General features: G+C 38.7%; 1 protein-coding gene across 1 annotated transcript; it reads right to left on the reverse strand.

Moving 5' to 3' along the window:
* Nucleotides 1-16,320: 16,320 nt before the first annotated feature.
* Nucleotides 16,321-96,005, reverse strand: LOC149156748 (uncharacterized). The gene is made up of 2 exons (XM_089445204.1): nucleotides 95,565-96,005; nucleotides 16,321-17,033 (listed from the first exon to the last, which is right to left on the reverse strand). Exons 1-2 carry the CDS (start codon nucleotides 95,734-95,736, stop codon nucleotides 16,696-16,698), a joined length of 510 nt encoding a protein of 169 aa, XP_089301330.1. The 5' UTR covers nucleotides 95,737-96,005; the 3' UTR covers nucleotides 16,321-16,695.
* Nucleotides 96,006-144,179: the final 48,174 nt, after the last annotated feature.

Genomic DNA, 144,179 nt, shown 5'->3' on the forward strand with positions numbered 1-144,179 from the left:
CAGTAGTATCGAGTCTCCTAGCCGATTGGTGTTGGCATTTGTATATGAGGTCGAGTCTCCATGTTGATGGGAGTCAACACACTATGTAAAAGATCAATTTCTTGACATAATAGAAATTCAAAGCAGAGCAGCAACAACAAGGGTGGTTTTTCTCCCGGAAGGGTTTCCACCAGAAATCTTGTGTCTCATGTGTGATGATGTGATTATGTGCATGTTTATTGTTTATGTTGCTCACATGGTTTATGATTTAGCTACTTATATGCATGGAAAATATAATGTGTTGTTGGTGCATATATGTGTGATTCAGTAAGAATTTAATAGAAGGCAAAAATTGATAAGAAGATCACACTATTGATTCACCACCCCCCACCCCCCTTCTACCCCCCCTCTCAGTAGTGCTCAAAGGTTTCCAATGTCGTGGATAAGGCTAATACAAGCTCACTTGTATTAAGGCTAATACTTGGGACCCTAGCTTCCTCTTATTCAATTAAGTCTAACGTCAAAGAGTAGCATAGCTTAGAACCGTTGGAATGAATTGAAGATTGGGGTTGGACCAATTAAAGCATTATTTAAAGCCATGGCCACTAAATAGGTTGGGGAAAGGATTGTTGCACTTCAAATAATCATGTGATGGGTGATTGTTTAAGAGATTGAAAGTGAATTTATCAATCATTATAAACTTGGCATTTCAATCGTAGGACTAGACTAAGGAATGTGAGCTGGAAATGAACATATGCTTAGATGTAGTCTTGAGTTGTTTACCGAAAACATAAGAAGGCATGTGAGAAGGCACTGACTCTAGATGATTTAATAATGACCCTTCAAGAAATGGTCAATGATAAAGCCCCTAGATTGTACAGGTTCCCATATGAGTACTTCTATAATGCAACATGTGATTCTATCAAGCATGACCTTCTACATATGTGTAAAGAGGCAAGTAAAGAAACAAAGCTTGAGAACTAGGATCAATCAATGTCTTAACACATTCACTCCCATGATTTGGTTTCTCAAGCTCATCATAAGCTAGAGCACATTATGTTGCTTAAAATATCCTAAAATATTTGTTAAGGCCATGGCACTAGTATCAAATTCATTCCTCCAAAAACAGGGTAGATTGAACGTTCTAACTTTATATGGGACCACTTCATATTGAATAATGTTATTAAAGTTTGAGAGGGCATGGAATGGGGCTAGTCATTGGACGTAGATGCTCTCATTTTAAGATAGACTTTGAAAATTCTTATGAGAGTTTAGAATGGTATTTCATCTTATCCATGTCGAAAGCCAGCATGGATACCCAATGCAATTAAAACCCTATTTTTTAAGGTCTTTCTGTGTATGTTCCTATACATATGTAAATCAAAGAGAATTAGCTTATTTAGGTCTATCATGCAAGGACATCCACTTTCCTTTTCTCTGTATGTTTTAGCAACAAAAGCTTTGGATTATCTTATATATAACAAAGTGAGTTAATGCCTCAACAAGGACATTTGTCTACCCAATCACAATGGGTAGTTGGTGGATGGTTATTTTGTTAATGATTCCTTCTTGAACATTTGGAGGAGTAATCATCATGGAACAACACTATAGAGTGCTTTGAAACATTATATATTACTTCAAGTTCTAATACCTAGTGGACTAAATCCTAGTGCTATAAATAAAGTCAATGCCCAAATCCTAAGGATCAATGTTGGTCTTGGATATAACCTTACCAAATTTTAAATTTATGAGGATGTTCTTTGCTTTCCAAGCCTCACCTATAAGTATGTGATAAGCATTAGTTTAGAGGGATAAAATTGTGAAAAGTAGATAATGAAACCTTTGGCCCTCATAACAAAATTCTAAATATGAACCAAAGTGCTTATTGCCACTTGTGTATACTCCTAATATTGTGTGCCCTCCATGAAAGTCCATCAAATGCTGCAAAAGGCTCTTATAAATGTTTTATGGGCTAATAGCTCTCGTACCAAAGGTTTCCATCAAATGGTAGAAAATACTAAGAAATGTTCTATGGGCCAATGGCTCTAGTACCAAAGGCCTCCATGTTGTAAGTTCGAATTTTTATGGACAAGAGAGAGGCCTACAAGTTACTATTGAGGAATTTTATTCTCACGGCGCCCCTTTGGGCAAAAATCCTTCACAAAACCATTCTTTCATAATCTTATAACTACTTATGCTATGGGCACAGAAAAACTAATATTTTGTTACATAAAACATTTAGAAGGACTAGAGGCCATCCAGATGTCCTCAACTTGGTGAGAACTCTCACAAAGAACCATATTATCTTTCAATTATCATTACCTTTGGTAGACCCCATTGTTGGAGTCGAATAGTCAAATCATGGCCAAATTTCCTTGGTTCTCAGTCTTTGTGTTATATAAAAAGGGCATTGTTTCAACCAATTACCTATATGATAACATTCAAGGAAAATCGAATAGACCTAAAGCACCATTAATTGCAAAATTAATGATGACTATAGATGGTTATGCATAAATCTATATCTTCACGGTTGCTTGAATAAGTTATGAAGGCATGAGTATCAACAAAAACTTGGTTGTTCACATTACATAACCTGTGGCAGTGAATGTTGCAACATAAGAAAGAACTCTTTACATGGCTATTTTAATGTGAGTTCTACCTCCAGATAGGGGTCTCAATCACCTGAGTATTCAAAATCTACCATATCCTCAATGTAAGCACAATGAAATGCTAACTTTTATTTTTTGTAGATTTGTCCCCTTGCTGAGTTTGCTTAAGGATGTGTCCATTAATTATTTGGTCAACATCTCCCCACAAGGATTTCCCATAAAGTAGTCAATTCCTAAAAGATAGAGACTCTATTACATTTTAGGGTCTCACATTTCATGGCCTCATATAAATGTTGAAATTCATTTTTCTTGTGAGAATGTGAAATGATGAATTATTCAAAAAGGAGTCTTCTCGAGATTTTTCATGGATTGACAACATACTACTATGCCAACAAGCTCATGCTTGCAAAGTAGTATATAAGTATGAAAAACCAAGGTAGAAATGGACCAATTGCAATGGTTACTTAACTTTTGGGTGAGCCTCCTTGCAACTTGAGCAAGAAGTACTTGGTACTTCCCCACCTTAGTTAGCGCAATCCAAAGAATCTCAAAGGGTAGAGACTAGGCCACATCACAAGGTTGGTTTTGCAATTAAAAGAGACATAACAAGAGCCCAAATGGTCTTTTCGACTAGTTGAGTAGAACGATAAATTCATGACCCCAGTTCTCAATATTTTATAGATTACTAAAACACCTAGGCTTGACTTATGGTTGAGCACAAATCATTATGGAGTGTAAATTTGTTGACACTAGTTGGGGGCCAATCCCCAATTATTATGGTGATCCACACCCAATGTTAAGTTCCCACTTTTCATAGCATGATGCATCTGTGTTTATGATCGAGTGAAAGAGCCTTCATGTTTCATGTTGAAAAGTATAGCGAGGGAAGGTCTTCTTGACTCATGCCTTATTCAAGAGAGACAACAATCATTCCTTCCTTTAGCATGCACGAGTTCTCGATCTTAGGACGAGTTCATGGAGCAGTTAATCCATGCATCATTAGGGGAATTTTGAGGTGTAAAATGGGCCTCCTAAGAATAATGTACAACCAAAATAACCATTAGGATTCAAGATGATGATGTCAACCATAGGGGATGATTCACCATTTTTGGAGTAAAAAAGTAAAAAGATTAAAAAATAATAAAACTACTTTTTCAACTCGTATTTTCAACTTATCTCCCTAAGGTTTTATTCAAATTTCGAGCGAGAGTACTTGTTGGATGCAAAATTTAATTTCTCATCCAAAGAGTACCCATGTTGCATACTTTCGATGGATCCTGCTACACGAAAAATGAGAAATACATTAAAAATGTGATTGCAATAACGTATTTCATGTATTTCTCATTTTTTTTTTAACAGGTTCCATCGAAAGTGTGCAACATGGGTACTCCTTCGATTATGAATCAAATTTTGCATCCAACGAGTGTTGCCGCTTGAAATTTGAGTAAACCCATAGGGAGATAAGTTGAAAATATGTGTTGAAAAAATAGTTTTTTTTTTTTTTCTTTTTTTCCCTCTAAAATTTGATGATGTAATCTAATCTTATTTTATTATTTCCACTATTAATTTATAATTTCCTTAGGAGGCCCATTTTAGACCTCAAAATTCCCCCAATGGGAGTTGCAGTTTAGCAAACTTCTAACAAGCAGTTCGAGTTTGGGATAAGACAAGTTGGGAGCTTTAGTTTCGATTGAGGCAAAGATTAGTTATAACTCCAAGTTTTGAGTGGGGAGGGTTCAGTTCAAACTCAATTAACTTATCAATCACAATTGTAGTTCTAAATTCGCACTTGCCAAATATAGCATGATCAAATTGCTTAAAAGGAGGACAAAGGAACAACTTGTATTATTCGTGTATGCACAAGTTTGTGTGTGTGTGTGAGCATCTTGTTGAGAGAGCGTATTAAGGAGGAGCCTATACACAGAATTGACAGGGAGACTTACTTGCAGACCAACGCTAGGATTTAAGAGGAATTCCTAAATAATAGGAGCCATTGTTGCGCTGAGAAATAGGATATATCCAGCGCTAGGAAATAGGGGTTGTATTATGTAAGGATGTAGGAGCTAGGTCGAGAGGATCGCAGGGAGTTTCGAGCTTAGTCCAATCAGTGAGAATAAGTGTATTCTCGAGTGAAACAATATTTCCTTGTAAAAAAATGATATGCTCAGACTCTTTCATTAAAATTCTACAACGGGAAGAGGGTTTTCCTCGTTGGGTTTCCCAAGAAAATTATTGTGTCTCTTCTGCGATTGTGTTCTTTATCTTTGTGTTTAATTCTACTACTTTTAGTGTTGAGAAACTTTGTGTCTTGGTGAAAAAGGAATTAGTTTCAAATTTTTCATCATAGCAATTGCATAATTTCAACGAAATTCAACATGGTATCAGAACAAAGAACAACGTAAAGACCAACACCAAGAGATCAGATTTGTGAAGAGAAATTATTTGGACAAGGAGGATGGTGTATCAAGGATTGGGAGCAATTCATTGTTTAGACGATGCATCAAACATGTCCTCATGGAAGCAAAAGGATCACAATAGTGTTGGAGGACAATGGGGTTAAAGAGTTTATCAAGAATCAAATACGGCCACCTCAAGATCCCAAACAGTTGGCCCATCATACTAAGAAAGATCAAGGAAAAGATGATTATTCTAGAGGGGGTCAAATATCATGTTATTCTTCATCTCTATGATAAGAAGACAACATTTGAGATGTTAAAATCCATCTTGGATCTATTTCAAGGCACCAGTGATTCCAGAAAGTTATCTCTCAAGGAGAAGCAAAGGAGCATCAGGATGAGCAAAGAGAGCTCTTCATCTCATATCTTTCGAAGTTCATGTTAAAATTGGCAACCAGGGAAAAACTTCATGTGGGTCATCTTATTCATGGCTGATAATATTTTTATTAGATTCCTCTCGTCAAGAAGTGTAGGATTGATATAAAGATCATCTGATTTCGATAAGTATTCATGGAGATATGAATTTATTTTGATTATGGAATTATTATCAAGCCGACCTACAACTCATGTAGGCTCAGAAGCCCAACAGTCGCATCTATTCACCCACCAACGTTGTATATAAATATAAGAGGATTTTTCATCATTTGGACTCACTCATCTCATCACATCTCTCTCTCTCTCTACTGCGAAGAAATGAGTCTCTTCTCTACTGCGTTGAAATGGGTCTCCCTCTCACACATGTGAAGCTGGAAGCTGTTGAATTTGAAGCTGCAACTGCAGAAGTAAAGATTGACTTGCGTGGCCTAGAAGATCTCCTCATCTGAACTGCACTGTAGGTTCATCTGAACCTCCTCTGAAAGCCGCAACTTTTGTTGGTGGAATGAAGTCAATCCAACGAACGGTTTGCAAGATATCGACTGCCCTAGTTTGAAGCCGAAAACTGCTGAAGCTGAAGCTGCAACTGCAGAAGTAAAGATTGACCTGTGTGGCCTAGAAGATATCCTCATCTGAACTGCGTTGTAGGTTCATTTGAACCTCCTCTAGGAGCCGAAACTTTTGGTGGTGGAATGAAGTCAATCCGACAGTCGATTTGTGAGATATCATCTGCCCTAGTTTGATAATGAAGCCGCTAATGCTGATGCTACTAATCTAGGGTTTGCTACCGCTGATATGAATCAGATTTATTGTACTATTTCTCTCTGCTGAATTATTGAAGATAAAATAATATTTGATCAAAGGGTTTCCCCACACATTGTGGGGTTTGTCCCTGGCTAGTCGCTACATCTTGTGTCTCTTGTCTTGGCTTGTTTTCTGTCGATCGTTTAATGTTCTATCTGCACTTTACTTTATGTATATGTGATTGCTAATCTATGGAATATAATAAGAAAAAAAGTAAACTGTTATAAGCATAGAACATACCATAACTTAACATGGTATCAGAGTTGAGGTGAAGACAAAGCCTGAGCAAGAGCAAGAGAAATCACCGAAGAGAAGATTGGCAAGGCTATCCAAAAAGAACTATGGGGTCCTCAACACTCTTTCTTGCTGAAGACAAGCTTTGTGAGAAAGCTAACTATCACGGATGGAAGATGTCTATCGATCTAACCCTGGAGGATCAAGGAGTGTTGGGTCACGTGAGAGGCAATATTGTTGAGCCTCCATCAAATGCACCTCCTGCTGCCAGGAACATATGGAAGAACAAAGAAATTAAAACAAAGAAGATCATCGAGGACTCTATCGACAAGCACTTGGTGGCCTACATCTCTGAACTGGACACCTCCAAGGAAGTCTACGATAGACTGGTGAGTTTATTTAAAGTAAATGATGAAATCAAGTTTTGTTTCTTAGAAATATGCTGAAGGAAATTAAGAAGGGTAAAGATGAGAGTATGCAAGCATACTTCTTAAGAATAACCGAGATCAAGAATGATCTCCTATCTATTGGGGAGGCTATTACTGACAGGGAAATGGCACTCACGACTCTTGAAGGATTACCATCTGAATGGTACATGTTCAGGACTACTCTTCTAAACTATAATGTAACTCCTGGTTTTGAGGAATTAATGGCTAGATGCATTCAAGAAGAAACAAGGGAAGAAGAGCAAGAAATGCCCATGCCTAAAGGTCCTCCTCCTACCTTTTTTCTTCTCATGCTAAGAAAAGAAATAATTCCGGGTCTAAATCGAAAAGAAAGGCTGGATCTAAGGGTGGAAGAAAAGGACAATGTTTCATTTGCAATAAAGCAGGTCACTATGCAAGGGAATGCCCTGATAGAAAGGACTCCCACCATGACGATGATCAAAATCCCTCTCATGGTAATCAAAGGGATGGAAAATTTAATAGCAAAGGTAAGAGGAGAGCTGGGAATCGAGGAAGAGGACAACCATTCAAGAAGGCTAGAAAGTCCAGGATGTATTAAATGCACCTGACCTCAAAAAGAACCTAGTGTCCATCTCGGCAATGGAAGACAAAGGCTACAAGGTAACCTTCAGCAATGGCAAGGTACATATATGGAAAAATAATGTTAAATATGCCTTTACTCTTGGGTTTAGCGTTGATTCATTATATCAGGTCGATGGAAGTCTGCTACGTGTCATGTCTTATGACACATCTCTTCAGTCCGAACTTTGGCATTAGAGGTTTGTCCCCCTTCATTATAAAGCTATACTCGATGTAAGACAAATGGTGACAGGGATGCCCGAATTCTTAGTAGAGAAAGAAGGTGTATGTCCAAGATGTGCCGAAGGAAAGCTCAAAAGGGGACCATTCCCCTCAAGCCAAAGCAAGACCTTCGATACATTACAATTGGTTCACTCAGGCATACCTGAGGTTGGCATTAAGAGGGAGACTACTACACCACATACTCCTGAGCAGAATGGTGTGGTGGGAAGGAAGAACCACACGATGATGGAAGCTGTACGGGCCATGCTACATGATCAAAGACTTCTGAAGTTTCTATGGGATGAAACTACAATCACTGTCGTATATGTACAAAATCGATGCCCTCATCAAGCATTGGGTTCCAAGACTCCTGAAGAAAAGTTTACCGCAAGGTGAACAATCTTCTGACTTTGAGGAGCTCTCAAGAAGCCGACACCAGGGAACCGAAAGAAAAGGATGATGAATCAATGCCCGATGTAGAAGAACCCATGGATCTGATTGATTCTCATCCACATGAGCCTTCCTCTTCTAGGAAGAGGCCTTCATGGCTTAGGGGGATACTTGATGATGCTGAAGGACATGCTACACCCTGAGGAACCTTCCATCAAAGTAAGAAACTTAACAGGTATCAAGGATACCTGACCATCATGAGCACGATCATACAAAATGAGCCTTCATCATTCTCAGATATCGTCAAGCATTAACTATGGAAGGATGCTATGACCATAGAATATGAGTCTATTATGGAGAATGATGTCTGGGAAGTAGTTCCCAGACCCTGGACAAGACAATTGTTACTTCAAAATGGCTTTACAAGATAAAGCATGCAGCAAATGGAAGTATGGAAAAGTATAAGGTTCATTTTGTTACTCGTGGTTTATCCCAGAAGTAAGGTATAGACTATGATATTTGCACCTATTGCCAGATATACGACCATCCGCTTGATCATAGCCCTTGTGGCTTCACAAGGATGGAACCTACATCAAAGAAGAGGTCTATGTGGAGCAACCTGAAAGATTTGAGATTTATGATTGAAAATCTCATGTATGCAGGGTGAAGAAGGCTCTCTATGGGCTGAAGCAAGCACCCCGAGCATGGTATGAGAGGATCGATAGCTACTTGATGAAGCTGGGATTCACTAGGAGTGAAGCCGATCCTAACCTTTACTTTAAGGTTGAAGATGACAAGCATCTCATACTGGTGTTGTATGTGGATGACCTCTTTCTAACAGGTGCAGACCCTTTCATTCACAAATGTAAGAGGGAGCTGGCTTCTGAATTTGAAATGAAGGACCAAGGACTTGAAGTGTGGTAGAAGCCAAAGGAAATTTTCCTATCTCAAGGAAAATATGTGGTAAAGATATTGGAAATATTCGGTATGATGGACTGCAAGCCTGTGACTACCTCGAGGATCTTAACTTTTAGAAGTTATATGGTAGTGATGTCGGATCAGATTTGGGAAATGCCTCTGAGTTTCATAAACTCATTCGCATTGATGTTCTTGGTGAACCTCCATCCGAACATATGTTTTGCAATTAGCATTGTGAGCTCATATTTGGTTGAGCCTCACTGGATTGATGCCAAGAATCTTTTGAGATATCTTCGTGGTACAATGGGTTAAGATACACTGTCGGAGATGTAAGACTACTTGGATATACTGATGCTGATTGGGCAGGCAGTGTGGTGGATCGTAAGTGCACTTCCAGGTGCTGTTTCACCTTGGGATCTGCTTCGATATCCTGGATGAGCAGGAAGAAGAAGTCGGTGGCTTTGAGCACCACCGAAGCAGAATATATTGCTGCTAGCATGACCTCGTGTGAGGTAGTCTGGTTGCGAAAGCTCTTCAGTGCGCTGTTTGGATTTACATTGGATACCACTGTGATTCTTTGTAACAACCAGAGGTAGGATTCGATTATTGAGGAATCCCGTATTTGTCGATTTCTCCAGCAGATAGACGTCATCTGGGATATGGTAAGTCGATGAGCAAGGAGGCTCTATCGCATTAAGATGATGTACAGGTTGATACACCTTGTCAAAGCCCCGAGGAAAGATCTAATCTATGATTTTCCCAAACGACTTGGAGTCATCAAGAAACCATTGTACAAGGGTCCTACATGTTGCATACATTGAGCTCTGGGAGCTCTAAGGGCTTGCGGTTATTACTAGAGCAACACATGACCACAGGGTGACTCACCCTCCCCTGGTGGTGTGCACTGGAACAAGATGATTCGCTCTCTTGTGGAACAAGATGATTCGCTCTCTTATGGAACAGGATGATTCGCTCTCCTGTGTAGTAGGATGATTAGTTCTCTTGTGAGGCCTGGATTGATGTGTTCTCCATGGCGATTGTAGCAGGATGGATGTGTTCTCCTGTGAGGACAGGATTGATTAGTTCTCCTGTCGAGGCATCCTACCCATGTAGTGTGGGACTCATGGGAAGTACCTCTCATCTGATCAATGAGAAGGGAAATGAAGTTAGGGACCATAGTAGTATCGATGGACGCATCGTTGTATCTACCGTACTCCCTACGCTAGGATGACCTCCATTGATCTGGGATCAATGATACTGGTCTGGGACCAGTGGTAGGAGTTGTACCATACTATGACGGGGACTTCGGGTCGGTTGAGACTGGTCTGGGACCAGTGGTACATACTCCGACACTTACTTCGTGTCAATGCAGTACTGGTCTGGGACCAGTGAGAGTGGTACATACTATGACGCTGACTTTGGGTCGGTTGAGACCGGTCTAGGACCAGTGGTACACTCTCTAAGACTGCAATACTGGTCTGGGACCAGTGGTAGGAGTGGTAATTACTATGAAGCTGACTTCGGGTCCGCTAAGACTGGTCTGGGACCAGTGGTGCGCACTCTGAGACTGACTTTGAGTCAGTGGAGGATGATACTAGTCTAGGACCAGTGGAGTTGTACTCACTATGACGTTGACTTTGGGTTGGTTGAGACTGGTCTGGGACCAGTGGTACATGATCTGATACTGACTATGAGTCAGTATGATACATCCTCGATCATTTCTTCTTCTTCATAATTCGGACAAAAGCAGAGCAGAATAGAGCAATTGAAGAGCACAGTAGAACAGAGCAAAACAATACCGATCCGTACAGGGTAGAACAAGACAATTAGAACAAGCAGAATAGAGCAAAGCAGGGCAAGGGTCAGTCTGTACAGGGCAGTGCATTTGATGGATGAATAGTAATGACCGATAGACAGATTGCAGATGAAGTTCTCCTTGGTTGAGAGGGAGTGTTAAAATTGGCAACCAGGGAAAAACTTCATGTGGGTCATCTTATTCATGGCTGATAATATTTTTATTAGATTCCTCTCGTCGAGAGGTGTAGGATTGATATAAAGATCATCTGATTCCGATAAGTATTCATGGATATATGAATTTATTTTGATTATGGAATTATTATCAAGCCGACCTACAACTCATGTAGGCTCAGAAGCCCAACAGTCGCATCTATTCACCCACCAACGTTGTGTATAAATATAAGAGGACTTTTCCTCATTTGGACTCACTCATCTCATCACATCTCTCTCTCCTTCTACTGCGCAGAAATGAGTCTCTTCTCTACTGTGCTGAAATGGGTCTCTCTCTCACACATGTGAAGCTGGAAGCTGTTGAATTTGAAGCTGCTACTGCAGAAGTAAAGATTGACTTGCGTGGCCTAGAATATCTCCTCATCTGAACTACATTGTAGGTTCATCTGAACCTCCTCTGAAAGCCGCAACTTTTGGTGGTGGAATGAAGTCAATCCGACGAACAGTTTGCAAGATATCGACTGCCCTAGTTTGAAGCCGGAAACTGCTGAAACTGAAGCTGCAACTGCAGAAGTAAAGATTGACCTACGTGGCCTAGAAGATCTCCTCATCTGAACTACATTGTAGGTTCATTTGAACCTCCTCTAGAAGCCGAAACTTTTGGTGGTGGAATGAAGTCAATCTGACAGTCGGTTTGTGAGATATCGTCTGCCCTAGTTTGATAATGAAGCCCCTAATGCTGATGCTACTAATCTAGGGTTTGCTACCGCTGATATGAATGAGATTTATTGTACTATTTCTCTCTGCTGAATTATTGAAGATAAAAGAATATTTGATCAAAGGGTTTCCCCACACATTGTGGGGTTTGTCCCTGGCTAGTCGCCACATCTTGTGTCTCTTGTCTTGGCTTGTTTTCTGTCAATCGTTTAATGTTCTATCTGCACTTTACTTTATGTATATGTGATTGCTAATCTATGGAATATAATAAGAAAAAGAAGTAAATTGTTATAAGCATAGAACATACCATAACTTAACAGTTCACTCAAGTTCGAGATGAGCTAGGTAGTGTGGCTATCAGTGCACCAAAGAGTGATCTTGTGAGCTTTTCTCTACTAGGACTTCATAAGTCTTGGTATAGTTTCCAAGATGTTGCTAGTGGCCAAGATAATTTTCCTAGTTGGGAAAGGTTATGGACTGACTACGTTCAGGAAGAGATCTGGAGAGGGACTCGAGATGGTAGATCAACAAAGACTGAGGATGAGGAAAAATTTTCTTTTGTAGGCAAGGCAAAGGGAAGGCTGAGTCCAATGAAAAGGGCGAGAAGAAGAAGGATCTAAGCAAGAACGAGTGCTTCCATTACCATGAGTTTGGACATTGTGCCACCAAGTGTCCTAATCAAAAGGAGTCCAGGAAGGACCATGTAGTTGCATCAACAGAGGTAGATGTGTTTTCTGCCAATTCGAGAAATATTTCTCAATGATAGCTTGCATGGCAAGCTCAAAAATAACAGTGTGGTATATTGATTCAGGAGAATCCTTCCACATGACCGAAAACAAGAAGTATTTCAACCACCTGAAGGAGAAAGACATGTAGTTTCAAATTGAGCTAGGAGACGATGGTATGTATGCAACTAGAGGAGTTGGTACTGTCAATTTTCAAAGGGATTTAGGTAATCCTCTCCATCTCAGATATGTCCTCTATGTTCCAAGTCTAAAGCAAAATCTTGTTTCAGTAGCTACCCTTGAGGACAAGGGTTATGATGTCATCTTCAACAAAGGTAAGGCTTACCTCCAACACTTATCTTCTAGATGTAAGAAGCAGATAGGTGTGAGGATGAAGAATCTCTACAAGTAACAGGTAGAGACAGGTGTAGCCTTGAGCAGCAAGGCGGGGAGAGCTCAGAGTAAAGAAGTGATGGTTGAGGAGAGCAGAGCTTTGAGGGAGTCCTTAGAGAAAGAGAAGGTTAGAGCACATAATAAGAAGCTACTCAAGATGGAGCCTCAACTAGTATCTCAATTCTAGTCTTGGCTAGTTGGCAAGTGCGTTAACCAACAGGATCATGAGGAGCATAGCCCAGAGCGAGTGGAGTCAGTGACTTAATCAGTGACACCCATTATAGGGAGAGTTTGAGCGAAGTGGGAAGAAGATTTGTTTAAGGGAGATCAGGAGAGAGTTGGATCTTCCAATACCACCTTCAACGAAAGTACGCAACCATTCAGATACATCGAGTACATGACACTTATGATTGAGGTGGTAGACTCACAGAGCACGATCAGAAAGGACAAGTTTTCATATCAGATTCCACAAATGAATGCAGGGAAGTCTTCTAGTTCGGAGGGGGTAGCAGCAATAATAGAGAATGTCATAGTGTTAGAGACAGATCCAGGTGGAAGAGGTTCTTCCAGAAGAAGCTTCCTTGGTAAGAGGGAGTGTTGAAAAGTATAGTGAGGGAAGGTCTTCTTGACTCGTGCCTTAGTCAAGAAAGACCACAATCAATCCTTCCTTTAGCATGCATGAGTTCTTGGAGTTAGGAATAGCTCATGGAGCAATTAATTCATGCGTGGAGTTGGAGAAGCAGTGTAGCAAACTTCTAATAGGCAGTGCGAGTTTGGGATAAGACGAATTGGGAGCTTTAGTTTTGATTAAGGCAAAGATTAGTTATAACTCCAAGCTTTGAGTGGAGATAGTTCAGTTCAAACTCAGTTAATTTATCAATCACAATTGTTGTTCTAAATTCTCACATGTCAAATATAGCAAGATCGAATTGCTTAAAAGGAGGACGAAGGCACAACTTGTATTATTCTTGTATGCACAAGTTTGTGCATGTGTGAGAGCATCTTGTTGAGAGAGTGTATTAAGGAGGAGTCTATACACAGAATTGAGAGGTAGACTTCCTTGCAGCCCAACGCTAGGATTTAGGATGAATTCCTAAATCATAGGAGCCACTATTGTGCTAGGAAATAGGGGTTGGATTGCGCAAGGAAGTAGGAGCTAGGTGGATTGTAGGGAGTTTCAAGCTTAGTCCAAGCAGTGAGAATAAATGTCTTGTCAAGTGAAACAATATTGCCTTGTAAGAAATTTATATGCTCGGACTCTTTCAATAAAATTCTACAATGATAAGAGGGTTTTCCTCGTGGGGTTTCCCAAGAAAATTATTGTCTCTTGTGTGATTATGTTCTTTATCTCTGTGTTTAATTTCGATGCTTTTAGTGTTGAGAAATTATGTGTCTTCATGAAAAAGAAATTAGTTTCAAATTGTTCAGCATAACAGTGGCAGAATTTCAAGGAAAATCAACATTTCATGGACTTGTGTTTATTTTTGTTAAGACTTTTTATATTGACATTTTAAGACTTACGGGTGTTTTGATAATTAGCTCGCTTGATTTTGAGTTCTACTAATGTTTGTTGGAGTGTTTTTTGCAATTCATATTTCTTTTTAATAAGAGAAAACCATATATATATTGTTTTATTATTTAAAGAAAAAAAATGTCATTGAAAGAGAACTTTTCCTAAAATAGAAAAGATACTATTTTAAAGTTACTTATTCTATATTATCTTTACCCTCCCTGAAGTAGAAATTACCTACTTTAACTATAATATGAAACCTCATAAGCTATTGTAGATAGCTTGATTAGCCGACACACCCCGAGCGCTAGCCAATGTTAGGCCCATAGTTCGGCCCCTTGGGAAAAGACTTGCGAGTTGGCCACAATGTTATCTCTAGGTAAACCAGTTTCGTAATCTGCCCATCCAAGGAGTGAGCAATATCATAATAATCTCCTAAAAAGGTGGGATTTTCACTATCATAATTAAAAAATAAAAAGTAAGAAACCTAATATATTACATGCATTCAGATAAGTCATGTTGTATATACAATACCATGTATAAATATATGTTTTGTATTTGTGTAAGACGTTGCACTATGTATATTTGAATCTACATCCCTACATAAATGAACTCTAAATAAGAATAAAGACCCAAAAAAAATAGCAAACCAACCGGAAGAAGAAAATTATATTATATTAAGCAAATATAACACACACTGATAACACTGTTATGTTATATTAAAAATTTTGATGTAAAGTTGTATACGCAATATGAATATGCCTCTTGGAGTTGTGGAAGACTTAGTAACGTATAATTGAATCGACACATCTAAGAAATGAAATGTCCTAACTTTCAACTGCGTGAAACTTGCTTATATGATTACCACCTTGTTGACGCAATGATGAAGCATATGAATATCATATGGATCTAAAACAAAAACACATATATATGCAATGCATAATTTCAATGTAATCTGTATTATTTATAATTTGTGAAGTAAGGATGCATCCCGTAACGTTAGGAATGGAAACAATTAGGATCATTTCCTTGTATAAGTACCCAATTTTATTTGCCTATTTCCAAACAGTCGTATATTCAATTATCAATAATGACAATCAAGTGGGTTGTGATACATTTGATACATTGTAGTTGATATTTTTGCAGGTAAAATATCTTAAAGAAATATGTTCTTCGTGATAGTTGCATAGTCTAGGAGTATGGTTTTCCAATGGCATTGAAGACTGTTGAACTCAACGCAATATAATTATATAATTATAGTTTATCTAATTTTAGTTTTGCTTTGTAAGTAATGAGAGAGATCAATCCTTTGTAGAGGTGGTCATCTTGATAATATAAATATTTCTGAAAATATTTCTACATTAAAAAGGATTGTATTCGTCTTGATATTAGAGACATAACATCAACATCTCCCCCCACAATGCACCACTTACATAATAATACCACCATTTGAACTAACACATTTTATCAATAATGCAGCACTTGCATAATAATACCACCATTTGAACTAACACATTTTATCAATATTAAGTCTCATCAAAAAGCCTGACTGAGTCCAAATTACAGGACCAAAATATTGTTAGCAAGACAAACACGAACGCCACCATCTCCAAAAGGTCAATGAAATTTGATCAAATTGGGAATAAGGAAAAACATAAATGATTTTGTAATGGAAGGGTAGCCGAAACAAACATCCCACCCATCATCAAATGACCCCACAGAAAAATTTTGACAGAAAAAGGAATCGTTACTATAAGTGCCACCATCACACTAGGAGATCGAAGTTTGACCAAAATGGGAATAAGGAAAACACGAGAAGAAAGGGTAACTAAAAAAGACAATCCACCCACCTTCGAATGTTTCACAGAAATATTCACACAGAAGGAATTCTTATAATTTGGTCAGCTGCGGCTATGCATTTTTGCACCTTGAAACATGAAATTGAATTTTACTCGAGAATCTTTGATTTTTAGGTACACTGTACTTTGAGAACCATTTGTCTTTCAAATTTGTTTTGAACCCCAAAACCTAAATTTGTAATCAGAGGTCTCTATATTACAAGAATCTCTCATTTACAAATGCTGTCTATTTATAAACTTGCTTTTGAACACAAATGATAAAACAATCGCTGAAAGTTTGTGTTCCGTTGGCATGCATTTTTATAGACTTTACAAATGCCATTCCAGTCAAGTAGTGCCTCAAACCATGAGTCTATTTACTATCCCTGGAAACCACACAAGTACCTTTCATAACAATTTTAATTTGTACCCTTGGAGATTACACTTTAGTTCTCATCCCCCACACTTGCAAGGACATGCTTCTTTTCCTGTGTAATTAACTCATTTATCTGGTAACATGCTCCAATTCTGTTCACAGTTCCTTGAGTTCACTGTATGCTACATTGCTTTCTATTGTTTCCGTTGTAGCACTTACATCAAAAGAGATGCCATTCATGGGTGTTTCCAATGGTTGAGATTCTTCTATCTGAACTGACAAATTTGATTGCACTGGCGTTTTCTCCTCAACATAATCTTCTGAATCACTCAATGGCAACGAGAACCAAGGTTTGGAAATAGCGTGATACTGGTCAGTGAAAGAATCATCACCTGTGTCAAACTGTCGTTTCTGCTGCAATGTATCTTCTGTTTCGTTCTCTTCTATCTCTTTGAGTATCTGTTGTTTTGATAGTTTAAACCTTTTCATATTCCCTGAAATGACAATAAGGTAGTGGTTAAATGGATGCTTCATGTACGATCCATCAATGGTGGAAAAATGTAAATTTGTACGACACTCCTAGTAAAAGTTGTTCAAATGATGTACGTGATCTGATTGGATTTTGAAAAATCAAAATGGCTAAGTTATTAATTCTTCGGTTAATATTGTGCTTAAGAACCTCCGGCTTTTCATGCGTGATGTATACCTAATGACATCGCAGAGTGCTGAGGTGGGGAGATGATGCTTGTCGGAAAGTGATTGGATCAATTCTAATGTGTAGTCCCCCTGACCCAGCTTGGCAGCCCTGAAGGCCAGGCCTTCGTAGCAGAGGTTCAATGGGGTTACCCAAGTCCACAATGGGGAAGGTCCATCAATAAACCTAGTAGCATGTAACAAACAGACCCTGTTTGTATTGAAGAAATTTATTTTTATAGCAGATATATTGATTTTTTGGAATGAATAAGAATGACGATTATACAACAGCCCTCTTGATGGTTTACTTCCAGCATTGATCGATCATGTGCCACTTGACCTTTCATTTAATTAATTAATTTATTATTATTTAGGTTTATTATTATGCTTATAACATTGTTTCCCTTTTAAAAAATGCTTTGTCCTCAAAACATAGCAAACAAGATTTTCTCTGGTTAGACACATTTCCATGGTGAAATGAAGTTTATTTGTTTTAATGGGTTTGACTTCATTTAGAGCAGAAGTTTCAACACCGTATAAATTCCATTCAACACCATATAATTTATAATTTATATTGTTGTCCTTGCCAATTAAATTCCATGAAGTGTTCATGAAGGCTTATAATTAATAATATAATATAATTTCTCAACTGCTCAACCATTCCGCACCTAGCACTAAATTGAAACCTTATGACATTTTGCTACTTCTTCAACCATAGAAAAAGTCCATTAACAACTGTCACGATGAGGTCTTTAGTGGGTTACACAAAAAGGTTGGGTTGTTTAACAACAACGTCTATACAATTGTCAGCACTGCCATATCTACAATTATTGCGACATTGCAATTTTTTTATAGCTCCTTTAAACTTCAGTCTTAGGTTGTGGTTGCCCTATGATAGTTATTGGTGGAACTATAAGGTTGCTTTCATTTTTTCTTAAAGACGGGATACTCTCCTTTGTGAGATGGGTGGAATGTATTTTGAAATGGATGGTTGTCAGTGGTCTTTTGGAGAAATTATTTTTCGTCGACGTTTGTTGTCTTCATTTCTATTTGGCTAGGCACATTAGATTGAAGCTAGTGATGCCTTTTGTTGTTCGATCATGGTTTGAGATTGTATGTTATATTGATTTCATCATCTGGGTTATGTTCTTCTACTTGCCTTCCATCAACTATTTTATAGTAGTGTAATCACATGTCTTTACATCTATGCCCCAGTGTCCATTTTTTCCCACACTTACGATAATTATTTTCTTTCTTTTTCCTTCTCTATGAGTTACTAATGGATGTGTCTGAATCCTTTGTGAGTATTTAATTTCTTATTGTGGCATCTATGCCCTCGCATCTCCACAATATCTACATTTGTTTATTCACTTCTTATCTGAGTCTTGTTGCAGATTTTCATCTTCTCTAGTGAATGATGGCTGCTTGTTATTTTGATCAATTAATTTCGCCACGTGTCTAGCATCCTCAATTGTTCTAGGGTTCCATAGCTTTATTTCACTGCGAATGTAATCCTTCAATCTACAAATGTACATTTTTAGCAATTGTTCATTTCCGAATTCATTTTGTCTTGTGGCCAAAACTTCCTATTCGTGTGTGTAGTCATTCATGTTTCCCTTCTATGAACAAATTTATTGTACAAGTCATCGTCTTCCTTGTCATGGAACACTTTTAATCGGAAAGCTACGAAACTTTGCCAATGTTGAAATTTGGTACCGGAGGACAGGTGGTTCCCTAAGGCTTTGATCTTTGGCCTAGGGAAAAGTGTCCAAAAGAATTTAATTTTTTCTCTTAAAGTGACTTTATAATTTTTATAAAGTCAAATCTAATTTAAAAGTGACTTTAAGTGATAAAGTTACTAAAGTCTAATTTTAAAGCGACTTTATTAAAGTCAATGTAAAATTAGAAAGGAAAAGTGACTTTGGAAATAAATGACTAAGTGGGTCTTTATTAAAGTGGGGTGAATTAAAAAATAGAAAGTGAGATTTAAATGAGCATTTAATCTCAGCCCTAGATCTCAATCTATTTCAGCCATTGGATTTAGCAATCACCCAAAAGTCACTTAGGGTTAGATTAAAGGAGGAAAAGGTCATTCAATTCTTTCATGAGCAGATTGAGAAAAGGAGAGCAAGAGAACCAGGGAGATTTCTGGACAGTGAGGAGAAGTTCGAGGAGGATAGGACCTTTAGGAGATCACGGGAGTTAGAGTATCTGGATCAGCCAGACCCTCAACAGCAGTTGATTCAGTCGCAGGGATCATGTGGGCAGGGATCAGGAGGATCCGGAGGTACATCTATGAGGATGTCAGGTCTGTCAGTGAGCAGTGGCTCGCCGAGCCAGAGGGGTGGTGCTCCGGGCAGCATGCAGTTCACTAGGGAGTCCACTGATGGACAGTTCGCACGGTACCTCAGCTTCTACAGGTTCAGGTGCAGGCAGGAGGACAGCAGACAGACAATCAGGAGTTCAGGCTCCTGATGATGATGAGGAGGAGGAGTTTCATTCTCCTATGGGAGAAGTGCGCTCAGGGAAGAGAAAGCCCAAGTGGCTTCAAAAACACCTTGAGAGATGCCACATATGTTGCTGAGCCTAAGAGGCCGGTCAGAGAGAGCAAACCACCTGAGAGGTTTTGTAGCTATATGGCAATGGCTACCAGCATCCTTGACTCTGAGCCTTCTAGCTATGAGGAGGCAGCTAGCCAGCAGGTCTGGAGAGAGGCCATGCAGGAGGAGTATTCTTCTATCATGAAGAATGATGTTTGGGAGGTGGTGCCGAGGCCTGAAGGCAAATCCGTGGTTACTTCCAGATGGCTTTACAAGGTAAAGCATGCTGCAGATGGCAACATTGAGAAATTCAAAGCAAGGTTTGTGGCTAGAGGGTTCTCCCAGGTAGAGAGAGTTGATTATAAGGAGACCTTCGCTCCCGTCTCGATATACTTCGATCTGCTCCATTATATCGATAGCAGCAGAGATGGGTTGGAAAATCCACCAAATGGATGTGAAGACTGCATTTCTCAATGGCTTCATACAGGAGGAGGTGTACATTGAGCAGCCACATGGCTTTGAGGTGCATGGGAAGGAGTCCCATGTGTGCAGACTGAAGAAGGCCCTTTATGGCCTGAAGCAAGCTCCCAGAGCTAGGTACTCCAAGATAGATACATACTTGCAGGGGTTGGGTTTCACCAAGAGTGAGGCATATCCGAACCTTTACTTTATTGTGATAGCTGAGGAGCCTCTCATTCTGGTGTTGTATGTGGATGACTTGGTCATTATAGGTGCAGAGAGACTCATAGAGCACTGCAAGAGAGATCTTGCGGCGGAGATTGAGATGAAGGACATCGGCTTGATGCATTACTTTTTGGGTTTGGAGGTGCGGCAGGAGGAGGGGCATTTCTTCCTGGGGCAGAGGAAGTATATTGTGGACATCCTTGGCAGATTCCACATGGAGGATTGTAGACCCATGTCGACACCGATGATCACCAACTGGAAGAAACTTCATGCTTCAGATTCCAAATTGATGGATCCCACATTGTACACGCAGTTGATTGGTTCTTTGATGTATTTGGTCAACACTAGACCAGATATTTGTTTTGCAATCAACACAATGAGTCAGTTTATGTGTGAGCCTAGGAAGGTTCACTGGGTGGCTGCAAAACACATTTTGCGGTACTTGCAAGGGACAGTGGATTATGGTCTGGACTACAGGCAGGGGGATGGAGTGAGATTGACTGGTTATACTGATTCTGATTGGGCAGGTTGTGCTTTTGATAGGAAGAGCACTTCAGAGTGCTGTTTTGGGTTGGGTTCGGCAGTAGTGTCATGGTTCAGCCAGAAGCAGCAGTCAATAGCATTGAGTTCAACGGAAGCAGAGTATATGGCAGCCAGTCTAGCTAGTTGTGAGGCCATCTGGCTTCGCAAGATGTTGTTTGGCTTATTTGGTCAGCCGTTGAGACCTTCAGTGATTTACTGTGATAATCAGAGTTGCATTAAACTCACAGAGAATCCAGTATTTCATGACAGGTCAAAGCATATCGGGATCAAATATCATTTCATCAGAGACTGTGTTCAGAAGGGCGCTGTGAAGCTTGAGTATATTCCCACTGATGAGCAGGTTGCAGATATTCTTACCAAAGCCTTACCACGGGGCAAGCATGACTACTTCAAAGACAAGATGGGTGTGGTGAGGAACACCTTCCTCGGTAAGAGGGAGTGTTGAAATTTGGTACCGGAGGACAGGTGGTTCCCTAAGGCTTTGATCTTTGGCCTAGGGAAAAGTGTCCAAAAGAATTTAATTTTTTTTTCCTAAAGTGACTTTATAATTTTTATAAAGTCAAATCTAATTTAAAAGTGACTTTAAGTGATAAAGTTACTAAAGTCTAATTTTAAAGTGACTTTATTAAAGTCAATGTAAAATTAGAAAGGAAAAGTGACTTTGGAAATAAATGACTAAGTGGGTCTTTATTAAAGTGGGGTGAATTAAAAAAATAGAAAGTGAGATTTAAATAAGCATTTAATCTCAGCCCTAGATCTCAATCTATTTCAGCCATTGGATTTAGAGATCATCCAAAAGTCACTTAGGGTTAGATTAAAGGAGGAAAATGAGGAAAAGGTCATTCAATTCTTTCATGAGCAGACTGAGAGAAGGAGAGCAAGAGAGCCAGGGAGATTTCTAGACAGTGAGGAGAAGGAGGCTGCAAGTCCATACAGCAGAGTTTCAGCAGCGGAGTTTCAACAAGGCGGAGTTTCAGTAACGTTGAGTTTTGGCAAGTCTGTACAACGGAGTTTCAGTAGGGCAGAGTTTCAGCAAGGTTGAGTTTCAGCAAGTCTGTACAGCGGAGTTTCAGCAGGGCGAAGTTTCAGCAAGGCTGAGTTTCAGCAAGTCTGTACAGCGGAGTTTCAGCAGGGTGGAGTTTCAGCAAGGCTGAGTTTCAGCAAGTCTGTACAGCGGAGTTTCAGCAAAGCTGTGTTTTAGCAAGTCTGTACAGCGGAGTTTCAGCAAGGCGGAGTTTTAGCAAGGCTGAGTTTCAGCGAGTCTGTACAGCGGAGTTTCAGCAGAGCGGAGTTTCAGCAGAGCGGAGTTTCAGCAACGCTGAGTTTCAGCGAGTCTGTACAGCGGAGTTTCAGCAGGGCAGAGTTTCAGCAAGGCTGAGTTTCAGCAAGTCTGTACAGCGGAGTTTCAGCAGGGCGGAGTTTCAGCAAGGCTGAGTTTCAGCAAGTCTGTACAGCGGAGTTTCAGCAGGGCGGAGTTTCAGCAAGGCTGAGTTTCAGCAAGTCTGTACAGCGGAGTTTCAGCAAAGCGGAGTTTCAGCAAGTCTGTACAGCGGAGTTTCAGCAGGGCGGAGTTTCAGCAAGGCTGAGTTTCAGCAAGTCTGTACAGCGGAGTTTCAGCAAGGCTGAGATAAGTTGTAAAAGTTTGCTTGCTGATTTTTGCTGAATATTTCTCTTACTGTAAAAAGCATTTTCCAAAAATAAAAGAAGCTTTCGAACTGGTTTTCCCCAAGAGTTGTAAGGGGTCTTTCCAAGGTCACCTTGACCAAAAATCACTGTGTTTAAATGTGTTGAATGGCTGTTTGTATGTGCTGATTTTATATTTCTGCATTTTCCAGCATTCTGTAAAATTTCCAGAATTTGTGTTTTCAACAAAATTTATTTTTCCAGCTTGTTAAATGTATGGATATGGAAAAGGGCATTTAACTATATGGGAGAAATAAGGTGAAACTGAAAACCGGGGTGGAAAATGAGAAATGTTTTACAGCCAATGAAAAGAACAAGCATAACATTTTTTCATCCACCATAAAGACCAAATGTAAACTTCCTCTTCTAAGTTATTGGAGGCCATCATTAATTTTTTTCTTTCATCCAATGAGGGGTTCAATTCTAAAATTCCTTCCATTTTGTTGGCCCATACAATTGCTCCTCTATGTTCTTTACCATTATATTTCAGTAATTACTTTTTAATTTGTTGATAATCTCTATATGGAACTATTGTGTGATACTGCCTATAAAAAATCACTTTAGGTGTTTCTTGATATCCTTGATCATTTGTATTTTGTGATTCTTGACTTGATGTTGGTATCCACAAGCTAAGGGTTTTGCAATTAATGTGTCTAGCCTTTCAGTTAGTTGGTCAATTCTTTTGCCCTAGAAGTTAAGTATTCTTGTTGTCATTTCTCATTCTCCATGCAATTTTCCATCAATTCTCAACATTTTCTATCAACTTGTCAAATCTATCTCCTTTTGCTATTAATTTATTAATTTTCCCTATTAACATTCTTTGTCCTTCAACCTACTTCGTATGCACCTTTTCAACGTTGTCGAGACGATGTCTTAGACTATTGACCCATTTTTATATCAGTTAACATCTGCAAGTATATCTTCATTCTTTTCTTTCTTGATTCCATTTTTTATTTTATTTTTATTTTTTAAAAATTTACAATATTTTATAAGGTGAATTTTATGAAAAGTCTTTCGGTAGAAATCACATAAGAGAAATTTTTGGCCGACGCGTTTCGAACCAACAAGTGTGATTCATCATCAGCACTAGATGAAGAGGTAGACCATGGCAAAGGCTTAAATAAAGAGCAATGTAGAGACCATAATCTCAAGTAACGGCTATTTTTGAACAATAATATTTAAATTATTAATTTATTTAAAAAAAAACAAATGTTATTAAGTAATGACTATATTAGACGACTAGTTTTTGAAAAATAATATTTAAATTATGATATTAATTTATTAAAAACAAATATTATTTAGTAACGGCTATATTAAACGGTTAGTTTTTGAAAAATAATATTTAAATTAACTTATTAAAATCAAATATTATTAAAAATTATATTAATGGGAAATAATCGAAAAAAAAACTAACAAGAATAAAAAAAATCAAGTCAAACTCCAAACAAGGAGGGAAATCAAACTATTTTGTAGCAACCTTTTGAGCGTGAAAATGATGCAAGTGGGTATGCCATTGGGGAAATCCTTATGCAAGTAGGAATACCAGTTCACTACCATCTAGAGTCATTACATGGGGCAGTGCTCAACTACCCTGGTTATGATAAGGAACTATTTGCCCTAGTTCACTTGTCATCCAACATCCCTATGATGATCTATAGATAGCTAGCCTCAAAGGCCCTCCATTTACTCTCCAATTAGTGCTTTGACATCGAACTTACTCATCAAATGAAGATGGGTCATATATTATAAGATATGTTAACCAGTTTTATAATCAAGTGCTTTCATTTAATATTTAAGGGCATTCTAGTATGGATGACAAGTTGAATTGGATGATATACCACTTTTGGTTGCATCCATGTTCTCATGCTTCACCGTGGTGGTTATCCCTTGCCCCTAGTCCAATGTGACCTTCCTTTAGGCCTTTCTTTCCACTATCCAACAATGGAAGAAATACAAGGCACTGATTGATGTTGCATGTCCATAGTAACCCACACTTAACATTTTCCAAGTTTCGCTTCTACCCACATCCCATGTTGCGGTTGATTGTTATCTATTACTAGTATTGGTTCCCTGTTTTCCTCATTCTTGAGTAGGGGCTTGAAAACTTTGTTGTAGGAGGTTGATGCAGCGAAAAGAAAACAAAAAGAATTAGCCATGATGATAAAATGCAAAAAAATAAAATATAAAAATGGGTGGGGTATAATAAAAAGCATGGACAAAATCCTAGCCTGAGCTCTATTCCCCTCATTAGTCCTCACCTAGTTCCTGGTTGATGCATGAACAATCAAAATGAAAGGATCTTTGATATCCCAACCCAAATGAACAATAAGTTGCTTCATCTCTAAGGGGTAAACGATGCATGAATGAAAGTTTGCAACCCAAGCTATGCAAGAAAAGAAATCAATGAAGAAACAAGTGCACAAGAGTTGTGGTAAAAAAAAGCCAATGAAAGGGGTGACTCAAGTTCCACGATTGCCCCCTCTTCACATTATAACACTCAAGAATGATCGAATTTCATAATCGGTACAAAGATGGTGGCATCCTCCATGAAGTAAACTCCCAGCATACAATTATCCACTTGCACTTGTTGATTGATGCGCTGACCTAAAAATTGTTCCTTTCCTTAGAGTTGGAAGAACTTAATAGGGCCTTTGGATAACCCTCCCATAACTAAGCATGTTAACTTGTTTACAAACCCTAAGCTAGAAAAACATTTGAAAATGATGCTTGTGTGAAGTACTTTGGCGCCTTTTGCATTAGATATGGCCCACTCTGATGCTCTTATGGTTATTTTACCTATAATGATGACTTCACTTAATTTTGAGGGTATGTTTCAACTACTTGCTCCCAAGTATAATTTCCATCCCTTGAGGGATTGTTTGAGACTTCTCCAACAAAGAAAACCTCCAACCCCACTTGATGACCCTTCTAAGTACTATAGCTAGGATTTTGACCACTTTATGAGGAGCATTGACCTTGGGATATATCCAATGTTGAAATTCTAGTGTAGCTAGGACTAGAATAGCTTTTCACAATTAATAACTACTTCTATTGATGCAATCAATACCTTCTTTATACTTTAATCAACAAGTAGCTATACATGAAAAACTTTAACCATTAAAATCTTCAACAAGAGCAATAAATAGAGATCACAATGAACAATAAACGATAAGAGACAAGAGACAACGGGATTAGGCTCATAGCCAGGGCAAAACCCACAAGGGGAAACCCAAAATCCTTTCCTTAAGAGAGAAAGATTTTTTCCATCAAAAGCACATCAAAATGTTCCTACAAATCCAAATTAATCTTCAACAAGAAATACCAATCAAAGTTTGTCTACGTAGAGAGAGATTCAACTTCAAATCAGCTTCATTGGACTTCACAATTAGGCTGAAGATCAGTCATGTGATCACTATAACAAGAAGCTGAAATGTAGTCCTTAAGCCACCACAAAAAACTCATTGAACAGTCACAAAAACTCGACCCAAAACCCACGGTCAACTCAGGTCAGCGTCACATCAAAAGAGCAAAACTGCAGCCAGTGAAAGTCAAGGTCCTTCTAAAGTCTTCACCTCCAAAATGAACAGAACAAAAGTCAATTTGATGCCCAAGTCAATTGTAATCAACGAGCCTTAAAGAGATAGATAACATAGCTAAAAGAAAATCCTATTCTGAACTTCACATGTGTGAATAAGCTCTGAAGTAGTAGACCGAACTTGTTGAGTTGATGATAATAAAAATGAGAGCCAACGAGCACATATTTATATGAGTCATGTGTGGGCTAATTAGCCCTAATGGGGCCGACATGTAGGTTTCTTGAAGCCGACTTTTAGGAGACGACAAATTAAATTCTTCTTCATGTTTTGCAATGAAAATTGCCAACCATAGCTACATTATTTTTCAACACTCCCTCTTAGCTAGGGAGGTAGTTTTTCATTCTCTCTCAAAATCAATCTTCCTGACCAATTCATAGGTCTCACAACCCACAACCTAAGGAAGATAACACAATCCAAGTTTCTCTCTCTCTCAAACTTGTCATAAGATACATAGCATCCATCTCACAACATCTCCCCGACCACGAGGTCTCATGGCACACAGCCTAAGTGAGGAACCAACAAAGCATATCCTAGACCACAAGGTCTTACGGCACATAGCCTACAGGAGGAATACATCTCTTGGACCACAAGGTCTCATGGCACATAGCCTACAGGAGGAATACATCTCCAGGACCACAAGGTCTCACGCACACAGCCTACACGAGAATGATCAATACATCTCCCGCACAAGAATGTCTAACGGCACACATCCTATATGAGGAATAAATCTCCTAGACCACAAGGTATCACGACACACAATGTACAAGAGGAATCATCAATACATCTCCTGGACAACAATGTCTCACGGCACATGGCCTATAGGTGGAATACATCTCCCGGACCACAAGGTCTAACAGCACACAAACTACAGGAGGAATCATCAATTCAGCTCCCGGACAACAATGTCTCATGGCACACAGCCTACAAGAGGAATACATCTCTTGAACCACAAGGTCTCACAACACACAACCTCTAGGAGGAATCATCAATACATCTCCCTGACAACAATGTCTCACAACACACAACCTACAGGAGGAATACATCTCCCAGACCACAAGGTCTTACGGCACACAGGATATAGGAGGAATCATCAATACATCTCCCAGAAAATAATGTCTCATGGCACACAGCCTACAAGAGGAATACATCTCTCAGACCACAAAGTCTCATGGCACACAAAAAACAAGAGATGGTTCATAATATGATGCTATGTAATGCTCCCTCTTCAAGGGGATTCTCAGTCATTCCAATTTCTTCATATCAACAATCAATTCAACATCAAAAATGTAGCCATGGTGGATCTCAGTACTTAATCATTTCAGCAAACAACAATATTCAATTGTTCATTTTGCTTCAACTAAGGCTTCTCTCATCAACTAACAGCAGACAATAATAGACATTAGCATCAGCTTTTCTCAAAAGCAATCATTGGCAACCATAGAAGAGTCCAATAACAAGTGGCTTCCCATAGAAGCAAATATCAGTATCAATAGTCGAACCTAGTGGATAATAAGTGGTTTTTCACAGAAACAAGCATAGAATCTAGCAGACCATAATCGAATCCAAAGAATAATGCCTTCAACGAAAACAAACATCATCAGATAGATGAAAGAAACATTCAATATCAGAGTCTTGCAACTTCTTCAAATCATTCATCGAGGAGATGTCGATAGACTTGCAGTCCATTGTGCCAAGCATATCACTAGGTTCATGCCACAAAAGCAGCTCCCTCTTACACAAAAGTCCTCTACATAGTTGAAAAGTTACGAGCTCATTTTAGCATATCTAGATCATCATCGGTATTCAAAACTTCTAATCATCGTCATAGAAATGCGCTTCAATCAGGCTAATCTTGTTTGCTCCCTCTGAGTACAGAGCCTATCACGAATCTTTTTGTCACATTGTTCTTCCAATATTTGTAATGATTTTCCTCACCTTGGCAGTCTTCATTATGTACCTGCAATCCTCATGAGGAGGCTATGGAACAACAAGAACAACCAAACAAACCAAGAGACTCATAATGAAACAATCAAGATAATACTTATCTTTTGAGAGTGTGTCAAGTCCCTCTTGATCTTGGCCTTCTCTGATCGAGTCAATCTCATCACATTATAAAGGAGTCCATACCATCATCAAAGAGTTCACAAGGAGTCCATCATCCACATCTTCACATCAACATCAACGAAGAGTTCACATCCACATTATCAAGGTGTTCACATCATCATCAACAAAGAGTTCAGATCAAGGAGTCTGCAACATCAAAGAGTTCATCATCATATTAACAAGATATCAAATCTTCTTAAACAAAAGCAATTTGGTCCAGGGTTTGATTCATAAGCCCTAGGCTTTCTTTTCCAAAACCCTACCCAAGGTTTACAAAACAATCCAATGTTAGTAATAATTAAAACAAAGAAATACAAGATACTTATCTTTTTGAGATCGTAGCAAGTTCGCCTTGATCTTCTACAAATCAGCCTTATTACCAAGATGTCAACTCATTCAGGAGCTAGGGAAGTAATTAATCCACAGGCCCAGGGTTTTTCATTTGCAGCTCCTTTTGACTTGATAGGGTTTTAATCCCAAACCCTAACGCTTATTCTTCATCGATCATTCTTGCATTCTTCATCATTTTTAACAAAGGCAATCCTAGGGTTTTACAAACCCTAGGAATTTCTTGTTCAAACCCTTAGAGATCTGCAAGTCTTCAGCCAAAACATGAAACCAAAAACAGTCCTTTCAATTAAAGACTTATAGTGGAGCTATAGGTCAGTTATTTAGCAATGAGTATCGTCCTTCTTCTGCTCGAAAATTTATATGGGGCACTGTTTTTGAGGTTCTTGACTTCAAGGAGTATTCCTATACTCGACTTTCTTTCTTCCACACAATTCATGTAATCAAATTCCTCAGAGGTGTAAGGTAACTTGGAGCCTAGACTTGTCACAGATCCTGCATACTACAGTGATTGCTCATGATAGACTCGGTTCTTCTTGTTAATGCAACACATCCTCAAAGATGATTGTAATTCTTTTTGGATTACACCGATCACATATTGTTGAAATTACTACCATATTGACATATACCATCACTGTAGGATATACTTAGTCCCATATACTGTCCAAGTTTCATTATCATATCAAGTTATTGTCAAGTCAATCAATGTTGCATCATACCATTAACATATCAAACATATGTTTGAGAACTTATACATAAGAATTATTATATCAAGAGTACTATCATATATCATCAAAATCACACCCAAATTATACATATTTCGATCACTGTTACTCATGCAAGCATTGTGTACATATTACATACCCCTCAATTTGTATTAAATGTGTCTCTCATAGCATGTCCTAGATGTATTGTAACAATTTGAATGGACTGTAACAGCTCGGATCTTGACAGGGCATAACTCAGGTCACAGTCATATTACTGTTTGCCATGTCATACATATTGTCTGCCATGTCACACATACCATAAGGGTGTTTGCCATGTCATATATACTGTCTACCATGTCATACATACCAACCAAGGTTACTTGGGAGCGGGAGCGAAAATGGGGAGCAAGAGTGAAAACGGGAGCGGGAATGACATTTTCAAAGCTCCCGGTATGGGAGCGAATCCCGGAGCGCTTTTTATAATATATATATATATATATATATAGTTTTTATATTTTGATGCATATATATCAACAAAAACATGTAGAAGATGAATTAGATATAAAAAACATAGATTGAACCATATAACAAAAATCATCTAGAAGTTATAATCTTCATCAACCATGTCCACAAGTTAGTAACATAATAACATACAACATATTGAGTCTCATGATTCATCAATCTTAAAGTTTCAAGCTTTCAAAATTCAATATATAACATTTATCATCATTGATCACCAAAAGTTGTACTTGTAAGCAGCGTAACCATTACAATAAATAATATCTAACATGAAATGAAATTATTGTTTTGAGGCTTCTGCGATTTGTACTTTGTGTAGAGTTTTCTTCCGGAATTATCACATCCATAATTGTTGGAATCGATAATTCCGGATGAAATGAAATGTCATAAAATGAAATGAAATGAAACAACTTTCAACTTTCATGAAGCATCATATACATAATTCATTACCAATGAGTTATAATTGCCAATTTCAAACTTAAATTGTCATATATTGTTTAGAAAAAATATCATAATAAATATGAAGGAGTCAATAGTTATAAAAACTACTGGAAACTAGAAAAGACAAGTACATCTATTATCTATTGTTAATGCTTGGGCCTCTTGCCACCACAAGAAATGTCTAATTTTTAGTCTTGTTGGAAAATCACGATCTTTATCATTAATATCACCCTCTAAGCATTAATATCCAAAAGTATCTTTGTCATTACCTTTGGATCTGTATAGGGTTCTTTGTCATTAATATCACCCTTTAAGCATTAACATAAGATAGAAAAAGCATAGCATGTCAAGTCAAGATTTTGTTTGAGTGATGCGTACATTTTTAGGAGGGTCAAGATAAAGGAGTTTGACAACCAATGTCGCTAACATCAAGGTACATAGAGGGATTGGTGCTCTTGATTAAATACGAGTTCCATACCCTAATACATGACAAAATCCAATGGAAACATTACAATCCCTCCAATCCTGAAATCCTGAAAAACTGATAAGTCTGCTGGATTTTGAATGAAATCTAAAATTCTACTTTCTCCATATGAAATCCAATGAGGTCGGAACCACTCTTAAACATCTTGAGTCATTTCATGGTAATGTTAAAAATTTAAGTAAAAGGATGAAAATGAAGATTAAGGAGAATCTCACATTTACATTAAGAATTTAACATTACCATGAATCACATATCAATACTAGGGCCATAGGCTTGATCATTAGGCTGCCCCACTCAAAACTTATTTGTTTCTTTGAAAAAAAAAATGCATTTGGAATATTACTTAAAAAAAAAATTGCAAAAAAGACTAAACGCTCCTAAAAAGGCAAGGAGCGTTTTTTTTTTAGGGAGCGTTTTTGGGAGCGCGCTCCCAAGGCGCTCCGGAGCCGCTCCCGCTTGAAGCGTGAATTGGGAGCAGGAGTGAGAAGCGGGGGCTCCCCCGCAACCCTGATACCAAAGGTGTCTGCCATATCATATATATACTGTCTGCCATGTCATAGACTCATACATACTATCTACCATGTCATACATACCAAGGGTGTTTGCCATGTCATATATATTGTCTGCCATGTGTGCTATATGAATCATTATTAATGACATACATACCATAAAGGTGTACACAAACTCGCATCATTACTTAGCAACTGTTATAGCAACTCAGATCATATAAATCAACCATACAATAGCAACTTTGGATCATGTACAGTGCTACAACATACTCACATACATACTCCAGCATACTTCACATCATATAATGTCATACCTTAGGAGATGGCTTGGATTATATGAATACCACTTGCATCACATACATACGCAATGTATACTTTGCAATTTGAGCACTCCATATAACATACCTTTGTCACTAGATCATATAAATTGTGTAACACATGGATCAAGCAATTGTAGCATTTGTCACCTCAGAACAACTCGGATCTTACAACAACATACTCATTGTAACATCTGGCAACTTGAAGTATACCTTTTAATAGCCCTAGTATCTAACTCGGTTCATTTTGAAGTAACTCGCATACAGAGCATCATATCATCATAAGGGAACAAAACCATATATGGAAGAACTTCAAAACCTTAGACATAGAAGTCTCCATAGAACTCAGAAGATGAACTCACATTTGGTTGTCAAAGATTAAGCCAAAAAATGCTCACATACTATCTAGAAGATGCCATGATCAAGCCTAGAAAATACAAAAAATAGAAGCCCAGAACAACTCATATTCTAGCCTAGAGATTATACACATTCTTGCCCCAGAAAGCTTATTCTTATGCCTTCATTATTATGTTGGCATTATGATTCAAGTGTTGTCCTTGATGGCAACTCACTCAGAGGCTGGTACAGGTGCTTAGAGGTTGGTACAGGTGGTACAGGTGATGGCAACTTAATCAGAGGACAGATCTGAGTATAGCAGGCCAAGACAATTCATACACGCAGGTTCGTTAAGCCCAAGTCGCGTGTACACGCAGGTTGGCTTCAGTAAAAGCGCGTGTATGTGAAAACGTACCTTTGGTCCATGGCGGTTAGTCCTTGGAAGTTGTGCCTATGGTTTTGGACCATGGCGTCTCGACGGACGTGTTGATCCCTAGTTTTGAAGTTGATGGTATTGTGTTACTATGGTTTTGGACCGTGGTATTGTAAAGGGCCTAAGGCTATATAAGGAGAAGATCATTAGGCAAATGGCGGAAGCAAGGTGCAAGAGTGTGTGAGTGATGAAGATCTGAGGAAGTGTGAGATCCAAGTGCTGGTTATGGGTTGGTGATCTGAACCAAGGTTTCACTCATGTGGAGGATGATGAATGATGGAACGAGATCTCAAGGCTTGGAATGATTATCTTCATATGGTTTGCCTGTGGATAGATCAGATCTACTGACGCATGTTTATTATTATGATCTGGGTATGTTTTGATGTCTGATATAGCTGCAGAGTTATAAGTTAAAATTTGCAGATCTGTACGCGGGTTGGATTTGGTAAAAGAGCATATACACGCAGGTTGGGTTCATCCAAGTAGCGTATACAATGTGAAGTATGATATTTGAAGATGAAGTTGGATCTGGTTGTTGTTATGTTCTCTGGTTGTTGTTGACAGGGTTACAGTGATTCAGAATTGGGTGTTTCAGTGATTGATGATGCAGGTTGTTCTACAATGATGATTGTTTCATGGATCCAGTATGAAAATGTATGAAACGTGGTCCCGGGAAGATCGTAGGCCGGCACCTACGTACTGGTAAACATATCAGCCAGTACAAGAGCCAAGGGGGTTGTAGCTCCCTTCCAGGAGCAGCTGGAAAACGAGTGAAGGTTGTAGCCTTCTGTAGGGTTGGCACCTACGTACTAGTAAATGGATCGGCTAGTACAAGAGCTATGAAGGTTGTAGCCTTCTATAGGGTTGGTACCTACGTACTAGTAAATGGATCGGCTAGTACAAGAGCTATGAGGGTTGTAGCCCTCTGCAGGTTGCAGCCTGCGTGCTGGTAAATGACTGCACCAGTGCATTGTAAAAGAAGTTTCTTATTAAAGAAGAAAGAGACGAATTGCAGCAGGTGGTTTTCACCCACATTGGGTTTCCACCTTATATCATGGTGTTCATGTGTGTGGCTCTTGTGTGATGTTCTGTTCTGTTATTCTGCACCTGTTTACTGTTAATATGCTTAATAATGATCTGATGCATTTACTGAAGATTAAGATAACTGAATTATAAGATCTCTGGATATACGCGAGTTTCATTAGACACAGTAGCGTGTACACGCGGGTTCACTTAATTGAAGTAGCGTATATGTTTCTGAGCATGAAATTGAAAAAGTTTGATTGATCTGATAATACTGATTCACCCCCCCTCTCAGTATTATTTCCAACAATTGGTATCAGAGCAGGTCCTTCAGAGAAGCTTGATCGCTTGAAGGAGATTCGTAGAACAATGGGGAAGAAAGCACGTCAGAAGAAGAAGACAGCTCAAAGGAACAATGACAACCTGCCGTTGAGTGGAAGTAAGAATTCAGATCCTGAATCACCTCAGAATGAAGATGGACAAACAAATGAAGTATCAGATCAAACCATAGATCAGCAAGATCTACCTAGCAAAAAGGAGAATGCCCTCAAAGAAGAAATCATCAAATTAGAAGATCTGTTGGAATGTGCCTCCAGAACTCGACAAATGCTGCTAGCACTGAATAAAGAGCAAGAAAATGAGATCCTCAAACTAAGGCATCAGTTGGATGAAGGAAGGAAAGCTGAAGAGACCTTGAAGAAGCAATGTCTAGACAAAGAAGAACAACATCAAGTTGAGGTAAATATCTTGAAAAGTAAATTAGAAGAAAAGGATAAACTATTACGATTTCAAGATAGTACTAAGATCTTGGATGATATTCTTAGTAGTCAAAGGTCCCCTGCTATCAAAACTGGTCTTGGTTTTCATAAGTCTATTGAAGGTGAATCTGGTTCACAAAGTAAGACAAGAATCTCTCATGCAAAATCTGAAAGGCTCTACAAGGAGATGAAAGGTCAACCTCATCAACAATCAAGGAAAGAGACTCCTCAAAGAAAATCTTTTACTCCTCCCATGAATAATGTTGAATGTTATGTATGTCATAATCTTGGACATGTTGCAGCCATATGTAGAAGAAGAAGGTTTCAAGACCATCATGCAGAAAGATCATCACATTCAAGGTACTTTAATGGATATTGCTTTTCTTGCAATATGTTTGGCCACAAAGTTGTTGATTGCTATAGGAGGAATATGAAACATGTAAGATGCTATGCATGTAACAAGTTTGGACATAAAGCAAGAGATTGCAGGAACAAAGCTCATGATAAGAGGAAATCATCAACATGCTTGAAGATATGGAAGAAGAAGGAAGTTCAGCCAGAAAGATGTGGCACAGCACAGGGTACTCAGCACAGCACAGACATAACAGACTCAGGGGGAGCTGAAGATGTAAAACTTCAGTGTTCTAATTCTCATACGCAAGTTTCATGAAGTAAATCCGCGTATATACGCGAGTTTCACACTGCAAAGTCGCGTATATTTCAGTTTGTGAAAAAGAAGTAGGGACAGACTCAGAAAAGGGGTCTGATATGATCCAGTCCAGTATATGCTCTATTGGTTAACAGTTATAGTCTGCTGAGGATGGTTGGAAATGTTTTGATACTTGTAAGATGTTAGAAGTGTTTAATCCTAACTTGATGATGATGAGATCTTGATGCTTATTACTGATGTATGCATGATCAGATCTAACTACAGATGGCACAGGCTCAGGGGGAGCATATACTTCAAATAATGCATTGTTGGCATTATGGTTAAGTCTATGAAGCTAAATGATACATCTTGTTGCTTGATCAAAGGAATGGCATTGCAGGCTGATGGTACAAATCATATATATGATGAATGATAGTCATGGTCTTGAATGAATTGCTGGTCCTAGAACTTGCATCTACTCAGGGGGAGCATGGATGGATTGATACAACTTGGAGCCCATTCAGAAACTTCAGCATGTATCTCTGTTGTGATATCTCTTTTATGGTGTCAAGGTCATGTAACGGCCTATGTTGGTTTCCCCACTATGCCTGGGATGAATAATGTAATGTTCATGTCTTATCATGAGTAAACTCTTAATGTATCTCCACATGGTTAGGTGGATGAGTCAATATTGGTATATCCCCACTAGTTTGGGTGATGAATGATGTATTGAGTCTTTTGGTGATAGGAAGGTCTTCTATGGTGTATAAGTCTTTGTTCTTCTTCAAGAACATCTTTTGCGGATCTTGCCTACAGTCAAGGGGAGCATGAACAACACAATTCAGCAAGAGCAGGATGGATAGATTGGTACACTTTGGCATACACAAAGGGGGAGCACATTTGGAGATTGCAGCAGGTACTCAGGGGGAGTATGGACAGCAGAAGGTATACCAAAGAAGAGGATATCTTGGTACGCCCTTTGCCCTTGATGTCAAAGGGGGAGAGTGACTTGGTGTGGTGGTTGCCATCAAGTCCAAAGGGGGAGATTGTTGGCATTATGATTCAAGTGTTGTCCTTGATGGCAACTCACTCAGAGGCTGGTACAGGTGCTCAGAGGTTGGTACAGGTGGTACAGGTGATGGCAACTTAATCAGAGGACAGATCTGAGTATAGCAGGCCAAGACAATTCATACACGCAGGTTCGTTAAGCCCAAGTCGCGTGTACACGCAGGTTGGCTTCAGTAAAAGCGCGTGTATGTGAAAACGTACCTTTGGTCCATGGCGGTTAGTCCTTGGAAGTTGTGCCTATGGTTTTGGACCATGGCGTCTCGACGGACGTGTTGATCCCTAGTTTTGAAGTTGATGGTATTGTGTTACTATGGTTTTGGACTGTGGTATTGTAAAGGGCCTAAGGCTATATAAGGAGAAGATCATTAGGCAAATGGCGGAAGCAAGGTGCAAGAGTGTGTGAGTGATGAAGATCTGAGGAAGTGTGAGATCCAAGTGCTGGTTATGGGTTGGTGATCTGAACCAAGGTTTCACTCATGTGGAGGATGATGAATGATGGAACGAGATCTCAAGGCTTGGAATGATTATCTTCATATGGTTTGCCTGTGGATAGATCAGATCTACTGACGCATGTTTATTATTATGATCTGGGTATGTTTTGATGTCTGATATAGCTGCAGAGTTATAAGTTAGAATTTGCAGATCTGTACGCGGGTTGGATTTGGTAAAAGAGCATATACACGCAGGTTGGGTTCATCCAAGTAGCGTATACAATGTGAAGTATGATATTTGAAGATGAAGTTGGATCTGGTTGTTGTTATGTTGTCTGGTTGTTGTTGACAGGGTTACAGTGATTCAGAATTGGGTGTTTCAGTGATTGATGATGCAGGTTGTTCTACAATGATGATTGTTTCATGGATCCAGTATGAAAATGTATGAAACGTGGTCCCGGGAAGATCGTAGGCCGGCACCTACGTACTGGTAAACATATCAGCCAGTACAAGAGCCAAGGGGGTTGTAGCTCCCTTCCAGGAGCAGCTGGAAAACGAGTGAAGGTTGTAGCCTTCTGTAGGGTTGGCACCTACGTACTAGTAAATGGATCGGCTAGTACAAGAGCTATGAAGGTTGTAGCCTTCTATAGGGTTGGTACCTACGTACTAGTAAATGGATCGGCTAGTACAAGAGCTATGAGGGTTGTAGCCCTCTGCAGGTTGCAGCCTGCGTGCTGGTAAATGACTGCACCAGTGCATTGTAAAAGAAGTTTCTTATTAAAGAAGAAAGAGACGAATTGCAGCAGGTGGTTTTCACCCACATTGGGTTTCCACCTTATATCATGGTGTTCATGTGTGTGGCTCTTGTGTGATGTTCTGTTCTGTTATTCTGCACCTGTTTACTGTTAATATGCTTAATAATGATCTGATGCATTTACTGAAGATTAAGATAACTGAATTATAAGATCTCTGGATATACGCGAGTTTCATTAGACACAGTAGCGTGTACACGCGGGTTCACTTAATTGAAGTAGCGTATATGTTTCTGAGCATGAAATTGAAAAAGTTTGATTGATCTGATAATACTGATTCACCCCCCCTCTCAGTATTATTTCCAACATATTATCGGTTTTAAGAATCTCAACATGAGAGTAGACAACACCTATATATCTCATAGTGACTGTTCTTGCAAATAGTGAATGAAATAGAACAATCCACTATCACATTCCTTTGTTGTAGACTGGAAGTTTACACAGTTGGATAAGTTAGAACAGACTACTTTTAAAAGTGTAGAACATTTCCCACTGCATGTATGGAATTTGTTTAAGGAGTTATCCATTTCACACCAAGATTCCATTACGAAAAGCTATTAAGGTACGTTGAATTGAGTTCAAGACTTCAAGTAAATCATTCGCTATTTCTATGGGTCCCTGAAGCGCCATGCCAACTCTTTCAATGATTTGCCTAAGGTTATTTTAATAAATCAAACCTTCAGGCCTTGTTTAGCATAATTCATTTCCAGAAGCTAAGCAGTCCTTATTGTCAAGGAATCCTTCATAGGTGTCTTTCTCAGGGTGGTTCACTAACTTTTCTTCGACCCAACACTGATACCATGTTGAAATTCTAGTGTAGCTAGGACTAGAATAGTTTTTCACAATTGATAACTACTTCTATTTTTTATACTTTAATCAACAAGTAGCTATACATGAAAAACTTCAACAATTCAAATCTTCAACGAGTGTAGTGATCTTCAACAAGAGCAGTAAATAGAGATCACAATGAACAATAAACAATAAGAGGGAAGAGACACCAGAATTAGGCTCACAACCAAGGCAAAACCCACAAGGGGAAAACCCAAAATTCTTTCCTTAAGAGAGAGAGATTTTGTCCATCAAAAGTACATCAAAATGTTCCAATAAATCCAAATTACTCTTCAATGAGAAATACCAGTCAAAGTCTCTCTACATAGAGAGAGAGTCAACTTCAAATCAGCTGCACTAGACTTCACAACTAGGCCGAAGATCAGTCCTATGATCACTGTAACAAGAGGCCAAAATGTAGTCCTTAAGCCACCACAGAAAACTCATCGAATAGTCACAAAAACTCGGCCCAAAACCCACGGTCAACTCAGGTCAACGTCACATCAAAAGAGCAAAATTGCAATCAACAAAAGTCAAGGTCCTTTTGAAGTCTTCGACCTCCAAAATGAACAGAACAAAAGTCAATTTGATGCCCAAGTCAATTGTAATCAACAAGCCTTGAAGAGATAGACAACATAGCCAAAAGAGAATCCTTTTATGAACTTCACATGTGTGAATAAACTCTGAAGTAGTAGACCGAACTTGTTGAGTTGATGATAATAAAAAATGAGAGCCAACGAGCACATATTTATGAGTCATGTGTGGGCTAATTAGCACTAATGGGGCCGACATATAGATTTCTTTAAGCCGAATTGTAGGAGTCAATAATTTAAATTCTTCTTCATGTTTTGCAATCAAAAATATCGACCATAACTACATTATTTTTCAACATCCAACATTGATAATGACCCTTTACTCTCCTTCCAAAGCCCAAAATATTGCACATTGAAGCTAGGATGTTGACTAGAAGACAAATGTACCCAAGAGAACATAGGATGCCCTCATGCTAACATTGTAACTTCTTGATGTACATTTTCTTGTTTTTGGACCAATTTGAAGATGATGATGATGACTTGAATCCCTCTTGAAGGGATGGTGCACCTTTCTAGATGATGACATCATGCCCTAGCCTTTTGATGTCACCCTCATTTGACTTGGAGTGATGACATGGGCTTGGTTGATGATATGTTGATGAGAAGGGTTTTGCTTGATGATTGGACACGTTGATGGGAAGATGGATTTTGATTGAGGAGAAATTTGTTTTTACCCATCCATGGCACAATTTGATGGAGATATTCACCTTTATAGGATGGCATCACCCTTGGAGGATGTGGGCTAAAGGGAGGCATATTGTTATGTTTTATCATTAAGATAACTATCCTTTAGATCAGCTTGTGACCTACTTAACTTGTAATCACATATTTCATTATTTTTAAGGCTTTTAGCCAATTTAAACCTAAATCAACTTGGTTTCCCTCTTATAAATAGAGGGAAGTCGAATTAGGAGGATTCAATATCACATACTCATTATTACTCACAAGAGAGAGTGTGCATTAGTTCTTTTCCTTTTGGACACAATGGAGCATTGATATACTACATAGTGAATTGTCTTAGGGAGGGTATTATGCTTGGACTGGTTTTCTCTTGGAGTTTATGAAGTGATTTTATGGTGATTTATACAACTATATTGTGGGTAATTTTCTTCCATTTTGCAAATGTTGTAGAATTAGGGTCTCACTGAAATTTTCATCTTAATGTATTGAACCTATTACGTCTCAAACATGTTCTTTGCAAAATTATCACCAAGTATCCATCCATAAAACTTAGTATAGCATTTGTTGACCTTAAATCTCTAATTGCTTGAAAATCACTAGGGTTTTGATGGAGATATTCTCTCTCATAAGTTGCTCCAATCAAGTCTTCTGCCATTAACCTCCACCTTTGACTCCATATGCCCAAGATTGATAAAAGCACTAGTCTATTTTGTGTGTCAATCTTTTACAAAAATTAAAACCCTAAAGCTTCTTCTTTTTTAACTTTTTAAAGGGAAAATCAAGATTATGTTATGACAAAATCTGTATTAAATAACATAAAATATCTTGGACATTAGATTCCTAGGGTTAGGCTTTGCATTTATTAAATTGAAAAAGAAAAATATCATTTTATATGCAGTTTTCTACGAGGGCTAATGTCTAGGGTTTTGTAGTTGTTTTATGCATTTTCAGCCATTGAAAATTGCTGCAACCTTCTCCTTTGTTTACTCATTTAGTAGCCTTGCTTATTTATGGTTTATAGTTAATTATAGGATGTTTATTGTTGTCATAAATCATGCATGCTATAAATTGTGCTTATTAAAAACCCTCATTTATAACAGCAATCATTAAGTTCAAGGTAACATGTGTTTCGGATACATTTGAGCCTCTCCAAGACTATTCAAACCAGTGTTGTTAAAATCGCGATTTTTTCAAAAAATCGCGATTTTATCACTATCCCGCTTAAATCGCGATTTTTATTGAAAAAAGCGCCGAGGCGCGGGGCAGCGGGCTTTAAGTTATGAAAATCGATTTTTTATTAGTCATTTCTGACTTTCGCCGCGTGGAGGAGGAGGAGACGCCTTGTGGAGGAGAGCTGAAGGGTTTGGGAGCGAATCCAAGTGGTTTTAGGAGAAATCCAAGAAAAGATCACCAATTTGTCCATAAAAACGGTATGTAGATTAAATTTTTTTTGTTTTCCTTGTTATAAACTTTGTTTTTCATTGTTTTTGGTTGAGAAATTTCATATGGGCACCATTTGTTTTCAATGTTCATTGTTTTTAAAGATTTTTTTGTAATTTTTCATTGATTTGGGATGGGTAACTTGGTATGACTATGGGAACCAATTTTTTATTTTTTTTTCATTTTTTTTAAACATTGTTTATGTTTTTTGATTTTCATTGTTTTTTGGCATTTGCCATTTGGTTGGGTAACTTGGGATTTTGTAAATTTGTAACTTGTAATTTTGTAAATGCTAAATTGTAATTTGTAATCCTAAATTCCTATTTCCTAATCCTTATTTTTCCATAGGTTTGCAAATTCAAAATTCAAAAACAAACATGCAAAGGAAATTCGATCCTTTCTGGGAATATGGTGAACCTAAAGCTCTGAATGATAGACAAAACTTGAATTGCAAGTTGTGTGGAAAGGAGATATTCGGGGGGGTGTACAGGTTGAAGTTTCACCTTGCACAAATCCCTGGACGTGATGTGGGGCCCTGTATAAATACAAATCCTGAAATTATCCAAAGAGCCATGAGAGCATTGGGAGAATTAGAGCACACTAGAGAGGCCAAAGAAGAACTCAAAAGGCAACTAAAAAGGTCAGCTGAAGGAAGTGGGCCAAGTGGCACTGGTTCTGCTGCAGCGTCAGTCAATCCGGTAGCTGCATCATCATTTTTTGTTCCTCGAACCACACCTGGTTCACAACCAACTATCGGTTCAATGCTAAAAAGAACTGAAAAAGAACAAGCTGATAGGTTGATGGCAAAATTTCTCCTCTGGAGTGATATTCCTTTCAGCATTGTAAGGAATAATCCATTTTTCCAACCTACTGTTGATGCTATTGCCAGTGTTGGCCCGGGGTACAAAATCCCTTCTCTTCATGATTTCAGAGGCCGGATTCTTCAAGAGGAAAAGCGTGACTACACCCAAAGATTCGAGGATTTTAGGGCATCATGGGCACAAACAGGATGCACTGTTATGTCAGATGGTTGGACTGACCAAAAGGGGAGAACCCTTATAAACTTCTTGGTTAGTTGTCCCAAGGGGACTATGTTTATCAAATCTATTGATGCAACTCATCAAATCAAAGACGCAAGAACTTTATGTGATTTGCTGGATGTGTTTATTTTGGAGGTGGGTGCAGAAAATGTTGTCCAAGTCATAACGGACAATGCTGCAAATTATGTTGCTGCTGGTAGAATGCTTATGGACAGGCATCCTACTTTATTTTGGACACCTTGTGCTGCCCATTGTATTGATTTGATGTTAGAGGACATAGGGAAAATTCCCTTTGTCAAAGATATTGTTGACTCATCAAAAAGCATCACAAAATTTATTTACAATCACACATCTGTGCTTAGCTTGATGAGAAAATGCACCAACAACAAAGAGTTGGTGCGCCCCGCCATTACACGGTTTGCGACGAGTTTCATATCTCTTCAATCCCTCTTGAATTCTATGTGGGATTTGAAGAGAATGTTTCTTTCAGAGGAGTGGCGTGCTTCGTCAATGAGCCGCAAACCAGAAGGAGAGGCCGTGTGCAGACTAGTTTCATACCAGGAAGACTTCTGGGCGGGAGTGCAGGAGGTGTGCGCTGTTACTGAACCTTTGGTAAAGGTTCTTCGGTTGGTTGATGGTGAGAAGCCCGCAATGGGCTATTTGTATGAAGCCATGGACAGGGCCAAAGAAGCCATTCGGTCCTACTATGATGATAAGGGAGATGATGGGTTTCAGAGACAACTCCTTCTATGGGAAGTGATTGATGAGCGATGGAACAACACACTCCATCGTCCAATTCATGCTGCTGGGCTTTTCCTGAACCCTGCATTTTCTTATGCATGTGGGTTTGATTTTGATGCTGAGGTCGTGGAAGGATTATTAACCTGTGTCCAGAAGATGGTGAGATCTCCAGAACAACGTATAGAGATCTCTAGACAAATTGAGACATATAAGATGTCAGGTGGCACATTTGGCTTTGAGATGGCTGTCACTGATAGGACGATTAAAATGCCAGGTATTTTTTAGTTTGTACTTTGTAACTTTGTTTCAAATTTCATTGTCTCTTCAAATTCCATTTTTTTCTTATGTTTATTTAAAATTTTATTTGTAATTTTGTTGTAGACACATGGTGGAAGATGTATGGTGGCAGAGTACCCCTTTTGCAAAAGCTTGTCGTACGCATCCTCAGCCAAACATGCAGCTCCTCAGGATGTGAGCGCAATTGGAGTGTATTTGAAAAAATACACAACAAGAAGCGCAATAGGTTAACACTTAAACATTTAAAATATTGCAAATTTCCAAATAAATTTTTGAATTCATTAAAGTTTTAAACAATATTTTTTTTATAATATTAATTATTAATTATTATTTCATGAACTTTGTACAGGTTGGAGTCCCATAGACTTAATGACATGGTCTATGTCTACTACAATCTTCGATTGTGGGTGAGACAACTAGAGAGGACACCTGATACGGAAGCCATCTCATTGGATGGGATTGACACCACTGCTGAATGGAGGGTTGAGACCGAGAGGCCTCTCATGGATCCCACTGATGATTGGTTAGTGCAGGATGAGGGGGAGGAGGAGGGGGAGGAGGAGGAGCAGGAGCAGGAGGAGGAGGAGAAGCAGGAGCAGGTGGAGGAGGAGGAGCAGGAGGAGGAGGTGACACCGCCTACCCGGGCTACCACTACCACCAGTAGAGGACGTGGTCTCCGTCTACCTCAGCCTCCTGTAGCTGCTACTACTAGTTCTTCAGCTTCTAGAGCACGTCAGACTCCACTGCCATTTCCACCAGCACAGGCACCAGCTTCTACATCTAGAGGGAAAGAGAAAGTTGTGCCATTTTCTCGCAAGAGGGGCAGAGGAAATCAATAGGATTAGACTTTCATTTTATTGTATATGACATTATGACATGATGAGATACATTATCATATTTTTTGTTGATATTTTGAGGCTGAGTTGGGACTCAGGACTTACTATTCAGGACATGATTCAATGTTATGTGTGATTTTAGCGCTAGAAATGATATTAAACATCTTATATATTAGTTTTTTTATCATATTTATGTGTCAATGTATTTATTTTATGTTGTAGATGGTTTAGATATTAAAAAAATTGAAAAAAAATGAATATTTTTGTGCCAAACGCTTTTTTCTCGCTTTTTTCCCGCTTTTGCCGATTTTTTCCGCTTTATTCTCGGCGCCGATTTAATCCCGATCGCGCTTTTAACAACATTGATTCAAACCCTCTAGATTTACCCATAGGTCCTTTGAACTCATTGCTTCGTCTCACCCAAAGCCTTATCTCATTGAACATTATCCTTGAGTGTATATTTAGCAAAGTCCTTGGACGGTATTCAACCTAGAAGTTCTTGGGTTCCATAATCTCCGAGACCTGTTGGGGAAGGCCCCACTTGTGGGGATAGTATCCATCCATAGAATAGCAAGGGAACAAATATTAAGGTGACAATGGTGGCTAATCTCATTATTTCCCTTAACCTAGAGTGCTAGTGAGGCTTTGCACTAAAGTGCTAGATTTTGTGGTAACAAGCCCTTAACAAATAAATCACTAAATGAGAATTATAGGAAGGATGCAGATTTTGGGGACATCTGGGATGGGGATTCAGTTGATAAGGAAAGCTCATACTTATTGATTTGTTGGACATATTGGTTTTGGAAAGACCACTACAAATTTACAAAGCTATGCTTACTAACCTAAGATGCATGAGCAAGTTTCCAAGATTATCAAAGGTTGAGTTCTAAGTGGCATTATTAATCCAAATGATAGGAAATTTATGTTGTAGATGCCATTATCAGTACTAAGCAGACCTTGGAAAAATACCTCTATGGATTTTGTTGGAGGTTCATGTATGTCAAGGAGAGGTTGTGGTTACTTCTTTGTGGTTGTGAACCAATTCAACAAGATGCATGCATTATTTCTTGTAAGAAGACCATCTCAAGTCGTGAAGTAGCTGAGTTATTCTTTGCCAATGTATGGATACATTTTGGCATGCCAAGTTTAATAGAATTCCATTGAGACTACAGATTTTTGAGCAAGTTTTGGATGACATTGTAAGAAAGGATGGATGCAAAGTTGAAGCATTCCACTACTTTTCATCCTCAAATTGAAGGGCAAACTAAAGTTGTGAAAAAAACTTTGCTCCATTTGTTGAGAGGACACAACAACAGGCATACAAGCACATGGGATGAAAAAGTAGTTTATATTCATCACTCTTACAATGGGGCAATTCATTCCTCCACCCATAAATCTTCTAAAGAGCCTTGCTTTGGTCATTTTCCACCCTTACCTTTTGATGTTGTTGATGGACAACAAAAGGAAGACATCCAAGAAATGCCAGAAGTGGCAAAGAATAAAACAAGTTCATAGAGAAGATCAAACAAGTTCATTTGAAAGTGAAGGAGCAACATGAGAAGAGTCTAACAAAAATACAAGCCTACACGTAACCAACACAAGACCAATCACAAATTCCATGTTGGGCACAAAGTGAGACTTTATCTTGGTAAAAAAATGCCTATAAAAGGCAACCAATAAGTTGAAGTTGTTGAAGTTGTAACTAGTGTCGGTCTTCATAATGTAATGTAAATATATCATTGATGTATTTATTATATTCATTATTATATTTCATTTTTTTATCAAAGCATGTTCTTCATGCTTATAGAGGCAAAAAGAATTTATTGAGTCAAAGAAAAATATATTTGAGTCATGTCCCATTTGGACATTTGTAAGAAAAAAGGAATTTGAATTTTGGTTTGACTCAAAGTCCACCAAATGAACAAGTCAACATGGCCCTCCAAAGTGGCACCATTTCGACCCTCCTGGGACATGGGCAACTATATATAAGAGGCAGTTTAACTCATTTGGGAGATCATCCAATCACACAACAAGAAGTACATCTGAAGCATACGAACGAAAACAAGGAGCAGAAGTCAAAGGAGAGAGAAAGCCTTTTGTTGACCAAGATTTCTGATGAGGACAACTCACACGTGTGAGGAAAAAATTCTTTGTACAAGCCAAATTTGTTGTGCTACTGCAGGCCTGAAATTTCAGGAAGTTGACTAGTATGACCTATGTTGACTTTGACTTTGGATCAATGTTGCACGAAACGCCCCCTCCCCCCCAAGGATCCAAACTGGGAACCGCGTCCTGTAAGAATCCGTGGGGAATCCGCAGCGGATCGGGCACGGACATGTACGGATCCCGAGCTAACTCGAAGGGAGACGAGCAATTCCACAGGGTTCTAAATTTATTTATTTATTTTCTTTGACTTAAGTTGGTTTGGGACTTCTCAGACACTCCCAAGGTGCTCCCTTGATGCTCCTTAGATGCTTCCTTAGGTGCTCCCTTGATGCTCCTTTATCTTTCATTTTCATCATTTTACTTAAATTTTTAACATTACCATGAAATGACTCAGGATGTTTGAGAGTAGTTCTAGCCTCATCGAACTTCATATGGAGAAAATAGAATTTCATATCCTATTCAAAATTCAGCAGACTTAACAGTTTTCAGGAGTTCATGATCAATGGGATTGTGGCATTTCATTAGATTATACCATGTATGAGGGTATGTGATTGGCATTTAGTTAAGAGCACCAACCCTTATATGTACCCTAGTGTTGGTGGTGTTAATCGTTGAACTCCTTTGCCATGCCCTTAGCAAAAAATAACCTTTCAATCAAGTCAAAATCATCAATCAAGCATGTTAAGCATTTTTTACCATATTTTAAGGCTTGGATAAGGTAGTTTGATCAAAATTGGGCAATGTTGACTAATACCCCCGGATAATCAAGGTAGAGGCAAAGGCTAGACAAGAGGAGAAGAATCTAGATTCTAGATGGTTGATTCGAAAAATTAATCATTAACATACAATGGATGCCATATCTATCTTGATTTATGTACAAATATGCATGTTTCCATATCTTCTACAACTAATTTGGTATTTTGGATGTTTTTTAAATATAAATGCAAAAAAATATAATATATATATAATAGACGCTTCCTAGATTTTTGGGAAATGAAGCTTCTGCGGATCTACTTCCAAAAAACATCCCCGCTTCGTCGTCGCTTCATGCAACATTGCTTTGGATGTGACTTGGAGGAGGGCTGGACTTGGAGTTTTTGGTGGCAGTTCTAGTCTTGGTCTTGGATATCTCATTTTGATCTGATTCTACAAGAGAAGGATTGTTGGGTTTTCCCCCTTGTGGGGTTTTGCCTTGGCTTGGGGCCAAATTTCTGGTGTTCTTTGTCTCTTTGTGATCTTTATGCTTTGAACAATTGTATAATTGTTTGATGAAGAGAACATAAAAATAATAAGAAGATAGCTAATATTCACAAGTGTTTATCAAGAAAGAGGAATCAAGCATTAAACTATCTAGCACTTGGTTTCTCAACAAAAGCCTTTGAAATATGGACCTTTTAATATCATTAACATGTCAATGCTAATGTTTTCAAGCTAAACCTACCTCCTTATATAAGAATGTATTTTGAAATCAATGTGGAGAACTTGTGATTGTTGGAATTAACCATGCTAGATGGGGAAGAGGTAAAAGCAAGTCTTGCTTACAATAGGAGATTTTGCACCATATGTACTTAAGGAATTGGAGGGCACAATTTTGCAAAAGAAGTTCTAGGTGTCTTCAAGAGGACAATAAGAAATTTAGCAAATTGGCTCGATGGCACTTGAGTCCCCACCTTAGTGTCCAAGGTTTTGTGGAGTTACCTCAACCCTACTAGGGTAATCCCAATAAAGGGCCAAGTTGCATTGGAAAGGATGACCACCAAAAGGCTCTCGCTAGACTACCTAGAGGCCACTTCAAAGACTCCACTCCTTTAAAGACAAGGTTTTCCTAGAGCTACCTCAAGTCTTCATTAAAGAGAACAATCCTAAGGCTTGGTGACATTATGATGGGGTCCCTGCAGAGTTACCTCAACCCATATTTTCTATCTTGTTTCCAGGTTCGTCGTGTATTTTGTCAGACACTAGCTTTTCTATGTCCTTCATGTCCTGTGTCCTCATTTCAAGTGATTTTGGAGAAATCCATACACAAAGATACAATGTTTACCTTGGAAATCCAAATGGGAAAACTATATTTGAATGGATGCTCAATCTATTTTAGCACATGGTCATTGGTGGTAGGCACACAAGTCATGTCTTTTGTGTCTTGTTTCCAAGTTCGCAGTGTCTTTTGTCGGACACTAGATTTTCTATCCTTTGTTTCACGTGTCCTCATGTCAGGTGATTTAGGAGAAATCCATACACAAAGACACAATGTTCACCTTGGAAATACAAATGGGTAACCCATATTTGAATCGATGCTCAGTCTATTTTAGCACATGGTCATTGGTGGAAAGCACTCCCTTTAGTCCTTCTTGAGTCCCTATTTCCATTTGCAACTAGATTCTTGGTAGAGTTGTCCCACCCGATGGGTTGCGGTAACTTTACAAGGACCCCATCATAATGTCACCAAGCCTCACGATGATTCTCTTTAATGAAGACTTGGGGTAGCTATAGGAAAACCTTGTCTCTAAGGGAGAGGAGTCTTTGAAGTGGCATCCAGGTAGTCTAGCTAGGAACATATATATATATATATATATATATATATATATCTGTGTGTGTGTGTGTGTGTGTGCCGGGTTAACTCTACAGGGACCCCATCATAATGTCACCAAGCCTCACAATGGTTCTCTTTAATGAAGACTTTGGGTAGCTCTAGGAAAAGCTTGGCTCTAAAGGAGTGGAGTCTTTGAAGTGGCATCCAGGTAGTCTATACATATATATATATATACACACACACACAAAGAAATAACAAATTACACATACAAAAATGAAATAAAGACATAAAGATTCAAATTTTGTTAGGCTTTAGAAACTATTTACATGAAACAAATTAAATCATACAACTAGTTACTACTTTGTATTTACTAGTCATACCTCAATGATGATCAAATGACAAGAAATTACAACCATAAACAACAATTTTCTCATTAGATCACTAAAATCAAAATGTATTACGTAAATATTGAGTTCACTACTACTATAAGTGGGAATGCCAAAGGAAAATACAAAATAGGGTAGATACTAGAACCTTAGATGGAAAAATATCATAGTTCGTGACTGCCAATAGTCCTCCTCCATGTCATAATCATCAAAATTAGCGTCACTGCCACTACTCTCTCCTCCATCCTCCTCCTCTATATCCAATCCAATTTGTGCATCTATCAATGTGGAGGATGACCCCTCAAGAGAATCACCATCCTCAAAAGTGATTGTCACTATTAACTAACATTACTTCATTAAGATCCAAGTTGGCTAATGCCAACTTAACATGGTTGTCCAAATCCATATCATCAAGGAACATGTCCCACACATAGTTTTAAAAAATAGAACCAGTCTTCAAACGGACCACCTATCAAACCAGGTTTCGAATCGGATTCAATGAACTAGCTTTTAAAAAATATATTAAATACTTATTTTTTAATGAAAAAAATTAATTTTATAATTCCAAACAATTAGAGACAAAATATGCAAAGTTCGCTCATATACATACCATGTAAGGGTGAATATGTCAAAATGATACCAAGTGCAATACATACCAACACAGATCCATCTTAACTCTGGATCTACGAAGCACTGAGAGTGATCAAATTTCTCAAGATGCAAACCTCATTTTGAGTACAAAACCTAAGAAAATGTTGCACCTCGAAAGATTTGATTCCTTTCACGCTTGGTAGATCTAGAGTTAAGATGGATATATGTTGGTTCTTAATGATATTATTTATATTTATATAGATTTCACATTTCTATAAATAGAAATATTCTTATTTTTAATTTTAATAAAATCTTGATTATACATATAGTTAGATGTTTTATAATTTCTTTAATTTAATTTAATTTTTTAATATGACATGCATATCATTATCTATTTATCAATCTATATATAAACATATATATATATATATATATATATATATAACACTTAGAAAAAAAAGTTTATTGTAAAAATTGAATTTTTATATTCTTATTAATTATCTATTGTTGATTTCCATGATTGGGCTCAAAATATGGAAGGGTTTTCCCTTGGGTGAAATGGGATAAAATTACACTACCCAGAGAATGGGGAGGTTGGGGCCTGAAAAAGTTGTCTTCCTTTTCAAGGGTGTTGGCAGCCAAGGGAGGTTGTTAACTGATATCTATAGTTAGTTTATGGACAGAGGTGATCTATAGAAAGTACATTTATCCCATTTCAATTGATGACATGATCAGGATCCCAAATAAGCATAAGTCAAATGTTTACGTGGTCTTGAAAGTTGTATCAGACACATTCAGTGTGATTGAGAAGGGGTTGGCACGGAAGGTTGGATCTAGTAAAAAGTCAGAATTGGTCAAGACCCATGGGTGGGATGTGGAGAGAGTTATCTTCTTCCACAAGATATGGTTAAATTCCTTAATGCAAACGAAAGGGTTACTCTAAACCAGGTGTTGAGAAATCAAGAGTAGCAAGCTTAGGTTTAATCTCTACCTTGATAATTAATTGTGAATGTTTAATATCTTCTTATTACTTCTTAGGTGTTCATCAAGAAATTATACAAATATTTAGTTTTTCAAGAAAAAGGCAAAAAGACGAGACACAAAAATTAGGCTCAAAGCCAAGGCAAAACCCCACAAGGGGGCAAACCCAACAACAATCCTTCTCTTATAGAATCAGACCAAAATGAGATATCCAAGACCAAGACCAAAATTGCCACCAAAATTCCAAGTCTAGCCCTCCTCCAAGTCATTTCCAAAGTCAAAATCAATATAGGTCAAACTGGTCAACCTCCTGAAATTTCACTCCTAAAATTTTGGGCCTGCACTAAGCTCTAAAATTCAGCGCTGCAACAAGATCAAAATTCGACCTTTCTTTATAGAAATTCTTTCACAAGTGTGAGTGCTTCCTCTCCTTCTTCTTCATCCTTTTCTTTTACCTTATTAGGTGCATAAGATATGTATGATTGTGTGTCCTTCAAAGTGATAAAAGTGGCCTCTACATATATCTGTCTAGGAGGTCGAATATGTGGCTCTAGGAGGACTGAGCCAACTTGTTTCCAAGGAGGGCTGACTTGTACATTTTGGTGGACATTGACTTAATAAAAAATTCAAAATTCTTTTTCTTACAACTATCCAAATGAGACATGACTCAAGTACATTTTCTTTCACTCAAAATACTTTCTTTTTTGACTCTTACAAGCATGAAGAACATGATTTGCCCAAAATAAAATAATAATAATGAATATAATAAACATGCCAATGATAAAAATTACATTTTATTACATTGTGAAGACCAACGTTAGTTACATTTTCAACACCAAGTGGTTGATACAGACAGAACATCAATATGGGCACAGGGATAGATGGATGTTAATCAATTGAACCTGTCAAACGCCTGGTCAAGTCAATGGCAAAATTATACAAATTCTCGCAACATATCTCATGTAAGATTGAGGGATAAGGTAGACACTTTGTGTAGGGTTCACTCCCCTCATGGTATATACGCCAAAGATAGGTTATCTATACATCATTGCTAACAAAGAGTCCAAAGCCTTAGATTGGTGGTGGAAGAAGTTATGGAAGCTAAGTTGTCCAGAAAAAACCAAACTCTTTTAATGGTGCATTCTAGAAAACAAGCTCCCCGCTAGTGAAAACTTCAAAAATAGATGCTTCACTGGACCTAGCTAATGTTCACCCTATAAAAAATGCAATGGAACATCTTTTTCTGGTATGCCCATTTTCCATTATTGTTTGGAATATTGTATGTAATTCTTTGTCTTTAGATTCTATGTGGCAAGGTATCTCTAGTAATGAAGCTTGGTAATCTTGTGGGAACATACATCCCCAAAAAAGATCAGAAACCTTCCACCTATCATCAGTTGGGGCATATGGACAATTCAGAATAATGTCATTTTCCAAGAGAAAGCAACTCCTAAAAGATTGGCAGCGCATATCTTAGCCATTTATGATTTGATCCTAATGTTATCTCTCTTCACAGGCCATGGAATATCTATCCTAAAGATGTGGACCACTCACAACCATGGGCTTATTTTGATAGAGCCTCCCTTCTTGGGGGAGAATGTGGGGGGCAACAGTATTATATTTAAATGAAAATCATTTCTTTAAACTACAAAGCGAGTTGGGCAAGGGCTCAAATAATTACATTGAACTGCTAAGTCTTAATCTTGTGCTTCTATTTGCTACAGAAAAAGATAGAAACATCTACAAATCTTTGGGGATTCCTTGGTTATTATAAATTGATTTAATGAAATCACCAGATGTCACATGCACACATTGATACCCATCCTAGAATAGATATTTCAACTGAAAAACGGATTTGAGTAGATTTCCTATTGTCACATCTACAAGGAGAGGAATTCCATTGCTGATGAACTTTCCAAGGCAAGCGCAAAACAAATAACGCGCACGTGGAAGATCATGGAGTACAACAACACATATTATGAGTACTTCCACCAGCCTTTCATAGAAGGCTTGCAGGTGGATCATGTTCATGATTGAGGACCTCAAAAATTTTATGGCATTGCTTCTTATCTAAGATATTTTATCTTGGCTAACAGAAAGTACTTTGTTGTAGCTAATAGATAGTGACATGAGTAAGGCTTAAAAGGCCTATTTTTGCATTGTTGCGCATGTAAAAAATGTAATTTTCAATTCTAATAATGAAAATTACATTTTTTCCTTCGGGAAAAAATATATTTATTAAATTTAAATTGAAGTTCTAAAATATAATGGTTATCAATATAAATCATTATTTTAATATATATATATATATATATAGCACATTTCTACATTTAGAAAATATATTTTATAAGTATGTTTATTAATTATATGTTATGACATATGAATTGTTATTTAAATTTATTATAATGTGATATGCATATTATGATTTTTGCTTGAGAAAAATTGTTTCCAATTTTATTAATAAAAACAAAATTACAATATAAAAAATTGAATTGAATCGATTTATTGTTTTTATTACTTTTTACTTTTTGTAATTTTTTAATCAAGCCAATATTATGCTTTATTATTATTAATTTTTCATCTAATGCTTCATTTTATGGATACTATAAAATCTCTCCCATATTAAGCCGACATTTAAATATTTACATTCATTTATAACTACTACAACATCTCCCCCAAATTGAGCCAACATTTAAATGTTTATACTCATTTAAGGACACTACAACATCTCCCATATAATGGATTGTAGAGCACCTCTCATGTGTGGTGCTCTACCAACAACATAATACATAATCAATAAGGCTCTAAATGGCCTCTAGAGTCCAAAACCAAGCTGAAGCTAGCCACTAGCTTACTACAAACCACTAATCAACTTGATCGCTCATCAAACTCATCATTGCTACTAGAAATGGGATCATCAATAGAAGCTACATAAACATCATTTGGCTCAAAGTCTTCAGACTCCTCAAATTCCTTAACCTTGTAATATGGTAGAAAAAGTTTAACATGCTTAACCAATGATTTTGATTTGAGTGAAATATGGTGGAAAATGCTTAACATGCCTAACCAATTATTTTGGTTTGAGTGAAGGGTACATTCTTATTAAGGCCATGGCAGAGAAGTTCAACAATCAATACCACCAGCATCAAAGGAGTTCAATGATCAATACCACTAGCATTAAGATACATAAAAGGCTTTGTGCTTTTGATTAAATGTCAATCCCATACCCTATGCATAATAGAATTCAAAGAAAATGTTGCATTCCTACGAATAATAAAATCTTGAAAATTGTTAACTCCGTTGAATTTCGAGTGGAATGTGAAATTCTACTTTCTCAGTATGAAGCCCGATCAGGTTGGAACCACTCTCAAACATCCTGAAACAATTAATGGTAATATTGAAGCAAAGGGGGGGTTGTTTTTTGAGGGAAACAACCCTTGGCTTCCTCCAAGACCACCTCAAAAACCGCCATTGTGGGTCCTAGACTTCCCCTTACACATATGAGCTCTAACTGGCTAGTTAGGGTCGAAACCAGCGACTTAGGGTCAGTTTGTACCAGTTAGGTACCAAACTCACAATACCACACCCACTGGTCAAGCCAACTGGCTAGTTCAATACCACACCCACTGGTCAAGTCAACTGGCTAGTTCAATACCACACCCACTCCAACTAAGTAGTTTGACCAGTTCCAGTAAAAACCGAGCCAAATTTGAAAACTACGATCCCACCAAGCTTTTTTGGAGGACATGTCTCCTAAAATCCAAACACTATTAGGGCATGCATCGAACACGTCTCCTAAAATCCAAACACTATTAGGGCATGCATCGGACATGTTGGAAAATCAAGGTATTTGTAGATTAATGTTGATTCTCTTTTCTTGATAATTACTTGTGACATTTGTTGGCCTTTTATTACTTAGTTTTATTTCTTCACCAAGCAATTATCAAAAACATGAAGATCACAAAGTCATAAAGAACACAAGATATAGGCTCCAAGCCAGGGCAAAACCCCACAACTAGGGAAAACCCAAACAATCCTCTTCCTATGGAATCAGATCAAAATGAGACCTCCAAGCACCAACTCAGCTATCCAAAAAATTTCTTCAATCAAATCAAAGATGATCAATCTGCTCCAAGTCAAAATTTCGGTCCTACAAACTTCAAGTTTGCAACTCATCCTTCAATCTTCGGCCCTACAACAGTTGCAGAAACCCTATCCTTCTCGAACATGTGAGCAAAACAGTCTAAAATTTGACTAGTCTTCTTCTTCCTTGGATTTCTCTTCCTTCTATATCCTTCGCACTTCCTTCCTTCATGTCTTGTGCATAGATCCAGCTAGTTTGTTCTATGCCAAATGAGAACAAGGTTTCCTCTATATATAGTCATCCAAGAGAGTAAATAGGTGCCCCAATAGGTTCGACTTGGGCTTGGCGGACAAAATTACTTTTCTAGTATTAAAGATATTTTTTCTCTCTTGTTATAAAATACCCAAGTGGGTCTTTTACATATGACATGTTGGAATTTCTAAGTCTGACACGTTAGAAACCCTTCATGCACTTTACTAATTTATTCCTACCTACTTATTATGTTAATTAACAAGTTATTTACCATGTAAAACTGGAAATAAATACAAGTACATGCTCAACACATTACAAATCATCAATTGAAAGAAATAGAAACAAGCACACAAGTGACACCATTGTTTTTGGATTAATGTCCTCGGAAAAACCCAATGCGGGAAAACTAGTGCAACTATCTGAGGGTTTGATTTATTAAACAGTTTCAGAATACAATCTAGGTGCCAAATCTAGCTCACCCAACAAAGAAAAATCTCGGCAGTAGTACCTCTCTACTCGGAAGCAGATATTCCAGCTAAAACCCTGGATAAATACTCCGCAGCTCCACAACTCCAACCTACCCCACGAAACCCTAGCATTAGCCTCTAGGGACTGCGTTAACCTCTCTCTGGCCCAACGTTAGCCCAAAGTCACTCTGGCTTGGCTTGCATCAGTCCTCAAGCCCTCTGCGTCACCCACGCTGGCCCTTTGAGACACTGCACAGCTCCTGGCTGCCTTATGTGAACCCTTGGCTGCTTCTGCGTCCCTCTCTCCGGCTACTGCGCTGATTCTCCCGGTGCTATCTCTGCCTCTCTACTTCTGTATTCACTGCGCCTCAGCTGCAACTATGATCACTCTCTCAACTTTCTCAGCAAACCCAGCGCCAGAAAGTCGAAATCTTGATCTCTTGGTGTGTTCTCCAAGTGACTCTCAAACCTCCACTTATACTTTTCTCGTTGACAATTCAACGGCCGAGATTAAGTCCCTAATCAACGACTAAGATTAGATCTGGTTTGATCCATGACTTTTGGACCATTCTAACACAGTTTTATATTAATTCACATTAATATTTTAATTTCCCTAAGTTTAGACTTAGGGACTCCATTAAAAATATTAATTATTTTAATATCTCCCAAACTGTTTAGAATCTTCCGAAACCCTTTCTGGTTATTGGAGATCTCATGTGCCTTAGCCTCTCCACCAATTTTCGCAGCTAGAGCACATCCGATGCTACCCCAAATCAACACTCCCTCTTAGCGAGGACTGTGCTCTAGCAATACTCCTCACTGAGTATCACCCTGATCATCCGGCATCGGTCCCTGTGCTAATGCTAGGCCTGCTGCCCATCATCTACACTATTGCATCCTGTACTGCTACCCATGGCCCTGCCACTGCCACTGCTGCATCCATACTGCAACTCCCTCTGCATCTGTGCTGCTGCCCATGGCCCTTCCACTGCCACTGCTGTAACCCCTCTCATCATGCTGCATTGTGCTACCCATAGCACTACCACTGCTAACTGTTGCACTGCAACTCAATTACTGAGAAGTAAGTAACTGATCTCCCAACTCTGACATCTCCATCAGGCTAGAAACACTCCTGATGTTGAAGCTCCCTCTGTCTTTGACAAGTGCTCCCTCTCTGACCTCTGCGTTGCTGCAACAATTGCCTGCATTTCGCACCGTTGCACACCTCTCTGTGCCATCTTGCACTGGTGCAACCCTCCCGTGCTTCTCGCACTGCTGCCTCACGTTGTCTTGGGAATCCTGCACTGTAGCTCCCTCTGTTGCTCCATTCACATCTGTCTCTATTGACATCTGCCAGTACTGCTACTCCTCTTTGGGGCTCTCGTAGCAAGGTCTAATCCAAGAGGCTGGGTACCTAAAGGATCCAACCCCTCATCGCCTGTAGTTCGTCTGACTACAACTCGATGTCTCCCCACTTCCACTCGTGGCGTGTGTGCACTCATGGCACAATCATCGTTTGTCTCCACTTCCTTCTCTGCCCTTGTTGGCGCTACCTTGGTCTCGGAGGCCTCTCCCTTACTCTTCTTCCTTCGACACTAGGTCGCATAATGAACCAACTCCCCACAGTGGAAGCATTTGACCTTGGAGAGATCCTTCTTCTTTCGTTTCTCCTGCTTTCCCTCAGGATGCTAGGGCAACATCCTCCTCCTCCTCCTCCTTCTTGATTATGATCCCCTTGCCACTGCTTCCCGCCTTGCTCAGCCTTCTGATCTCTTCTTGGCGAAGAGCAGCCCAAATTTCCTCCCAATCTGGAAGGGTCGCCCTGCCCAATATACTCTGGACAAACACCTCCCAGTCCTCTGAAATTACGTTCAAGGCTGTTCTCACCATCAATTCTAGATCCGGCATTGCCCCTATGGAAGTCAGTTGATCCCAAATCTCCTTCAATCGACCGAGGAATGGATCAATCTGTTCCCCCTTCTTCATCTGGTATGATCGCAACTGATTTTCTAGCAGCATCTTCCTTTGCACGAAAGTATGCTAATACAACTTGGTCAGGGCCTCCCACATCTCCTATGCCATGTTCTTCTCGGAAATATGTGGTACTATATGATCCTTGACCCCGTCAAGGATGATACTCTTAGCCCTCGCCATTGCATCCTCGTACATGTTGTTATCAGTCGATCAACTAGGATAGCTATCATCCTCAAGGCGAAGTGCTTGACACGATTCCTGTCTAGTACGGATAAGGTTCTGGCCTTCTAGACTACGAAGTTTGAGGCTTCGTCCAGTCTGTCCTGGTCTCTTACTCCATGTAGTGCGATTTATCCGCTCCTCTACTTCCCTTACGGAAGTTCTTGGTGTGACTCCCTCTGAGCCTCGATTTCCCTCCTGGAAATCCTTCTGCCAATGTCGAGATGCCCCTCTCCAATTGCTTGTGCAACTGCAACACTGATCCAAATTAATTGGCTAGAAATCTGCCTCGGTAGCAACTCCCTCTACCTTGGCCTTGCCCTATTAGGTATTGTTCTAACTACAATACCCCACCAGCTTCACTCTGCAACTTACTCACAGCCTCCTAAACCCCAACAAACTGAAGGTCAGAGCTCCTAGGCTTTGCGCAATCTCGGCACCGGCAAATCAACCTCCTCAGCCAACTGCATCAACCCTCCTGGCCTCTGCGTGAGCCTGCCTTTGCCTCCCTTAGCCTCTGCGCTTCCTCTTCCTGGCTCAATCTTGATGACGCAGGCACTGCGTCACCCCTTACTACTACTCAGCTAGGAACAACTTCTGTCACTCGAGACAACTATTTTCTATTGTTGCTGCTCTGTTCGGCTGATGTCCTCAGTTCTCCTGTGATCTGCAACCACACTCTGATACCATGTTGGAATTTCTAAGTCTGACACGTTAGAAACCCTTCATGCACTTTACTGATTTATTCCTACCTACTTGTTTTGTTAATTAACAAGTCGTTTACCATGTAAACACTGGAAATAAATACAAGTACATGCTCAACACATTACAGATCATCAACTGAAGGAAATAGAAACAAGCACACAAGTGACACTGTTGTTTTTTAACTAATGTCCCCGGAAAAACCCAATGCGGGAAAACCGATGTAGCTATCTGAGGGTTTGATTTATTAAGCAGTTTCAGATTACAATCTGGATGCCAAATCCAGCTCACCCAACAGAGAAAAATCTCGGCAATAGTACCTCTCTACTCGGAAGAAGATATTCCAGCTGAAACCCCATAGAAACACTCCGACATCTCCAATCTGCCCCACGAAACCCCAGAGTCAGCCTCTTGGGACGGCATCAGCCTCTCTTTGGCCCAACGTTAGCCCAACATCACTCTAGCTTGGCCTGTGTCAGCCTCTGGAGGCACTGCGTCAGTCCTCAAGCCCTCTGCGTCACCCACGCTGGCCCTCTGAGGCACTACACAACTCCTAGCTGCCTTTGCGTAAGCCCTGGCTGGCTTTGTGTGAACCCTTAGATGCTTATGCATCCCTCTCTCCGGCTACTGCGTTGATCCTCCCGGTGCTATCTCTACCTCTTTGCTTCTGTATTCACTTCCCCTCAACTGTGATTCTGATCACTCTCTCAACTTTCTCAGCAAACCCAGCCCCAGAAAGTCGAAATCTTGATCTCTTGGTGTGTTCTCCAAGTGACCCACAAGCCTCCTCTTATACTTTTCTTGTTGACAATTCAACGGCCGAGATTAAGTACCTAATCAATGACTAAGATTAGATCTGGCTTGATCCATGACTTTTGGACCATTCTAACACAGTTTTGTATTAATTCACATTAATATTTTAATTTCCCTCAGTTTAGACTTAGGGACTCCATTAAAAATATTAATTATTTTAATATCTCCCAAACTGTTTAGAATCTGCCCAAACCCTTTCTGGTTATTGGAGATCTCATGTGCCTTAGCCTCTCCACCAATTTTCGTGGCTAGATCACATCCGATGCTACCCCAAATCAACACTCCCTCTTAGCGAGGATTGTGCTCTAGCAATACTCCTCACTGAGTATCACCCTGATCATCTGGCATCGGTCCCTGTGCTGATGCTAGGCCTGCTGCCCATCATCTACACGGCTGCATCCTGTATTGCTACCCATGGCCCTACCACTGCCACTGTTACATCCGTACTGTAACTCCCTCTGCATCCGTGCTGCTGCCCATGGCCCTTCCACTGCCACTGCTGCAACCCCTCTCATCATACTGCATCATGTTGCCCATAGCACTACCACTACTAACTGTTGCACTGCAACTCAGTTACTAAGAAGTAAGTAACTGATCTCCCAACTCTAACATCTCTGTCAGGCTAGAAACACTCCTAATGCTGAAGCTCCCTCTATCACTGACAAGTGCTCCCTCTCTGACCTCTGCGCTGCAGCAACAACTCCCTGCATCTCACACCGTTGCACACCTCTCTGTGCCATCTTGCATTGGTGCAACACTCCCGTGCTTCTCGCACTGATGCCTGTCATGGGAATCCTGCACTGTAGCTCCCTCTGTCGCTCCATCCACATCTGTCTCTACTAACATCTGCTAATACTACTACTCCTCTTTAAGGCTCCCATAGCAAGGTCTAATCCAAGAGGCTGGGTACCTCGAGGATCCTGCCCCTCATCGCCTGTAGTTCGTCTGACTACACCTCGATGTCTCCCCACTTCCGCTCAAGTGGTGTGTGTGTGCACTCATGGCACAAACATCGTCTGTCTCCACTTCCTTCTCTGCCCTTGTTAGCGCTGCCTGGGTCTCGGAGGCCTCTCCCTTACTCTTCTTCCTTGGACACTGGGTCGCATAATGACCCAGCTCCCCACAGTGGAAGCATTTGACCTTGGAGAGGTCCTTCTTCTTTCGTTTCTCCTGCTTTCCCTCAGATGCTAGGGCAACATCCTCCTCCTCCTCCTTCTTGATTCCGATCCCCTTGCCGCTTCTTTCTGCCTTGCTTAACCTTCTGATCTCTTCTTGGCAAAGACCAAACCACATATCCTCCCAATCTAGAAGGGTCGCCCTACCCAGTATACTCTGGACAAACACCTCCCAGTCCTCTGAGACTGTGTTCAGGGCTGTTCTCACCATCAATTCTCGATTCGGCGTTGCCCCTATAGAAGTCAGTTGATCACGGATCTCCTTCAATCGACTGAGGAATGGATCGATCTGTTCTCCCTTCTTCATCTGGTATGATCGCATCTGATTTTCTAGCAGCGTCTTCCTCTGCACGGAAGTATGATGATACAACTTGGTCAGGGCCTCCCACATCTCGTGTTGTGTTCTTCTCGACAATATGTGGTACTATATGATCCTTGACCCCATCAAGGATGATACTCTTATCCCTCGCCATTGCATCCTCGTACATGTCGTTATCAGCCGAATCAACTGGGATAGCTATCATCCTCAAGGCGAAGTGTTTGACACGATTCCTGTCTAGTACAGATAAGATTATGGCCTTTCAGACTACGAAGTTTGAGACTTCATCCAGTCTGTCCTAGTCTCTTACTCCGTGTAGTGCCATTTCTCTGCTCCTCTACTTTCCTCCTGGAAGTTCTTGGTGTGACTCCCTCTGAGCCTTGATTTCCCTCCTGGAAATCCTTCTGCCAATGTCGAGATGCCCCTCTCCAATCATTTGTGCAACTGCAACACTGATCTGGATTCCTTGGCAAGAAATCCGCCTCGGCAGCAACTCCCTCTACCTTGGCCTTACCCTGTTAGGTATTGTTCTGACTACAGTACCCCACCAGCTTCACTCTGCAACTTACCCACAGCCTCCTAAACCCCAGCAAACTGAAGGTCAGAGCTCCTAGACTCTGCACAATCCCGGCACTGGCAAATCAACCTCCTCATCCAACTGCATCAGCCCTCCTGGCCTCTGCGTGAGCCTTCCTTTACCTCCTTCAACCTCTGCACTTCCTCTTCCTAGCTCAATCTTGATGACGCAGGCACTACGTTACCCCTTCCTTGCTGCTGCTTTGCTAGGAACAACTTCTATCACTCGGGACAGTTGTTTTCTATTGCTGCTGCTCTGTTCGACTAATGTCCTCAGTTCTCCTGTGATCTGCAACCACGCTCTGATACCATGTTGGAATTTCTAAGTCTAACACGTTAGAAACCCTTCATGCACTTTACTGATTTATTCCTACGTACTTGTTCTGTTAATTAACAAGTTATTTACCATGTAAATATTGGAATTAAATATAAGTACATGCTCAACACATTACAAATCATCAACTGAAGGAAATAGAAACAAGCACACAAGTGACACCATTGTTTTTGGACTAATGTCCTCGGAAAAACCCAATGCAGGAAAATCGATGCATCTATCTCAGGGTTTGATTTATTAAGCAGTTTCAGAATACAATCTAGGTGCCAAATCCAGCTCACCCAACAGAGAAAAATCTCGGTAGTAGTACCTCTACTCGGAAGCAGATATTCTGGCTGAAACCCCAAATAAACACTCTAGCAGCTCCAATCTGCCCCATGAAACCCCAGTGTCAACCTCTAGGGACTACGTCAGCCTCTCCCTGGCCCAGCATTAGCCTAGTGTCACTCTGGCTTGGCCTGGGTCAGCCTCTCTCTGGCCTAGCGTTAGCCCAGTGTCACTCTGGCTTGGCCTGCGTCAGCCTCTAGAGGCACTGTGTGAGTCCTCAGGCCCTCTGCGTCACCCACGCTGGCCCTCTGAGGCACTGCGCAGCTCCTGGCTGCCTCTGCATGAGCCCTGACTGCCTCTGCGTGAACCCTTGATTGCTTCTGCATCCCTCTCTCCGGCTACTGCGCTGATCCTCCCGGTGCTATCTCTGCCTCTCTGCTTCTGTATTTACTGCCCCTCAGCTGCAACTCTGATCACACTCTCAACTTTCTCAGCAATCCCAGCCCTAGAGAGTCGAAATCTTGATCTCTTGGTGTGTTCTCCAAGTGACCCTCAAGCCTCCTCTTATACTTTTCTCGTTGACAATTCAATGGCCGAGATTAAGTCCCTAACCAATGGCTAAGATTAGATCTAGCTTGATCCATGACTTTTGGACCGTTCTAACACAGTTTTATATTAATTCACATTAATATTTTAATTTCCCTAAGTTTAGACTTAGGGACTCCATTAAAAATATTAATTATTTTAATATCTCCCAAATTGTTTAGAATCTGCCCAAACCTTTTCTAGGTATTGGAGATCTCATGTGCCTTAGCCTCTCCACCAATTTTTGTGGCTAGAGCACATCCGATGCTACCCAAAATCAACATGACAAAGACTCTTTTGACTCATTAAACTCTAGGACCATGAAGAACATGCTTGACTTAGATTTGAGCATGAAAATCATGCTTAAATAATACTTTATTTCTTCTTTTACATGAAATACAAATTGATAGAAGTACAAAGATAATCATGAAGACCGAACCTAGTACTTTTCCAACACTCCCTCTTAACTAGGGAGGTATTCATAATGACTCAACAAGTCTATCTCCAATTGAAATGTTCTCATAAGAAGGGATCCAAATTGATAAGCATCAGTTATCATCATAGCCAATATTGTCACATTACCAAGGCAAGTACACTCTATCTCTCCACAAGATCAGAGCACAATGCTGGCAGGCATTCCATGGGACACCGCACCGCCTCACCAAGGTACATACTCCACCTAGGGTACCCAAAGTATGTCTTGAACCAGACCATTTCCCTCAAGGAAATGTTTGTCCACCAAACCATTCTTTATCCAAGTCCATGTAATTGACTTAGGATCTCCATCATAATCCATCACAATACATGACTCAAGAATGTCTTTCCAAGATGCTTATCCAATCCACCATTCTCCTTGTCCATGTACTTGACTTAGGATATTAATCCTACTCCGTCACAGTATCTGACACAAGGAGAACCATGCTTATTCAATCCATTCTCCCTATTCGTGATGAATGCACTAGACTTGCAGCGGTTAGTCCTGGTCTAATACATGACACAAGGAAAACCAATGTCCAACCTTACTCCCTCTCAACCTGAGAGGAGAAATCCAAGCTCACTCCCTCTCAAACAGGGAGAATTCATCAAGAAGTCTCAACTTTTGTCAGAAGTATCAACTACTTGTTATAGTTGTAGCTTCCTCACCCAACCCTCTTATCACTAAATTTGCTCATCCTTCAACTTCTTGAACTAGGGCTCCAAATCTACCTTCTAACAGTCTATAATCTCGTACTTGAGGTCTTCACTCAATGCATCCTGAACTGTGTCCAACGCTACTTCCTGCATTGCATTGCTTCCTGCCTTGAAGATAGTCCATCACACAATTCCTTTAACCGACTGATTATTATACAACAGGTTAGCCAATCTATTGTTTTTTAACACAACTTGGTTGAACCTTCCAATCAGTCTCTATTAGTAAACACAACTTCACAGACACAAATAATTCCGCCCTTTAGTTGCTATTCTCATCTTTCCAAAATAGCCAACTCTCAGGGTCTTCAATACCTTCAAATAGCCCTCTAGTTGTCCTATTCTTGCTTCAAATTGATAGTCCTTAGGGCACCAATCAAATTGCCTTTCAATATTGACTTAGTTGCTCTAAAATTACTATCATAAGGTCTTCCAAGCACAACCCACTTGATAGTGAATGTCCACTGCTTCACTGTCTTTAGGGTTTTCACAGATTTGCTCACACAATAATGAGCCAACTCTTGCATTCACTATACATAGAGCTTCTTCGAGTCTACCCTCTAAACAATTCTTGAGCCTGCAACATTCAACCTTGTCTAGGGATTCCTTGTACTTGCAAAACAAATGTGAAAATCCTCACCAAAGAACCCTCTTCCTGCACAATTGCGACAAAAAGATGTGACCTTGTTTTGGAAGGCCTACTAGGCAACTAGACCTCCAAAATAGGCCCTTCTTTCAACTTGCAATTATACAGAAGTCTTGTTCCTTCTCGAATGTGAGAATCCTCCTTTTTGCTTAGAACCAACCCTCTAGACTTCGACCAAATGTCCTTCAAAGATCAGTCTCTCAATCTCCAAATCCCTGTCGCCCCTAGCAAATCTATAATCCTTCACAAGTCTGCACTTAGGGCACAAGGAACACCTACTTGTTGTCTTTCAAACAACCACAAGATGCTCCAACAATTTATCCTACACTAGGAAAACACATCCACTAGCAAGCAACACCAACACAACTATTGTTGCTCCTCTTGTCCTCAGGTTCTGTGTAAATTTGAGCTTTGGTTAGGGCACAACAATAGCCCTAAAATCTGCTCCAAAATCTCCCTTAAGACCTGCATTCTCCTCCAATCTTCTACGTTGTCCTTGACTGTGTTTGCAGCCTAGATTAGGCCTCTTCCTAGGCCTCTCGGCGCTCCCAAAAGGCAAGCCATCCACCTACAATCTACTTAGAGTTTTGCGGCACAATGTTAGAAAATTATATATTACAAAGCAATGGAACACATAAAATATTGCAGAAATATGAACACAAAAAACGCATAAAATAAGAGAAACACAAATATACGTGGTTCACCCAATTTGGGCTACATCCACGGAGAAACAGTCAGTCCTTCCTTTATATTATCCAACAAAATGAAGAGATACAACCTACCGCAGGTCCGCTGCAATTCCCTCTTCACTTTCACACAATCTCCTCTCTTTCTCGTTCAGAATACACACACATATACATAGCCACAATACAATTCCCTCATATATAGCGAGGGGTTGCCTTCTAGGGCAAAAAACGCTAAATTAAACATAACTTCTACAGTCAGATCATTCGCCTAATGAACGGCTCAGATTGACTACGAAATTACAATATTTTACAAGGCAATTTCACATCTATTTTTAGCTTCGGGGCGCTACCCCCGAACCCTCGCCAGAGGGAGGGCTCATAAAATCATTGTCACTCCCCTTGGACTCCCCTGATGGCAATTAAATGATGGGCGGCATTGCCACCCCATTACAAATTAGGGTCCAATGAGGCGATACCTCTTAATAAAGAAGATAATTAGGCTCCACACCCAACACACAAAACAGAGGAAGAAAATACCTCGAGTGTTGCATAAGATTGCCTAGATTTCTTCTCCAAATCCTCGGTCTATTCCTTTTCAAACTCGACCTAAAATCGGTCTCAAAAAGACACAAAACAATGATCCTTCTTTCCTTAGCTAGAGTCCTTCAGATCTGCGACCAATTTAGAGAAAAATCTTTGATGTTGTTGCACTTTGGAAGGATTAGATTACGACTTCCTTAGCAACCCATCTTGACTTTCAAACTCAGTCTTTACATGGACTACATCTTAGAAGAACTTGAATTGTTGTCAAACTTTGGAAAAGATGACACACATTATTGGAGTAACTCATATCATAGTCATGCATTGACTTTGGGAGAGACAACATAAATAATTGTAGAGATAGGGTTTACCTATCTGCCATATGAGACCATGCCATTGTAATTCAATGTCATTGTATTATTGCTACTGCAGAGTTTAGCGAGACTAATGTGCCACAAAGTACAGGGTATGCAAGTATGATGTGACCATAGCGAGACCATCATTAGACCTTGCCATCGTTATTGTCTTACCTAATCAGATTGTGTCATTTTGTTGTTTGTTGTTTTGGGAAATAATGTTTGTATTCACATATTGTATGAGCTCGGATCAAACAAATTGTAACTTATGAAGCGACTTGAATCAATTTGAATCATGTATATACTATAGTGACTCAGATTACAAATATGCTTATAATCTTGGTAACAGTAGCATACTTCAGATCATACCTTATATCTTAGTTTGGATCACTTGTGTCAACAGAACTCGCCTTTCTGTCAAGAGGAAGAACTCGGATTTGTGTCCAACATCATTAGTATTACTCCATAGTGAAACTTGCCTTCACAGAATGTAGTCCTTAAGAAACTTGTAGAAAAAAATGTACTACTCCAGTCACATTGCTACATTTCTTTAGTCATGTAGCCTCAAAAGTTCGGATATCTTTCCACTTCAAAATTCACATTTTTGTTGCATTACTTGGAAGTCGAATACTAGCCAGGACCAGCTAAAGTATGTCATTTCTTCTTCTTGCCATTGATGGAGGAACTGTTGTAGAGGTATCTTCAACTATGCCAACAAGAGTGATCTTCAAACTGCTTCTTTTACCAACTTTAGCTTTGATACCATGTTGGAAAGTCAAGGTATTTGTAGATTAATGTTGATTCTCCATACTTGATAATTACTTGTGATATTTGTTGGCCTTTTATTACTTAGTTTTATTTCTTCATCAAGCAATTATCAAAAACACGAAGATCACAAAGACACAAGGAACACAAGATATAGGCTCAAAGTTAGGGCAAAACCCCATAACTAGGAAAACCCAAACAATCCTCTCTTATAGAATCAGATCAAAATGAGACCTCCAAGACCCAAAGACCAAGACCTCCTCTAAGCACCAACTCATCCCTCCAAAAACTTTCTTTAGTCAAGTCAAAGATGGTCAATCTGCTCCAAGTCAAAATTTTGGTCTTGCAAACTCCAAGTCTGCAACTCGTCCTTCAATCTTCGGCCTTGCAATAGTTGTAAAAACCCTAGCCTTTTTACACGTGTGAGCAAAATAGTTTAAAATTCAAGTAGTCTTCTTCTTCCTTGGATTTCTCTTCCTTCTATATCCTTCGCACTCTCTTCCTTCATGTCTTGTGCACACATCGAGCTAGCTTGTTCTATACCAAATGAGGACAAGGTCTCCTCTATATATAGTCATCCAAGAGAGCAAATAGGTGCCCCAACAGGGCCGACTTGGGCTTCAAGGACAAAATTACTTTTCTAGTATTAAAAATATTTTTTTTTCTTGTTACAAAATGCCGAAGTGGGTCTTTTACATATGACAAAGACTCTTTTGACTCATTAAACCCTAGGAGCATGAAAAACATGCTTGAACTAGAATTGAGCATGAAACCCATGCTTAAATAATACTTTTTTTCTTCTTTTACATGAAATACAAAGATAATTATGAAAACCAAACCTAGTTACTTTTCCAACAGGACACATGTCCTATCAACGTTGTTGTCCAAACCCATATCATCAAGGAACAAATCCCACATTGTTTTTTTGGAAGAAATGTGTCCTGAACTCATGACACGATTAGGGTATATGTTCAACATGTGTCCTAATATATCAGTGTCCAACACGATGAACATGAGCACGGAGACCCACAATGGCGTGTCTTGTTACTTAGGATTTCTCCATGTTGTGTTAAATGTTATGTTATTTTTCTATCTGTGAGGTTTAATGGAGTTGTGTTGTTTATCACCAAGGATTCTTTACCAAATTTAGTTTTGAGTATTTCCAACAAGGTTACAATCGCCATGAACCAAATAACTATCCCAACTGCTCTTTATTCTCCTTCGTTTATTCCTCTCTAAGTAGAAAAGAAATATATGGTTGTTATTATGGAGTTGTTGCACTATGTTAGAGGGTTTCTAGTTCTGTTTTTTCGAACTTATTGACTATTGGAGAAGACACAACATTTTCCTTACTCGCCCATGGATGCTAGAGGTCATTTTCTTATCTCTCTAAAGATTTTATGTTGCTCGTAGCCACCTTCAAAGCCATATGCAACACCTACATCCTCCCCAAGGCCATATTCATCTATTGGAGCTAAGTTAAAGTTCGCATGCTAGTTGTACAGGTCGTACATGCTTTGCTTAAGCTACCTCTTGCTCCCTCGGGTTGCATGACTAGCTGCCTAGACATGTGAGTTTACTTGGACGGTTGCTTAGTGATTTGGGAAGAGAGTTAAGTGGTTCTAAACTCAATATGTTTTGGCATTTTATTGGATTTCTCCAAATTCCATTAGTGTTAGCATTTTGTTGGTTGAATAATTCAATGGAATATTGTGTGGGATCAATTTGACTGTAGGGAGATAAGTTTATTGCTAGAAAATAAATGGGAGAGTTTTGTGACTGTTTCAAATCTTTTTCTAATATATCAATCTAAAGACATGAGAAATGGAAGCATCTTTGTGTTTTAAAAATGGTGCAATATGATAGTCAAAAAAAGGTGTGTGGCGTACAATAACTAATGGAAGTGTGTTGGTATGCACTCCTCAAGCATGGGGGTTGGTCTAATATTATTTGGCAATATCACCATATATCTCAAACACCAAAACCAGTTATGTTGATTCTGCTTTCACATTAGTGGGTTAATATATGTTTATGTAGATAATTATTGCTATATATACACTATTAGGACACTAAGAATAGACACACACACACACAAGGGATTAGTACCTAGGCTATTACAGTTGCGAACTAGAACATGTTATGAAACCAACTCACAAAAAGATAGAAAAGATAGATCAACGCCTTAGAAATCAGCTTCTTCGAGGGGGCAACCTCCTTTACATTAAACAAATGAACAATTCTTGGATGATACAAATGACAAAACCTCCTTTCTATATATAGGAGTCTAAAGGGTCATAATATAATCAGAGCCGACATAACAATAATAATGTAAGGGCACAATAATAACAATAGTGGGCTTCTATGGGGCACAATAATAACAATATGGAGACTACATGGACACAACAATATAATAAGGGGGTTGTACTAATAACAATAACAGGTTACACTAGTAGTATAGGGACCTAACATGTCCCTCTCCTTCAAGAAGTGTTGTCATCAACGCTTGAATAGTTCTTGATGCTTCTGTATAAAATTCTTGTCCTCCCATGTGGAATCTTCAGCAGGTAAGTTCTTCCACTTGATGAGATACTCTGAAATTGATCAATTCCATCGCTGTCGGGTTCTTGTTTCTGTGACTGCTCCAGGTTCCAATATGATTTTTCCTTTCTCGTCTAATTGTGGCAATATTGTTTGAACTGGGATCTTCTGCAACTTTTGAATGAGTGGCCACACTTCTTCATCCTTCTTCCATTCATCCCTTGCTTCGTTTATCCAATCTAGTTGGATAATAGAAATAGCACAAAACAATGCTTCCACATCCTCATCCTTTCTTGAGAGTTCATCTGCAACAACATTTTGCTTCCCTTTTTTGTAGATGATTTCAAAGTCATAACCCAACATATTTGTGACCCATTTTTTCTTTTCTTCTAAAGATAATCTTTGTTCTAAAAAGTATTTAAGAATATCATGATCCATTTTTACCTTTAAGTGTCTTCCCATTAGGTAAGGTCGCCATTTCTTAAGTGCATGTAGTATTGCCAACATTTCCTTCTCATAAATAGCTTGCTTGAGATGTAGCCGTAAAAATACTCAATCGCCTACATCAAAACTTCTTTCACTGCGATGTTGATCTACCTGTTGTTTCATTCGATTCTGCACCAAAGTGGCATTATCCTTTAAAAGTTGGAGAACTTCTTGTTGATGCTCAATGGGATCTTTCACTGCTTGAATCTTTTTCTTCTTGATATGTCCTTCTATCTTCAGAGTCTGAGGAGTGGTACTTTCTTCCAATGCATTACAAGATATGGTCAGATTCATTTCTTGATGCTCGATATGATCTTTCACTTCTTGAACATTTTCTTCTTGATATGTCCTTCTATCTTGATAGTTTGAGGAGTGGTAATTCTGGCCAATGCATTACAAGATATGGTCGGATTCCTTTCTTCTTTCTCGTTGTGATCTTTCACCTCTTGAACCTTTTTCTTCTTGATATGTCCTTCTATCTTGAGAGTTTGAGGAGTGGTAATTCTTGCCAATGTTTTACAAGATATGGCCGGATTCATTTCTTCTTTCTCTGGGGTTGGTTCCTGGTGTATATCTTCTTCTTTTGACGTTTCTTGATCATTTTCTTCCTCCTCTTCACAATCAATGTAAAATAATTTCTTCTCAGCACACTTATGACCTTTAATGTATTTGATATCACAATTGTAACAAAGCCCTTTTGATCTTTTTTCTTCCAATTGTTGTGGTGTCAACCTTGTAGGTTCTGGAAGGCTAGGAGAAACAACACTTCCATCTTTATAGTTGTGAGGGGTAGACTTCCTTGTTGCCATAATTTTGCTTTCCACTTTTCTTTCCAATCAGAATGCATTCTCCAATGAATCAAGTTCCCAAAGACGAACCTCATGTTGAATGTTATCCTTTAAAGTCCCTATGGAGACATCAATCCTCTGCTTCTCTGGAATATCATTTTCCCTTATATTCAATATTTGAAAGTCCTCAATGTGCTCTGCCATTAAACACTTTTGTTTGAGATTTATCAATTGGCTAAAGGTGTTTCTCATTGTATCCTCATAATGTGCTATCATTTCCTCCGTGAAAATTGACCATGTAACAAGTGGTTTACGAGAACAAAGCCCTTTATACCATAAAAATTGATCTGATTCTAAATATGAAGATGCAATACGTACCTTTTCTAACAGTTGCACTTCATGTAGATCAAAATATTTCTCCATCTGTAGTATCCAATTTTCCGGATCCTTTCCATCAAACTTCCTCATATTGTCTTTTCTTGATTTTAGGAGCTCGATCTTGAAACGGCTGTAACTTTGTACTTTCAGATCTCCAAGTTCTGAAATTGTCTCCTGCAGTAACCCTCTGAGTCCTCTTTCTAACCCCGCAAGTCTGATTAGAATTTGATTCTCCAAGAAAGAGTTATGCCCAATCTCCTAAGATGACTTGATTATATAATGTTTCAGTAGAGCGAACTTGTACGACATGCCACGTGTCACTGTTTCGACCTTCGGATCTGAGAAACATACACAAAAAACTACAATCTGTCCTCTTTCAGTAACTTCTTATGAAATTTCAAATTGTTGCTCAGAGAGAAAGGTATGACGATTTTCTCAAGGTCACCTATTTAGAATGTAATTCGAGAGTTTGCAAAAACCCTAACTTCCTCGATTATATCTCTAAACATATAGCGAGACAAGATCTGAGATTCAGACCCGAGCTTCGCCAAGATTTCGGCTCAAATGGGTTTTAATTTCAGAATCTAAACCTTGGTAGAAAAATATTATGGCGAAATTCCATGATGCCCTGTTTGAGATGAAATTATGGAGCTTGCAAAAACCCTAACTTCCTCAGATCATATCTCCGAAAATATAGCGAGACAAGATCCAAAATTTGGACCTGAGGTTCAGACCAATTCCCTCTCAAATGGGTTTTTTTTAGCTTCTGAAACTTCGTAGCTTAAAAGTTATAGCGAAAATGCCACGATGATTTGTTTGGAGCAGCAAAACCCTAGAATCCAAAGCTCTGATACCAAATGTTATGAAACCAGCTCACAAAAAGATAGAAAATATAGATCAACGCCTTAGAAATCAGCCTCTTCGAGGGGGAACCTCCTTTACATTACACAAATGAACAATTCTTGGATGATACAAATGACAAGACCTCCTTTCTATATATAGGAGTCTAAGGGGTCCTAATATAATTAGAGTCAACGTAACAATAATAATGTAAGGGCACAATAATAACAATAGTGGGTTTCTATGAGGCACAATAATAACAATATGGGGACTACATGGGCACAACAATATAATAAGGGGGTTGTACTAATAACAATAAGGGGTTACACTAGTAGTATAGGGACCTAACAGAACACTTCCACCTTCGCATTATATTGCTTTCAGTGAAGAGACCCTAGAGACAAACATCTTTGTGGCTGAGAATGCTCATCAATGTTGACATCTAATTGAATAAAAAACTAGCACAACCTATTTGATTGGTAAAACCATCCTTCCATATCTCAAGAGGAGGAGCAAAAAGAGAAGTTTACACCCTACATTTTTAAGCAATCTCGATGAATTGAAAAATTATAGATGAGAATAAGTAAATAAATTAAATCCTAAATAGAGAAGTTTGCACTCAAAATCTCATTTATCATTGCTATGGTTAGCCAATTGTGGTGTGCAAGCTACACTGAGAACAAAGACTTAGAAGCCTTTCTGAAGACAAAACTCTATATAAGACTTACAACAGAGACCAAAATTTTAGTTTTGCATAATATCTACATTGGTGAAGTGAGTGGGAAATAAGTCCCTTTTTTATGGATCAACAATGACCATGTGACACATGGCAAAGAAAAAAGAACCCAAACACCTTCAAAGGGGCCTTGGATGTTTCCACAATCAATTGCACACTGCCATGTCAAAAATGATACAAAGACTAAAAATTTTCATCCCTTACATAAAATGTTGGGCATCAATAGAGGCTTTAGGAAGTGATACTTGGTCATTTTGGCACCCCAAGGGTCAAAATATAAGGCCCCCTATAAATGCTTCTTTGGGGATGGTGTTCAACCATTTCTTGAGGCCAATGACCTTCCACCTATTTGTGAGGATAAGCATAACGAGAGCATGGAATGAGAAAACATGGGTTTGAGGGAGGAGAAGTGAAAGCAAGTTGGATTGAAGGTTCACCAAAGGAAAGAAAAAACATAATAACCCATAGGTTGCCACTGCACTACACAATTTGTAAAAGACGAAGTGAATGGCCAAAAAGAGGATGAAGTTCTGATTTAGGTAACATTGTACTGCTTGTATTCCCTTTGAGAATTGTAAGTCAAACAACCTTGTGACTATAAAAGCGCTACTAATAATAATTAGAACAAGATAGGCATTTTGAAGCTAGGGTTCTCCCAAATCAAGTTTCTCCATGGCATCTCTTGTGTTATCTATGTATGTGTAACTAAGTATTTCCAATGTTCCAAGAGGACGCACCCCCCACATTTCCTATGCTCCAGGGACTGGGGGGGCACCTAGGGAAACATTTCCCCACATCCCCCTTTGGGGTAAACTTAGTGAAACACATGGGGAAACGTTTTCCTAGTGTGAGGGATGTGTTTCCCCAAAAGGGGGATGCTTGGGTGCCCCCTTCCCTTAGAATAGGGATGCTTGGGTGCCCCCTTCCCCTAGAAGAGGGATGCTTGGGTGCTCCCCCCATATTTTTTTTTCCAACAACCCATGAAGATAAAACAAAAATAAGGGATAGAGCTTTGTTGAGTCTATGACCCTAGTAAGTAATGGTAATATTAAATTCTGAAAGTAAAAGTGGCATTCTCCTTATCTTACTTTTTCTATCTTTTTAAATTTTCGTTTATTTTAAAGGAGAATGCAAAAGGATAGAAAAGGCAAGATAAAAGAGTGCTGAAAAATCTAGGGGCAACTCAATTAGGTGATTTCTCATCAAACATCTACCAAACAATGAAGATCAAATAGACAAGAGGACACAAAATGTACGTTGCTAGCTAGGGCCAAAACCTCTCCTCTTGAGAGGAAAACCCACAATAATTCTTCTCTTCTTATATAATCTTCAAATGATGCATTCCAAGACCTAATACCCTTGACAAAGTCCCCTCCAAGACCAAGTCAACCTTCCTTCTTGATGACCCTTACTTACACAGCATACATTTACAAACTTTGACCTTCCAGCAACAACTTTGACCCAGCAACTTCTCTAGCAACTTCAACCTGCCCAACAATTTCCAGCGACTTCGACTTGCCTAGCAACTTCCAGTAACTTCAACTTGCCCAGCAACTTCAACTTGCCCAGCAACTTCAACTTGCTCAGCGGCTTTAGAAACCCTAACACAAGAGGGAGAGAGAGATCCAAAACTTCGATGTTGCTTCTTTTCTTCTTATCCTTGATTTTCATCCTTTACCTCTGGAGATCGAACTTGCTTCTTGTTTTTTGTGCAAATGAAGTTGAGTTCCTTCTTATATATAGGCTTTCCAAGGGTACGAATTGCTTCCATAAGGCCGACTTGATCTTTCATGTAGGTTGACTTGCTTGACAAGGTCTTGGAGGATCTTTATGACATTTTTGACTGTACAAAAAATTTCTTTACAAAATACAACATGCCCAAAAGGGTCTTGCATGTATGACAATGACTCTTTTGACTTCATAATTCTATGACAAACCTAAAAGCACTCAATGGGTGCTTGACCTACAAATAAATTTACCTTGAGCATGAAACCCATGCCTCAAGAATGACAATAATAAATTTCTTTTCTCTTTAATATCAAATACATAAAATCATGATTACAATAGACATTATGAAGACCGAACCTAGTTACAAATTTCAACAAGGATAAAGGGGAATGTAAAAGGATAGAAAAGGTAGGATAAAGGAAAACATCACTTTCACTTAAATTTTTAACATTACCATTAATTGTTCAGGATGTTTGAGAGTGATTCCTGTCGAAAAGTGTAATTAGTGTCAGTCTTTATAATGTAATAAACTGTCATTTTTATCATTACATATTTATTATTATTATTTTATTTCTGGTCAAAGCATGTTCTTCATGCTTATAGAGTCAAAGAGTCAAAAAGAATTTATTATAAGTCAAAAAGAAAAATGTATTTGAGTCAAGTCTCATTCGGACTTTTTGTAAGAAAAGAAATTGAGTTTTTTATTGAGTCAAAGTCCAACAATATGTACAAGTCAGCCCTCATTGGAAACAAGTCGACTCAGACCTCCAAGAGCCACCTATTCGACCTCTTGGACAGATATATATAGAGGGCAGTTCAATGGACACATAACGATCATCATCATACATATCTTGTGCACCTAACCAATGAAGAAAAGGACAAAAAAAGGAGATAAAGAGCTCACACTTGTGGTGGAATTTCAGTGAAGGAAGACCGAATTTTAGATCTTGTTGCAAGCAAGAAATTTCAGGGGCCGAAATTTCAAGAGCGAGATTTCAGGAAAGTGAAAGTTTGACTTATGTTGACTTTGCATGTGGAGGTGACTTGGAGGAGGGTTGGACTTTGTAATTTTGGTGGTAGTTTTGGTCTTGGTCCTGGTCTTGGATATCTCATTTTGATCTGATTCTATTAAATAATGATTGTTGTTGGGTTTTCCCCCTTGTAGGGGTTTGCCCTGGCTTGGAGCCTAATTTCTGGTGTCTCTTGTCTCTTGTGCATTATGTCCTCTATATTTTTGCTAATGTGTAATTGCTTGAAGACATAACTAAACAATTAAATACTAAGAAAAGAATGCATATCAATCACAAGTAATTACCATGATAAGATATTCTATCATTTTTCTAAATTTCAACAATTCCAACTTCATCAGACTTCATCTGGAGAAAGTAGAATTTCATATCCCATTCAAAATTCAACAGAGATTACAGTTTTCAGGATTGACAGGATTATAACATTTCCACTGGATTGAACAATGATGAATTTGCACAGGATGAATTGTTATTGTTGGAATTTAATCAATATTATTTTTATATTTTATAATTTTGGAGAAAGGGACCCTAATGTCCCTCCATCCCTGTGAATTTTCCTAAAATTTGGAGCGGCTCCCACTTTTCCCCCTTGTGGGTCTCCCTACTCATGTGCACCCCATCTTGGAAACTCAGTGAAACATGGATATTTTAATTTATTAGCATAGATTTGTTCAAGAAAACACAATCACTATGAATGCACAATAGGTTACTCTAGATAGGTCTTTCCAATCTTTAAATTTTGCATATTAAGATCTGTGCTAGTGAGTTGTTTTGGCCATAGGCCAATGATTATGCATCAATATGGAATCACCTCCCTCCTAGCAATTATCAGAAATATTGAGCAAAAAAAGGAGAGAAGGGAAATATCCATAAACAAGAAAATCAGGTGGTGGCTTAAATCTCGTTTCGTCACCAATATTCATCGCCGATAATTGCAATGAAGGTCAACTAAATTGACACAAGAAGATTTCATCTTACAAGATTCTGTTGGACATTGACAACAGTGGAAATTTATATAGCTTCAAAACATCAACGCTTTTGAAGGTCGATAGTCGCGACTATGTTGCCAACTTGGCAATCTGCCAAGAATCTAATGGATAGCTAGATTTCACTAAAATTTGTTGCTAATTGTTTCTGAATTGGGCAATCCTACAAAGGTATCATCTATGTTGCAGAGAGTTGCATCACTAAGAACAAAAAGTGGAAGGCAGAGAGGCTAGTCGTGTCATAGGATTAGTAACTCTAGGCCACTGTATAGTGGGTTAACAACGCAATAGTTAGCCTGTTTCTAGCCTGGAGCATATCTAGAATGTCCTAACAATTTCTAGATGAATTGCTTCAATTTCCAGTTTGGAAGTGAAAAGTGAACTTTCTAGCGAACCAATGTGCATGCTACAACTTCTCTAAGAATCAAATGTTAGGATATTCCGACACATAGGAAGTAGTTAAGTATAACTTGGTCTAGTATAGAGTTAGGTAAAGTGTGTTTCTTTACTATGTACTTTTTGTAACTTACAATCCGACGGTCACGATATGTAGTGATCCGACGGTTCATTCTCTCCTCGGTATTGCCGACACTTGATCCATGGCTTAACACTCGATTGGTCCATGATCTCTATTTAAAGAGCATGGAGGGTCATTTGCAGGGTAACCGTCCATGAGAGAAGCTTATGTAAATTTTCATTTTTTTATTAATAAATTGCCTGAAGTGGTCGCGTTGGCTCAGGCCGTGGACTGTTTCCCTCTTTGAGGGTTTTAACCACGTCAAAAATACTAGTGTATTGATCTGTGATCTGTTTGTGAGCGCTGTCCTTTGGTGTTCTGTCTGAGGAACTTACCCCGTAAATTCCTACATCAAAAACATCTAAGAATATTTTTTATTTATCAACGATAAAAGTTTATTAGTATAATTGATAGACATTTTTAGGAGTGTTGAGAAATCAGTGCTAGTAGGATTAGGGTTAGATTTCTCTTTCTTGATAATTACTTGTGAATTATGTTGGCTTCTTTCACTTATTTGTTATATTATATTTCATCAAGCAATTACCAAATTATGTGTGCATGAAGATCACAAAAACATAAAACAAAAGATGCAGGCACTATGCCAAGGCAAAACCCCTATTTAAGGGAAAACCCAGTCAAAATCTCTTCCTTCAATAGCTTTCCTTGAGACTCTTCAAGCTAGACATCACCTCCTCCACACCAAATCAACCTCTCCTTCTTCAATCCAACCTTCGACCTAGTAACAACAACACTTCGACCCTAGCAACTTCGACTTGGCAGCTTTCGACATCAGCAACAACTTCAACTTGGAAACTTCCGGCATCAGCAGCAGCTTTGACTTTACAGCTTCTGACATCAGCAGCAGCTTCGACTTTGACAAGGAGACTTCGATCTCCTAAACTAGCCCACACGAGAGAGAGAGAGAGAGATACCAAAACTTCAATTTTTTCCTTCCTTTTTGACCAAACTCGCACTCCTTTTAGCCTCCTTCTTCACCTTCACACTTTTCCCAGCTTCAGAAATCAAACTATGTGAGAGAGAGTTATATACTTCAAATGAAGTCGAATTGCCTTGTATTTATAGCAATGTTGCGAAAATCGCAATTTAATCATAATTTTTTTACTCTGCCGATATTATCGCCCGATTTTTACAAAGTTTTTTTCGAAAAAATTGCTGAAAAAATCACGATTTTCTCCAAAAAATCGGCAACCCTCCGAAACAATGCGTTTTATAAGCAAATTGATGAGTTTTATTTCTAATTTTTAGCAAACAGCGGACTTGTTTGAGAGCTGAGGAGGAAAGGAAGGCATCTACTAGGGCAGAGGAGGAGAAAAACAAGAGATTTTAGCATCCCAAGCAAGAGAACTTCGTGTTTGGACCAAATTTCTTCGGCAAGCCGTGGTTTCCAGGTATGGGCACCAAATTTGGCCATTTTGTTTTGGTTTTTTTCTTGTTTTTGCTTGGGTTTCTATAATCCATTGATTATCAATGATTTTTTAGTGGATTTGATGGTGTTTTTTTCATTTTTGTTGCAGAGTGGAGACTCGGAGAGGGTTCATTTTGGTCAAAAATGCAAAAACTTGATTGTTAGATTTATTAGTTTAATTTTTTCTTGTGCTCTATTTTTTTGCATCATTTTTTATTGGGTTTGAATGAGCATTTTTTCTATTATCGTTGAATTGAGTTGAATTTTTTTTTTTGGCAAAAATTCAATGTGTTGTGTCATGTATGTAATTTTTTTTTCTAACTTGCAATTCTTATTGTGCCATAAGGTTCAACTTCAAACTTCATCTTTCATTTAACTCAAGAGTTCAACCAAGTTACAAACATGCCAAGGAAGTTGGACCCACTATGCGAATTTGGTGACCCGAATGGAGGGTTTGATAGAATAAACTTGTCTTGCAAATTGTGTGGGCAGCATATGTCAGGGGGCGTTTCTAGATTGAAGTATCACCTTGCACAAATCCTTGGACGTAAAGTAGGGCCTTGCACCAATGCAAATGCGAAAATCATCCGAAGAGCCATGAGATCATTGGAAGAATTAGAGCAAGACAAAGTGACCAAAGCAAATCTGAAGAAATAACAGTGTGTTAGGATGTGAATATGGAAGTGGCATTGGTTCTACTTTAGCATCAATGTCTACAACCAACCCTGTAGCTACCTCAGCGTTTTTTGTTCCTAGAACCACGGCTGGTTCACAACCATCTACCACTTCAATGCTTAAAAAAATGAGAAAGAACAAGCTGATTCACAACCATCTACCACTTCAATGCTTAAAAAAAATGAGAAAGAACAAGCTGACAAGTTGTTGGGCAAGTTTCTCCTTTAGAGATATTCCTTTCAGCGTTGCAAGGAATAATCCATTTTTCCAGCCTGTTGTTGATGCTATTGCAATTGTTGGCTCGGGTACAGAATCCCTTCTTATGATGACTTTAGAGGTCGCATTCTTCAAGATGAAAAGGTTGACTGCACCAAAAGATTGAAGGAGTTTAGGGCATCATGGACACAAACAGGATGCACTGGTGATGTCAGATGGTTGGATCGACAAAGAGGGGAGAACCCTTATAAACTTCTTGGTTAATTGTCCCAAGGGGACAATGTTTATGAAATCTGTTGATGCATCTTCACATATCAAAGATGCAAAATTATTATGTGATTTGTTGGATGTGTTTCTTTTGGAAGTGGGTGCAGAACATGTTGTCCAAGTCATAACAGACAATGCTGCAAATTATGTTGTTGCTGGCAAGATGCTTATGGAGAGGCATCCTACTTTATTTTGGACACCTTGTGTTGCACATTGTATTGATTTGATGTTGGAGGACATAGGAAAATTTTCCTTTGTCAAAGATATTGTTGACTCATTAAAAAGCATTACAAAATTTATATATAATCATGCATCTATGCTTAGCTTGATGAGAAAATTCACCAACAACAAGGAGTTGGTGCGCCCTGCCATTAAACGGTTTTCCACCAGTTTCATATCTCTTCAATCCCTCTTGAATTCTATGTGGGATGTGAATAGAATGTTTCTTTCAAATGAGTGGCGTGCTTTGATATTTAGCCGCAAACCAGAGGGAGATGCCCTATGCAGATTAGTTTCATACCAGAAAAACTTCTGGGCGGGAGTACAGGAGGTGTGCAATGTTATTGAACCTTTGGTAAAAGTTCTTCGATTAGTTGATGTTGAGAAGCGCACAATGGGCTATTTGTATGAGGCCATGGACAGGGCCAAAGAATTGATTCGGGCCTACTATGATGATAAGGAAGATAAGGGGTTTTAGAAACAACTCCTTCTATGGGAAGTGATTGATGAACGATATAACAACACACTCCATTGTCCCATTCATGCTGCAGGGATCTACTTGAACCCCGCATTTTCTTACCCATGTGGGTTTTGATTTGATGCTGAGATCATGGATGGATTCTTACGCTGTGTTCATAGGATGGTGCGATCTCGAGCAAAACGTGCAAAAATCTCTAAAGAAATGGGGATATACAGGATGGCAGGTGGCACATTTAGCTTTGACATGGTTGTGGTTGATAGGAAGACTAAAATGCCAGGTATTTTTTAGTTTGTTTCAAATTTCATTGTCTCTTCAAGTTCAATATTTCATACTTTGCTTCAACTTTCAAATTTCATTTTTTTCTTATGTTTATCTTATTTGTAATTTTGTTGTAGATGCATAGTGGGCTCGCTATGGTGCCAGAGTACCCCATCTGCGAAAGCTTGCCATTTGAATCCTCAGCCAAACATGCAGCTCCTCAGGATGCGAGTGCAACTGGAGTGTATTTGAAAAAATACACAACAAGAAGCGCAACAGGTTAAACTTAAGACTTAAAATATTCCAAATTTTCAATTAATTTTTTGAATTCATTAAAATATATTTCTTTATAATTATTATTTTATGATCTTTGTACAGGTTGGAGTCCCAGTGACTTAATGGCATGGTCTACGTCTACTACAATCTTCGATTGTGGGTAAGGCAACTTGAGAGGATACCTGATATGGAGGCCATCTCATTGGATGGGATTAACACCACTGCTGCATGGAGGGTTGAGGCCGAGAGGCCTCTCATGGAGTTTGTCGATGATTGGTTAGAGCAAGAGGTAGTGGAAGGCATAGAGGGGGAGGAGGAGGAGGAGGAGGTGACACCACCTACCCAGGCTACCCCTGCCATTAGTATAGGACGTAGTCTACCTCCTATAGCTCCTAGTTCTTCAGCTTCTAGAGCACAACAGAGTCCACTGCCAACTCCACTGGCATCTACATCTAGAGGGAAAGGGAAAGCTATTGCATTTTCTCACAAGAGAGGCAGAGGAAATCAGTAGTATTAGTTATTTGGTTCATTTCATTGTATATGACATTATGACTCATGATATGAGATACATTATTATATTTTTTGTTGCTATTTTGAGGCTGAGTTGGGACTCAGGAGTCAGGAGTCAGGACTTACTATTCAGGACATGATTCACCGTTATGTGTGATGTAGCACTAGAAATGATATTACACATCTTATATATTAGTTCTTTTATCATATTTATGTGTCAATATATTTATTTTATGTTGTAGATGCTTTAGATATTAAAAAAATTGAAAAAAATTGAATATTTTTGTATTTTATGATTTTTTCCCGATTTTTACGATTTTTTCCCCTTGTCGATTTAATCCCAATCGCGATTTTCGCAACATTGATTTATAGCCTTCTAAGTAGGTCGAATTACTTGTCTTGAGGCCAACTTGATCTTCTTGAAGCCGACTTGGTGTGGAGGTTACATAATTCACTTTTGACTCAAAAATAATTATTTTACATCGTTCAAAAGCCCAAGAAGGGTCTCATAAAATATACAATGACTGTTTATTAATCCTAGGAGTCCACAATGGGAACTTTGACTAATAAAATGATGACCCAAGCATGAAACCCATGCTTTAATAAGTCATTGTAACAATAATAAAAATTTCTTTTGACAAATACATTATATGAAGACCAAACTTAGTTACATTTTTCAACACTCCCTCTTAACTAGGGAGGTATTCATACGGAAGATCTCAAACTATATGAACTATGAAGAGTTTAGGCACCGCAATGCCATGGACTAGATACCTCACCAAAGCAATCTATCCAAGGTCTCTCAACAATTTAGGCACCACAATGCCATAGACTAGATTCCTAACCAGGGCAATCTATCTAAGTGGGACTAAGATGGACTAAAGCTTTCAGCTTCTCTAGGTACCATCAATATTACTTATTAACCATCAACCCAGGCATCTAGGTGCGTATATGACGTCAAAGCTCTACGACGAACGCCACCCTCCCTACTTTGGGAACTAGACATCAACACATAGTGACGTCCAAATGTCCTCCTAAGCAATGTCTCACACACAAAGCCTCAACTTCCCGATTATTCCAATCGGTAGCAAATCCAATCAAACTGATCGACAACTCTAGGCATGTAAAACATGTTATCAAAACTCTGAGAGATTTACCTGTACAAACACGACCCCAATCAGTGACAAACTTTCAAATGTACATAAATAGATACAAACCTTCGGGGTCTTCCAGACAACTTGATGTTGCTTTTCAACTTTTCATAGTAGGACTGAGAGCTTTCCCAATGAATCTCGACAGAAGATTCCTCAACCATACAACTTCCTTTCCTACTTCTAATGCAGCAACATATTCCATAAATTGATCTGACTTTTCTTATCTCAACAGCCCTTCAAAATACATTCTCCAATTTTCTTCTCTCACTCATGGCTTTCACTAAAACTTACAGTTGTTAGTCCTAGTCTAATGCATGACACATGAAGTAGAGAACCACATCCATCACTCCCTCTTAACTAGGGAGGATCTAATCATCCATATACAAGGAATATACCCAATCTCCCTCTTAACCTAGGGAGATTCCTTTCATTCAAGCTCCCTCTTAACTCAGGGAGCTTAACTTCTTTTCTACGACATCGGAGAATCTTTCATGGTTTCAATCCTTCTCATCAGAATTATCATGACCATCATTACTCACATCATGCTTATCACATCAACTTTACTTTACGAACATCTTCACCATCTTGAAGATTGTGTACCTGCACAACTTAGATAGCAAGTACAACCAAATCTATAGAAGCATGAAGTTAACCATATCAAAATCACGAAAGCATTCAACTTTATATATCAGATGCCCAAACTTAATTACAAACAAGAGACACATACTCTTCAACTTCTTGCTAGGGTTTTTGTCATAAACCCTAGACTATTTCATCAAGACTTTGAGAATTTCATAATAACTTTCATTACATCTAGGGTTTCAATGTTTCTTTCTTACATACCCTACTACATCATATTACAAAACCCTAGAAACAATTCAAACAAATATAGATCTACAATGTATCTAACAACTTTAGAATTCATATGTTAGAATTCTCACTAGGATTTAGTGCGAGATCCTAGATTTCATACAGGAGCTTTTAACAACCAAAACCAATCACAACTCAATTCAAAGTAACAACATGACTAGCTTCCACTAGGGTTTGTTGCAAACCCTAGATTTTCTCAAACAATCAAACATCAGTCATAACTAAAACTCAGATTTCAACAATCTTACACAAATCTCAAATTATCACATTGTCATCATATATCAGAGATTTGGACTTCTACTAAGGTTTGTTTACAAAACCCTAGAATTCACAAATATTATCATCCTAGAGAATCAAACTTCGACTAGGGCTTAGTTCCAAACCCTAGGACTCATGACCATCAACAATTAGGTCAACTCATATATCTAGGATTCCATCATCATGCACAAGCACATCATAACATGTGTTAGTCAAACCCAACTACACAAATATCAATAAGAGTTAGACATATAACAAACTTGATCAGACTAGGGTTTTATTGGACAAACACACACATGCCAAGGATTTCATTTTTAAGACATTATAAGGGTCTTGCTTATACACCCTACCAAACCCTAATGATCTAGGATTTTAATACAAAACATAGCAAAACCTAAATTATCAATACTTCAAAGGTTCGGGATTTCGAACATTACCATTCAACCCTAACAAGTTAGAGTTTCCATAACCAAACCAAAACCCCAAACATGACTTCATCAAAACATCAGAAATTTTCTTTCGACGATAATCCCAAGTAGGTTAGGGTTTCACACATAATCATCAACATACCCTTAAGTTAGGATTTTCACAGTGAACCTTTGTAGATTTATCTAATGATGAATCACCCAATCAAGAATCTTTAAGATTCAAGAAAGCTAGACAAAAAGATGTTAGTAATAGTTTATCAAGAATGAATATGGAGAGAGAAAAACTTGTAATACAATATCTCTTGTTTCTTAACAAACCTTGTAATTCCAATGCTTTGTCTTGTTAAACCTTCTTCCATGTTCCTTGAGTATTCAGCAAGTCTTTTCTAACAAAAATATAACTAGAAATGTGATTACTATTTAATATAAACAAACTTAGATAAATAAGGGAAACCAAATATAAAAGACAATACAAGGAGTAAGATACTTATCTTTGGAAGTTGGTAAGGGCTCCTTCCAAGCTTGAGGGATGCAAGGGATAGAGTCCTTAAGAGTTCCTAGCAAATAGGTCTTTGACTTCGGGTCCTTCCATCATGTTCTTCTTTGGTGAAACTTCTTTGACAAAGTTTTCTTGATCCCTGTCCCTTCTTTCTTGGCCATTTAGACTTCTTGATTTCTTTGTAGACTTCTTCACTTTTCCTTTTACTAGATCCAAGACTTCATTAATGTTGGACACCTAATCCTCTAAGGGTTAGTGTGAAAGCCGAATAGACAAAGGAAGTCCAACAGGCCTTGGGATGTGGAACCCAACAGTCACACCATATACTATAAATGTATATGTTTTGTTAATAAAAAATGTACTCTCATGTTTTATCTTTCATATTCTCTTGATGTCATGTGTGTGTTTAACATGGTATCAGAGCGGGCGATATCCTGCCCTGCTCATATTTGAGCCATTAGTTTTATGGCCTTTCTGTGCAGGTCATTTCTGCCATCAGTTCTGCATTTTATGAATATTTTCTTAGCTAAATTCTAGCTGCAAACTCTGTCATTTCTCCAGTGCCATTTTTGGTTTCCCTCTGCTTTGTAACTCCCTATTTTGCCTATGTTCTGCATTGCATACAAAACACTACTCTCTGTTTAATATTTATTATTCACCTGCATATAAAAGCGTTGCTCCTCCGCTCTGCTCTGACATATAATACATTGTTGGTACGTTGTGGTATCTGCTCTGACATATATATGTTGCTGGTACGTTGTGGTATCTGCTTTGACATATATACGCTGCTGGTACACATATAATACGCTGCCTATACCAATTTAGTTTTCCATATAATACGCTGCTCATTTCCCATATAATACATTGTTGTTGCCTAAAGCCTACTCCATGCAGATGGTGTCAGTATACGTTTTATTCTCTCCGAAATAGTCCGCCCTCCAACCGTTATGCTCGGTGAATATCGCTAGTCCGACTTGCTGGATGGTGGTTACTTGCAGTGGATAGCTAGCCATGGATAATGGCCTTTTGAGTTTGATTTTGATGCATTGATTGTTGAATTTTCTAATAGTGTCGTTGTTGGTTGTGCATTGGAAGCATTGATTAATGTTTTCGCATTAAAGAACCTACCTGTTTTACAGTAAGTACGACATTGACAAACGCCACCGATGATCCAAGTGTGAAGGAGCAGGGAGATCGCTTTTTGAAGTATGGAGGAGACTCACAATTTTGTGGTGAAGATCGAAGAGGGAAAGAAAGCGCAAATCGGCGAGCCTTCAGTCGGCCCTGTTTACTGAAGCATCTGATCTTCAAAGATTTTAAAGATTTGCAGAGATTTTTTGAAATTTTGCTACGGTGTTTCTAGCATTGGAAAATATTTCTTAAGACGTTCAGTAGTTCGATACAAGATATTTTGAGAGCTTGGTTGTATATGCAGCAAATATGATGATGGCCTCCGCACTGCATTAAACATGGTGGCCTCCACACTACATTAAACATGGTGGCACCACAGTGTTTCATATATAACGTTGTTTTGGTATATATATATATATATATATATATATATATATATATATATATATTGCCATTGTTTTCTTTGGTATATATATATAACGCTGGTGTATAAAGAATTTCTCCAAAACGCAGTGTTTCATATAACGTTGGTAATGATGCATGATTGTATTTCCTCTTCGGAGCCCGCTTGAAACATTGGAGCGTTCGAAACATTGGAGCATTCGAAACCCGATATTTAAGTTTGATTTTATTGACCTTTTGTATAGAGTTGGGAAGCAAGAATTGGTTGATCTTTCGTATGCCCAGTAGAAACGAAGCGCTGGTTTTTGGCACTAGAACCGATTGTTCTATGACTAGAATTACGAAATCTTGTAACAATAAGATGATACCAGCATTTGAACCAAATGGAGAACCAGTCCCTTAACGCATTGAACTAGAGCCGCGGAGCAAGTGTATCTTTCTAATTGGGACGAATTGTAAGCATTCCAATGATGCATGATTGTATTCCTCGTGATCCCCTTGCCATGCAAATCATGTCTTAATTTGTCTTTTTCGAAGGTTTTATTATTCTAAAGGAGTGAGTTGCAAGGGCGTTGGGGCAGGTTTATAGTAGGACAGACTGCACGAACAAACCAAGTGGTAAAATTTGGTGATTGGAGCAATGTGTCGAGTTTAGTGAATGGTCCAACCAGTTGAATTATGGTGACAGTTGTAGTCACTTATCGTATGTAAATTTCATTACTATATTGAGTTTGTTGCATAAAGAAAGGAGCACATAATATCGAAGTTGCCAATGCATCCTTGGTCCATACCAGGCAGATAGTTCGACGTAGATTGAGGATGGAAGGAGAAATATGAGAAATATCGACCATTCACAAGTCATCCAAGGAAATTAAGGCCCGCGTGCCACTCCAGGGCAGACTGAAGGGAATGAAGGGTGATTTTTTGTCTACAGAGTCAATATATTGCTGAAGGAGCATGTAATTGTCTGGACGTGGTTCTCTAAGAACAAAGGACAAACCACATTACCCTTATCATGGGAAGAATCCCCTTAGTTCTGAGTCAATTTTCTGGCTGAAGGGAGAAGAAGACTACTCCAGAATTTGGAGACGGATTTATAAAGAGTTTTTAGTGGATTTCCCATGCGAACTTAGAGGGACGAATTCTCTATTAATTCCAGGCTCAAATCTTCTGCAAATCAAGAGGGTCGAGCTAGTTTATTCAAGGCCAAAATATTTTGTCAACAAACAGAGGCCGAGTTGTTCATCTACTCTCATTCACTCAGGTTGAAGGCTGAACTATTTGTGCATTTCAGAGATTAATGTGCCCAGGGAAGAGGCTGAATTTTTCAGATTTAGTAGCAAAGTTTTATCAGTGAAAAAAAGAGCCAAATTCTTAGTTATTTTTAAGGAACCAAATTTCTTTCAAGCTCAGAAAAATTCTCCAGCAATTGAAGTCCATTTCTTTGAGCCAAATGCTACAAATTAAACACTGTAGGGGGTGCGAATTGGGTTTAGCACAGGTGCCAAGTTGCTTCTTATAAAGGTTGAATTCCCTTCCTCTTGCACCCAGATTGTCTCCTAAAAAAAAGGGGGGCGAGTTCAACTCTAATGCAGGGACAATTCTTCATGAAGATAATTCTCAGATGTATGGGCTGTTGATTGCTATTATTAAACCTTCAAATCAGTGGGACGAAATTTATCAAGTTCTGGTGCAGACTTAACAGTGGACAATTTTATGAAGTTTACTATCATTCCCTTGGCATAGCAGGCAATCCTAGGGCTGTAGCAGACTCTCTAGAAGTTGAATTTGTTATACAAGTGGCTGGGTCAGGTTCCTTTTCAATTTGTGCACTGTATTTCTTGAATAGATGACTGTGTAAAGCTTGCATCCTTGCTGATATATATTTCTAAGTATTCATAATGGAGAAACAAGTATTTTATTTGTTGTAGTATTTGAGTCTCATCGTTTGGGAATGCACAATATACTTTTCCTTGTATATGAATGAAACCAACCACCGTTGTGTGTGGATTTGGAGAATTATTGTAGAGTTAAAATCTTGCTTTTGGTTCATTCCTCAAGGAATAATATCACTTGATTGTTGTAGTTGTCTGGGAGAACAAATTTTGAGAATACCTTGCAGTGACATTGGTTCATAGTTGGTTTAAACTTTAAAGTGTAAGTTTAACATTGGAGAAAATGGCCAGAATCAATGAAGTATTAGAGTTCCTTAAAACTCTGATATTGTCTACTGCTCATGATACATTAAAAGTCAACAAAGTTTCTCTCACAGACATTCAGGTCTGTCTACAAAATGCACAAGAGAAAAATGATTTTTTGCAGCTCGAATCTCAGCTACAGCAAGAAGAATTAAAACAGAGGAGTCATTCTAAACCTGTTTCTGTTCAGAAGATTGAAACAAACTCCCATAAAGCAACAGTTGTACATGCAGAAGCAGAAATTCAACATACACTTCCCAAGCCCATCATCAGACCTTGGGAAGAGCTTGTCCACAACAAGCACAAAACTGGTCTTGGACATGAGAAGGACTTGTCCTTTCATATTCCAGATTACGTAAAGCCCATTCAGTTTCAGAGTGTTGGATTCCTTCATGACAGTTCATCTCCCGCTGTTCCAGACTCTGCCCCTCTTCAACAACAACAAATTGTGAAATTCCAACACTGTGACCGAGTTGGCCATCTAAAAGATCACTGTTTTGATCTTCATCCATGTAAGTAAAACAAGTCATTCTTCAAACAGATGCTTCAGAAACAAACCTCCTACAAGAACAAAGATTCATCTTGGATAGATCACTTCTTGGCAATGGGCATCAACAGCCAAGAAGATATTTCGGTCACATGTCAGAACTTGTTCAAGAGTATTGAATAGTCTTGCAGTTGAGTTTTCTCTATCATCTCACCTTGTATCTGACAGGGGGGAAATGATGGTCATCTACAAGCTTCAAAGCCACATCAAGCGAGCCTGAGCCACAACCTACCATACCAAATTCGGAGTTGTAGCCAGAGACAAAGATGCCCCTGCGCATGCCTTCAGTTGGTAATCTGGGACAGTTGGTAATCCGGGACACTTCCTCTCGCAGAAGACTTCAGCTTCTTGCCAGTTTCAGAAGAATTCCAGGAATAGAATTGGGGACACTTCCTCTAGCAGAAGACGTCATCTTTTGCCAGTTTTGGAAAAGTTCCAAGAATTGCATTAAGCATTCCAGAGTGGTGGTAATCCTTAAACCATCACAGGTTGAGACTTCCCTTTTCAAGTTGAAGTTCTCCCTTTTATGCGAGGTGAGACCTCTCTTTCATGGTTGAAGGTTTCCCTCTTCAAAACATCATGAGCACTTCCTCTAGCAGAAGACTTGAGCCTCATGCCAGACTTGGAAGAGTTTTGAGAATTGCACTAAGCATTCCAGTGTTGGTGGTCATCCTTAAACCACCGCCCTTTATACCAACATTTCAGAGAGCACATTCAGCCTAGTGCTGTCATGCATTTTTGCACATTTTGTATTACAGCTCTCTTCTTGGACTCATACATAACCCTTCGGATTAAGGGGGGGAATGTTAGACACCTAATCCTCTAAGGGTTAGTGTGGAAGCCGAATAGACAAAGGAAGTCCAACAGACCTTGGGATGTGGAACCCAATGGTCACACCATGTACTATAAATGTATATGTTTTGTTAATAAAAAATGTACTCTAATGTTTTATCTTTCATATTCTCTTGCTGCCATGTGTGTGTTTAAAACTTTTCAAGGATGCGATCTATCCTCTTCTTATTGTAATTGAATGATTCTTCTAATTTTTTTCTCTTCCTTTATTGTATTAGACATTGTCCTTGAAGATAGTAAGCTTCTTTCCTTATAAGGTCTCCTTATATGATCCTTTAATCAACTTCTTGAGGTTCCTTAGATTACTTTCAATAGACCCTTAAAATGTTTTTTTCCTTCGTCTTCATCTTAGCTCCATTCTACAGCTTTAATGATGTTGATCCCAGGCCTCTAATAGCGTTTGTTATCTCCCAATTCCATTGTATGAGAAAATGATTCTTTTGATAAAGTGTGAGGTTGTTTACTCTTTCTTGTCATATGCCTAGATGCTTCACTGTCAATAATCCATGCATGCATTATCAATATTAAGTGAACCTGTAAGTGCAGCCAAGAACCCTTGACTTTTGGCTTCGTTGAATAAGTAGTAGAAGATCTTTTTTTTACAGCTTCCTGCAATATTGAATCTCATTCTTATCATAGAGGAAGTAATCATTTCCTTCAAGCCAACGAAGTGATCTTCAATCTTCTTTGACCTTAGCTCTAATACCATGTTGAGAAATCATTGCTAGTAGGACTAGGGTTAGATTTCTCTTTCTTGAAAATTACTTGTGAATTATGTTGACTTCTTTTACTTATTTGTTATATTATCTTTCATCAAGCAATTACCAAATTATGTGTGCATAAAGATCACAAAAACACAAGACACAAGATGGAGGCACTATGCCAGGGAAAAACCCCTATCTAGGAGAAAACCTAATCAAAATCTCTTACTTCAATAGTTTTCCTTGAGACTCTTCAACCTAGAGAAAGACCTCCTCCACACCAAGTCAGCCTCTCCTTCTTCGATCCAACCTTCGACCTAGTAACAGCAGCACTTCGACCCTAGCAACTTCGACTTGGCAGCTTCCGGCATCAGCAGCAGTTTCGACTTTGCAGCTTTCGGCATCAGCAACAGCTTCGACTTTGACAAGGAGACTTTGATCTCCTAAACTAGCCCACATGAGAGAGAAAGAGAGAGCGATACCAAAACTTCGATTTTGTCCTTCCCTTCTTGACCAAACTCGCACTCCTTTTAGCCTCCTTCTTCACCTTCGCACTTTTCCCAGCTTCCAGCTTCAGATATCAAACTATGTGAGAGAGAGTGATATACTTCAAATGAAGTCAAATTGTCTTGTATTTATAGCCTTCTAGGGAGGTTGAATTACTTGTCTTGAGGCCAACTTGGTGTGGAGGTTACATAATTCATTTTTGACTCAAAAATGATTCTTTTTACAATGTTCGAAAGCCCAAGAAGGGTCTCATAAAATACACAATGACTCTAATGACTCTTTATTAATCCTAGGAGTCCACAATGGGGACTTTGACTAATAAAATGATGACCTAAGCATGAAACCCATGCTTTAATAAGTCATTGTAACCATAATAAAAATTCTTTTGACAAATACATTTTATGAAAACCGAACATAGTTACAATTTTCAACAAAGAAGTTCTAAAATAAAAGTGTTACCACCTAAAGACTTCCAAATTAAACCCTTCACCTCTTCCATGGATGGATTGTTAGTGTCACTGGAAGCAGAAAAAAAGAATAAGAAACCGTGCAAAGCGAAGGAATCTTAACCTCGTCTTGTACTGAAACAATCACTCATGTATATTTTGATTTGAAAAATGTCAACAATATTCAAGAGCAATATTCAAGAGGGGTGAGAATAATAATGTTGTACTTAGTAACTCTTTTAACCCGCTATTAGCCAATCAATATTTGCGATAATCTGAATACTAGCAAGCAAGGTATAAATTTTACAAGTACTCTTACTTATCACTTATAAAGTAATTTTTTTATGATGGTTTTTTTCTACGTTGCACAAGTTTCTGGTACGCGGGAATGAGTATCCGACACGGCTAGAAGTTTTGCCCAAATTTACAGGAAACACCAAGTTGGGAGCAGCAACAATATTATATATTAAAAATAAAAATAAAATTATTTATTTATTTCTATCAAAAATTCTTTTGACATTTTATGAAAACCGAACCTAGTTACATTTTTCAACAAAGAAGTTCTAAATAAAAGTGTTACCACCTAAAGACTTCCAAATTAAACCCTTCACCTCTTCCATGGACGGATTGTCAGTGTCATTGGAAGCGGAAAAAAAGAATAAGAAACCATGCAAAGCGAAGGAATCTTAACCTCGTCTCGTACTGAAGCAATCACTCATGTATATTTTGATTTGAAAAATGTCAACAATATTCAAGAGCAATATTCAAGAGGGGTGAGAATAATAATTTTGTACTTAGTAACTCTTTTGACCCGCTATTAGCCAATCAATATTCGCGATAATCTGAACACTGGCAAGCAAGGTATAAATTTTACAGGTACTTTTACTTATCACTTATAAAGTAATTTTTTTATGATGGTTTTATTCTATGTTGCACAAGTTTCTGGTACGCGGGTACTTCCAATACGCGGAAACGAGTATCCGAAATGGCTAGAAGTTTTGCCCGAATTTACAGGAAACACCAAGTTGGGAGCGGCAACAATATTATATATTAAAAATAAAAATAAAATAATTTATTTATTTCCATCAAAAACTTGCCAATGTTATTCCTTTCGAGCAAAGAAACATGCAAAACTCCCAAACCTGAAAAAGGTTGTTGTTACTCGATTATTAAGTGATTTAATGCAACGTTATATGTTAAGTCACTAGGTCAATTCCTCACCCTTGATGTAACCTCACCTATATATATATATATATAGAGAGAGAGAGAGAGAGAGAGATAAGAGAAAATAAAATATATATATTAATAATAATTAAAAATAAATAAAACACTAGAGTTTAAAACCAATGTTATTTTGAATAGAGTTTGTATAATAAAATTATAAATTTCCAAGTTAATATATATTTTATACTTAAATAAATATGAAAATTGAATTAAAAAATATTTTTTTAATAATATTTATATTTCATAATTTCAACTATTTTTTTCTTTAGTATTCCATCTTTTGTCCAATCTGTCTAAATGCTTTTATATCCATCCACCATTTGTGTATATGAGGAGAATGAATAGCTTTGCAATGACAAAGATCAGGATAGGCCAGACTCCTCATCTTCATTTGGATAGAATGACATTCCATAAATGGGTTGTTTCTCTTAGTTCCAGACCCATATCCAGATCTAAACCAACAACATACCCTTCCCTTCGCACAGTTCCATGAGTTGCAGCATCAAATACACCTAAGTTTGCAATTATTCATTGCATTGAAGCTCCCAAAACGTCAAAAATTTGTTGCAGTGAAGCTCCCGAAAAGCTCCAAAGTACCCGTTGAAGCTCCTGACAGTTTTGGAGCATTTCCGACCAGCTCCCAAGCTCCCATGAGCGGAGGAGCTTGGGGTACATGCTCTCCAATGCCTAATAGCGGTACCGGTGTAACTATGGTTTTTTTGAATCCGGCCTTTGGATTAGCTTTTATAGTTATTTTTTTCCATCATTCATTTTTCCAAAACATGGTATTTGTAAGTCACCTTCCTTTATCGTGCCTGGATTAATGGACAGTATCATCAGTGATCCGATTTGTTTGACATTTAAATTACAGTAATTACTATTAAACGGCATAAGAGAAGGTGGCATTATGATGATCTGATCACAGTGTAATGAATATAAAATCAAACTTATCAACTTATATATTCCAGCCTTAGCCAGCTATTCGACAACATTTGATGGCTCACATCATATATTTATAGCTAAATTTTCAACTCATCTGTTAATTTTGATGATTTTAATGTTTGATAATTAAATAAAACAAAAACAAAAAAAATACCCATCAAATTTAACCATGGTTAACTTGCAAAATATTCAGTACTCACCCTACTAATCAGTAATTTTTCCTGCATTAAAATTATTTTTGCTTTTTCAGATACTAATAGTAATGAATATGCAAAGAATCAGTACAATGAGAATAAGTATCTGCCTATGTGACTTTAAGTAAAGAGTGTGTATAACAGCTATTCGCACAAGATTGCTAGAATAAATCCCCAATAAGTAACCAATAATAATTCAAGAATTATCATGATACCCAAGCCAGTTCTGAAAGCAGAAAGCTGCTATTGTTCTTACCAGGTTGAAAAAGATTACTTGGGAGTGAGAGTGAAAGCGGGAGTGGTAGTGGAAGTGGGAGCGGGAGCAGGGAGCAATATTTTTAAAAAATTTTAAGTCAGGAGCGAATCAGGAGTGAATTTTTATATATTTTGATGCATATATGTCAACAAAAGCATGTAGAATGATGAATTAGATATAGAAAAACATAAAAACATGGATTAAACCATATAACATCAATCATCTAGAGGTCATAATCTTCATCAACCACGTCCACAAGTTACAAGTTCTCATTTATATAACATGTAAGGGTGCACATAACCAATATAGCATCGAGTGCAATCCATCTTTGAACCGAAAATACATCAACAAATAGGCTCTAGATAGCCTCTAGCATCCAAAGAACTCATGCTATAACAAATAGCTACATATCATCAAAATCATTGTCTATCTTGGGATCTTTGTCATTAATATCACCCTCTAAGCAACTAACATAAGATAGAAAAAATGTAGCATGTCAAGTCAAGATTTTGTTTGAGTGATGGGTATATTTTTAGTTGGGTCATGATAGAGGAGTTCAACAACCAATGTCACTAACATCAAGGTACATAAAAGGTTTGGTGTTCTTGATTAAATACGAGTCTCATACCCTAGTACATGACAAAATTCAATGAGAACATTGCAATCCCCCCAATCCTGAAATTCTGAAAAACTGATAAGTCTGTTGGATTTTGAGTGAGATTTAAAATTCTACTTTCTCCATATCAAATCCAATGGGGTCGAAACCATTCTCAAACATCTTGAATCATTTCATGGTAATGTTAAAAAATTAAGTAAAAGGATGTTCCATCCTTTCCTTTTACTTTAATTCTTAAACATTACCATGAATTGCGTATCAATACTAAGGCCATAGGCTTGAATATTAAACTGCCCTACTCAAAAACTCTTGTTTTTTTGAAAAAAATGCATTTGGAACATCTTTGTGAAAAATCAGGGAGCGATTTTCCGCTCGGAGTGCTCTCCAAGAGCAATTCGAAAGGGGTCCGCTCCTCCGCAACCATGGGTTGAATACTCCATACGGTGGCATGTTTGCCCTTGGTTAGCCCGTGTGAGTCCACAAAGTCATTGATTATGGAAAGCCGTCATGGTTGTGAAGTACGAAAGAATGGTTACACACCTTTTTTAAAAATTGTTTTAAGCACCCACCGCTTAATAGGTAGTTAGTACTCAGGCACTTGGTTAAAGGAAGTTTACTCAAGTTTCCAAAAAGGTTGAGGAATGGAATTTTTGATAATAAATTTTATCTAAGGTAACAAAGAACTGTCAGTTAGGGGCAATTGCTGGAAGACATGCACAGAGCGAATATGTAATCTGCAAGAACTAAAAAGGTCAGTTTCAATTTCATCTAATAGATGGAAAATGGTTGTAAACTACAAGGAATAATTTTGTGACCCGACGATTTGAATATAAGGCAAGAACGAAGAAGAAATGGCTTTCTGTATTAAGGTATTTACAGCATAAAATTAGATGAAACCTTGAGTTGTTTGTCATACTAAGCTAGAAAAAGCATGATGACGTCATTCAAAGGTCAATTTCAAGCTACTTAAAAAGCACAAAAGAAGACTAAATTTGATCTAAAAGTTAAGACACAGAAGAAAATCCATGAAACTCTTCAATGTAACCTGTTCGAGCACCATATGAGGATCCAAACTTCAATAGTTTAAAAGCATGTGAATGTTGTTGGTTTAATGGTAAGTGGGGGTGTTTAAAACTCCCTTCAAAGGTTTAAATCTATTGGAGACACGGTTTGCACTTTGGGAGAAAGTTGGTCTATTCAAGTGGTTGAGGCCAGGTTTAAATCTGAGCCACTTTGGTGGAAGGTGAAGAAAATTTTTGGCGTATTGCAAGTGGACTACATTTCGTTATAATACTCCCATTTTGAAGTGTTGTAAGCAGACTATGTTTCATTGTAATATTCTTAAAATGGGAAACGACACAGTTGCCATAGTGATAATCAGAAGCATTTTGCCATTTGGAATAAAACAAAAAATGGGACACCTAGGGCATAGCAACGCACTGTGCTATGCACTGTTTGGCGCTGGAATGAATCAATAAGTGGACAAACTAAAATTAAAGTAGAAGCAAAGTTCAACCCAGATTCCTCATTTTTTGAAAGCCTTTTAAAAATTAAAAATTTCTACAGAATTTGTGCCTAAAAAAGAGTAGGGTTGTCCACTTATTACTGTTTTGGAGCAGGTGAAACGCAGATTACAGAGAAGGGTAAAACAACACAAAAGAAAATGGAAAAGCAAACACATCAATAGTTCTTCGTGTGTCAATTAAACTTACTTGCACGGCGATGCTGTGTTCTTGCAATGAATTTCTCCATATCGCGCCTCGTCCCTCCCGTAGCGGCCCTACAACCTAACAATGTATGCTTCCTCCAAACAGCTGGTGTTTGCCCATACCATATGGCTGGATATGTACGAGTCCCCAAGCTGCAAGAACTGTACGGTTCCATTTATGGTATAGAAAATTACACAGAATATTAAGCTTATTTTGCAGAGTGTTGTCCACAGGTCAGAAGAAATCTTCCACACAACAATTCGTTTACACAATGGCACATTTAATTAATCCTCCTGGGTTTCAGGAAGTAAACAGAATTTTCCAGATTTCCAAATAGTGTGGAAGTGCCTAGGACCAGTTACAATGTGGGGTTATGGTTTTCGCTACATAGCGTGTAGAGGTTCGGCTGCTTTCGGATTTAGTCTCCTCGAAGATTTGAATTTTGTTGATCTAACCAATCACTTTGTAAAAATTCTACCTTATAATTGCATCGTAAATTTAGGAAATTTCAAAATTTCTTTTCAAATTTGCAATCTAGTTAAACAAAATGGTTTTCCTTGTGGATTTTTAGTATAGATAAAAAGAGGAAATTGTTGTTTTGTTACCTATTCCAATGTTTAATTAACTGTATAAGTAATGTATTATTAATAATAATAATAATATAATGATAAATTTAATAAAATTATTACATATTTATTTTTATGTTCGTGGAATAATTGTATTTTTAGGTTCGTGGAATAATTGTAGTAAGATGTATTTCAAAGGATTATTTTTTGTTGGCTCAACCACAGGGCTTGATTCAGAGAGTGTTGAGAGAATTGAAAGGATTACTTTTTGTTGGCTCAACCATAAAGCTTGATTCAGAGAGTGTTTAGAGAATTGAAAGGATTATTTTTTGTTGGCTCAACCATAGAGCTTCAGAGCTTAATTCAAAGAGTGTTGAGAGAATTGAAAGGATTTACTTTTTGTAGGCTCAACCACAAAGCTTGATTCAAAGAGTGTTGAGAGAATTGAAAGGATTACTTTTTGTTGACTCAACCATAGAGCTTGATTCAGAGAGTGTTGAGAGAATTGAACCTCGAAGAGTGCTCAGATAATTGAACCTGAGAGAATTGATTACTTTTTGTTGACTCAACCATAGAGCTTGATTTAGAGAGTGTTGAGAGAATTGAACCTCGGAGAGTGCTCAGATAATTGAACCTGAGAGAATTGAACCTGTGACCTGTCAAAAATAAAGGTTCTTTAAAGAACCAACTAAACTAACTCTCAGAGCTAATTAATTTTTATTTTTATAGAAAAGAACATGTATAACTTATCATTCATTTAAATTTATGTTTTGTTTCTTTTCAAAGTAAAGTATAAAACAAGAAATATAAATCACTTGGTTCTTCAATGTGTTATAGATGTCTTTGAGATAAGCAATTTCCACTAGTTCCAAATCCATATCCTTTCAGCTAAAGTCGTCGTCACGCTTCATGTTGCTCCCCAACAAATCTTTTTAATGAAATGCCCTCCATGTTAAGATATTAGCCTTCACCACTCACACACCACACTTGACTCCTATAGCAAAAAATCAATCAAGGATAAAGACAACCAAAACCCAAGAAATTTTGTCTCTATGAGAATTCTCCTTCAATCTATGCTTGACCAAATGACTGGGTTTCACCATATACGCTCATAAGATGACATGTAAAACATTGGCCAGTATCTTTTTAGATTATTCATGCATTTCCCACATGATTTAAGTTCACAAATTTAAATAAATCAAGTGGAACACGGTATGTGCCCCACTGTAAATGAATTGAGGGAGCAAAAAGGATATCAAAGTTTTTCAATTTCAATTCCTATTACTACTAGGAAAAGGTCAAAAGAAAGCATTTTATTGTGAAACCTTTGTTGAAATCGTGATTGTCATTACACCAAAACCTGTAGGTGTTAGTAAACGAATGCATCGCCAGAGTTAACGGATCTGCGAGAGGCAGTTAAGCACATGTCATGAAACACATGGGGAGCATCGGTTTATCCAATGTCCAACAATCTCCCCCAATGCAAGCTAGGTGTGATTCGAACTCAAGACCTTTGGCTCTAATACCACTTGTTGGAATCACAATTGTCATTACACTAAAACCTAGAGGTCTCAATAAACAGAGGCATCGCCGGAGTTAACGGATTCATGAGAGACGGTTAAGCACATGTCATGAAACACAAGGGGAACGTTGGTTTATCCAATGTCCAACAACCTTTCCTAAATTTGATGTATGTAAATCATTTAAACATTGTGGGGTTCAGGTTATGGAACCTCATGTAGAAGCTATAGGAGAAAATTATCTCACCCCTTTTATTAATCCTAGAAATTTATTGGTTTGGGCTTGGCATTAGTAGGATAAATGGAGGGATGCAAGGCTTGAATACTTAAATCAAGAATGAAAAATTAGTAATTTGATTTAATCTTTGAAATAATGTGGTTAGTGTTATGCACAAATAACATTGTGGACTTTGCTAAGGTTGTGTTCATAAGACCCTAGTTGTGCACTATTCTTCAACCATTAGGAGATTGGTCAAAGTGCATGAATTGGTTGTGCTAAAGTAAGGAAACAAAGTTGGATGATGGATTAACATGATAGAGTGGCAAATATGAACATCAATCGGATTTAGAAGAACTAATAATGACAAAATCAATAAGGAGTGCACAAGCCATTTGTGCGCCTATGAGGATTAATTAGTGCATTGCAATAGAATAAATAAAAAAGTGTGGTATGCTTATGAACTAAAGTGTAAGCATATCAATATAAAGTACCCAAAAATGCCTAATAAAGCAATCAACTTAGAGAAAGCCATGAGTGAGAGAATCCATCAATTATACATGTCATTTTCAATAGAAAGAATGTGTCATGCATAAAGTGTATGAGTACTCAAGGTTTGAGAATGATTGTATTAAGTTCACCTTTGAGAAGAATACAATAAGATTTCTTATCAAAATTATGGAACCAAAATTGTACCTGTTGGCTCCTTCGTTTTTGGGAACATAATTTTGAAATGCTTTGACCAAGTCTGACCGAAAGACGGTTGCTCAGAACGTCGTCGAGGGAAAGAAACAGAATCAGGTAAGATTAGAAATACATTGAAGTTGACAAGAGAAAAGTGTGGAAAAGTGCAAGCAAAGCAGAGTTCACAGACATTGTCGAAGAGAGATAAGCGTGCAAGAAGGAGTCGTTGATGCTGAGTTGCAGAAGTCGTCGAAGAGGAAAGAGTGGGATATCCAAAGGGATGACTTGTAGTTCAGGTGAGCGAGGTTGCAGAAGAAGTGTATAAAAGTTATGGAAGGATAATAGGAAAAAAAAAGTATACCGAGTTGTTGTCGCTGCGGGAAACGAAATCTTGTTCTATTTGTCTCTCATCTTCCTCCGAACTGAGATATGTATTATGACCTTTGGTTTTTTTTGTAAGGGTTGTGGTATCGAAATGTAATTATGCAATGTTTATTAATAAAATGGGAGTTGCAAGATTGTTTTATGTCTCTGAGTGTGTTGAATTGTATGGGCCCCTTTTAAAATTTCATTTTTCATGGATTTGAATGCTCTCTATCTTTCTAGTTATATCATAAATATCTACTTCCCACATGTTGCATGTCTGCCAATAAGGCTTTCTCGTGTAAATGTGTGCATTGAACTATCCGTTGTGTTACTCTTGCATGCATGTTCATGGACCCTTCCCTCTCTAAGTCTTAGCTCATCTCGGGTGAGATGCCTTACTTCTTAATAAGTAAGGTGAAAATGTCGGTGTTTTGCTAGACTACAACGAATTTCTTTATTGGTCCCTGAGTTTGAACCTAGGGTCTCTATCTATTAAAATTTTGAGCCAACAAATGGTTTTGTTGTCGGGATTGAATTTGCCTTAAGGGACTTAGAACATGGTGTTAACGATTTCTAAAGGAGGTCTTCAAGATTGGTGGCACGAACAGGTGGATGGATTTATTTCCCAGCAGGTGCAGCGCCATCAGAAGGGTGTGAAGCAAGTGAAGGAAGAAGTTTTGTACCTTGAGCTTGCAAGTGATCAGTATGAGATATTTTGGTGTAAGTTCTCGAAAAAAAAAATATATATATATATCTATATATATATATATATATATATATATATATATATATATAATCAGTTGCGAAGGTTGTAGGTAAGAGGGGGGATGGGCAGTTGGCATAGATCTTCCTATACCTGGACTTTCGTTGATCTAGTCAAGCTACATCGCCTTGATATAGACTTGACTCGGGTCATCAATTTCTGGGTACAAACTACGTTAGAAAGCTACATTATTGAGTTTGTCGTGGAAGGCCATCTGTATTTTTCCAAAGTTGAGGTTGTGTTTAGATTGGCGTTGCAAGGAAGGTTGTTGAAGGAGATCCCCCTTTGGGTTTACGTCTTGTTAGCGGAAGAAAACATGATCTCGTTCCAAGGCCAGTCAATGGTTGCTTAAAGCCCCAGACTAGGGTTAGGGTATAGGGGGAGCAATGTGGGGAGCAATGTTTCCTAATTTTGGGAGATGAAAAGGTTGATGAAATGGATGTAGATGAATTGTGGAAGGCTAGAGACACGCAAGCACAGAAGAGGGTACAAATAGTTGAGGAGCATTGTTTAGTAGTCCGGAAGCATGAGGAGGGCCCAACTAGTTGGAGTTGTGGCACGAGGATGACAGTGATCGGGTATTTCCTAGCCTAATAGGAGTGGTCGGGCCAATTGTTGTGAGATAGACAGAAAGAGGTAGCAGAGATCTCCACACACCAGGAGGGATGGAGAAGCTGGATGGATCAGGGCCTACGGACCGAATGGTGGGCCTGGATGAAGATATGTATTTTATGATGAGGAAATTGTTTTCTGAAGATGACGCGTCCCCTGAGAGTATCAGCTCATTGCCCAACAAGACAGGTAGCACTTCCCATGACCTCCCCCTAGTACTTTATCAAAACCATGTTCAGTTTCTCATAAAGTTAGTTAAAGTCATAAAGGTTCATAGAGTATATAGCACCTATACGATTGGTACTTCTGGTGATAGTAGTAGTTGTCGTTGCTCAAGTTCTTTGGTACCTTTACAACTCGGTTCTCAAGGGTTCATACTTGTATCACCCAATCAACCATGAATGGCTACCAACATGGCGAGTTCTTTCACTCAATAGCCTGAGTTCTCTTGAAGGGAGAATGAGGATGTTGAGTAACATTGGTATTTGTGTGAGGCTATCTAGATGCAATGACGCCCCCCCTCATATCTACCCACTTTCACTGTCTTACCTGAGGTAAACATGAGATGAGGGGTTACCATGACAAGACTCAACCTCCTATGTGACCTTAAGGAAGTGGAATCAATGGAAACCCACAACACAGATCTTCTATACCTACTATAGAACTCCTAGAAGGCTTCCTAGTCATCCCCATGACTATTCCCTGGGTCCCACTGAATTTTAGACCATTAAACCCTTGGACGCTCCCTTGATATGGACAAGGTTGTGCCTGGGAGGCTCTAGACGCTTGCATAGCAAGGCATGGGTGAGTTTGGGGACTTTTCTCCCCGAACCTATGCATGCAACTCCAGGATTTGTGCCACTTTTCAAGCCCAGAATCCAAGTCACTAACCAGAAACCCCTGCAACTTTCAAAATCCATAATTTACATGACAACAAGACCTGCAAGCCAAAAGTGGCTCCACGACTAGGCCTAGCCATCCCCAACTGAGACTAACATTATGTCAAACACTTGGCATCAATGAAATCTATTGGACATGAATACAAGACAGAGCATAAATCACTGATAACTCATATGAGACTTGACAAGAAGGATCACCACTCTCTTCCTTTAATTGTTTTGACATCAACTATGTCTTAGGTCCATTATCCTTTTAGTTACAAGTAAATACATGAAATAACCATGACTATAACCAATCAAATAACCATGCTTACAACCAACATTAAGCCGTGTAAATAAAAATGAGATAACAACCATTAAGGCCACATAATAACAAGTACAAAATCAAGAGAACTTAACTTTTATTAAACATAGGCAAGAGCCAACCAGGTTCGGGACTTCCATGTACTACCTGACCATAGACATGGCTGAACCAAATCTTTCTTTCACCTAGTCACCCCCGTGCCATATTCCAAGCATGAATGTGGGATTTCATGGATAAACCAATCCAAAAACAACCAAGCGAGTCCATAGGTTAAACCACCTCCACCATCACCCAAATCGTGATCCCACCAAAACCAGCACTAAGATGACAAAACCAAACTGAGCTTGGAATGCCTCCAGACTCCATCACTATCCTTGAGGATTTTTTCGTCTCCTTGTCTCTCAAGCTTTACCGCAATCCACACCGGATCACTAGGCCCTAAACCGAGACTCCACCCTCAGGCTTTACCATGTATCTCGCCAAAACCAATCAAGGGATTCGTGTGCCTTTGGGAATTTTTTGAGACCACCTCTACCCCTGATTCTGAAACCATTCGAAAATTCTGAAGCTCAAAACCGAGAAACAATCCCATCACACCATGGCTATCTAGAAAAAGGAAAGGCAAGGTTGAAAACCACTGTCATAACCCGACAAGACCATGCCATCGACATCCAGAGAACCAAATACCAACATGTAAAGCCATGCATGTCAAAACCAGCTAGGAAATCACACATGCAATATGTTACCTACAAGTATTCCTGTTGATGTTGCTTGATCCTGCTCTTCCTTCCTTGCTCTTTGCTTTCCTTTCTTTTCCTTGTCCTTCCTTTGCTTGCTTTTCCCTTCCTTGCTCCAAAACTAGAATGCTCCAAGAAAACTCTAAGTGTCCAAGAGTGAGAGAGAGAGAGAGAGAGAGATAATGGGAGAGCTCTAAAACAAAACTGACCAAAGGTTACACTGACCAAGCCTGAGCAAAATCCTGCCAATTGATCCTCATAAGCCTTTTTATCAATGAGGCCTCTATTTTGTTATTTTTCCATTATTTTCCTTCAATTTCATCTTCACATGCAACCTGTGACCTTTCCGCTCCTTTTCTCCTATTTTCCTTTATTTCATAAATAAATGTGCCAAAATGATTTTTTTCCTTTTTAATGCCTTTGCCATTGCCTTTGCGAATTTCCCTTAGCCATAAACACATCCAGTGATGCCCACTAGGATATCTTTGCCCAACATTCAATTTGGAATAAGTGTCCCTTAACCATGGTCTTATGTTGCCTTTATTAACTTTTATTACATGAACTTTTAAACAAGAGTTGCTACAGACCCCTCCCCCTTGGGGGAACACCGTCCTCGGTGTTAAACCACACTAAGACCTCAGCAAAACCCTTGAAAAGAAAACATACTGCCCATGGAGCTTTATAACTTAGCTCGTTGCAGTATTTATAATGACCACAGCTGAAACATGACAAACATACCGTTTATTAGAGCTTTATAACATATCTCATTACGATATTTACAATAACCACATATGCACATTTGCTAAACAAACAAATAAAAGGATACGAAGCCCATATTAATCAACAAGGGAATCTAGACGCTCACACTTCCACCCTCAAAATTAGTACCAGGAAGTCCACAATCCACTTCCAAAGTCAAAGTTGCATCCAATGTCCAGCGCTACAATCCTGCGCCACTTGTCCCATCAGCGAACAGTTACTGACTCATTATTCCAGGGTGCACTCCCAATGTGCATCTGATTCCATCTAGCAATGCTAATGACCAAAACAAATCCATCCCTAGCCTTCCCTTCTGTGCTACCAGTCCCTCGGGCAATCCGGTCACCCCCTTCGTGCAGTCACTAACCTTCCAAGTTCCCCGACATCCCTTATCCTAGGCGATCCATCCCTTGGAAAGGCTTCCTCGCATCAGAAGGTCAACTACCAAGGCATATACCTACCTCAAAACCATCATACAAGTCATAGCATGCTCATGGCAATCAATGGACATTATTGGGTACCAGTGTCCCATAATAGCCCTGCTCCTGAAGTGCTTTACCAACATACTACTGCTTGTTCCAATTTATTCATTGTTGTTGTTAATTCTTGTAGTCTGTTTCAACCACTAAACTAGGAATTTCCCATGCTTTCATGTACCAATCATATAACTTCCATTAGATTTACAATAAATTGAAATAAATTCACATCATACCTCATCGGTAGCTCGTCAATAAGGTACACTTGCAATCCTGTTTACTTCCTGTCACAACAAGTCAAACTAGCATCTTTGATCAAATCATTATGTATAAACATATCACATCAGGTTAGCTCAAAACACAACCATCATAGATCAAATCATAAATCACATGTAACCATCATAAACCAGAATCAAGCTAGATTAGCACGATATAACTTCACAACATATCAACTCAACCATAGATAAGGTTAGCATATCCTTAACAGTAACTAGCTAACATGTTCACATCATAAACTCATAAACAATTTTCATTCATGCATCACAATCACATATGCACCATCAATCTAGATTAGTACAACACAATGTCACAAATAAGTCGACTCATACCTGAATGTCATAACCCTAACCATCTGCATAGGTCAACCCAATTTAGAAGGATACATATAACATCGAGATATTACTATAATAACCCTAATCATCAAGTTAACTAACATATAACATGCTTATCAATCAACATATAACATTAGCATCAAGCTAACTATCATATACCAACAACAAGAATTCATATAACAATCCATTGGCTAACATACATGCATGTCAAACATACAATAAATGTATGACGATCTCCTCTTACCCCAAAGTCTAATGTCGCAACCTCATTTAGATGATCTGCATCTCCTGCTCTATCTCAACCAACACATTAGCATCATAACATACTAATAGCATCATGATGACCTAATTGCATGCAATGACCTCATGCACAATAACCTTTACCATGATAATGCACGCATAACAACATATAAACACTCACATCCATAACAAATGCATATACAACCATACACTCATGACGACACATTCCACAACAACACCATCAACCTTCACATGGTGACATCACTACAACCATTATCAACACCATGCAAATGCAACAAGCACATGGACTACAAGCATAAGGAACACATATGCAACTGACATGAATGCATGACCAACACATTGCCCATCCAGTACGAGGGGTGAACCATGCTCTGATACCACTATGTGGTATCAAATATGATCCAAAGGGAGCACAACCTGCTCTAATATCACCCTATAACAATGCCTCCCCTCATATCTACCCACTTTCACCGATATACCTGGGGTAAACATGAGATGAGGGGTTACTATGACAAGACTTGACCTCCTAAGTGACCTTAAGGAAGTGGAATCGATAGAAACCAACAACACAAACCTTATATACCTTTTATAAGGTTCCCATAAGCCTTCCCAATCATCCCCATGACCCACTGAATTTTAGACCATTAAAACCCTAGACGCTCCCTTGATATGGACAAGGGTGTGTTTAGGAGGCTCCAGACACTCACACAACAAGGCATGGGTGCGTCTGGGGACTTTTCTCCTTAGACCTGTGCCTATGACTCTGAGATTTGTGACACTTTTAAAGCCCATAATCTAGGTCACTGCCCAGAAACCCTTGTAGCTTTCAGAATCGATAATTTACATGATAACAAGAATTGCAAGCCAAAATTGGCTCCAGGATTAGGCCTAACCACCCCCAACCAGGACTGTCATTCTGTCAAACACTTGGCATCGATGCAATCTATGGGACATGAATACAAGACATAGAATAAATTACTAATAACTCATATGAGACTTGACAAGAAGGATCACCACTCTCTTCCTTTAACTGTTTTGACATCAATTAGGTCACAGGTCCATTATCCTTTCAGTTACAAGTAAATACATGAAATAACCATGACTATAACCAGTTACATAATCATGCTTGTAACCAACATTAAACCATGTAAATAACAATGAGATAACAACTATTAAGGCCACATAATAACAAGTGCAAAAGCAAGAGAACTTAGCTTTTATTAAACACAGGTAAGAGCCAACCAAGTTCGGGACTTCCACGTACCACCTGACCATAGACATGGCTAAACCAAATATTTCTTTCAGCAAGTCAACCCCATGCCATATTCCAAGCATGAATGTGGTATCTCATGGATAAACCAATCCAAAAACAACTAAGGAAATCCAGAGGTTAAACCACCTCCACCCTCACCCAAAACCGCGATCTCAGCAAAATCGACACTGAGATCACAAAACCAAACCAAGCTTGGAATGCCTCCAGACTCCATCACTATCCTTGAGGAATTTTCCATATCCTTATCTCTCAAGCTTTACCGCAATCCACTCCGGATCACTATGCCCTAAATCGAGACTCCACCCTCAATATTTACCATGTATCCCACCAAACTCGATCAAGGGATTCCTAGGCCTTTGGGAATTTTCCTGAAACCCCTTTGCCCCAGATTCTGAAACCATCTGGCAATTCCAAAGCTCAGAACTAGGAAACAATCCCATCACACCATGGATATCCATAAAAAGGTGAGGCAAGGTTGAAAACCACTATCATAACCCAACAAGACCATGCCATCGACAACCAGAGAACCAAATACCAACATGCAAAGCCATGAATTTCAAAACCAACTAGGAAATCACACATACAATATGTTACCTACAAATATTCCTGTTGAAGCTGCTTGGTCCTGCTCTTCCTTGATTTCTCTTTGCTTTCCTTTCTTTTCCTTGTCCTTCCTTTCCATGCTTTTCCTTTCCTTCCTCCAAAGCTATAATGATCAAAGAAAATTCTAAGTGTCCAAGAGTGAGAGAGAGAGAGAGAATAATGAAGAGCTCCAAAACTAAACTAACCAAAGGTTACATTGACCAAGCCTGAGCAAAATCTTGAACAAAATCCTGTCAACTGATCCTCAGAAACCTTTTTATTAATGAAGCCTCTATTTTCTTCATTTTCCATTATTTTCCTTCAATTTCCTCCTCACATGTAACCTATGACCTTTCACCTTCCTTTTCTCCTATTTTCCTTTATTTTCATAAATAAATGTGCTAAAATACCTTTTTTCTTTTTCTTTTAATGCCTTCGCCATTACCTTTACTAGTTTCCCTTAACCATAAACACATCCAGTGATGCCCACTAGGACATCTTTTCCCAACATTAAGCTTGGAATAAATGTCCCTTAATCGTGGTCTTTTTTTACTTTATTAACTTTTATTACATGAATTTTTAACCAGGGATTGTTACACTAGAGAGCTCATCAAACTCCAAATTCTACCAAACTTATTGAGTTCCAGACCACCCTCAAGGAGAGATCCCTTAAGTGGTTCGCTCTGCATGAGAATCCTAAAATAGATGAGTTTTGACAGTAATTTGTTCAAGAATTCTAACTTCCTCAAACTAATCATCGAGGGATGTCTGAGTTGTGGGATATTTGGTAGTGAGAAGGGGGGAACCCGTGGGAGATTGTGTAACATCTTAAGGACACTATTGGCAATCTAAATTACCCCATCGATCTCAATCACTAGCGGGATTGGTTCATCAAAGTCTTGTTGTCGCTCACTCGAACACCGCTAACTCAACAGAATATCGACACCCTACAAGATGCACTTAAACAAGAAACCATGATCGAAGTTATGGAAGGGTATCCTCACAAGCACCGAGGGGGATCTATTTCCAATGATCTCACTCTTATGGGGTTGCAACACCAGATAGTTAACTTGACTGAGAATCTAAGATACATGCACTCGATGCGACCTGCACGACCTCAAGTGTGGTGTACCAATTGCCATATTGAAGTACATCATGCCACAAAATGCCAAAGGCTGAGGGGGAAAAATACATCTGTCATGCTGGAAGGTCCCTCTACATCCTTGTTTGCTGCAGGAGTTATGGAAATTGGTACGCAAGGCTTATATCAAGGTCGCACTTAGTTTCATGCTTTTCCCAACCAATGGGGTGCATCTTCAGCTGCATACTATGAAATCTGTCGAACATATGGGCATCTTCCTCACCTTTTCCCGATATTACATAAATACTCGAATGTCTGAAAAAGTCTTTTGTGAATTTTGTGGCTCACCAACTCACCACACCAATCAGTGTAGGGCCCTAGATGCTCTAGTTGATTGGTTGGATCATTTTGCCTTTAGAACTAACGAAGCTCCTTGAGGGCGAGGAGGTGGAGGAACAAGGCGGGGGGGGGGAATGAACTGGAGGAAGAGATCTGATATGTTGTTATAATTGTGACTAGGAGGGTCATGTTGCCTGAGATTTCCCACTACCTAGAAGGATTTGGTGTTCCCAATGCAGAGTCAACACAAATGCAACAAAGGACTTCCCTGAACTGATTGCTAGGTGGGAGGAGCGCAATCAATAGAGGGGGAAAAAATTATTAATGCTTAGGTGCAGGAACTTAAACTAGCTTCGATGTCAAATATTAACATAGTTACTTGAGGAGGGAAGAAGACCAGAGCTAACTCTGGTTCATCGAGCAACCAGTGGTAATCAAGCCTACTTCACAAAAGAAATATTATGACTTTTGTCAACAGAAGCAAGTATTATAAAGATGCTAGAGAGATTTTCAAACAACTGATACTTATCGGCAACCCACAAGGGGAGAAACTAGAACTATCAAAGCCTAGATGTCCAAGGCTCCCACAAGACATCTCTCAACCCGTGATGGAATCGTTCAAACTATTCTTATAGATTATGAGCGATGAGAAAATTTCGGGACAATTACGAAAGAAGATTAGGGTTGTTGTTAAAGACGACGAGTTATTGTAGGGGCTTATCTCTACAAATGTACCTCAGAGGCACTCTAGACAGGTTTGGCGGAACAAGAAAAGGACGGGGAGGGAATTTCTTGTCGATGCTTAGATTGTGGGGTTCCAGATCAAGGATTCTATGGTAGATTTGGGCTTGGATGTTAACATCCTACTAAGGAAGACCTAGGAAGCCCTAAGAAGACCCAAACTAGTATTCTCCCCAATTCAGCTGCATATGGCTAATCAATATTGCATCCTCCCATACAGACGCCTAGAGGATGTAGAGGTGGATATCACAGGAGTAAAGATGTATGCAAATTTTGAAGTCATAGATATCATGGGAAACAAATACCCCTGCCCTGCATTGTTGGGGATAGACTGGGCCTTTGAAAAATATGTTCTGATTGATTTGAAAAGGGAGATAATGACTTTTGAGGTGACAGAGTTAGGGTAATATAACCCTTATATCCTTATTAAGGTCCTAGATTTATTAAGCCAATGGACAACAAAGAAGATCTTAACTTATTGGATCAATTATATTGACTCATGACAGTGAAGAGAGAAGACTATATCAATCCTACATAAGATGGGTCCATTAGTTGGAGGAGTGTCCAGAGCTTAGAGGTTGGTTCAGATGTTGCATGGGATGATTGGCAACAAGGAGGTCATTGTAACAACCCTGGTGAAAATTCCATGTAATAAAAGCTAATAAAGGCAAGATAATAACCACGGTTGGTGGGATACTTTCTCCAAGCTGAATGTTGGGCAAATACACAGTGATGGGGATCACTTGTTATTGATTAATGGCTAAGGAAATTGGCAAAGGCAATGGCAAAGGCTTTGGAAAGGAAAAATGGCATTTTGGCACATTTATTTTTGAAAATAATGGAAATTATGAGAAAACAGAGGTGAAAGGTCACAAGTTGCATGTGAGGAGGAAATTGAAGGAAAATAATGGAAAATGAAGAAAATAGAGGCCTCATTAATAAAAAGGCTTTTGAGGATCAATTCATAGACTTTTGTCAGTTCAGTTTTTGGAGCTCTCTCTCTATTCTCTTTCTCATACTCTTGGACACTTAAAGTTTTCTTGGAGCACTCTTGGAGAGTGTGGCATACTTGGAGTCTTGGAGAAAGAAGGCAAAGGAAGAGAAAGAAAGTGCAAGAGGACATTAGGATCAACAACTACAACGAGTTTTTCTTGTAGGTACTGAGTTGCATGTATGTTTTCCTCACTAGTTTTGGCATGCATGGCATATGCATGTGGTTTATTGGTCATGATCTGTCACTGGCATGGAGGATTGCTTAGATTGACTGTGGATTTTCCTAGCCTTGTCATTTCCTAGATAGCCATGGTGTTGTGGGTTTATTTCTCTGTTTTTCTGGTTGGTTCTCATGTTTCATTAGCTTGGGTTGAGTTACTAGTTCCTGGAAGTCCTTGTTGGAAAAACGCTTCGGAAGCCCTGTAACAGCTTGGGTTGAGTTACTAGTTCTGGAAGCCTTGGTTGGACAAACACTCTAGAAGCCCTTGGTGGGTTGAGTTACTAGTCCTGGAAGCCCTGGTTGGACAAACGCTCTGGAATCCTGATGACAGTTGTGGGTTGAGTTACTAGTCCTGGAAGCCTTGGTTGTAACAAACGCTATAGAGCCATGGAAGGCTTGGTAGAGACCAATCTAATGATGGTTTTGTGATGTTCGACCATGACGTGGAATCACTATTTGATGGGCTGAGGTGGTTGGCCTCTGGAAGCCCTGGACGGTTTTAGATTGATGTGTTTTATGAGATCCCACATTCATGCTTAGAATATGGCACGAGGGTGATTCACTAAAGAGAGTTTGGCTCAGTCATGTCTACGGTTGAGTGGTTCTTGGAAGTCCCACAACTGGTTGGTCTTTGCATCATTAATATGAGGTTATTTCTCCTTGTTATTTCATGAGTATTATATTGGTTTATATGTGGATTATATGGTTGTTGTTTCCTTGGTATTTATGTTGTTATTATGTTGGTCATGGAGATATATTATGACAGTGGCTTTATATGCCTCTCATCATGTTTTTACTTGTAAATGAATGAATAATGTATCTATCGCCTAATGGATGAAATGGCAACTAATGTGTTGAGGCATCAATGCTTCTTAGCGATTCTCAAATGAGTATGAGACCCCTATGCTCAAATATGTTGTTTACACATGTAGATTACATATTTGTGACATGTTTGACGAAATGTTTGTCATGGCTAGTAGAGGTCCAGTCAAGGGCTTGTTCAAGTGATTGCATTTGTATCATCATTCCATTGTTATATTTCATATTTGAAGGTGGCATTTAGTTATAGGCAGTGACCTAGGCTTTAGGCCTGAAAAAGTGGCTCAAATCGCGGGGACATAGGCACAACACTGGATAGAAAAGTCCTGGATGCTAGCATACCCATGTTGTGGGAGTTTTCAAAGCCCTTTGGACACATGCATGCCCATATCAAGGGAGCATCTGAGAGTGTAATGGTAAAAAAACTCAGTGGGACTCAAGAGCTGGTTACCTGAGAGGTTGGGATGGTCCAAAGAGTCTTGTTGCTGATGTGGAAGGTCTGTATGGTGTGTTTTTGTCAGTTCCACTTCCTTAAGGTGACTTAGAAGGACGAATCATATCATAATAACTTCTTGTCACTTGTTTATCCTATATGGCCGGTTACTTGGGTAGATGTGGGAGGAGGGTGTTACAAAGTGGTATCAAAGCATGGTTCACCCTTCAGACTAGATGGGTTGTGTGTTGGTCATGCATTCATGTTGGTTGCATATGTGTTTCTTGTGTTGTAAGACCACGTGCTTGTTGAATTTGTATGGTATAGGTTCCTTGTGTTGTAATACAAGGAAAGTATTGTAGGAAGGGCTCTAGTGGCCCACACTATCCAAGGATGCAAAAGAGTATGTCAAGACATGTGATGTCTACCAGCGGATGGGTCGACCATCTGACAAGGGTGAGCTTCCCCTGCATCTTATACGTGCACTCCAAGCTTTCGAGAAGTGGGCTATTGACTTTGTAGGACCCACTGATCCCTCGACGCAACACTCTCACACCTGGTACATTATTACTGCTACTGACTACCTAACTTGTTGGGTTGAGGTCATGGCCATTAAAGATTGTATTGTTGATACCACCGCGTAGTTCATCTTTGAAAATATCATCACTCGATTTAGGTGTCCTCGGAGCCTCACCAGCAACCATGGGACTCATTTCATCAATGAGACAGTCGTCGTATTGCTGCAGAATTTCATGATTCAACATCATAAGAGCAACCCCTATCATCTCTAGGTGAACGATACCGTCGAAGCTTTCAACAAGATCCTGGAGAAGGGGCTCACTAAGATATGTTCTGCCAACATGGATGATTGGGATGAGAGGGCACCAACTACCTTATGGGGTTACTGTACCACAGTAAAAGGATTACATATATATACTCCATTCCAACTCGTTTATGGTAGAGAAGTTGCAGTACCTGCGGAATTTATTGTTCCCAATCTCTTTGTTGCACATGCTACTTAAATGATAGGAGACGAGTCACGTGTCGAGCGACTAAATGAACTATGGGATTTAGATGAAGCAAGGTTCCTATTTTCACCAAACCGCTGAGAAGGAACCATAAAAGGCATGGCATGACCGACACATCATGAAAAAGTCCTTCATGATTGGTGATCAGGTTCTACTTTACGACATAAAGTTTTTGAAGCATCCCGGGAAGCTCCAAATGCATTGGTTGAGTTTCTTGCTTGTCGCAGAAGTACGAGACTCTGGAGTTGTTAAGCTTGCATAATTGGATGGGATTCTGCTGCCAGGATGGGTGAACGGCGGACGCCTGAAGCCCTTACATGGCCCACAAACTTCTTAATCACTTATTTAATCTTTGAAAGGGGATAATAGTTAGGTTTAGGGTTGATTCAATTAGGTAGGTTTAAGGTTGAGTCAGTTATGTCAGTTGGTCAGTTTCAGAATAAAATTACTTGCATCTGGTTTGTTAGTCTAGTTATATGAGGCCCTTAGCAACTGATTGTGGTTGTGGAAACACACATGTCAGTTGTCTTGTCTGTCGTAATCTATAATAATTTTCAGTCTTTTTGATTTAAATCTTTCCTGTAATAATACTAACACATTTCGGCTGTCCACTTTTTGGTTTTTTCATCATTTCTTGGTGATTGGTCATGATTATCACCCGTCTTTTGAGTTTTTGTGTCATCCACCTCAATTTCGTGTCACAGTTGCCATTATTACCACGATATTAATAAAGTATAACTAGTTTCCACATTTATTAGTTAAACAGTCTAATCATAGGCATCGTGTCAAGTCTCTATATATAGTGTGCATGGCAATGTTAAACTCTTCAATGTAAAAAAGTTAGATGGTCGAGCTGCTCACTTTGGCTTCGGTGTTGAATTCTTCTAGTTCTCAGCTCAAGTTTCGACCTCTTGTGAACATTATGTAATGACAATGAGTTGCATCCATGTCTCGAGTGTCCAAAGTAGTTGTCCTTGCAGGTCCATTGGATCCTCAAATTACAGAATTTGAAGACCTCCTTAGCAAGTATGAGAAGGCTTCACTATTAGAGAATTACTTATCTGATTCCTTCCATTTCCCTGTGCTCAAGCGAAAAGTCTTCACGAATTCCGTGACCAAATAAAACGGCAGCCATGAAGTGGTGTCCTCTTGAAGGGAAAGAACTTGCTCCAGTTTTCAATGAAAAACCCTTGGCCCTAGTGTACACCCCATGGTGAACACCAAGAGACCCCAACAATAAAGAAATCAATGAAGCATCCTTCATTAGCTGGTATGCCAAAATGGTCAGTGTCATAAAAATTGTTCCCTAGATCCCAAAATCAATCCTTGATGAATATTCACATGTTGTATGGTTTGGCATTAACCATGGCACCGCCTAGATTTGGCCTAAGGTTGACAACCCATAGACCTTCCAAATGCGGCCACTACCTTTCTGTCTCTTAGAGCAGGTGTTCCATAATGAAGTTCTATCCTGGCCAGGGATTAGTTGTGAGATACAGGAAAACAAATCAATCTATTCTCTTGAAGGAATGCTTCTATGTCCGCTGCCTGGAAAAACTCCCTCCGCCTATCGAAAGCAGGCCATTGAAGATATACTCACCCCTGTTATGAAGCAGTTCAAAGAGTATTTCCTTAGCTTAGATCACTCTGGCAGTGCTTGGCCCTTTAGTAAGTTCCCTGCCTTTCTCTTCTGAGTTTCTTATTGTTAGTTTGTCTAGTGCTCCCTTTGTCAAACTGTTAGTTTTCTGCCTTCCCATGGTGGGCCCTACTTTTATCATCGAGCCCACAATACTAGACACATTTCACTTTGCTAGCTGATTTCCCTCAGTTTCCCGACACAATACCCCTACTCCTCTACCCGAAATCATCGACCTTATGGAAGAAGATCCTCACTCCCTCGCTGACACTCAATCATTGAAGAGCCTCCACATTTCCACCCATGCCACTTCTCCAATATCCCACAATCCCTCACGTCACACAACCTCCCCCTCTGCAACCATCTTTGATCTCCCTCAGACTATTAATCCCTTTTCTGCCGAAACCGAACTAGAGGTCGAATCTATTGTTAAAGCAATCACTGAGACCACCCCTGATGCCATTGATGTGAGTATTAGCCCTGTGAATACCACCACAATGTCTATCCTATAGACCTTGCTTCTCACGCCAGGCCCTGAACCAACGAGCGCCAAAACCATCCACCCCAATCCCGAACCCAACAAATGCCAAGAAGTTCTCAACATCCTAGCCCAGGCCTCTAACCCTATCTCCCCATCACCATCACCAATTGTTCCAAAAGTCCGCACCGACATCCATGTCGACGTGGACCCGTAGGGAGAAACCTCTCCATAGGGGCATTTCTGAAAATTTTGTGGCTAGCGGAAAACCCCTACAGGCCCAATTTCATTTTCTTAGTGTCATGTCACTTGATGATCTCCAAAGTTGGTCATTGTCTCAACTGTTTAACTTCATTCAACTTGCTGCTCGACAAGCGAAGCACTCCACAATAGCCTAGTCATTTGATCACGAGCAAAAACAACAATAGATTTTTTCCTTAACAGTCGAGTGGGATCGGCTCCTGCATGAAAAGAAAGCGTTGCAACAAAAGGTTGAAGATATCAGTGCTAAATTTTAGACGCTTTGGCCCACTATTGTTGAAGTGGTACTGAATGCACCAAAATATTTTCAGTTTGTACTCTTTCTGATTGTTGCGACCACAATGGAGTTGCATGTACCAAACTTGTTTCTCTGAACCGCGAGCTAAAGTACATTATTGCAGTTTCCCAGGAAACACTCCCTGACCCAACCACTTAGTATGCCACTGAAATTGAGTAGAAATTCACTAATGCTGCTTCAGTTAAGGCCTCCCTTCTTCATATTACTGGCGAAGCACAAGAAATCTTCAAGCAGGTACATGATTGGTCTGGTTTTGTCACCAAGAAGAATCAATCGGTCTATGAGTTGTGCTAATATGCCAAACAATTGTTCAACCAAGCCATACTCATGACTAACCTTGACCAGCAGAAGGATTTGATAGCAAAAATAGTTTCGTTGGAGAAGCAGATCCAACAAATTGAAGATGACTCTCGCGCCGAAGGCTTTGGTGTGCAACTTCAAACCACCTGCACAAAACCATTTCCAGAAGCTCCATAAGCTCAACACTGAAGTCGAGAACTAATGGAACACCCTCATGACCTCTCGACTCAAACACCCTCATGACCATTCGGCTTGAACACCCCACTGTCGACCTTACCATGCTGTTTCTCGATTAAGCTACTATTATGTTGGATTTCAAGTGGCCTATGATTGCTGAATACAACCTGTTCCTGAGTTGGGTCCTTCATTTGAAGGTGAACCCGTGACATGAGAAGTAGTGGTCTGGGAAGAAGCAACACAAGCAGGGGCGCAAAAATATTAAGGAGAAATGAAAACGTCATCCAAGGATTGACTTGTGGACGAGTCAATTGATTGTGGTTGGGGCATGTTGGGTCCTTCGTTTTTGGGAATATAATGTTGACATGTTTTGACCAAGTTTGACCAGAATGTGGTTGCACAGAAGGTTGTTGAGGGAAAGAAAAGCAATCAAGCAAGATCAATCAGACACCAAAGTTGACAAGAGAAAAGTGCAGAAAAGTGAAAGCAAAGCGGAGTTCACAGGGACTGTCGAAGAGAGATAAGTGTGCAAGAAGGAGCAGTTGAAGTCGAGTTCTGCGCGGAACAAAGTCTTGTTCTGTTTATCTCATCTTTCTCCAAAATGGGAGTTGCGAGATTGTTCTATGTCTCTGAGCGTGTTGAATTGGATGGATCCTTTTAAATTCTATTTTCACATGGATTTAAATGCTCTCTGTCTTTCTAGTTATATCATAAATCTCTACTTCCCACATGTTGCATGTTTACCAATAAGACTTTACGGTGTAAATGTGTGCATTGAACTATCTGTTGCGTTACTCTTTGATGCCTGTTCATGGACCCTTCCCTATCTATGTCTTGGCATGCCTCGAGTGAGACACCTTACTTCTTACTAAGTAAGGTGAACATGTCGGTGTTTTTCTAAAATACAACATATCTCTTTTTTGACCCCTGACTTTGAACCCAAGGTCTTTATCCATTAAAAATTTGAGTCAAGAGTACCCCTTTTTACAAGTGAAATTATTCACACACAATTGAAAGATCAAATGCATTAATGGGAATGGTCCCTAATGTTAGCATTGAGCGCAGTGGGCTAGGATAATTGTTTAATCAAATATCAGAAGAAGATCAATTAGGATTAAGACTAACTTGGTCTTAATTTTTCACTAGCTTGGAACCTAGATTTCCATGGTTAACCTTGATAATGCAATTCATAAGGCATGTCAAACCTTTGAGATATAATGTCCTTTTATAAGATCCTACTAATATGGATTGATGAGTTATTGTTGGCACTATGTGTTGAATCATAAGTTGGTTTAGCGGTTACGTTGACATCATATTGGTTGACCGTGGCTCAAGATAAATGGCATATTGAATATAAGGTAGGGTTGGTTCCACATGTGGGATAGCCAAGGAGAAGTGTGTGTGGGGCATGCATTATGTTTTCTTGATGAGAATTGTAGCATGGTCACATTTTTTATACATTAATACGTAAACCGCCATGGGTATTCCACTGGACAATTCATCACAACAAACCTACTAAAATATATTTGAAACTTCAAAATCTACACTATGAGGGTTAATTTCTCCTTAGATTTTTGGATTCATTAATTATTGTGTTATGCTTATGCATGCAATAGATAAAATATGGAAAATAGAGAATAATGAAAAAAACTCACAAAGTAGTATGAACACAAGACATGATTTGGGAAACCCTTACAAGAGAAAACCCAATTGGAAAGTAAAGTTGCTATGTTCTCTCTTTCTATGAATGGAAATGGATGCAAGTACAAAGGAGTGAGACCTATGGCCCATGGCCTGCTACAACGCACAAACCCTCTCTCTCTCTCTTTCTCTCTCTCTCTCTCTCTCTCTCTCTCTCTATGCACTCTCAAATACCATGCTAATCGATCGAACAAAATTCACTCAAATAGAATGGAACCTCTTTTCCTCCTAGTGGCTCAATTATAACACAAATCAATAACCTACTAGTGGTTAAGTTAGACTCCTTCAACTCTTAACTAAATTTACAATATGGAATCTTCTAGAGTCTTATTCATCATGATCAAATGTTTTCCCCTTTTCCATGAATAATGGGGATTGATGTGGCATCCTTTCAAATCATGGTGGTCAAAACAGAAAGGTTAACTTCTGGGTGGCATAACTTTTGCATATAGACTTGGATTATGGTGATTCTTGCACCATTGGAAATGTATGTGTGTGTAGAACAATGATAGGTGGTGCAATGCTTAGGCATCAAAGTTTTACCCCCAAAAGATGTCATTTAATGCTTCAAATTTCTTCTGGAAGGTTTCAAACCCTAAATTATTGAACTGGGACCCACTGATAAAAATGGCCCTATGAGTTGATTCCTCCACTTTTTCTACTCTAAAATAATAAAAATGGATGTCAAATAATATAATGATCCAATCCGTATTATTCACACACAAAAAGTGCTATGGCAATATATTTATAGATCCACTCAAGTAGTAATGGTCCCCATTATATAAGGTGTAGAATTGCATGTCCCTATTACATCAAAAATATTTGTTGCAAAGGAAAGTTTCAATGTGGTATCCAATAGATGAGAAAAAAATGAATCATCTATTAATTGTGATGATATGTCATGTAACAACTTAGTTTTAATCTCTATATTAACAATGTATAGTTGCAAGTATTATTAGTGGTCAAGGATCAAGTGACTTAATATTTAAACATTGTACATTTCAAATAATAAACATAATACATCGTCAACTATAAGACATATAAGGACAAAATCACAAGGGGATATGATTCCAAAAGAAAGGGTGCTAAAGGTGGGGTCCAAGGGGAATTCCACATGCCTAGAATCCCCACAAAATCCCATGGCATATTCCTAAATTAAATGTCATTAGAAATTAACAATTGAGTGCAAGTGTTTGGTTGGAAGAAAAATCATCTCACATGGTTATTGAAGCATGTATTGAGTATACTCATGATGGGATTTGTATCATTGAATGCATGTAAGAGTGTGGGTAAGATAGCCATATCACTTAGTTATGATATTGTGGGATAAGTGCAATCATCCTTGGGAATGGTGAGAGTCAACCATGTATGGTTAAGGAAATTCAAGTAGAGTGTGTGTGTAAATTCTATAAGAGCAAGAAGAGAGGAAAAATTATAGTTAGTGTTGGGAAGGAGGAGGCAAGCACAAGAGGTGTTGGAGACAACTTGTTGAATTTATGAATTATGTTGAGGATAAGGTTGTTGTGCATATTATGAGATTTTTGTGAGAAATGACCCAAGAGCTTATGTAAAGGTTATTGTGAGCACTCATGCCTAGAGGCCCCAACTAATAGATTATTGGCCAATGTAAGTTATATCCCTACAAGGGATGGAGATTATTTGAGGGATTGTAATGCAGATAAGGAAATCCCATCCCTTAGTTTGTACAACTGGATGAGGAAGAGAGTTGGGTACTTAGAAAATGTGTAGAAGTCACAACACTATGAATTTCTTGGGTATTAGGTTCTGCGAGTGGACTACAGATACCCGTAGGAGCTTATCCATCGTTTAGACTTATAACTCTAACTAGTGGGTGAACTATTATAGAGAGAATTGATGCAATAGTGCCTATGGTTGGGTGGACTCTTTGATGTCTATAACTAGTTGTGTAAAATGTTGATAAAGATAAGTGCTTACTCATTGTTGATATTTAAAGTTCAATGTTATGCTTGAATGTTGTGTGTTTATTTCATGTATTTGTGAGTTTAAATGCAATTGTGCATGGTTGAATTTTATAAATTCATGTTTTAAAATTTATTGTAGTTGCATAAGCATGTATCATTCATGTTGCACATATTCATTTACAAAGAAATAAAAAGGTATCAAAATTAGATTTGTAGTAATATGGGTTAAACTGGAGGTTTGGCTACATTATATGTAAACTAACATGGATATTCCATTAGTAGTTCGTCACAACAGATAGAAAACACTACTACAACAATTATGATGTTATACTCTCTTTTTTTTCTTCTTCTAGGAAAGTGATGTTATACTATGTTATGTAGTGATTTCTTAGATTAAAATGTAATATTACAAGGATAGAGTCAAATATTGGAATAAATTGATAATATAAGAAAAAAACTACAACGATAAAAATAAAGCACACCATTATCATGTTTGATCCCAAAAATCTTTTCCTTGTGATGCATTAAAGAATTGCATATTAAGCTTGCATTTAACCATGAAATTACAAGTGCATAAAAGAAGAGGAAGAGAAGAATAGCAAGTCACACATAGAAGACATGAGATTGATATCGGAGTTCGTCCAGGAGGGACTACATCTCCGGGCCCTACTCGAATTAGTGGGGAGGCCCTTTTTCATTAGATGGAAAAATAATGAAAGTACATCAAAAGTCAAAATGACGACCTTATACCTCCAAAATTGAAGTAGCCCGAAAATTGCAGATCTCTGATGGAGAAACAGACATCACTATTGAGTTCGTGGCATCAAGAAATGCTGAAAGCATATAAAATTTGTCGAAAACTGACAAAATGAAAATCTGGGCCCCTAGAGAAATTGCTCAGATCATGGTTTTGGGCCCTTCTCTACACTGCTAAGGGTTCCACTTGCATAGAAATCCATGCCCACTCCTAGTCTCCCTCAACTCTCAAATGAATGAAGGTTTAAATAAAAATGTGTTGGGTGGATTGTTCAACAAATCTATTGTAGATAGATTGGTTTAAAAGTCGAATTATAAGGAGGAGGTTGGGTTGTTAAACCCCGACCCCTCCATATTAACACTGCTTTTGTTTTTTTGAAAAACCGCATTCCAAAAACTGTATTAATATTTTTGGCGAAGAATTGTTTTGAAGGCGCATTGGTTTTTGAGCGTAGATTTGTTGTTTGGTTTGTATTAATGGCGGAGGGTTGGATGGCACTGTTGGAGTGATACATGGGGCCGCCTGGTGGGAGCCGACCCACGTGGGTCGGGCGGGTTCAATTCTCATCGGCCCCACTATAACTTTCCTGCATATGGTATGGCGAATAGGGGTATGGGCCGGGTCCATCAAAGGTGGCCCGCCCACCCCAATTGAACATTAATATCGTTTGTTTATGGTATGGTTGGGCTGATAGGGGTCATGGCCTATCGGCCATTTAATTTAAAATAATTTTGGCTTTAAATATATATGTTGGCCATTGGGGGGTGGCGGGGTTGGTGGCCCGCCACCCCAACAATATGTTTTCTTTTTGTTATATGTAAAACAATTAGCCATTTTTGAAAATTAGGAAAAATGATCGAAGGAGGCAATTTAAACAGGCCACAAATTCGCCCGGAATCTGGCCCAGGTTGGCCAGAATCCGGTGGCTAGAGTTTGTCCAAATTGCTGCCTCCTTAAGCCTGCCCAGTCACCCAATTCAACCTTGAACTTTTATTGGTCCTAACTTTCGCACACAGACTCGGTTTGACAAACCGTTTGCACCACTGCGATCATGACGACGAGATATTCAATATGAACCTAGTTTGAGCACAATCCAAACACTTTGATATTTGACCCTTCCTGATCCCTCTTAGACTTCTGCATGTGTCTGGAGCCACCTGGATCAATCCTCCCCACTGAGGAGCTTTTGGACCTCAAAAGCATTTACACTTAGCACACTGTTTGTGTCCTTTTCAATCCACACTTTCAATCACCTACATGCGAAACTAGTACATCTTTTGCAATCATGCACACCACACATGACTCAACAACCCTTCCTTGCCAAGAGTTTATAACACACACTCCTTGGCCAAGGATTACATAAAAAGTAATCAATACCTCAACTACTAATAAGGAAAGGCCAAAATATCATCGTTGCGTTTTGAAGTGATGGGAAACACACCATCACTTTTACATTTACTTGCAACGTATGATTTACAATGGTGGCCATAACAAGCTACTACCTCTAAAAAAACCAACTTAATAAAGCAGACCACTGTGAATGGGGTGGATTCATTTGTTGAACATGTTCACCTTTTGGCTCCTCTAGCGATGTTTCCGGAGCATGGAGCATCGGACACATGGTTTGTTGGTGTCCCTCTTTGTTGCAATGACTACAACGATTCTTTTTCCTCCAAACTTTTGGGGCTGCCTTGGGGCGCTTTCCCCTGGTGTTCCTCTGATAAGTGTTCATGGAGCCCTCACTATCGTTGGACTGTGAGGAAGGAGTTTCATCGTTTGTCATTGGTTGGTTACTTGTTGTATTGGAGCTTTCTCCCATTCCTTTTCTGGCGTATCTGAGTCCTGCACGACGCGAAAATTCCTGGACTTCGATGGGGTTTATGATGCCTTGGCCTTTGATGCTAAGGCCCTTTCCCTGATACCCCATCTTCTTCAATAGTTTGGATCCAATCCCTGTAGTATGTTTTTCAAAAGTGGCGAATTCATCATCATGAAAATCATATGAAATCGGAGAATCGCTTTTTACCTCCAGATAGCTATGTTGCCGCTTTTCCAAGGCCTTATCCTTGGCTTGCAACTGGCGTAGTAATCTTTGTTTTTCTTCCCTTGCCTCCTGTAGAAGCCTCCTTAGCTCAACATTCTCTGCTTGGATGCGGTGGTTGATCTCCTCAAGTTCTTGGAGTCCTGCTGCGGAGAGTGCCCTTTTTGTTATGTCTGTTGAAATCCTTGATTCATTGTCGGAATCAGACCCCAAATCTATGGGTCGTTTTGTCGCGATCCCAAGGGCTGCAAACTTTGTTTCATTGCCGGAATTGGATCCCAAGTCAATGGGCCTACCTTGTGAAAATCCCGCAGCTATGACCTTCTCATCTTCCTCTGACTCGGAATCTTGGTTTTGCTGCACGGTGGTGGTGACCTTCTGCTTCCCCTTTCTGTCATTCCTTTCAGGTCTCAACTCAGGGTGCAACTTCCAACAATTTTCTTCGTCATGCCCCTCTTTCTCACAATGTGTACAAGAGGGATTTGCTCCCCTTCTCTTGGCTGTTGCGGTTCTCTTTGGGTGGTCATCTCATCCATGTGTTCCCCTGTTTTCCAGATGAATGGCCTTTACACTGGCCAAGTCAATGGTAGTAGGTTCAAACAATAATAATGAATGTCTAATGTAACTATGTAATGATCCAATATACTTAGTTACTACTTCAAGTGAGTTAAGTGCAATGCCCAAATTAAGTGCTTGTTTTCTAAACTCCTTGGTAAAGCTCTGAACATCTTGACCTCTGCCTTGCCTTAAGTATTGCCAATCCATTAAGGCTTTTTGCTTATAACCCAAGGGATAAAATTGTTCTTTTAATGCAGAAATGAAACTAGGCCATGAGAAAAGAAGATTACCCACACTCTTACTCCTTCGTAATTCGCTCTCCCACCAGATGAGAGCAGTGCCACTCTGCTGAAGAGAGGCCAACTGAATCTTTGCCTCGTCCTCTTCGATCTGCTGAATCTTGTAGTAGATCTCAATTTGCCTAATCTAGTTATTAAGCTTTTTTGCATTACTTTCACTGTTATACATGGGCAGATCAAATTTGAAATCTAATTTAAATAAAGGTTTCTTAGATGCACCCCTTGAATTTCTATGATGATAGTGATGATAGGAGGAAGAGCTTTCACTTGTGGAAGGAAAAGGAGGGGGTTCTTCTCCACCATTCCCATGCATTGAACCTTGTTCTTCTTCCTTTTTCCTTCTGCTTTCTCCAGTCTTGAAAGCAACTAACCGACATTTTCTGCCATTGTATAGAAGGTTTTGCGGAAATTGAGCTCCTCTTCATAACGAGCCTCTTCATTTGCCATGCTCCTCCTTCGATGTGCATGCCCTGCTTCGGGATCGAAAGACTTTAGTTTCCCTTTGCCTCTTCGGAGCCTGTTTCTTGTTAGCATACAAACATGCAATTCACATCTACAAGGACCAGCTCTGATACCACTTGATCCCAAAAATCTTTTCCTTGTGATGCATTAAAGAATTACATATTAAGCTTGCATTTAACCATGAAATTACAAGTGCATAAAAGAAGAGGAAGAGAAGAATAGCAAGTCACGCATAGAAGACACAAGATTGATATCGGAGTTCGTCTAGGAGGGACTACGTCTCCGGGCCCTGCTTGAATTAGTGGGGAGGCCCTGTTTTCATTAGATGGAAAAATAATGAAAGTACATCAAAAGTCAAAATGACGACCTTATACCTCCAAAATTGAAGAAGCTCGAAAATTGCAGATCTCTGATGGAGAAACGGATAGCACCGTTGAGTTCGTGGCGTCGAGAAATGCTGAAACCATATAAAATTTGTCAAAAAATGACAAAATGAAAATCTGGGGCCTTGGAGAAATTGCTCAGATCATGGTTCTGGCCCCCTCTCTGCACTACTCAGGGTTCCACTTGCATAGAAATCCATGTCCACTGCTGGCCTCCCTCAACTCTCAAATGAATGAAGGTTTAAATAAAAATGTGTTGGGCAAATTGTTCAACAAAGCTATTGTAGATGGATTGGTTTGAAAGTCGAATTATAAGGAGGAGGTCGAGTTGTCAAACCCCATCCCCTCCATATTAACATTGTTTTTGTTTTTTTGAAAAAACCGCATTCCAAAATCTGTAGTAATATTTTTCGCGGAGAATTGTTTTGAAGGCGCGTTGGTTTTTGAGTGCGGGTTTGCTATTTGGTTTGTATTAATGGCGGAGGGTTGGATGGTGCTGTTGGAGTGATACATGGGGCCACTCGGTGGGGGTCGGCCCGCATGGGTTAGGAGGGTTCAATCCCCACTAGCCCCGCTATAACTGTTCTGCATATGGTATGGCAAATAAGGGTGTGGGCTGGGTCCACCGGAGGTGGCCCGCACACCCCAACTGAACATTAATATCGTTTGTTTATGGTATGGTTGGGCCAGTGGGGGTCATGGCCCATTGGCCATTTAATTTAAAATAATTTTGGCTTTAAATATATATGTTGGCCGTTGGGGGTGGCGGGGTTGGTGGCCCGCCACCGCAACAATATTTTTATTTTTTTATTTATTTTATTTATTTAATTTAATTTAATTTAATTTAATTTAATTTATTTATTTATTTATTTTTTTTTTTTTTTTTTATGTATAAAACAATTAGCCATTTTGAAAATTTTGAAAAAGGACGGAATGAGACAATTTAAACAGGCCACAAATTCGCCCGAAATCTGGCCCAGGTTGGTTGGAATCTGGTGGTCGGATTTTGTCCAAATTGCTGCCTCCTTAAGCCTGCCTAGTCACCCAAGTCAACCCTGAACTTTGATTGCTCCTAAGTTTTGCATACAAACTTGGTTTGACGAACCGTTCGCACTATCGTGATCACGACGATGAGATCTTCAACATGAACCTGGTTTGAGCACAATCCAAACACTTTGATTTTTGACCCTTCCTGAGTCCTCTTGGACTTTTGCATGTGTCTGGAGCCACCTTGATCAATGTTTAACATGAAATGTATCATATACCATTATCATATATAACATGAAATGTATCATGGGAAACTAGATGTGGAAAAATGTAACAAGAAATTAGGATTGTTCCATGCTCTTTTCAACTCAAATATAATGCAAGATAAAAACAAATATGGACTTACCATAGAGTTAAAATAAACATTGTTGCTTGAATGTCACTACACAATGTTATTTTCTCTTTGTTATTCTCAGATATTCCACTCATTTTCTCTACTCAACTATTGAATGATAAATCAATGCAATAGGGGAAAAAACTATTCCCTTTATTGTAGCTTAGCTTTTAACAGGCCTTGATAACCATAGATGGTTAGTTTTTGCATTTCTTAACTCCTAATTAAGATTATGCTTTGGTTACTAAGGGTTAGAGTTTTTGCATTTCTTAACTCCTAATTAAGATTATGCTTTTTGTCCCTTTATAATTTTCTTGAAGGTACACATGTGACTAGCTTCACATGTGGATAGTTCATAAGTCAACTTGCCATAGGCATGACCTCCTCATACACACTATAATTGAGGTGCTCTATGGACCATGCGAATCTCTTGACAAGTAGAGAAATATTGAGGGGCTAGAAATCTCATTTGCAAAAGTTTGACCCAAGAAACAGTGATTTAAATTGCAACATATATATGAAAAGTTTAAGGACCCTAAGTCACAAAGTCAAGGCCCCTAAAAGGGGTCTTATAGGGCCATGCCTATAATTTTCCACTCACAAATTTTGGGATAATTTTGCTCCCCATAAGCTTTTATAAAAGGAGTCTGACTTAGCTTTTATTGGAAGTTGTCCTTTTAACCCAACTTGCTAGAATTCTTACTACCTCCATCGAGTTGTTATGAAATTCTTCTGCAAATTGTATCTTTTGCTAACTTTGGACGAGCTTTCAATGTTAAGTCCTCTTTGGTAAGCAATACTTGCCCTCATATTTCTCATCTATCTGACGAACATAGTATTTCCACACAAATCGAACACCTTAAGCAATTGTTCACACAATCAAAACAAAGATCAATACACCAATGTATTATGTAGTTAAAATCATCAAAGAAGGAAACAATTCAAAACCCTGGCTAATGTAGTCATTTGAGGCAACATATTAATGCAAAAGAAAATAATTTTTACGTATGATTTTTTCACAACTAACCATCAGTAATGACTAGATATGCTCTTTGAATATAGATCATGGACCAATCGAGTGTTATGCCATGGATCAATATAGTCATCAATATTGAGGAGAATGTGAATCATTGAATCACTTTATGTCTAAGACACATCACAATTGTCAAATTTCATAAGTGCAAAAGCATACTAAAACATATTAAGGAAACACACTTTACCTAAAAACACATTGGATCAAGTTAGATCTTAACAAATCCTCAAGTGTTTAAATATCCTAACATCCCCATAAAAATAACTTGATATAGGACAAATTAACACTTTTTCTTATTTTAACACAGATGAGTAGGCTTTTCATTAAGTTTGCACCTAGAATGCCGCAAGAAAACCAGGGAATGATTACATGTGGTATAAAAATGCTAAATATTCAAAATACATCTTTGATGGAGATGCAAAAATTACTTCTACTTGCCTACCCTGATCATACATTAAAAAAAATGGTTGTAATTGTAAATTCTACAAAATTGGCGTTAGATCAAGACATCTTTGCATTGTGTAAACCTGGATTAACTTGGTGGGTAAGTGGACATTTTGTCGGAGGGTCCATCTCGAGCACTGCTAACTGTGTTGTGTTCCACGTCCACATTTCTTTGGGATTGCATATCTGCGAATTGGCATCAAAGCCAATCCATTTTTTCTTCTAACTGATTTATCTGTGCTTTCTGCTTCTGGAATTCTTCATGGAGGAAGAGAATGTGATCAGACTATTGGCTCACCTGCTGTTTGAGTTCGTTGATCTCCTTATTACCGTTAACTGGAGGGTGAGGGTAAAGCGGGCATTGATACGGTCCCCCAGAGCCTAAGGGAGGTGCATCTTAATTTTTCATGTCATCCCAGAGAACTCAAGACTGGTCCCACGATAAAATTATCTCTGCTGGGTGGTTTAGATCCAGTAGAAAATGTGTAGAGTAAGCCTGTAAAACTAGTTGTTGAGCTGAAATCTTTCACGCCTGGAGTGGTTGTAAGCTCAGCCAAAGAATTCCCCTGACGCACCATTGACCCTCTAAGATAAAAGTGGGAAATTATCATACGCTGACGAGATTGAAGGACCCTTTTGATGCATGACTTTCAATTTAACAGAGAGAGGAAATAATAGTCTCTCCAAAATGGTTTTCAGAGCTATTAACAACTTCTGTTGCTACCGGTGAGGGCGAGCCGACGACCAAACTAAGAGTTTGATCTTGCAGCGCTAGGATGTTGAAGAGAATTACACTTTCAAGCACTGAACCTTCAAACCCATAGGTATCAAGGTCACCCAAACCAGTGTAAACAAAACAATCAATAGACCGAAGGATATCAAACCCAAGGAATCACTCACAAACACTTTGAAATTGTGTCAGTTGCTCTCCAGTTCGACTGATTTATCTCAGTGTCTCTTGTTCTCGAAATTTTGATCAAACTAGGGCCAATACCACCCATCCTTTCTATCCATGAATGTCTCAGGTATGTTTGGTTATTCCCACGCTTCAATATACCTATCCTTCCTCCTTGTTTTGATTTCAATCCATCCAGACACCTTTAGAACTCAGGCCAAGGCGTGGGAGGAGATCAAAATCTAGCATGGATTTGTCATGACTTCTTGCATTACATTAGCTAGTGTATGATCAGATTGTCGACATTCATCCACCTTGCAATGCATGACGTGAATTTGACGCCATCCTCTGGACTTGCCATTATTTAGGAGAGTTATAAGAATCGAAGGAGGAGTGTTATAGTTTGTGAAAATTTGAGCCTTGTTCTCGTTTCCAATCAACCCTAGCAAGGGAGGGTCTAATATACATGTATATAATTTTCGTGGGTAACTTTCCATCTCTTTGGGCCATTCATATACCATTTCCCACTTCTAGCTAACATGCCTTTTTCACTTGAGTGTTTGCCTCCTTATTCTACCTTTTTAGGATGTGGAAACTAACATGCCTTGTTCACTCGAGTGTTTGCCTCTTTATTCTACCCTTTTAGGATGTGGAAATAAAATTTATATGAGAAGCCCTTTAATATGGTTCTAATTCTATAAAGAAGGAGGGATATTTTATTATTTTTTGGATTAGATTTTTTTAGGAGATGTTGGTTGGTGATAAGGGAGCCACTAATAATTACTATTGAATAAACGTTCTGATTTTTTACTATCTGGATGCCACAATACAACCCATACATCTCCACAAGGTTGTTTGGTTTATGGCCAAGCCCCCAAGCATACTTAATTTTTTGTTTTCCTTTGGGATTTAGAGAATTCCTCCCCTTCTTTCCACCCCTAGGAAAAATTATTACTTTGAGAATGTGATGTTTGTTGCAGTAATGTTGAATTGGATCTTTGGTGAGCTTGATGTCACTCTAGTTGACACTATAGAGTGTTGTTAGATGTTGCTACTGTTGAAATGTGTAGCTTGGGAGGTACTCATACAACCCCTGGGGTACTAGGTTTGTGAGGAGTTGACCTACAAAATGGGTTGTGTATCAAAGCAGTGGGCTTTGTACCCAAAGTTGTGGGTGAAAGGCACAAGTGGAAATTGTTTTTAATTCATTGGTTGCATGAGGGGCACCTTTGATGGGCTAATGGAAACCTAAGGCTTCATTGTAGTGGGCGAAAATAAATGAAAATACTTTTATTTCAATAGTTAATGGTGTTTAAGCATGTTAGGCTTAGTCGGCTTGAGCATAAGTGGTGACTCTTGGTGGATAATGGAATCCGCTAAGAACATTATAAATTGAGATGATATTGATATCATTTGGCACATCCAAGTGAGCATTAGCCCCAAGTGTTATCTTCCTAAGGAAGAGAAAGTTACTAGAGGAGAAGAGCCATAGACCTCATGAAGGATTGAGCTAGAGCATTTATGGTTTTTCTTTGTTTGTTGAAGGTTGAGTTTGCCCAAGTAAAAGGACGCCTATCTATGTGATTTTTGCGCCCTATAAGGAGGTTAATTGTGTAGTTTGAGGACATTGTTCCATGGTGGTTTATTCCCTAGTTAAGGCTCTTTCAAAGTGTATGCTACCTAGTTAAAGTATGTCCAGAAGTTTGTGATAATACACTAGATATCTATGCATGGAGGAGAGGGTTGAGACACTAAGAAGGTGACGTTAAGTATGGTTTATCTTTGTAATGAGGGCCACAAATCATGAGTACTATTGCACAAGGTTTTCCATGTGTTAACATATCCTAAAGAGGGCCTAATATACCCTCAGTAGTGAACACAAGTGTGAGTGTTTGGACATAGGTAAGGGTTGTTGCTACAATGAAGGAAGAAGAACAAAGGAGGGATGAACAATGGAGATAGATGTTGATTTTGTATGTGGTGAATATCTGTCCACTATGATATGTTTGGACGAACGTTTAAATGCCTAATGAACAACCATTTGTAGAGAAAAAATAGTTGTGGTGAAGACCTAGTTTGGAAGCCTACGTATAGTGTCATTTGAGGAGCCAAATCACTATTAGAACGTAGTTTGAGAAGACCCTAAGTACAGTGAATTTTGTGGCAACAAAATTGTTATGTGAGGGTGGAGTGTTGGACCTAATTTTAGTGACCTTGGAGGAAGCATGATCATTGATAAAAAGTGGATTATTGAGCTAATATGTGCAAGTGAATCTGAAGGTGCAAACTTCCTTGTGAGCAACTAAAGGTAGAAGTAGTGGAGCAACATTATATTTTGTGTGTATAGGTAGCAAAGGACCTGCCATGTGTTCAAGACAAGTGGACTGAAAGGGCTGGTGTAAGTGCTTCTTCAACAGGTAAGTCAAATTGTTCTTGTTCAAGGGAAGATTGATGGTCATGTATTATTGACATCGAGCCCTAGTTTTCCTTGTGTTAGGGCTAATTATAAGGTCCATGATCCTTGGTATGGGAGCACTATGTTTGTTGTATTAAACTTGTAATATAACAAGTTTTGGGTTGACAAAATTTTGTGTACTTCATTGATTCATTGTTGTACATTTTCCGCTATGCAAAGTGCTTGTCTTATGACATTTTAGTGTGTTTGTGATCGTGTTTTAGACATAGAACTGATTCTGAAGTGCCAAGGAAATATCAACAACTACTACAATCCAAAATCTAGAAGGATTTGTTAAAGCCACAAGGCTTCTTTACTTGCATTAACTAATATTGAATACTCAACCTCTCTTAAAGAAAGATCAAGAACATATTGTTTCTTACAAGCCAAAGTATTAGGTTTGGAACAAAGAATGAAAACATAACCTACATTAGAATTTTGATCACAAGGGTCACCAACCAAATCAAAATTAGTGAAACCAACCAATAAAGGAGCCCCCTTTGAACTATAGTTTATTCAAAACAGAAATATGCCTTGGATGTATAGAAGCATCCTTTATGTTGTTTTCCAATGGCTCTCATGGGGTGTTTGCATATATGAGGAAACAAAACCACAACAAAGGAAATATTAGGATGTGTATAAGTCAAATATAAAAGAATACAAACTAACTAATGGTAAAAAGTTTTCATCTATTTGAGGTCACTACAGGTGGCAACAATTTTGGTTCCAGATTGAAAAGGATAAGAGGTTAGTTTACAATCTTCCATCTAAAAGCAATGAAAAAGGTTGCATGCATGCTTAGATTTGGAAAGGGAAATTCCTTCCTTGGTTTGCAATACTTTCAGGATAGGGAAATAATAGTAACCATGTTTGTCATTTCCAATTTCTTTGTAAGGTTAGATTTCACGTGGTTTTATTGCTATATACATTGGGCTCATAATAAAATCTGGAAAAATTAGTTTCAAGGATAAAGGCATTCATTTTAGCATACTAAGGGTGAGGAGCTTACTAAATACCATAGGTAAATTTCTTAAGACAACAAACATGCATGAAATTATTCTGAACATAGCTAGGAAGTTGTTCCAAGTAAATTAATTTTTGCAAATCCCCATGCAATAAGGTATATTTAACATCCATTTGATGGACCTCTCATTTATGTGAGGTAGCAAAGGCTAAAACAATGAGTATGGGATTCATTTTGGCTACAAGGAAAAAGGTTTCATTATAATCAATCCCTTCAACTTGAGAATTTTTTGTTAGCTAAGTAGGCCTTATGTCTTTCTACACTTCTAGCAAATGCATACCTATTTATATATATATCCATTTATATATAATAATATTTTCACCTTTCAAAGAGGTACAATATCCCAAATATTGTTTTCCCTTAAGGAACAATAGTCTTCATTTATTTTTATGTCCCAAGTTAGATGGCCATAAGCTTTTGCAAATATTTCTAGATCATGAGTCTCTAAAGAGTCAAAAGGTATGAGGCCCTCTAGAACTATGAATGTGTATGGTGTCGATCTCTAGGATCATTGACAAGTGGTAACTACTTCTCATGTTGTATGGAATCATTTGGAAAGTTGTGATGCTAGTGCATATTTGTGTTCAACAAACCCCATTAGAAGAAGGTGAGTGTGCAAAGGTGGATTTTCATCCTTATTTTCGTCATTTCAAGTAGAAACTAGAGTAGTATCATTAACAAAAGAAATTGGGAAGAGAAGAAGGCATAGACACCAAAGGTGGCTTGTAGGTTGAAGATCACAAACACTGAATTAGGCTTACAAGCTAAGATACTTTCATCAAAATTAACATCCATCCCAAAAATAATTTCATTGATATGAGGTTGGGGATGTCTATAGCCTTTTACCTCTCAAAAATATCCAACAAAATGCACTTTTCATTTTTATGTTGTAATTCTTTCCTTGTCTCTTTCAAAATGTGAGCCCATGTGTCACTACCAAACACATAGAAGGGGCTTATATATGATTTCACGTTATTTCATGCTTCTTCTAAAGTTGTATTTTTTAAATCTTTTGTGGGTGTTCAACTAACTTTTATAATTGTGACAATTAATGGAATTCACCCAAAAACTAAGATTTAACTCCTTACATCGGCTCATGAAATTTGCCATTTCGTTTAATTTGCAATTCTTTCTCTCAATAACCTTATCTTTTTCGGTGTATAAAGAACACTATGTTGCATTACAATGCCCTGTGTAGTGTAGTAAGTTGTAAATTTGTTATTAACATATCCACCTCCATTATTCATTCTTAACCTCTCCAATTGTTGTTTATATTCTTTTTCTACGAGAGCCTTGTAGGTCATAATTATGTCAAAAAATTCACTCTTAAGTTTTAGGAAATAAATCCAAGCGTGTCTTGAGAAGTCATCAAAGAAAGTTAATAAGTACTTGAACCCAAAGAAAGCAGTACACGGAAGTAGACCTCACAAATCCCCATGAAAAAGCTACAAGGGGGCAAAAGTATACCAAGAGGCACATTTTTCAAAATTGTCTTAGTGATGTTTGTCAAGAACACAACTAGCACAAACACCATCTCAACAAAAAACAAGATGAAGACTAGTATTTTGGTTACATAGTTGTTGTAATGAGCAATAGATTGAATGGCCAAATCACTCATGCCAAAGTTTGCTCAAGTCATCACATTAAAAAATGATGGACAATATGATGATACAAAGTTGTCAAAATTGTACAACTTAGTAATATAATCATCAATTTTAGTTACTAGGACATGCTTAGGATCTTTTAAATCGTTGATTACAACTTGGTAAGCTAAAAAATCTATTTTTAGAAGATTGTAGAAGTTACTTGGAACTCATATTACATCATTAAAATCATCATCATCTAATTGAACTATTATAGACCTTACAACGCTAAGTGGCCTATCATCACCAACACATATTTGTTTGATGTAACATTTATAAGATAAAAAATATCTTTATCCTTATCCATATAATTTATGCTCTAGAATCAATAAGCCACTCAATAGAAGAACAAGTAGATGTTATATTGAAGGAAAAACTAGAAGCAGGAAGTGCATTCCCATGAGAAGAAGAGTTAGAAGAAGAAGAATCAAGATTATTGTCATGCTTGTTCATTGTTACTTCTAAGGCTTCCATCTTCTTAAAGCATTTTAACTCTAGATAACTATTTTTCCTACAAAATTTGCAATACTCTTAGTCTTCTTACTTTTTGATTTTGGTCCTTTATTACCATTATGGGTAGAAGTTGGTTGAGAGTGTTTGGAATCCTTCCTTCACTTTTTTTTTCACAATGATGTTTCTTTTCCAAATGCTTGGATTTATCCTTCTATTAGGTCACTAAGGCTTTGTTAAATATATGTATAATGTTCATTAATCTAAGATGCAAGAGATTATCTTGCTATCCAATCTAAAAATCACAAAAATATTGAAGAGAGGGTGGTTTGTAAGCATCCCTAAGAGCTTCTCTATGAAAGTGAAAAGTAGACACAGAAATAGAATAAGCATTGCGAAACCTAGCAAGAATAACAAATATATATTAGTCATCTTGTTTTTTATTTTATAGTCTTCAAATAAAAGTTAGAGTGTTTTGAACTCAGTAATAATCTTCAATGCAGGAGAAATACTAGGATTTGAATATAATAATTGGTTTTCAAGTTGATGGGTTCAAATCTCATTATGTTTACTAAATTTTACCAAGCTTCATTTGAGTCGTCAATTCCTTGAAGTTGAAATCAAATCATTAGAGATGGACATTCCAGTTAATCCACATGCTTAATCATTATTAGTATCCTATTTGAATTTCTTTGAGACATCAATGGGGTTAGATTCTTTTCCAAAGATAATATGATAAAGTTCTTTACTTTATAATTCACCCTCTTTACATGATTTCCATGAGAAGTATTTTAAATTAGTAAGAAAAAATCACTTGGACTAGCCATATTTAAAAATGTATTTAGGGGTGGCATGTTCCAAGGGGGCTTATTTCTTGCCTAATGGAATCCTAGAGCATAGTTTTGCATGAAGACTTCATCATATGAAAAGAAACTAGGCAAAATCATATCCTCTATTTCAAGGTTATCATTGACACACCAATGGGGTATATAAAAGTTATTGGTATTTGGGGATTCCACAAGTATCGTTAGACATATGCTTCATGATACAATTCCAAAGGAAAATAAGTTATCTTATATTTTATTTCAAATTAGAACCCTCAAAGGAAGGTTTGAATTGGTTCCTTGTCCCATGTGTCAATAACAAACAGGTGGACACACAAGCCTATCTTGGCACATATAAAAATTGGGGCAATTAATTTATATGGACATGAGCATTATATTCGATAACCACGCATTTGGGTCAAAATAGGGATTTCTAGTTTAGTAAAAAGAATAATATTTTGTTTAATCTCCCATTAAGGGAAAGAATATGGTTCTCCTTTTTGTTGTACTGCTCCCTCTTGACTTCAATGACAACTTGTATATTATAATCCAAATTCCTAAATATAAAGCTCTAAAAAAAGTTACTATTTTGGAAAAAATATACTAACAAAAGGTCTTGGATGTAAAAATTATACCCTTTCTAAGAAAGACATAAAAGGTGACCAAATTACCTTGTGGTATGTAGAGGTTAGCCCACATGGTAATTGATACACAATGAGACTTTTGAGTTATAAAAAAAATCATTCAATTTCTAATTTTACCTTTAAGGCCATACGTACAAAGTTTTTTTTTTTTTTACATAAACGGTTAGGGAGATATATTACTTTCTGGCCAAAATGCCATAATTCTGATTACAATGTGTAGAGCAATATTTAGTGAGCTCTTTGCTCAAGTCCGGGATCTCTTTTCCTATGCTACGCCTGGAATTTTTACAAAATGACTTACGGGCAACCGCCTCAATTTTTCCAGAAATAAAGGTGCAAACAAACTGCTTCAGCAAGAGACAGTAAAACATAATCACCAGGAGATTAAGGTATGGGGTCCCAACTTTCTTCGCCTTCTCTGAGGATGACTCCAAGGGGAAGAAGGGCTGCTTTATTAGCTTCCATGTTAGCCTCTTTGTTGTTTTCTCTCAGAACATGGTAGAAATTCAAACTCTGGAAGGAATTTGAAAGGATTCTTGCTCTGGTGATCAATCTGGACAATCTAAGATCAGATGGGGAAGAGCTGTCAATAAAGATTTTTATGATGGTCTGCGAGTCTCCTATCACTATTGCATCCTTGATTCCAAGGGATATGAGCTGCTTTAGACCTTGGAAAAGGGCCAGAGCTTCGGCTTGCATACTGGTGTTTAGGCCCACACCCCAGGCAAATCTGAGAACAATTTTGCCATCCGCTCTCTTGACAACACCACCTGCGCCGGATCTGCCCGGGTTGCCTTTGGTAGCCCCATCAAAGAAGAGGAAAGAGTGAACCTGTTTTGAACAGAAATCCAAGAAATCAGAGGCGTTGAGGCGAATTTGCCAGGCTTTAGGGAGGACGAGGGGCCTGACAGTTTTGATGAAGCAGAGATCCAAGGAATCGCACCACGCTGAGTCGCGGTCACACAGACCTGCCCCATCCAACTGATCTCCAACGCATTCCTTTAATTGCGTTTTAATTTTAATCCAGACAGATTTATAATCTCTCTTCTTATCCCTGAAGATCCTCTGGTTTCTCTCCAACCAGGTAAACCAGCAGATTAGCTTGGGGAGGATGCACCAGGCAGTTTTGATGTGAGCATTTTGGAGCGAGCCTCCAGGGTACAACGCCCTCCAGTTCGAAAATAGCTCAGGAATATTGGTGGGAAGAATGACATCCGCCTGCTAGGAGCCTAGCGCCGCGTTCCAGAGATTGCCCACAAAATTACAATGCAACATCAAATGCGCAGCAGATTCTGACTGATTGCCACACAAAGAGCAGCGAGAAGGGCCATAATAACCTCTTTTGAGAAGTCTGTCGTCCGTCAATATGCGCTGGTGACAAAGAAGCCAACAAAAATAGTCTATTTTTGGTAACGAGCTTTGATGCCAGACTCCTTTCCAAGGTTTCGGGTCAGAGGGAACATGAGGATGCGCTAACAGCTGTCTATATCCCTGAGCCACAGAGTATCGCCCAGTCGACGAGCCCCAGCCACGACTGTCTTGCTTTCTGCTTCTCGTAGGGGCCTTACCACTAAGGAATTCCAAGAATATAGAGAGATCTTTGGATAGGGATTGGGGAGTCACAAAATCTATCCAGCTGCGCCAGAAACCATTCTCCCATTTAGAAATGTCCCACAGAGTATTGTAACCTGAATTCTGCATCCAATCCTTCAGCGCTGTCAGAGATCTATCATCAGACAGAGGATTGCAGCCCATAATACGATCCTCCCAGATTCTGATTTGCTTACCATTTCCAGGAATCCAATGCGCGTGATCCTTGATGAGGGAGAAGGATTTTGCACAGAGCTTTTGAATAGGCGAGCCAATATTTGTTCTGGGGTGATCAAGACATCTTTTCCTCTGCCCGCGGAAGAATTTTTTCCACAAAGTGATCTGAGCCCACCCCGGCTTTGGGGCTATAATCCTCCAGATCAATTTCGCACCCAAAGCCAAGTTTTGCATGCTGATGTTCTTGAAGTTCAGTCCGCCTTCCAATCTGGCCATGGAAATTTTATTCCAGCTTAATAGAGGGATTTTCTTTTCGTTGGCTTTCCCACCTTTCCAAAAGAATTTCCTGATATGATCCTCCATTTTCTTCATAATACCTGCGGGGGCCAGCATGACTGCAAATTGGTAAGTGGGGAGGCTGTTAAGGACAACTTTGATTATAACTGACTTTCCAGCCAGATTAAGCCAGTTAAAGCCCCAGGAATGTATCTTAGCCTCAAACTTTTCAAGCAAGGGCAGCCAATCTTTGTTGACAGCACGATGTAGAAAGATAGGAAGACCAAGATACTTGAAGGAGGACCAAGACGAGGAAACCGCGAAACCAAAACAACTGGAAATGGCCTGCAATGAGGAGGCAGGGGTATTCCAACAATATATATGGCATTTACCTTTGTTTAGCTTACTTCCTGATTCTTCACAGTAAAGATCAACCACTTCTTTGAAGCTTTTAGCAGAGGAAATAGTAGCAGCACCCAACAATAGGGAGTCATCTGCGAATAACGCGTGGTTTATGTTGTTAACGCCTCTCGCAATGTTCAGGCCCAGAAGATCTTGATCATGTTGCTTTTTGATCAGAAGAAAGCTGAGGACGGAAGCTTGGAGGACAAAGAGCACGGGGGATAATGGACACCCTTGCCTCAATCCTCGAGAGACTTTGAAGAAATCTGAGGCTCTCCCATTCACCAGTGGGGCTATCCAGGGCTCACTGATACAGGCCTTAACCCAATTGACGAATTTGGGATCAAACCCAAATTTGTGCAGAACCTCAAATAGAAAACTGTGTCTCACTCTGTCAAAGGCACTTTCTAGATCTAGCTTGACAGCCATGCCTTTCTCTTTGCGGGCCATACTGGAGTGGATTGCCTCTTGGACCAGGACAAAGTTGTCCACAATCTGTCTTCCTTTGATAAATCCTCCCTGATTCGCAGGAATGATATTCAGAAGAATGGTTTTTAGTCTGTTGGCAATAACTTTCGTGATCAGCTTATAGCCTATATTGCATAGAGATATAGGACGAAACCGGCTGAAGGAGTTGGCTCCTTTCTCCTTGGGGATGAGGGCCAGGAAGGCCGAATTAGTGCTTCCCCCAATTTTCTGGCACTCTTTGGATTTCCTTATCATTCTGCATAGATCTTTCTCCACTATCTGCCAACAGGTTTGAATGAAACCGACAGTGAAACCGTCGGGGCCCGGGGCCTTGTCTGGTTCCATAGCGAAGAGAGAGGCCTTTATTTCGTTGTTGGTGATCTCAACATCCAGGAAATGATTATTTCTTTCAGAAACCAAGGCGGGCACCTCATTCACGATAGAAGGAGGGTGATCGACGGCTTCATCATCATTGTAGAGATTTTTGAAGTGGATGAAAGCCACATTTTTTATACTTCTAATGTCTCTATGAATGATGGTCTCAACTTTGATTTCTGAGATGGAGTTGAAGCATTTTTTGGGCCTGAGCTTGCTTGTGGAAGAACGATGAGTTTCTATCTCCCGCCTTGAGCCAGAGGTTGCGGGTTTTTTGTCTCCAGAATTCTTCTTCTGCCAAGCTAGCCTTGAGGAACATGTGCTGAAGATTTGCCTCCCTGTCAAATAACTATTTAGTGATCTCAGCATTATCCGAAGCTAGATGATGAGATTTAAGGCGCTCCTGGATTATTTTCCTTTCCACAGCAGGGTTTGGTAAAGATTTTACCCAGGACTTTAGAGCAGATTTAACTCTCCTGAGTTTCTCTTCCCATACAAAGAATGCAGAGCCTTTGATAGGGAGCTTCCAGGTTTCATTTATCAATGGCAGGAAGGACGACTCCTTGGTCCAGTGGGTATTGAACTTGAAAGGAATGGGACCTTGATCTAGATGAGCCAACAACTCGAGTTTGATGGGATGGTGATCGGAAACACTGCAAGGGAGGATATTCATTCTAGATTCTAAACCAAGAAGGAGAAAAGAATTTTGGACAAGAAAGCGATCTAACCTTGCAGCGATGTGGCCAGGCCCGATTCTTTTATTGGTCCATGTATACTTCCCAGCCGAAGGCTTGATATCGATGATATCCCAATCGATCAGCAAGTCCTCCACCCATTCCCATGCCGGATCTCTGACGATGTTTCCTCCGCGTTTTTTAGCCACTGATAATGTTAAATTGAGATCTCCTGCGATGATGATGTTATCTAAGTCTTCAGTAGCTGCCAGATTCCTGATGGAATCCCAACAGTTCTTTTTCTCTGCTGAGCTGACGGGAGCATACACATTGATGAGGGAGTATGTCGTATCCGAGTCTATATGATGGATTTTTGTGAATAACCAGTGAGTATTTTTAACTTCTCTGAGCTTTGTGATCTTGTTTACATTCCAGATGGAGCCCAGTCCACCGGAAGCACCACGAGCTGAGGCTGCTAGACCTTCACTTTGTTTCCACAGCTTCTTGCCGATCTGGAGGAAGGCATAATCCTCCATTTTAGTCTCCTGGATGAGGAGTAGGTCGGGTTTTTCAGTTCTTATCAGACTTCTTATAGCTTCCTCTTTTTTTCTGCCCCCCAAACCCCTGCAATTCCAGGAGACAATCTTCATCACTTACATTTTGAAGAGTGAGCTCCTTTAGAGCTCAGGGGCTGGATTCTGTTCTTCTTCGGGGTATTTTCCATGAGCTTTTCAAGGGTTGGTTGACTACCCTGAAGCTTGTCTTTGTAGGTCTCTTGTTCTCTCTTTTCCCGCGCTGATTTCCGACCCCTCAGTGATCTTCTGGCAGAGGTTTGCGAGGTTTCTATTTCACCTTCTTCTTCTGATTCCTCCGAACTTTGCACCTCCTCTGTCTCTACAACGGGGGTCTCTTTTGATCTGTCTTCATTACTTTCCTCCTGGATCGATCCCATGGGGGGCTCTTTGGGGGTCGATCCTTCTTTCTGGAGATCTTGTTCTAGGGAACCTTCCGTAGCTGTGCTTAATGGAGTATATTTGTTTCCTTATTCTTCCGTGACGGGGGTTTGATTGCTAGGGCCGGCCTGTGAAGCATTGCCTTTCATATTGCCTGGACGGTTGGCTCTGTGGGTATTTTTGGATCTTTTAACCTGGGTCCAGCCTTCATCCTTGCCTTTCTCCATTTCAGTGTTCTTTGGGCAGTTCCGAGCGAAGTGGCCATAGACCTGACACTTCCTGCACTTGAACGGGAGCTGCTCATAGTCCAGCTTCTGAACATGGGACCAGCTTCCAACCCTAATCTTTATTGCCTCGGGTAAGCCGACTTCCAGGTCTACTTCGACGCAGATTCTTGCGCAGTCGAATTGGTCTTTGTTATTTGCACGATCGATGAATTTACCCAAGGTGTTACCAATGTGCTTTAGAGATTCCCAGTTCCAGCAATGCACAGGCAGGTTGGGCAGCCTGACCCACACAGGAACGGCTGTGGGAATGTCCACGGAGGGGTCAAAATCAGGCGTCCACTTGTTAAGATACAACCCTTGAGGACCCATGAAGTAAGGCCCGTTGCGGAATATCAGATCCTTGTCCTCTTTATCAGTGAATTCAAACATGAAGAAACCCTTCCCCAGAAAATAAATGGTGACTCCATTCTTAATAAAAGGAGCCCGGTTTCTAGCTATCCAGTTCTCTGTGGATTTGGGGGAGGGCCAGAGGCCCATAAACTAGCCTACCAGGGCTCTCTCAGCCAGCGAAAGGGCGACCTTGATCGGACCCTCTGGGGGCAGAGAAATCTCTGGAATGTCATCCAAACGTTTAACGAATTTCGCGGCCTCAGAGGCTTTCTTCTTTGGCAGGGATTCCAGGAGCTTAAGAAAGGCTTCTGCATCGGGAGAGGGAGGCAGAGGGGGCGGATCCATTGGAGTAGCCAAGCACAGATCAAACCCCGCAGGCCATCGTAGACAAGCAGGGGAGCTCCAACAGAGGCACAGCGCACAGGGCACCGTGAAGGGGAGTGACCGGAGGGAAGGCCCGCAGGGGACCAGCGGCAGCAGGCCGAGGGCCGAGCCAGGCAGGGGCGCAGTGCGGCGGCTAGGTCTCAGCAGAAAATTTATTCAAGCATGGATCAAGGCCATACGTACAAAGTTAAAGTCAATTATTTTTCTAATAAAATAAGAGAGAATTGCTTTTATAATGAAATCAATTTATAAATTAAAGTTGCACACAAAAAAGTAACTAAAGAAAGTAATATCAAAGCTACTAAATAATGATTATATTAACTCACTTTTATATTTTAAGTGAAAAACACTTTTTAAGTAAAATTGTGTGATAACTTAAAGTTGCATTGTAATGTCCCCATCCGCCTAGGAGACATAAGGAAAGTGGGTCCATTAGCCTAGTAAGGTTCATATAGGCTAGGGCGGGAAAAATTAATCAAGGGAACACAATTTGCTTAAGATAAAACATTACAAAAGTTAAAGGGGTGAAAACGAGGACATGAGTCTTAGGCTAATGAAAAGTCACTTTTAAATTATAAAGTGAGAAAACCCACTATAGTGATTTTATTAAAATAAAAGGGTAAAAATGAGGCAAATGTAGCAAATGATTTATAAAAATGAGAAAATGAGGAGTCTCTCCTCATTCTTTCATTTGCTCACTTGAAAATTAGAATTTTGGAGAGCTCATAAAGAAGAGTCTAGGTTTTTTTTGGAAACTCTCATTCTCGTTGCTAGTTTCGATGTTGAAATTATACACCCTAGCTAGACTTGAGCGAGATCACTCGGATTTAACCGTTGGGATTCATTGTTCAAGAAGATATTGACAGGGAGAAGAAATTTAGGGTGTTATCAGTTGATTTTATTATATGACTTATGGCATTCTATAATATTTTACTAGCTGGTTGTTGAGATAACTTGGGGTCTAGTTAACTTTATTTGTTGGAGTGCTAGGGCCAAGTTATCCCCTGTGTGCTGGCCGAGTTTTACTGGTTAATAGGTCGAGTTACCCAAGGGATGAGCTCATTGTAATCTATAACTCCTTTATGGGTTGAGTTCCACCTTTAGAAGGAGTCGAGTTTCATCTTTAAGAGTAACAAATCCAGTGGTTAAGACGAGGGACAATTTACTATTATATGTTGGTCGAGTTTCTAAAAGAGGTTATTGTTTAGGGGCTGAGACAACATTGTGAAGAAGACTATGTTCTGCCATCAAGAGGACGAGTTTTTACCTATTGTAAGGGGCCACAAGCCTCTTCATTTTGCTGAATGAGTGGGTTGTTGTACTTGTGGTGATATTCCCTGATTTGTACCTGTGTATTTAGGGTGGAATATATATTATTATCTTTGTTGAAGACCATATTGCATGGCTGCTATTATTATGGGTTTGTAACAACGCCTACAATCATACATTTCTCAACTATGCGATGGTATTTCTTGTCTTGTTCCTCGTATTATTGTTGGAGTATACATTATTAGTGGTATATACCCCTTTCAAGTTTATAAATAAATATTATTCGGTTGGGCATTTACTTGGCACAATATACATATGTATGGAATAAATCATATATATATATATATATATATATATTTTTGGAGCGTTTACTTGGCACAATATACATATGTATGGAATAAATCATATATATATATTCACGTACAACCATTAGCAGGAAAACCGTTTGACAAAATGACACGATGACACGTTCAAACTAAACTCAGAAACTTGAACGGAAATCTTAAGGTATTCCAAGGCGGTATCTTACATGCATGGCATGTTTTCAAAAAGTAACATAATGAAAAAATATGTGAGCCCAAAACTTCTTATGAGTCCCTATCCACAGGAAAATAGCAATAAATTCATGGATTTTGCATTAGTTATGCTTTGACTATAAACATTTACCTATTTTGATTGATAGATTTTGCATTAGTTATGCTTTGACTATAAATATTTACATATTTGCTCATATAGAATATTTTTTGTTTGTTTGTTAGGTAATATGCGTCCTGAGATCACTGACACACCTAACTTGTGGCTTGAGCTATCGCGACCCAAGGGCATCTAAGTCATCAAAATCACTAGGGGATTGCACCCGACTTGGGCCACACCAAGCCTTAGCATGGCTAGATTTTTTTCCATGTAATTTTGAATTGATGACCTTTATGCCACAAAGTGTCTTAATAGAACCCTGTCATTGTGTGCCGTACGCATCGTGGGTTGCTCATATAAAACATCAGACAAATTATTAATTTTCTTAAATTTTTATGATATAAGCCCATGGTGGGAAACTCAATTGGTGATTGTCATATTATGAAGTATTATGTAAAATGTGAGATTCAAGGTCCAAATCCACCATAGGTGTTTACCTCCCAAAAAAATGTAATATATTAAAATTTTATTTTTATATCATTCTATTAATCAATAGTATTGAAATCTTATTGGAGAATTGAGTTAAAAATATGGAAAACAAAAGAAAGGGGGGAAATTTAAAAAATTAAAAATTAAAAAGACAATAATAGAAAAAGCAATGAAACCTTATAATCAATGGAGAAAGGTGTTTTATTGTATTTTTCTACTTGAAAATTGTAATTTTGTGAAGATTTTTTGAAAACATTATACACATATTATGATATATATTTATTTTACTTTTAACCAATTACATAATATTAACATGTGCTACATAGTTGTAATTTTTTGTGGCTTAATTTAATATAGCTAAATTAAAGTAAATAACAATAAAGATCTAAAATCATATATACCTCATCTTGCAACAACAATATTAAATACTAGTAGTGTAAAGATGTGTTTGTTAATTTAAAAAAAAGGTTTGATGATGTGAAATAAATGAAATAAAATTATTTATTAAAAATGTCTCTAAAAATAAGAAGTGAGATTTAGTTAAAGGGAAGAAAAGTCATTAAAATTGAACCATTCTTTTCATAGGTAGATACAACAAAACTTGTATTCACTTGTTTCTAGAGTTTCAAGATCGTTGTTACTATTATTTGTAGTTTTTCTTGTACAAAAAAGAGGCTTTTTGTAATGTTCTTCCAAAAATAATATGTTTGAGTCACAAACCAAATCTTTTACTTGTCTAGAGACCAAACACATATTAGTTAGAAATTATTATCATGCTTTTAAATAATATAATTCAATGTTGAATCCTCAATTCATGTGAGAGTTATTTTATTAATATCAACACCTTCAAGAAATAAATATTAAATTGTTCAATATGTTCAAGCTAAAAAAAAAAATAAAAATTTCAATACCCAATAAGATAATCATGTTTGTTTGCATAAGAAAATAACACAATACTACATTCGAGAACAATAAATATTAGAAAGAAATGAAATTCTCAAAAGCCCTAGATAGCATCCCGCCCCATGCAATTTCCAACATAGACAATATGATTTGCAGATTTCCAATTGAAAGCACATGCAAAAGATAAAAAATATTTGAGGAAATAGATGGTTGAAATTAATTTCCAACATAAACAATATGATTTCCAGATTTTCAATTGGAAGCACATGCAAAAGATAAAAAATATTTGAGGAAATAGATGGTTGAAATTTCTGCAATTAAGACTTGCTATACCATACAATTTCCGACTATTAAAACACATTTTCCATTTGAAAAATTATGTGTAATTTCACCAATGTATAATGAAGAAGATGGATGGAAAAATCTGCAATCAACCATGGTTGTCCCATGAAATTTCCAATGTCCATAATGCCACATTTTAAATGAGAGCTACAATTTTCTATAAAACAAACTACTTTCAAGACAAATCATTGTACAAATAATTATTATATATAATAATAATAATATTTATATTAATGCCCAATACATAGCAGTAGCTCATATAATATTAAAAAAGGTGAGCTTGTTGAGGTTGACTTATGCAGCACAAAATGATATCAGATTGATTTGTAATGTACCTATAGGACACTTTTTAAGGAATCTACTACTTCACAATTTTGGAACAACCAATGAGGAGACATTTTAGCTAAAATGTAAATAACCACACCAAGACAACTAAATCCTCATCAATATTGATGAAAATATGAATATGTTAAATATTTTATTAGCAGTTGTTGTTGTTTTTTGTTTTTTTGTTTTGTTTTTTGTTTTTTTTTTTGGTGTATGTGTCTGTGATGAAATCTTTGTCGTCTTTAGTTTCTTGTTTAATTAAGCTATGTTTAAGCTAAGAGACACGTACTAGCTACTAAATAGCCCTTGTTTTTACTTAATCATTGAGGTATTTTAGATGAATTAATTTCAATTAAATTATTATTTTA

This window comes from Pinus tabuliformis, chromosome 9 (genome assembly GCF_031772625.1).
Source record: "Pinus tabuliformis cultivar Carrire ecotype Pingquan chromosome 9, CPIR1, whole genome shotgun sequence".
NCBI lineage: Eukaryota > Viridiplantae > Streptophyta > Pinopsida > Pinales > Pinaceae > Pinus > Pinus tabuliformis.

Bases quoted from the DNA above. Each gene is read 5' to 3' on its own strand.
- LOC149156748 (XM_089445204.1), bottom strand. From the start codon at position 95,736: ATGGAACCGTACAGTTCTTGCAGCTTGGGGACTCGTACATATCCAGCC. The intron at 17,034-95,564 runs GTAAGTTTAATT...TTGTCATTTCAG, and splicing joins AACACAGCATCGCCGTGCAA to GGAATATGAAAAGGTTTAAA.